Below are 144,179 nucleotides of genomic sequence, written 5' to 3' on the forward strand. Positions count from 1 at the left end.
CATATGTTCATGCTTCATAATTTTTCATCAGATGCACATTACGTGCTTCATAAATTTTCATATATATGTGCTTCATAAATTTTCATTATAAGCCCATTATCTTTATCATATTCATATACCCACCTTAACATCACTTTATAATTGTATCTTTTTCTTTGATGGAGGATTTATGAATTTTCATCAAGTTAGATCGCACGACTGCGTGCCCAATGACCTTTCATATCATATTGATGACAAAAATTACATCTTTAGAAGGACCCTTTTGAGAACCCATAATGTTCTTCGTTTTATATTACCAAAATGATGATTAACATTATTTTGTCCTTTTCCACGCCCACATTCATTCATTTAGCCACCTGTTCTCATTTAGAATTATTATGCACTGCTACCATGTTCTCCTCACGGAATGGAGCATATCAAGTGGGACGGGGTTCAAGATTTTTTGTCAAAGAATTATTATTTTGCCTTGATCATTATTATATCATCACTATAGTGGATTAGTGCTTAAACCCAACGTCTTATCCATATAAAGGCATGTTAGGCCATAAATCGATGAGACTTAAACCCAACATCTTATCATCATAGTGCATCAGGACTCAAACCCGATGTCTTACTCTCTTGATACGGTGGGACTTGAATCCACCGTGTTACCCTCAACCAATAACATAATGGGTCAAAGTGTCCTGAAACTCAGTCTCGAGCCTTTAAAATATTTTACACTATTGCACAAAATCGGTAATAGTGTTATGAGTGAGTCTGAAAATTTTAACAAGTAAAGTAAAAACATATTAACCAAACTTGTCTGATTGCATGTTATCCAAAAATAAACATATATAACCAAAACCAATAAAGTAATTAATTTATATGTTAGGAGATACACATATTTTGTCCTATTAAAACTTGATGAAATAAAAACAATTGAAATTCAGTGGTTTAGTGGCAGTGACTTCAATTCTTTATTAGACATATAATACAATACATACAAATTAAGTTGGTCGAATTATAAGCTTAGCTTAATACCTCTATATCTTCTTCTGTTGTAGCATTTTAGAAACTAGAACCCAAGAAAAGACAAAACTTGAAATAGATAGAAGATGTTCTTTTAATCATTAAAAGATGTGGATAACAATGATAAAACAATAAGGTTAATACGAACCAAAACAAAGGAGAATTTTCCATTTGATTTTGACTTGGTGATCATGAAATGTTAAAACAGTAAAAGATTACCTAACTCCTAATCAAACCCACAAAGTTTCAATAAATATTAAAGAAAACTAAATCTTGTTAGATCAAATACTACTAAGGATTATGAAAGTGCATGTTAGTGACCATAAAAATATTTACAGATGGAAAATAGGCATGTGGACTTAAAGCTTTGACGACAAAGCTTTCTGTTAGCATATTCATGTCATGAAGGAAAACGGTAGTAAACATACCTCACGGGTTGAAGAGATTAAGATACAATTCTCGTAGACTGTCAAGCCCTCAAAGACAGTAATACTAATTAATCAAGATTAAACTCAAACAAAAAAAATATTAGAGAAACGTGCTGATAACGTGTTGCAAAATCAAGCTCAAGCTAACAATATAAAATATTAGAATAAGAGAAACAATATATAGAATAAAACAATGTAAAAATGACTTTCTTCTTTTCTTTTAATTGTGTACAATATGAATTCATATGCCTCTATTTATAGTGGTGCATAGAGGCATATAAATGGATAGCTATAAATATGACACTCAACATATGAGAATGTGGGGAAGATCATGGGTGAAGTGGGAGACATTACATTAAACCTTTGGGATCATGGAGGAGGTGAGAATTTATTTCTAGAGTGGTGGACATCCACGCTTATTATTTCATAACATAATCTGTTTAAATTTTCTTTTTCAGTTTTTCATATTTTCGTGCTTGATTTTGAAATTCTAAATGTTAAAAGTAAACGTCTAACAATGACATACTTGTACTTCTTCCGTCTCAAACTATCTGCCGTTTTTTTTTTTACTTTACTTGCCCTTTTGAAATATCAGTTACGAGGATTATTTGACTAATTTTACTGTTCTATTCTCTCTCTATTAAATGTTTATTTATTTGTGTTTTATCTCCATTAATGACAAAATTTATTAAGAATAAAATGGGGAAAAATAATTAATTAGGTCTTGAACTTCTAAAACGACAAATTATTAGAGACAACTATTTTTACTAATCACGACAGATAATTTGAGATGGAGCAATAATTAGTATAAATTTCGACCCAAAATAAAATAAAGAAATGACAATGTTTTGATATAAATAACCAAAATAAGTCTCCGCTTAACAAGTTTCAATGTTAATAACATAAATTTAACCCAATCTAGCTCTTTCACAGGAAGACGTAAATGAAAAAAGTATTTGCGTCCATATTAAGAGGAGTCCGCAACTTAAATAATCCACTTTGTGCTTTGTGGGATTTTGAACATAAATACTCACTAAAAAAAATTATCATACTACCTTTTGCGCAAGAATTTCCAGTGCAATAGGAGTTAATATAAACCCTAACACTTAACTATTTTCAAGTCACTCTTCACCTCCTCTATTTTCACTCTTTCAACATACTTTAGCCCCTCGAAAATCATGTCTCAAATATCCGAAATGTCAAACTTTGCTGTAAAACTCAATATTTGTGAATGCGTTTATTATTGTAAGCTAAGATCATCAAGGACCCAAGATAATTCGGGTTGTCATTTTTGGCGCTATAAAGTGCCCGAAATAAGTGTTTTTGCAAGTTTTTAGGGTTTAAATTTTTTTCGCGTTATCTACATATTTTACTTTCAAAAACAGATTTTAATAATTTCTGAATATATCTAAATAAGAAAGATTAAACAATATGTATAGCAACCCTCAAATAGAGAGAGAGAGAGAGAGAAGAAAGTGCCATGAATGGAAGAAATATGAGTTAGTAGAGACCTTTTGCGATTTAATAATCTGAATACCGAGCCAAAATTTTTTTTTAAAAAAATGGTTTTATGAGTAAACATCCAAACCCAAAAACTCTCTTTGAAGAGATTTTTGGGAGGACGGCGAATGTACTCCCTTCGGATTAAAAAAAGTGTTCATTTAGTTTTGTTTTTGGTAAAAAAAAATATCTACTTATCAAATTAAGAAAGAACTAACTTTATTTTTTCAAATTTACCCGTTATATGATCAAATTCTAATTTTTTTTATTAGGGATAGTTTAGTTAAATTATCTATTTTTATTTAAAAATTAATATTTTATTAAGGGACATATAAATAGCGAAGTGAATATTTTTTTTTAATCCGGAGGGAGTATAATATTGTTATATCCTTTTGGTTTGGTTGTTAGAAGAAAGACACGGGTTTTGGCCCTTTTATGGAAATGGGGACGGATGAGACGTTGATGCTGGTCCTTGTGGTAATTGAGAAACCAGCATTCATGAATCCCTGTTAGCCTCTTACTTTTCATTTTTAATTTTGATAAGAGATAGATAGGTTGATGTGACTTCGACGAAGGAAATTGTGGAAAATAGTCAGTTTTCCTCTACCTCACGGAAGTTGACCATCACACAGTGCAAAAATTCACTTTCCCTTCTTTTTCTCTTTCTTTTTTCTCAAAAGAATATAATCCCGAAGTATATAATTTAAATACATGAAAATGAATCTACAAAGATTTTTTCATTTTAGAAAAAGTTCATGTAATAATTTTAAAAAAATAAGACTCACTCTGTTTTAGTTTAATGTGAAAATTTTCGGAGCACGAGAATTAAACTTTATAACTTTACTCGTAAATTTTTGTAGAAATTAGATAAAAGATACTATAAGTTATGATAATTTATAATTCAAAGAATTTTAAAAAATATAAGAGAAACATGATCAAAGAATCACCGAGTAGACTTTTCAATAGTAATAGGTTCACATAAATTGAAATGATAGAGTAAATTATAAAATTAATTTTCTATGAAAATGGCTATATAATAAAAATAATATTTTCAGAATATTTATTTTATCTAATAGAACCAGTTTCAATTAAGTAGAGAAAAATAAAAAAGCCATACAAATATTTCTTTTACTTCATTTATTGGACTTCCGGGGAAGAAAAACAAATCACTGTAGCGTAGTACCATTATAAAAGAGCATTTATAATGAACAGTTGTCTAAGTTTTGATAGCTGGTAGTAGCCTGGTACCCTAGTCGCCGCAAAAATCCTAGGTAAGTTGGATCTGCACGTCATCTGATCTTTGTGGTACCAAAAAAAAATCATAATCATATAAAAGTAATATTGTTATTGCAAAAAAATAAATAAAGGAATACTGTAAATCCGGATCACTGTTTATTTCATTTCAATAGATAATTACATTTGAAGAAGAGGGGACGTGATGCCAAACTCTTCCATGTTCTTTGTAACTTGATAACTCAAGTTTTCCTCACTATTGCAAGAAACAAAAAAACAAACCAAACTACACAACTAACTACACGTAATCAAGGTGGGTCAAATGAAATTTCTGCAACCTTTCTTTGTCGAATTCTGAAAGATGCCATTTCCAACCTGTCTAGTTGCATCAATCCTCTGATTTATCTTGGTAATCCTGAAAAATCCGTGAAGATTAGATTCTGTTTGTGAACATGGCTAATGGTAGCTAACTTGTCCACAACTTTATTGGCTTCTCTGTAGCAATGTTTAACAATCACCCCCTTCTCATTCACTATGTCCTTGATTGACAAATAGCTAGGAGCGAAACTATTTTCCAACCCTATGATTATTATTCGACGATTAGCTTCGAAAATAACAAAATTAAAATTTGTTTACATTCTCTTTTTCAATTTTTTCTATTTTCATACTTGATTTTGAAGTTTTAAATGTTAAAGTAAACGTTTTGACAATGACAGACTTGTAGAATAAATTTCGATCTAAATTAAAATAAAGAAATGACAATGTTTTGATATAAATAACCAAAATAAGTCTGCACTTAACAAGTAGTTTCAATGTCAATAACATGAATTCTATTCGCGTCCATATTAGGACCCAATAGCCAATTGCATGATTGGTAACTTTTACACGAAAGTCAAACAACAAATCACATTGCTACATAACCACAAAAAAAGAAAAAAAATATATTTTTTATATACTACTGAACTATGTTCTCCAGTCTCCACTAACAGAAAAACAACAAAAGGGGAAAAAAACAAAGTGAATTTGAAAACCAGCGGTCCAATTCCTTTAGCTTCATGGGAAATTGGGAACTTATTCATTCACCCTAATAATAAAGCTAAGTTAATGTGTGCCTTTTTTTTTCGTTGGGGTTAAGAATTCATATCTATTTCATCAAAGGTTCGTGAGGGGTTCAGTAGAATAAACAATTACACACTCTTAGATTCACTTTCAGAAAACAACTTTAAATCTTAAAACAACTTTAAGTCTTACTTGTTAGATAGTTTGTAATATAAGAGTATTAAATTGAATAGACACATCTATTTGAAAAGGGCGTGACTATTTTGAAAAGTCATCTCTCAAATTCTATAAATGTAAGGACATTCTTGAAGTAGCATATTAAAAAATCTGCAGGTATAAATATGGGTTTTGTTGTATTCAGGATATTACTTGTATTTTTCCCAATATGTACACGAGCAATATCTCTTTAAGGAAATTTGATTTATCCACGCCGTCAAAGCCTTCTTCTTCTTTGATTACTTTACAGAGAATGAGCTATCCTTGTTAAAGATAAGTAAAATAAAAACCAAACACAAAGGAAAGCAAATAACTTATATGTGGTTTGTATGGTTTTAGCGTCTAAATAAAAAGATAATATATATGTGTGATGACCCTCAAAGCTGTTATATACTTAGATTGATCTGGTGACAGGCAATCGAATTAAGCTAAGGTAGTAAAAATACCGTAGTTACTAGCTAAAGGAGTTAGATTAAATAATTAAATAGGGATTGTGAAATAACTTTTACCATATATTAATACGATCCGAAATCGTCTATGCACTTTGAGTGAAATTTTTATATATGGTGACGGCGTAATTTATAACAGGCTGTAAGATACTGGGGACGGTTGTATAAATATATGAGTGCTCAAATCTAGTAAACTACGATTCAAAAGAGTCGAGTTAAATTTTATTAATCTAATAAAATTATCAACTAGGATTCATATAAGCTATCACAAATTTTATTAGAGTTAAGCATGATAGGTTTCTTTTTTAATATTTGTGTGTATATTTATTGTTTCGTAGATTGAATATTTATGGTGTTGTAGTAGCGTTATCAATTTTTTCTTGCTAGCTTATTTTTGAATTTCATTAGTTCGGTTAATTATTGTATTTGATAAAGTAATTCAGTTAACTGAGAATAATGGATAAGGCGCTTGACTTCTAATCAAGCGATTGTGGGTTCGAGTCCCACTGGGCGTGAACTTCTTTGGTTAATTTATGTTTTTTAATTTTTAATTTTTAATTTTTTATGTGATAAATGACATGAATTGAGCTTTATTTAATTGAAAATATAATCTTATCCCAATTTGTTGGAAATTGAGGATGGTTATTGCACCTCATCAGTTATAAACAATGCCCCATACATTTTGATTATTATATTTTAAATTTTAATTTTTTATATGATAAATGACATGAATTGAGCTTTATTTAATTGAAAATATAATCTTATCCCAATTTGTTGGAAATTGAGGACGGTTATTGCACCTCATCAGTTACCAACAATGCCCCATACATTTTGATTAATCCAGCTAATGCAGATTTAAGTTAAGACGTACTAGTGAACAAGTATCGAGTTTGAAAGACTCAATAGAAAGGTGGTAAAAGGAACTAAGCAAGACTCTCTCATCAAATATCTAACCTTGTTTTTGCTCGAAATTCAATACATGCCCTTCTTAGTCAAGCCAATTTTCCTCCCCTATCGCATTCGATTGACAAAGAGAACCAGTGTTTTCTTTTATTTTGTACTTGGATATTTTGTGAAAGATCAATTTGACAACATTAACTCAAACCAATTCGAAGATCGTTGAATGGTTTTATAGGAGATTCTTATACTCCAACAAAGGGGAGATTCTTAAGGAATGATACTCCAATATGGGAGTTCAACTGAATCTCTCTCTTCGGAAAATTATACTGTGCAAATAGAGAACGATATGAATTTTTGTACTACTGAACCTCCTTGATACAACGAAAATTTCTATTGTAATGACAAAAGGGGTTCAGGGGTTTATCTTTGGTCACGGGTTCAAATCTTAACTATGACATTTTAGCGACTTTTTTGCATCTCCTTTTATAAACTTCTAGTGCCATCAGGTGATGAGAAAACTTATGAGATCTAAAACACATTGCCATCGTTGACTTCATGACATAGGCGAAAGCTATTTCTACAGTTCATTGAGCTCTCTGCACACTGACGCTTCTTTCAAACTTGCAAAGTAGAATAAAAGAAAATGCACCAAAAGGAGATAACAGGCTCCTTTGCTCCAAACATAACAGAATGCCAATTTTCTGAGCATTACTGTGGAAGCAAAGAAAATTAGAGGATGCACATAGATTTCACTCAATACAACAACAAAAGCATACCCAGTGTAGCCCACACAAGTGGGGTCTGGGAAGAATAGAGTATATACATACTTTATCCCTACCTTGGAGGTAGAGAGGTTGTTTCCGATAGACCCTCGGATCAAGGCAAGATTAATTTTACTCAATAATACATCCAAACTTTCACTACACATTCAAAAGTAATTACTTTGATCAACTCACTAAATGTCTTTAGCAACTGTTCACGTGATATAACTCGCACAATTTTAATTGCTACATGAAATTATTCTACATTCCTCAAGTCAGTAATCTTCATAAAGTTTCTGAAACAATTATACTAAAGAAAAAGAAAAATGAAATGAAGTCACGGTTGAGAAACCCTACAAAAAAGAGGACATCCTTTAATCTCAATTAAAGAAGTTTATATTAACTCAATTGTAATGGCTCATCCACCCTGGAAGATCCATAACTATGACAATTTCACTGTTCACCAAAACAATTTCTAACAGATTCAATTTAAAATACAATCATCTAGCTAAATCTGCAAAACTCTATTCCACAGTGGACCTTCCCAGTAGACTATATTTGTCGCCACGAGATTTCATTGATCACCAAGACGAACAACCTGCATACATTTAAACCTAATGTTAGTAAGACCAAGCTTCCATTGATATTTATTAAAGATCTCAATATGCACGCATACTAAAACTGGAGAACTAATTTTCTGAGTAATTACATCACACCTTTTTTTTCTTTTTTCAGACAACACATGCAAGCAAATGCGGAAAAACAGAAGTCAAACACATTGAAGTACGAGAATTTAAGAGACTCCTGTACTGACTGAAAGAGCCATCTAATCCACAGCTCTACTTGAATCCTAATAAACCAACCCCACCTACCTCCCCCCAAAAGAAAAGGCAGAACAAGATGGAACCGAACAACCACAACCAGAATGAGCTTTTGCAGAATTATGTCCGGTTATCACAAAAGATCTGAGCCCAAGACACTAAGTGAACGACCCAATTATTACAACCATAAACCATCTCATGTGCAACATAAGATCAACATAAAATGAAAACCATCCATATATCAGACGCTCTTAGTTTCCAGCCAGTCACCCTCTGGGAGGCAGCTAGAAATGATAAAAACGTTTCAGCAAAACCATGACAAGATTAATGCGTGACTGATGACCAGGCACAAAGAATATCTCATGAAGAAGACTGATGACGGCGGACTTCTGCACTTGACAGAATCTGGTCTGTAGTGGGCACTTACAGGCCTTATAGGGAACTTGAGGTATTTCTCCCATGGGGATAACAGTGAGTCATCGAATCAGGACTAGGATGCAACATTTCTTAGAATATAAGCTCACTAAATAACCAAAAAGGATTTAAAATATATCTAACCAATCATCAATCTGACAAATTTTCCTAAGAGCTCAAAGAAACTAGATAAATAATGCATCAGCAGAGTCGATCTACTCAGGACTAGGATGCAACATTCTTAAAATCTAAGCTCACTACATATTAATCATTGCACATTCAAAGGATTTAAAATATATCTAGCCAATCATCTATCTGACAAATTTTCTCAAGAGCTCAAGGAAATGAAATAACTAAATCATCTCCCATCTGAACACACCAATTGGTATGAAGGATGGCTAATCACTTACATATGCAATGAAGAGAACACATCTACAATCAAAGTTCAAAGCATTTAAAATTTAACCAGCCAACCATCAATCTCACAAAAATTAGCTCAAGGAAAAGAAATTACTAAAGCATCCACCATCTGAACATATATGGGATTCGTAACGAAGAGATCAGAATATTCTTTTTTTTGTTGAAACTGATAACTATGAAGAGATCAGAATCTATATCCTAAGAAAGTTCAAAGGATTTAAAGTATATCCAGCCAATCATCAATCTGACAGAAATAAATTTTCAGAGCTCAAGGAAAAGAAATAACTAAAGCATTTGTCAGCTGAACATATCAACTGGTATGAAGGATGATTAGTCACTTACAGGATTTGGAATGAACAGACCTAAATCTACAACCCAAGCAATTCCATCTGATGACATGAATTATCATTGAACTATTCATTTATTTAGATAGCCCTCTCATCCTCTCGTCATTCTAATCAAAACATTTATATGCCATAAAGAAGCGGTGCATGTGCTTCATTCTCCTTTCTGTTTTTTCTTTCCCCTCAGTAAGAAAAGGGGGAAGGAGGGCCGGGGGGTGGGGGTGGGGGGTGGGGAGATCACTTGAAATTCGTTATGATCAAAATAGTCCATTTTTGGGATGCCAGCCAAATAAACATAGTAGTCATACACTTAGGGACTCCCGTATGAAAATTGAATACAGGAAGAATGCCTTCTTTTTTTACAAAGGTGATATTCAGGTTGTGCGCACCTCCACTAATCCAATAGGTGGATACGTAACTCTACCAACAAGACTCCAGCAGATGGGAAAAGTCACCTTAACCTTTTTAGTCTCTGCTAGGGTTCGAGCATTGGTCTCTCATGGTTTCTTTCAAAAGAACAAACATTATCAACTCAGACCCAAAAACTAACTCAAGTAGCAAGGAATGTCCAAGACCATATTAGGACATTATACACTTAACCCATATGGGATGCATAGCACTCTCCATTCACGCTTAAGGGTGCACATATTGAGTTTGAAGGAACATAACATGGATGACCTAATATTGGTAGCCCAACATTAGACGGGTTTGCTTTGGTACTATGTTAAGAAAATAGATGGTCGACCTAACTCAACTCCAAAAGCTAAGCTCCAATGGCAATGATAGTTCAAGAATATATAAGGAGACTATAGCCCAATAGCCCATACACTTAATCCCTATGGGATGATTCTGACAATTCTCATTCCAATTATCAACCGCTAGACCACATTCTTGGGTGAGGGAAGGATGCCATATGGACTTCTCATACTAAGTTTTTGGCACATTTTGCAGTAACCATACTAAGAATTCATCATAACAAGCCCTTCATGTCACATTCCTACCAAAATGATCTGCACCCTTTTGTCTCTCTGATAAATAACTAGACTGGAATGTAGGCTAAGTACGTTTTCCAGCCTAATGAAATTCTTCACAAAATCATTAATCGTGGCCAGACTTCTTGGAGAAAGATACAGATTATCTGCTGCAAGAGGGTCTGATACTTTTGAAGAACAACTCTTACCTAAGCCTACTTGTCTTCTCTACTCCCATGAAATAGGTGCAATGTACATAGCAAAACCCTTTTGTTTTTAGGATCAAGATGAGTAACCCAGCTATTTTTTTTCTTTTGGAGAATGGATGAGTAATCCACCTACATGTTTCCTCTCAACAGTCTTTGTAGAAGTTATTAAAAGAAGCAGATTGAATTTGCAAAAGTCCAAGAAACATGAGCTTCCTGTTAAAACACTTAGCTCCTACTACTCAACAAACAAGTCCCTTAAAAAGGCACGTGTATGCTTGAGGACACAGAAGATATTAATCATATATTTTCTTTGCCCATCCCCCTCCAAAATGGATAAATGTCCTCAAGCCTGACAGCAGACTTCAGCAATTCAGATATTTTTCCAAACTAAGGTGCATACATGAATTGTATCTGCATCTTTAAAAGCTACAACATGAACTCCCAGATATCTAAGTTGTAAATCAGCAATTTGCTTCATAATTGCAATCAATGCCAGAGTGAAGCCCTTAGTCCATGAGAGTTGCACAGAACGAAAACTGACCCTATAGTAAAGTAAATGAATTGAGGCAAATCTACTTACCAAATAATAATTGATTCGTCTCAATTCATTACCCACCTCATTTTTTAATAAAGTGCTGTGTCACCCAACTCTTTTTTCTGATAAAGTAAATAGCTACTCACCTCTAATATACGTACAACGTACAAATATACTTTTCCCCTTCTCCCATTCTATTGGGCAACTAATGATATTCAAACTTCCTAAATGCCTTATTAATTTTCCAAAACAAAGCACCATGAAACAAATGTACTTGAAACTTTCAACTAGACTATATCCCGACACACTTTTTTCCACATAACAGAAATACAATACAAGAACAACAACATACCCAGTGTAATCCCACAGGTGGGGTCTGGGGAGGGTAGAGTGTACGCAGACCTTACCCCTACCTCATGGAGATAGAGAGGTTGTTACTAATAGACCTCCGTTCAAGTAAAGCATCTCAAAGCAGTTTGAAAAAGGGAAAACAGAAATGAAAGCAGTAACAACAACGAAATAATGCGATATGGAAAGCAGTACATGCCACACAGAAAAAAGAACAGTAACAACGACGAAATAGTGTGATAACCAAAGCAGAAACACAGGTCCAAACAACAAGAAAGGGAATTATGCATAGGTAGCCCAGCTCATGGAGAAGCGGCCAAAGGATAATGTAAAAATCAGTGAAGACAAGAATGTAAAGATAGACCATTTTCTTATTGATAGTTCTCCCTTAAAGAGTAGAGCATAATATCCTAACAGCCTTAATAGGTTCTAACTTGCGATGAATGGAACTCTCAACATAATCAATATCTGAGTGAAGTTCTAGCATGAAGAAAGAGCTGCTGGCTGATGGTACTCTGTAGTCGATCTACCACTTAACAGAATAAAAGAAGTGCATAAAGTAAAATCCTCACCTTTTATCAGTTACCTAAAGGCAGCACAAACTTAAATGGAAGTCTGTAACATTTTTCATCAATTAAATATACCGTCTACATAATGGAACCATTATTCATATAGTCAGATCAACTAATTTGGGATTGAACGTGTAGATTGATTTATCAGACTATCCAATTTTCGTACTGCCAACAATAGCGACCTGGTAGGAAATATAACTAACCAATTACAGCACCAATATTTTGATTATTTTCTACCTTCCCCCGGGGCCCAGGTATATAACAAACAGCTTAAATGGTGGCATGCCCGAGAAATAAGGTATGGATGGAAAAGTCAGCAGCAATGCTATGTCCTACTCCAGATGTTTTACAGTTATAGGATCTAATTATGCAATAAGTAATAACCCCACTCACTGAATCATCACGGCTACTAATTGGGATAAGTATTCACTTCAACTTTATAACCACATGAAAGGCTTTTGTTACTTGGCGGAGCTTGTATTTGTTTATTTGTTTTTATAAAAATGGTAGAGCTTTTATTTGGCTGAAGCCGAAAACAGATCAAGAGAAAACTTTATTATTCAGATCAACAGCTTAAAGAGGACAACTGATCAAGTTATAGATTAGCAACTAGAAATGAAAGGGAAATGGGTTAAGCACCTTAGATACAGGTTTTCAACAGCTTGGAATCCCAATAGACAACGCCGGGTCAAATATGAAACAGAGACAACAAACTGTAAATGCTTTAGGGATTCAGCAAGAATAGGAAAAGAACCTACATTGTTTTATAAAAATTAATCAACCTCATGAAACAACACACATAATTACCCACGGACCAAACTATTTTTCACTTCTCTTCTTTCTCAAGAGTCATTTGATACGTTAAATTCATTCATCAATTGAACATAACACCTAGATATAAAGAAAGTAAATGAATGAAGTCATAAATAAGAAGTTATGGTTTGTTTCAAATGTTGACAAATTGTATAAAACAGTCATGATGTGGTTGATCCTCAAAAGATACCATTTAGAATATTAGCTACAATGTTCATACCTATAGCATATTTAGACAACCATAACCGAGAAAAGGCTCAAAATGGTCCTCTATCTTTTGGCTGTGAATCAAAATCATCCCTTTAATATAACGCGGTGCACAAACGGTCCTTTAAGTTTCTATTGGTGGTGCACTTTTAGTCTTGTTTTAATTTTTCCGGGTAAAACTAACAGCCGCATAAACTGCACACCTTCCCTAACTTTAAAATCGGTTGCTTATCACCTTTTTTATCCTACTCTTTCTAGAACAGTTTTGCACCACCTCTGATGCCAGAAAAACCAGTTGAATAGGAAAATCCTACACTAACATACTACATCAGAAATGTAACACATATAGGGAGCTAAGTCATCCCAAAATTTCCCAAAATTGCCCAAATTTGCAGAGCCAAACATCACTAAAATTGGACCATTTTTTAGAGCAAAACTGCACCTATCATCGGATCAAAATAGCAGCAGAACTATACCAGAATATGCACCAAAACAACAGTATTTTGGGTACCTAAACATGCACCAAAACTTAATAGAAGTATTTCAGTCTCGACATAAATGAACAGCTGTTAAAAACAAATACTGCATTTACCTAAACTGCACATGCAACATTCTTTACATGCACCAAAACTGACCTAGAAATGCAATATACCATAAATGTCCATTTTTAGAAAATTACACTGCATTCCTAATAAACTGTACTAGTAAGATACGTTAGAGCACAATAGCAGGTGAGCAACACCTGAGAGATATAGGTGAGAACACTTTGTCTATCGAAAAATTATTCTGCAAGATTGCTCGATTGGGCGTTCTGATTTAAGGGACTGATTCATTAGGGCTAAAGTGATTTTCCAATTAGAATTTAGAGTCAATAAAAATTTGATTTCGATTTAATGGGAAACAGTTCACTTGAGTACTCTGTTATTTCTACAGAGAAATATTAATCCAGGATCAAAAGTGCACCAGTTATGGAAACTGAAAGGATAATTTGTACAGCAGGTTGTATTAGACGGACAGTTTTGATTCAAAGATCATACTTAAAGGATTAGAGTGAACGTGCTTTTCCAATTAGAATTTAGAGTGAATTTTTTTTTTTATTTCGATTTAATGGGAAACAGTTCACTTGAGTACTCTGTTATTTCTACAGAGAAATATTAATCCAGGATCAAAAGTGCACCAGTTATGGAAACTGAAAGGACAATTTGGGCAGCAGGTTGTATTAGACGGACTGTTTTGATTCAAAGTTCAAAACTTAAAGGATCACTTTGAGCTTTTTCTCGCCATAACCCACAAACAATCTGTAACAAATAATATGATTCAAACAAACCACTTTGAAAACAAACATGCCCAAATAAATTCTTAACGAATTACCCGTAATACAAAGCTGCTCCCATAAACTGCCTGCTACTTCTTTTTGCTGCTTGACACTGATGGGTTGGCAGAATATGCATTAAGCCTTGATGTAGATAGATTATGCTCAGCTTGTTTCTTTCGCTTCCTACTTCGTTTGCTTGTATCTCCATTAGATTCCTCTTGTTTCCTTTTCCTATCATCTGTCTCACTTTCAATTTTTTCCTTATTACCAAACTTTGCCTTCTTCTTGTCAGATTTTGGCACATGTGATACTCCTCCTTTAAGATCCTGTTTCAGTTCGTACGCTTTAATACGGGGTACCTTCCATTCCTTTTCTCTATATGGTGCTATCTTCTTCAAAGAGACATACTGATTGAACTCCTTATCCTCTATCATTAGCATCTCCGCTGGAGCAAGACCGAATCTATTAGCTTTGACAGGCCTATACTTAAATCTTGTCTTTAAGTCCCCAATAGTATCTTCATAGTCCAACTTATAATACTCCTCCATTAGCTCTTCTCTAACAGCCTTCATTACTGTGTTACTCCGCTTCCGTTTCTTCTTCCGCTTACCTCCTTCTTCTTCTTCATCTGCACTTCCTTTATTGTCATCTGTTGTTTGATCATGATCACCTTCATTCCCTAGTATCAATGAAATTCAATTAATATTGTTAAGTTCACGCTTAAACCAGAAAAAGAACAGTTTTTGAATCAATAGTAACATTAATGAAATTTAAGAAAAATGCATCAAAGTTTATGGATCAGAATATCTGGCTTGGCTTTTCCCTCAAAGGAGAAAATACAGTCAGTAATTTCAGCTTCAATCACCTGGGGACATAATCATCACATACATAGACAAATTCAATCAAAAATCATCCTTTTTTTTTTGGGTTAAGAATCTAATCCACAAAAGATTTAATTTTCACAATCCATAGGGTAACTCTAACAAAATTTAAGTAAAAAGGCATTTAAAGTATATGGATCAGAATATCTTCTGTACCTTCATTCTCTATAGTTTTGAGAAGTCTTTCCCTAGTTGATAAAAACCCATCACGAGGCTCGTCCACATTATCCCATCCCTTAGGGAGTCCAAGTAACTCATCTTCCTTGTCAAAATCCGGCTTCTCAACGTCTTCATCCTCATCACTTCCAAATTCAGGATCGATATCATCCGCATCATAGTAAGCATCACCGAAAGCCTTCTTCATCTTTCTATCGTACTCGTCCGGATCAAATTCCTCCTCCAAATCATCCACATCCAACAAACAATCCTCGTCATCACCTATCCCGGCGGTCTCCTTAATCTTCTCGAGCTTCTCCTTCATCTCCTTCTTTTTCAAATTCTTCAACCGTTTCAACTCCTCTTTCCTCTCTTCCTCCGCCTGCGCTATCCTCTCTTCCTTTCTATCCCTCTGCAACTTCCTAGCATTCGTCTTCTTCCTAACCGATCCCTCCACTTTCCTCGAATGTCCCCACACTCGATCACCCGCATTTTCCTCATACCTAAAGTTAAACTCTCTCTCGTAATCCTCTTGTCTCTCAATCTCCTCCTCATCCTCCGAAATCAACTCCGCGTCCTCTACATCATCCCCTTTCCTTTTCTTATCTTCCTTCCACATCTCCTTCCTAAAAAAATCCTTCAAAAACACCGTGTCCTCGTCTAACTTGTCATCTTCCCCGAAAAACTCATCCAATTTCTTAACAAACTCCGTATCGCCCTCCTCCACATTGTCATCTTTCTCAGTCTCTTTCACCTTAAACAAGTCCTCATCCTCTTCCTCATCCTCCTTAACAGCATTTAAAAACTCCTTTCTTAACTCGTCTTGCTCCTCGTTATACGTCTTCACTTTCTTCTCCCCTTTTTCCTCCTCCTCATCGTTTCCGAATTCGGGACCTTCCTCTATTAAATGCTTAGATACAACATCCTTCAAATACATTGGCTTTTTCTTTTTCTTTTTCTTTTTTTCTTTATTTTTCTCAGGATTTGTTTCAGTTTCAGTTGCATCATCAGAATCGAATAATTTAGCATCTTTATTATTCAAAACAACAGGATCACCTTTTTTAATCTTAAGTAAACCATCAAAGAACTTTAAATTACTGGAACCGTTCAAATCCTCAACTTCTTCTTCATCTTCATCTTCAGATGACGTGTTGCTTTCGTCATCAATGACGCCTTTCTTCTTCAACTCTTCGAGTTTTTGTAAGTCTTCTCTTTTCTTGTTGTGTTCGTAGCGACGAGCAAATTCCTCGTTGATTTCGATATTGTCGAGCTTCTCAATGTCGTCATCGTCACCGTCAAATAGGTTCATTCCCATTTTTTAAGGGTTTGAAAGTTGATTTGGGACGGGGTTTGTGGTTTAGGGTTTTGGGAGTGAGCAGCGACGGCTAGTTTATGGATGAAGGTGGTCACCAAAAAGTTAACTCTTTTTAATCAAAGAGAAAAAAAAAATTCTACTACCCTTCTCTTTTTTAAAAAAAAAAAATTGTTTTTATTACTTAGGGGTATGGGAATGAAAAATAGAGATGGAATTACAATGTGGGATTTGAAGGCGAAAGTTTAAATAGTCAACCAACTAAGTTACTAATTCTCAAATTATATTGTATGAATTGTTTCTCTTTTACATAGCTCTTATGAAAATATTATTAATTAAGATGAATTTTGATTTTTTGATTTTTATTTATGTTTTAAAATATAAACTCTCTTGATTTAATGTTTATTGTATGACCATAATTAGGGTGCTTGTAGGCTGCAAGAATAATTATTACTAAAGGTAAAATGAAAAAATAATAATGATTTTTTTCTTGAATTTCTAAAATAATAAAAAATTTGAGACAACTATATTTAGAAACACGACAAATAATTTGAGACGGGGAGTACTTTAATAGAATTTTTGGTCATTTTGTATATTGGCAGATGTTATATGAACAGGTGTATTTAAGGGATTGCAAAATATTTAAGGGTAAACTAGTAAAATGCCTATAAATACGTTTGTTTAAAACTCTCCCTTGAACCAACTCTCAATTTCAAAGTCGAATTATATTATTTTGGTGGGTTTCTCGATTTCGATTTATGCTTCTCTTTCTTCTTCACTTTTCAATGTTGAATCTCTCTATTTCATTGAGTTTGCACTCTTTCAAAGTGTCAGATTTCTGTTGGATGGACTGTAACAGTGGTTTATGGAGGGATTCGTTCTTTTCTTCTATTCTAGAGCCTGATTGGATGGGCTTAGAAGTCTATAAGTTGCAAACAGCTTATAAGTTAAAAAAAAAAAAATTGAGGGTAGTCTAACTTTTTTTTTTTTTTGACTTATAAGCTGTTTTCAGCTTATAAGCTGCTTTAAATAAGCTAAGTCAAATGGGCCCAATTATTTTTTTAAGCTTATTTTAAGCATAAAATGACTTTAAGCTGATCAGTCAAACACTCAAAAAAGCTGAAAACACCTTGTAAGCAACTTATAAGCCAATCCAAACGGGCTCATATTTATTGATGCTATTCTTCTATTATACAAGTTGAAAAAAGCTGTTTGTCCCATTTTCGCTTCCAATTTATATTCAGTTTTCTCTCTTGGTTCAAATCTATTTCTTTCCACTTCATTCAACGTGATTTGACTTTTGTCATACATGCTTTCACCAAACAAAAACGAGAGTATAATACAAACTAAAAAGAGATGGAAGAAGCAATTATAGAATCTAAATATTCAAACAAGAGGTAGAATCACCAATAGCTAAAAATATAAAGAAGAGTTGGGCTCTCTCCCTCTCTATAGGAGTAGATTTACAACTAAAAGAAATAGGAGACTTGATTCTAATTTGACAAGCCTCCCCCTCTGGTAATAATATTTCTCACTTCCCAGCATTATGGATTCCTCTTTAATTCAAATGCAAACTCAAATGTTCAGAAATGTATCTTAAAGCTTTACTTAGGTTTTTTTTTTTTTTTTTCGTGCTTTCTAACAATATCAACATTATCACATATTTTGATGGTTTGAAAATAAAGATAAAACTGTATATGGTGATATAAAGAATAAGTTAACTCTCAATTTCTCCTAGAATTTTTTAGTTTAAACCTAGAGTAGTCATTTTCTGTCAGAGAGGTAAACGGATAGTGTTAGAGAGGAAACTGTCAAAAAAAAAAAAGTTATTGCAACCTAAGTTCATAAACTACTAGGGGTTCACTGATTCTCTTTAATTCCTACGAATTGAACTACAGTTTCAGAATACTTAGGATAGTACCTTATCAAAAAATATATATATATAGTAGGAGTAGTAAGTTAAATAAAAAACATAAGAATTAAGATTTAGAAAATCTATGACCTTGATTAAATATTGATGATGAGGCGAAACTCACTGGTTTCCACTCCAGTTAGAGGAACAAAGGGGAAAAAGTTTAGAGCGGTCAAAGAAGCAATTTTAGAGGGTTATGAAGTCTGAAGAAAGCTTTATATTTGTTTCAACTTCAGGTATGAACCGGTTGTGTTGTCATACGTGGATGCTGAACTGAAAGTGAAAATTCTAACTATGTCAAAGTATTAATTAGACCATCTACAGTTGAGGACAATGACAACCATTCTATATATATAACGTCACTACAAGAAAGTAGAGATACGACGACATTTATTTGGTGACATTTGAAATAAATGTCGGAAAATAAAAAATTTCTTGACATTTATGAACAAATGTCATAAAAACAATGACATTTGATGCCAAATGTCGTAAAAACAACGACATTTGGTGAAAAATGTCATAAAAACAATGACATTTGGTGTAAAACGTCGCTAAAATAATGATATTTGTTGCAAAATGTCATTGTTTTTAACGACATTTAGCGAAAATGTCGTTAAAATAACGACATTTGATACAAATGTCGAATATGTCATGACATTTGGTCCAAAATGTCGTCATTTTTCACGACATTTGATGTAAATGTCGTTAAAGCAGTGACATTTCATAAAAATGTCGAATATATTGTGACAATTGTTTCAAATGTCATACTATTAGTCTCTAATTGTTTCAAATGTCATACTATTAGTCTCTAATTACCGTCATTTACATCTAATGTTGGAAACCTAGATCTTTTAAAATTAATTTGACCCTTTAAAGGGCAAAGGTCCAAAATTTGCCCTGGACTATACTATTTGAGCAAATTTAGCTTCCTTTGAGAAAGTATCTCTTTTTTACCTTCATTGTTATCAAAATGACTAAATTTGCCCTTATGGGCTAATGGCAACAACATATATAAAGGGAAAATTTTGACAGTTCATAAAGTTCAAGGACCAATTCAGATAATTCACAAAGTTCAAGGCAATTTTATTTAAACCTTGCACCCTAAACAATTTATTTAAATCCAATGAAAGGTAATTAAGAAGTCACTAACTATGAATAACTTTTTAAAAAGTAAAAATACATGCCAAAGTACATCAATTTAATTAATTAAACGTAGACTCTTTTTTCCTTTAATCCTAACTTAATTATGATTTTACGAATGATTCAGATTTGCCCTATAGACCATCTTCATATGGTGGTGCGATGTTCTACATGAATCCAAGTTCTAAGGACATCATACCAAAGTTGTACAATTAGAACCTCGATACGATTTTATTTGTTTATCGTGTCCAAGATTATGTTCTTTTTTGCTCTTTTCCGGGCTTCTTCTCTTTCCTCTTTGACATCTATGGTAGAGATTGAAGGTATTTTGGCCATCTTGAACTTACAAATGATCTACATTTGCCCTTTATGATATTGTCGTTAGCCCGAAAGGGCAAAAGTGAGTCATTTTGGTAATAACAAAAGTAAAAAGGAGACACTTTTAACGGTGGGTAAATTTATTCTAAATCGTATAGTTCGGATATATATTTGAGCGTTTGCCCTTCTTTATATTTAACTCTAGGGAAAAAAATTATTAGATGCATAAATATAACTATAATATAGAGTCGAACCTCTCTATAACGACAACGTTTGTTCAAAAATTTCATGGCTGCTATAGTGAGATGCTGTTATGTATGTATACTAACATCTGATGTTTAGATCCTATTTAGCTGTTATAAACAAAAGTACGCAAATAATTATTTTTTAGTACTTTTTACATACAAACGAAAACAATAAACTTGTTAATTTTAAAATCTCAATAGATTTTCATATCTAATTAATTAAAAATTGAAAATACTAATAAATTACTAATAGATCCATAACTAATTGTACCATACCGATAAAGAATTAAAATCTAAGGAACATATGCATTTAAAATTAATTGAGAATTTAAATATTTCAAATTTGACGTAAGAATTCTACAATTGTAGGTTGTTCGTAAATTCCAGTCTCTTATTAATAATATCACACTTGAATTGACGAAGAATTTTGTCCAAACTTTTAGCAAAAAGGAGGTAATTTTACAAAGAGTGTACTGCTATAAGGCACTGCTATCTGCTGTTATAGGTAGAATGCTGTTATAGAGAAGTTAAATATAACACGAAAAATTGGTCCCAGAAAAAATCAGGTCATAATAGTCAAATGCTGTAATAACAATGACAATTATAGAGGGGGTTGACTGTATAACAAATGAGTTTGGAACTAAAAATGTGGTTAAAATTATTTGTTTAAGTAAGTTAAAAGGTAAATTATAAAAACAGAACTATTGAATATTTGATTCTTCTAAAAGTAATTAGTATTAAAATTTGTGCGTTACACAAAAATTATTGAAAAATTACTAATAGATCCATAACTAATTGTACCATATCGATAAAGAATTAAAATCTAAGGAACATATGCATTTAAAATTAATTGAGAATTTAAATATTTCAAATTTGACGTAAGAATTCTACAATAATAGTATTAAATAATTTAGTATTTATTAGAATTTTATATTAATTTAAATTTTAAGTAAAGACAAGTTTTAAATTCAGATGTTGGAAATATAGAGTTTTAATTATTTAGTGTTCAGATCTTAATATTCAAATTTAAACATCTAAATGTAAATGCATATTTTAATATTCAAATTATATTCAGTTTCACATCTTAATCTTAATAAAAACAAATGAAGCTTTAGTTATGTTGTATAATAAACCTTTTAGCCATGAGCCTTTTTCTTTTTCTTTTCAAACATTCTAATCTTGTTACAATGTTTTTATGGGTACATAGATAAATTAAAGTATAAATATATTCGCAACAATGTATTATTAACGTTGCCAAAAGATTTTTAATTATTGGTAAAGTATTTAATTTTCTCAACACCTTATTTGGTTTGTGGATTAAAAATTAGAGAATTTAAATTTCCAATTTTTCACCAAAAGCTAAGGTGGCAAAGTGCCCTTTTCTTTTTAATTTTTTTGGGGGAATCCTCCCCTTTTTTAACTTTCAAATCTAATTCTAGGTTTTCTCTTTTTAATTACACGGAACTAAGCGGCTCTCTTCATCAATTTATCGGGTGCGTGCTTCTTCTTCTTAATAGCCTTTGCTTCTTTTTCTTAATGTCTTCTTCTGTTTCGTTTATATTTCGTTTTCCCCCTCTTTTCTGTGTGTTCATTGTAGTGAAGATTTGCATAAATTGCACCAAATGTTTTCTTGTTTGATTTTATATTAATAATACACTATTGTTCAAAGATTGATTTAGTTGTAGCGAATTTCTTAATGCATTTGCAGGTGTGGGGCTTAGGATTGGATTTCTCTGTGGATCTTCTTTATGCAATAATACACTTTTTTCTTTATCATATTATATGGCTATAATTTATTTATTTTTATGTGAACTTCTTGTGCAGCATTTTGAAGAAAGTGAGATCAATTATTGACAACGAATAGCTTGACTTGTGAAGAGGTGGTTTCACAAAGTTTTGTTGCAGAAATCATTCTGGAAGTTAAGGAAATTTATTCGAGTTAGGAGAGATCTTAACATAGTTAATATGTTAAATTTATCTTTTATGATTTAGTTAGATTTGTGTTTACTTGAGAGAACAATTCATTCTATTTGTTAATTTGTGTAAAGTACTTCTATATTTGCTACTTTGTTCTTCGGTTATGATATTAAAAAAACATTTATTTTACGTATCTTACCTTTTTGTAAAAGTTGGAATTTGTAAACGCCCAAATTGAATATAAATATGTATCATGATATAAATTAAATAGGTGATTATTATTAATATGGAATCGACATTAATTGAAATTTTAATATGACATTGGCAAAATTTGTGAAAATGTCATTAATTTTTGACATTCACATAAATGTGGATACGACATTTCATAAATGTCATAAATTTGTTTTAATAATATTGACCAAAATGTCAAATTTCAATGTAACATTTTATAAAGACCACAAGTAAATGTCATAAAATTTTTACTAACATTAATTTAAATGTCAGAAGTTTTATGTGACATTTTATATATGTCGTAAATAAATGTCACTTTGTTTCTTACCGACATTTATCTAAATGTTGGAAAAATTAAGTGACATTTTAAATATGTCATAAATAAATGTCGTTTATTTCTTACCGACATTTACCTACATGTCGTTTATTTCTTACCGACATTTACCTAAATGTCGGAAAATTTCCGACACAGCAATTTACGACATTTGATTCAAATGTAAATTAAATGTCGGTAAACGAATTTGCGACATTTAAACAACGTAATACGACATTTATAAAGTGTCGTCGTATCTCCACTTTCTTGTAGTGCGTAGCCTTAATGAAATTATTAAAAAAGCTTTTCTTAACATCATGCTTACATTACTCTCTACCTTTTCCCATTTTATGCAGTATTTCCTGTGCCATCACTTATGAGATCAAACCTGAAATTACTGGTTGTTAAGTAATTCTGCTACTTCTTCCTTTATTTTCTAGATCAACAACTTCAATCCTATTAGAATGCGGTAACTTCAGTAGAGTTTTTTCCCTTTAAAAAAGACACACATGTGGCAGTTTGTGCTTATATTTTGGTAACTCTGTGTGTTTTTCATTTGTGCTTTCTGGTGGCATTTGTAACATTGATATGACCTCTTCTTTTGGTAGATTTTACTTAATCATTTTATGCACAATGATGAGTTGGATTTTATGAAGTTTGAGAGTTGCTCATGGATTTAAGTGAGAGGTATTTGATGCAAGTTTGTGCTTTCTTTTCAAAATATGGATAACATAGATTGTGACACTTTTTACTCATTTGTAGTTCTTTTCGACGATTTCTACAGAAGGGACCTCTCTGTTTTGTTCGGTTAGAAATTATCATCATAAGAATGACTTATATAAACAAGTATAAGAATTAATTTGTTGATGTTAACTTTAACCAAGAAGGTATGTGATGTGTTTAGTTTTCTTCTTAGCAACACCTAATAATGTATGTTTTGCTTCATTCATCTAGATGCAATTCATGAGGAGACTTATATCTTTACCAGTTTCTGTTGTAGCCATTGTTGTCAACTGTTATCCCTATATTAACCATTACCTATTAATGTCTAGTGTTGGGCCCGTGCATTTCTCCAAAAACTTCACTAGTTTTGATAGAAACTGCTAGAAGCTTGATTTGGGCAGGCATAATTCCGAGTTGGGAAAATACATAAGTTGCCTCTTAAAATTATTCGAAAAAATTATTTTCACACTTTAACTTTACGAACGACCTATCACCCCTATTTTTGCTCAAATGTAACCATTACCCCCGATCAAACATTCCAATAAGTTTGACGGATCATTTACTGTACAAAAAGTTCCTCTAATCTCCATATTTACGGGAGCATCTGCTTTTAAATAATTCTCACAATACCAATACAGGGATCACTTGAATCATCAGTTCATGGACACTATTCTTGACCCTGAGCTTTCATTAGTTATCAAGAAAGGTCCAAACTGGAGAGCTATGATATCTGATGGCCATAGCCCCCCCCCCCACCCCCACCCCCCACCCGAAAAGTTCCAGAAGTATTTGGCTCCTTCACTTTCAATAAAAAACATGTTAGCTTGTCTTTGTTTGTGGTGACTTGTAGCAACAACATTCACAAACAATATGCTTTCTAAATGTATTCAGCACTTCATCAAATGACAATTTTTCTTTAATGATTCTCGAAGCCGAAAATGAAATTTTGAAAGGGATGTGCTTGTACCAGCATTGCTTCATCAAGTCATCTTTCTCCCTTGTGTTCCTGATAACATTCCATGCTGACATGTTAGAGAAATTATCATCATTAGTATCATTCCAAATGGGAATATCATTTAGATAAGAATCACCAACTCTAATAAAACTAAAATGTCGAATCAAATTAGCTGGAATAAGTTCATTACGCTTCTCAATAGTTCAACTCCCATCTTATTTGAATTCATTCACTTTTAATTTACCAGAGTTAGGGACATTATGAACGTAATTGGACAATGGACTATCGCCAGTGCAATTGTCCCATCAAAAAGTAACATCACCCTTAATAACAATCCATATAATGCTCTTCTAGCCTTCTGTTTGATGCTCATCATTTTTTGCCAATCATGGGACTGGCTTGACCTTCATTTCTTAGCAACATAATGCCTTCTAACACAGCACTTAGCCCTGAGAAAATCATACCAAAAATTCTCATTTGTCCTAAAATTCCACCACCTCTTGGTAGCAAGAGTGTTACAAACACCCTGCATATTCCTAGTACCAACTCCACCCTCCAAAATAGGATAGCAAGGTTTTTCCGAGGAGCTCCAATGATGCTTGGTTTTTCAACAGAGAATTCCCAGAAAAATCTAGCAAAATTTTTTTTCCCTTAAGTTCAGGGTGCCCTTAAGAGGGCTCATAGCAGCAAGCATATGTGTAGGAATAGCTCCTTTTTGATAAGAAGGAGCTAATTTATTAGAATAGTATTAGTTAGTAATCTCGACTTAGTGATTCTTTTCTTCCATGATGAATTGTTGACACTGGTCCACACCTAGAAATTCTTGTTGACACGTAATATTCATTGACTTGATATGGTAATTTTACATTCTTTAAGCTTTAGGTAAATAAAACGATCGTTTGATCATGAATTAGACACTTTCTACACCAAAAATATTCTCTTAAACGAAGGTATTCACGCTTGGATGCTTTCTTTGGATACCTTGGTTTCCATTACTAAAAACTCTTGAGTAGGAATTGATCCTAGATAAACTATTGATCTAGCTCTTTCGTATCAAGGAAAATCCCTATTTCCTCTATTAGGTTAGGTTCTGTAACACCTCGTGCATTCGGGATAAGATTTGACTCGTAAGATGGGGGTATAATGAACCTAATTTGAGTAGTGTATAAATGGTGTTTGAAACCAATCAAGACATGAGAAGAGTTTTTGAGCAAAGGAAAGTCAGAAGCTACCCTACGGAGCGTGTTTTCAAGTGAGTTTGCACCATGTCTCACTTAAAATGAGTATACGGGAAATTCTGTAAGGAATTTGGGAAAATTTCCTCTTGAAAGTTGTAGATCTTTGAAATATCTTTCCAACGGTATATTATAGAGGTCAAACAGACATCTGTACAAAAAGTTATGCCCGTTTTACTAAAACAGTGTTTTGCCGATTTACGGTGGAATCTACGGGCCGTAAAATTTATACGGGCCGTAGATTTGGGCCGTAAAACTGGTCCAGAAAGCCCAAATCACTGTAATTGATTTACGATGGGATCTAAGGACCGTAAATCTTTTACAGTCCGTAAAATGGGGCGTAAAACAGGTCCAACAGCAATTTTAAAACTTCATTTTAAGGCTTTTTTACTTCATTCTTCACACCCCCAAGCCCTAGAACGACATCCTATCTTCTCCCATTATCAAGAACACCAAGGTAAGCTTATTCTAATCATTCCAAGTCAATTCTAATATGTATCCTTGTAATCTAAACAAGAAATCATCATTCCTAACCTAGGATTTTCAAGAAAATTCATCTCAAGTTTCAAGATTTTGGAAATCTTCTTTAAAGTTCAAGTCTTTAATTCAAGTTTTGGAGCATTACCAGGTATGTAGAGTTTCTATCCACGTGTGGGAACATCTTTGTTCTTCCCCACGTCACGTTCTTCCATGATCATACAAGTTACACCAAAACTAGGGTTTTAGCCATGTTCATGATAACCCTAAGTACATGTGCCATGATATGCTATAATTGTATGATTACTTCGTTATTGTATTCTTAATAGTCCCTTTTGGTTATTGAGAATTTGTTCGTAATCCATGAAAATCCATACTTTGCATTCCATGGGTTCCTACGTGCAAGTTATTAAATGTAATGCGTATTTTCATAAATATCCTACCTGTCTACAAGTTTTCATGCAATTATATTATATTATTATATCCATGCTATGATACAAGATACTCATGTTTAATACAAGTCATGTTTTATGAAATTCATGGGCTTCTTAGCCAACTATATCATGTTCATGTTTTTGGGAGTTGCGCAGATTACCGAGAAGGCTCAGACAGCCTGAAACTACGTTTGCCACCATAGGATAAGGATCGCTCCGCCCAGTTAGGACGATACCTTTATATTTTTCCCCATTGAGGGATTTGGATCCATTCATGTCATGTTCATATCTTGTACCCCGGCAAGGTACAAGATGGCTTAGCTGATCGGGCAGAGATCAGACGCCACGTGTTAACGTGGTGGTCACATGTCGGTTATATTAATGCTCTCCCAACATAAAATGCTTTTACTCATGTTATATATGCATTCATATTCATGTCAGATACTCATGTTCATTACCAGGTTTCAGTTTCGGTTTCCGCCCTTATCATGTTACTTTCATGTGCCACGTTTATTTCATTCAGTTGCTTTACATACCAGTACATTCAATGTGCTGACTTCCCCTTTTATTTCCCGGGGCCTGCATTTCACGATGCAGGTACGGATTTATAGGACAATGCCTCTGCTTATTGGTGAGCTCCATCTCATGCAGGGTTTAGACATTGTCTTTCTTTATTTAGTTTTGCATCTAAAGGTATGCTGGGGGCCTTGTCCCAACAAGTATGTTACATGTTTCAAACTCATGTTAGAGGTTTCATAGACAAGACAAGTGTCATGTTAGACTTCCAGAGTCGGTTAGCCGGTTTGGCTCATTTATGATATTGTCCGCATTCATGACTTAACGAAGTACTTATGTTTAATATTATGACTTACTGTGTTTTACAAAAGCTCATCATGCATTTCACGTTATATTTTCGCTCATGTATGCCTCATGATGATTCAGCAAGCCATGTGGTTCGCTCGGTCACATGCAGTCAGGCACCGAGTGTCGTGTTACGCCCAGGCCATGGTTCGGGGCGTGACAGGTTCCCTTTGGTGGAATTTGAAACCTAACACTTTGGCTTACTAAATTTTTGGAAGGAATTATAGTTATATTACGTAGTTCAAATAAAAAATTATTTATATAAGATAAAATTTGAATTGATTTTAAAATCTTAAAGATTAAGGCAGTAGGACTTCTCACATAGTTCAAATAAGAAAGATCACGCGTAAAATTTAATTGATACAAGTAAAATTTAATTGATCTTATAAAATAGATATAAAAATAAGTACATGATAATTTTATCCATAATGTATAGCATGTGCATATCTTATTTTATTTTGCAAAATTATACACGTTTCCTCTGCAATAGACACCATCAAGCCAGAATAAAAATAAAAAGTAAAACGGTGAGTTATCACTTATCAGACCAAAAACAAAATATTCATCATGTGAATACACGTTAAATATACCAGTTGGATCTGATGTGAAATTGGTGCACTCTAATATAATGTGCCTAACACTTTTATCCCTCCTTTATTGATTGCCTCATTTAGTTTTCTCCACCCTTAGCGGCAATGGTAGTTGATTATATTTTGCTTGGTCAACTGTCTCTGCAGCTTCCAGTGATCATGTGATTCATATCTCCCCCATATCTTTTTTCCAGTGTTATCCTATTTAACTCATTAAGCTGAATTCTTTCTCTCACACACACATTGCCTTTCTCATGAGCATTGGAAATCTACTAATAAGAAATCTACAATGGTAATTTAGGAAGTGTTAGGTGAATATCGTTCAATATCTCCATATTTGATTGCTTATTTAAAAATAATTAATCTTTCCTTAAAAATTTAATAAGGAAAATGACTTCTCTCGTAAAAGTAGAGAAACAAGTTTGGTAAACTGCATTCCACATTGATCGTCTCCTCCCTACCCTCCAACACACTCTACCCCCACCTCCACCCTACTCGTCCATTTTCACCCCTGCTTAGATTATTTATAAATGTTTTAGGAATGATATTTTCGGCATACTTATCAAACACCAAAAATTAAATAAGAAAACCACTTATTTTTAAGGAAAACATTTTTGTCACGCCCCGAACCATGGCCTGGGCGTAACACGGCACTCGGGCCTTGCTTGCATGTGTTCGAGCGAACCTCATGGCTTGCTTGTCAACATGGGCATCAAAACAATATAATCTATATGATGCAATTTTAAATGAATCATGAAAATGTAATTTGCGGAATAAAGTCTTGAAGTTATCTCATAGCATAAAATATCATGAAAACATAATAGTTTGCAAACATAAAAGCATAACTGACTCTGTGAACTAACATCTGTCTATGAAACCTCTAAAACATGTCTGAATACTAACTACCAGGACATGGCCCTGGACTACCATAAACTGAATACTAATGCAGACTCCATGTTGAACCCCGAGAGAAGTGGGGCTCACCAATAAGCTGATATCTGAAGTGATCCTACTGCGCAGATGTATGTTCCTGAAAACCGGTATCTCCATCGTGAAGTGCAGGCCCCGGGCAAAAGGGACGTTAGTACATGGTGAATAGTACTAGTATGTAAAACCTGCTGAAATGAAGAACATGGCACAACATAGGTATAGGACATGAACTGAAACTGAATGTAACTTGAACATGAGCATGAAACGTGAGTAAAGTCTGAAAACAGTAAATCAATGGAAATACATGTATGTAAAACTGCTTGTAACGTGGGGGACGATATAGTATAACCGACAACATGATCTGGTACTTGCGTCCTACCAGGAGAACACTCACACCTTGCCAGGGGTATGAGATTTAAATTATAATAAGCATGTAAGGATCCAAACTGCATAATGAAGGTGTTGCCTCCTTGCTGACAACCCTTATCCTACGGTGACAACGTAGTTTCAGGCTATCTGAACCTTCTCGGTTAACTAAGCAATTCCCAAAAAACATGAACATGATATAGTTGGCTAAGAAGCCCATGATTTTCGTGAAATAACTTGTAATCATGATTTCACGAAATAACTTGTAACATGATTTCATGAAATATCTTGTAATATGGTTGTCATACCCCGTTTTAACCGAGTTAAACTAGAAGTACGACATATTGGTGATTCCTGTTTTTTGTTTGTTTTAAGGAGTCGCCACCTTATTATTTACGGTGAATTAGGACACCTAAAGTTTATTAAAGTAGTTATCTAAAGTTGATATTATTGTAAAGTCTACGAAACCAAAAGATCTGAGTAAGGGTTCAATTAGTCTAAAGGGAAGGTATTAGGCACCCTTTAAGACCTATTAACAATGGTTAACCGACCGGACTTATGATTAGTTAGGCTAAGTGTAAATAAAGTATTATAAGAAAGAAAATAACTTTGTAAATGTAACTAAAGTTATAGATAATATATAGGAATATTGTTTGAAAAAACAAGATTTGTAGAAGGTAATAAATTTATATAAAAGAGTATTTCCGATGCTATTTAAAAATATGACTTATACATGTTATTAAAGCTTTAAACGAAAGTATAATGGAATTGTTTAAAATAATACTTGTAGAGGAGATTCAACAAACGCGAATTTTAAGTAAAGATTATATTGTATGAATATTGTGATGTAGAAAATTTAGACTTGTTTTGTAAATAGGATGTAAAAGAAGCGGGTTTCCTTTCTCTTTCTTTATTAACTTTATTTGACCACTTTCGGCTAAAATACATATAATTGGGTAAATTTTGAAAATGTTCATTGAATTCATATTTTGTGTGTTAGTTACGTTTTAAAATTCCTAAGCTAGTGAGAATGTAAAATGATTCCTTTAACCCGAAGATATGTAGGCATGTATTTTGAAAGTCAATTACTCAAATAAATGTTATAGATATTATGAATAGTTTTAAAAATAGAAGTGAATGTAATTTGTGGAATTAACTACCCATTACTAAACTAAAACTCTTAATGTCATTGAGGTTTATCTAACTTAGCAAACAAATGTTAGTCATACGTTAAATACACAAAAAATAAAAATAGAGGGGTAGATATAATGTAAATGGGCTTGGCCCATTTGGACTACTGTGATCCGTTGGCAGCTATTGGGCTTCAGCCCAGTAGCAAGTTTTATATGTTGCTGCTGTTGCCTTGCCTATTGGGTTTTGGCCCAGATTTTTATTTCCTTGTTTGGCTGCGGATTGGTTGCTACTATATGGGGCTGACTCGAGAGGAGTTGTGTTGGGCTTTAGCCCAACGCCATATGCGGAAGAAGAACAAGTCTCTCAGACTCGTATGCAATGGTCATGCATAAAAACAAAAGAAAATGATTAATACATAATCAATGAATAAAACTAAACACATGAAATATACACTCAAAAACAGATCAGTAGATTGTGTATATATTGCGTATATTTAGGTATATCTTATGCATATACATTCATAAGGATGTATTGGCTAAAGTATACCCGTCGTATACATACATATACATAATCGATACAAATATACCTAGCATGTAAAGCTGAATAGATGCGGAAATATAACATATTTCATGGGGCCGCTTGAATCAATTAGCACGCAAGTTATCAACTAACCCAGCAGACAAGTTAACTATTTTATCATCAACTCTAGTGACTGATTGTACTCAAATAAAACCAAACACAATAATCTAATAAACTGCTGCCCAGTAAAGGTAAGAGAAAATATATATATACTCTACAGTCTTATTTAAACAAGTACCCGAACCAGTGCATTGCGTGTGTTGCAATAATCAAACATAGAAATCCAGCATACACTCAGTAATATTCATGAGAACATTTTCCAGATTAGCAACAAAGAAAGGTGAGATGAATATATCTCTAACTAGCAAGTAGACTTAATTGCTACCAATTAACATAACTGCTAGATCTTGTAGGTCACTCATCAAGGCATGAATCAAATGAATTATCATGTAATAGTTTTAGAATGTCAACTAAGTATGGGAATCCATATCAGATACATATGACAAGGCGATTGAACATATGATGGCAGACATTTCATTCACAAAACTCAACGGGTCACTTGCCTAAGTTTAAAGTCGCTAAACTTGAGTTTTTGAATGCTTAAACTCTTTTGAGCCCATTCTGATTTTGACAATACCAGAATCAACAGCAAATTTAAGGTGCCAACAGACAGTATTTTGATCAACAACCGTGAATAATTTTAGGCAACCATAAGACTTCTCTCCTATGTATTATGAAAATCCCAGCGTGAAAAGAAGGCAGAAGATGGACGAAAGGAATAGAAACACATACACGTCATTTAAACTTATAAAATAGTAATTGACTTTGGACCTCAATTATCATGGAGAATATTAAACAGTTTCAATGCTTAAGCGCCTCAAACCATCATATACTAGTTAAAACAGTCAGAGAACACCAACTAACCAAACACAGCAATAGAATCCAGTACTGCCTAAACTAAGCTAAACACAACAGTAACTAAAATGACTAAACCACAGCAGTTCAGGGGGTATTATGGTGTTCAGGCACACATTTTCAGTTCATATTCATCGTATTGACAATGCAGAAACACTAATATCCGTAGCAAAATATCAGCACCTCTTAATTCACATTTTTTACGATCAGTTTCTCATTTATCATGAATATATAAAGAAGGAAACAAAGTACTGAGTCACAGACATATCACAGACAGACAGGGTAGCAGTTGACAAAAAAGGGGGATCTTCGACATGTCATTTCCAGCTTAGATTATGATCACAATTTCCACAATCAAATCAAGTGATGTATCTTCTTTATTAAACTGAATCAGGCTAAATGTAGTTCAATTCTTCAACCAACGAAACGAGGAATCTACATTGGCATAGCAACTAGTCACTACTAATCAGATAAACGACCAATAGAATAAGAAACAAACACTGCATATCAACACAGGTCCAATACATTATTAGACTGACAGAATCAAGCTGCAAACTGATGCCTTAACCTCATGCTCAGGTCCCCATGCCAAACTAATACTTCGATGGGCATTTAAACATACAAACGGGATTGAATTAAATTTTCAGTGATTTAATGCTACCTTGGGACCTAATTGGTATAAACATATACAGTAGCAAACTCTAAATCATGGAAGAACAAATGATCAATACTCACTCGCACTGTTTCATATTAGCATTAACCAAACAGAAAACTTAAACTTACAGATAAAAGACAATTATGAAGATGGTCCAGTGTCGATCTGTTTTAATCATATACACGATATACCTAAGATATACACACCACGATGTGTATATCAGATGTATATCGAATGTATATCTTCTTCTTATCTTGATAACCCACTGTAACCCCCAACTTAAGCTTTTGCTTGTCCTCAAGCAACTACAACAATACTCACTACTAACACACGACATCTTAGCAAAATAAGAATGACTACGGTGGTTTTGGCATGTGTTCCTAGCACGGACTCTTCAATTCAAGAAAAATATTTAGGCTCTTATCCATCTCCTATTTGTGACACAAGATGCACATTTCGGAAAAATGTCAATTCACTATGCAACCTCAATTAATGACATAATCATAGTACGGGGGCCTCTATGCACATGAATTTCAACTTCCGGAAAGCCAGTTACTTTGAAACCTACAATCCTTATGCCCTCACATAGACCAAAGAATGTCCCAACACACATTTACGACATAAATGGGACAGAAGACTAAAGAGACAGAAGAACACTCACACTCACAAAGAAATTTGCATACCATGCGTGCACATACCATAGGCTTGCCTTTATTTTCCATGCATTCAACTTTGAACAATTTGATCGTGATCACATTAGGACTTTTTGGGCTTGTAACATTGGCTTAGGGACGGGTAGGATGAATATTTGGGTATCGGTGACTCACTCTCCTCGACACTTCTTTTTGACTTCATTCACCATTCTTCCTATCATTTCCGACCCTCCATTTTTAGCGTGGATTTATTTAGAACTTTGAACAAATTTTTTTTTTTTTTTTTTTATTTTTTATATATATATCCACGCTGAATTATGTCCCTTTATATTCGTGATTACCCCCAACAGGCCTTTGACCTCATTTTCCTCATAGCCTCATTTGTCAATCTTCCGTGTCAAGGAGGGACTTGGTGCCAAATGGGTTTATTCGAAGAAAAAGTCTATAGGCTCAAAAATGGGAGACTAGGGATCATTTTCTGTACGGGCCAGGCTCATTTAAGATACTTTGGGGTTAATACAAAGAAAGCCTAAGATCACTTCACAATCTAATTCTCCTTAGAATTCACGCACGACCAACCGGGCAAGTTCTAGATTGCAGGCATCATATGCAAATAGAAGCTAAAAACTCACAACACAATGGCATAAGGATTGTTTAAATACTCCGACTTCATTTCTGTTTGAAGATTTCACATACATAAACACCCTTTCTTTGCAATGTCATTAAAAGAACCATACATGTCAATATCAACAACTCAGTTTTGATGTACATCACAAATTATTTTTCGGAGGGATATCATTGAACTTGTAAAAACCATTTTTATCTATGCTAGAAACACGGACCACCACCACTTAAGTCAGCATTACTTTACTTCTATATTAAACATTCTAAACATGCTAGGTTCAACATACACACAACATTCTTCGGGAATAGAAACACATAGCAAAGAACAGCCGAAGAACGTCCTAACACATACTTGTTAATAAAAACAATACCAACAAAACAAAACAATAACAATTGTCTTAAACACATGCTTACTATCACAATTTTGATAAGATATTTACCAAAACAAAACAATAAAAACAATATCCAGTATACTAAAACAGCAATCCCAACAACCAATCAGCAAATACCACACCCCCAACTTAAAAACATGCATTGCCCTCAAAGCATCAATATAACGCAGTAAAAAATTTGGAGGGCCTCCCTGGAGCGCACTAGGCACCCGGATCTGTCGCAGCATCATGGGGTGGAGCAGTGGATGGGGGAGAAATACGGTGAGCCGGCTCTGTAGGCTGAGTTGAGCTAGAAGTAGCTCCTGCGGTGTCGGAACTTAACCGGGACTCCTGGCAGATTCTTTTCAAAGTACGCCGCTCCTCTTCCTCATTCTGTGGGCGTAACTCAGCATATGGATCAAGACTTTGGAGAATGGGCTCGAGATCTGGCGAGGCTCTGCTTCGCTTCCCTTTGTCCAAAGAGGGGATATCCTCCTCCAACTCCTCGTCGTGCTGTTCCTCAACCGTGTCATCGTTGTCATCATCCCCTAGTAAGCTCTGAATCGGCTGGTATAGGGTCTGTACCAACTCCGTGTGTACTTTAGGAAGCTGGTCTGTCGCCACAGCCACTTCCTGGGCCTTCAATTTCTGCACATCATCCTTGACAGACCGCAACTCACTCCGAATAGCGCCCAATTCCATAGTAGGGTGTGTCCTAGTCAGCTCAGTCATCCTGCGCTCAATACCATCTATCCGGGAGTGGATTTGTAATGATTGTAGGTGGTCCGCAGCCATCTGTTCTTTTATCTGTTCTTTTATCGGTCGCAGCGCTGCATCAATAGCCCTTTTTGTGTATAATTTTAGCTCAGTCATGATCTGCTTGACCTGCCTATTTGTGCGATCCGCTTGTAAGACCACCGCCCCAAAATTGTCCCGGTTGAACATCATTTTTCTCGCAAGCTCGGGTGGGACTCCTGGTGTTGCCTGCGGTGGTGCTGGGCTTGCTCCAGTGGAAGAGGTAGGACCACCCGAAGTTTGATACGCTCAAATTACACCTATTAATGGCGTAAAGCGGACGTTGTCAAATATAGTAACCCAACAAGGTTGGGGTCGAATCCCACAGGGAATATGGAGAGAAAAGAGTACTAATCGTATGCGATACCAATCTTTAAATGCTTTAATCCTATTCCGGATAGTTTGAATTGATTGTTGAATAATGTAATTGAATACTTTGACTTAGAATGTAATTAATATGAGAGAGAGACTAAGGTTGTGTTTCCCAATTTGATTAGATATTATGCTTCGGATTTCAATGTGATATACTTCTAATGGTTGTTCTAAGAATATGCACTTGATCTCTTAAAGACTTCTTAATGTTTCCCAACAGTTAAGCAGTATTTCCTCTTTTTGATTCTTCCGAATATAAAAGAGTTACAATCGAAGAGCGACCAATAATGCCAATTTAGACTTATTCTTATTCCTAAGTTAGTCTATTAAACGATGGTTAACGCCTCGAGTCATTGTTATTCAATCTTACCAATATTGACTCTCTTTCCCAAGAAAAGTCAATATAATGGCTTCGGCTAATGCTTGCAATCATTACCCAACGTTACAACACAAAGATAGAATAAATAACAACAACCATTATGCATATATCAATAATAGAAACCCATTCACATAATACCCATCATGGGATTCACAACCTTAGAATTGAAATTAGCTACTCATAATGTTTCTTGACAGAAAAAGCTTAAAGATTAACATAATACACTTACAATACTAATACAAGATGGAATGAAAGTGAAGTTGTTGCCTTAAATGCTCCAATCACTTCAAGATTAAAAATCTAGGGTTTATGCCTCTAAAATAAAATCTGAATAATGAATTAAAACCCTACATTATGTATTTATAGAGCCAAAAATCGCGTCAAGTTTCTGGACAAAAATGCCCTTACGCCGCATTGTTACGGACCGTAACTCAGGTTACGGTCCGTCCTTCATTTCGTCATTTGACCACTTCGACGTTACGACCACCATGCGACGGACCGTACCCTGTGTTACGGTCCGTCCTTCTGAAGCGTAAGTGGTGACAATTACTTGGCAACTCTCTGGAATTTTGGATGATGTTACGGTGAAGGGTTACGGACCGTAACACTAAACCGTAACACTGAAGATTTTATTGAAACTCTCTGGAAATTTAGCTCATGTTATAGTGACATGTTACGGACCGTAACATGAGTTACGGACCGTAACACTGATGGTTTCAATGAAACTTTCTGGAAATTCAGGCCTTGTTACGGTTCAAAGGTACGAACCGTAACATGAGTTACGGACACCGTTACGGTCCGTAACATGAGTTACGGACCGTCGCTTAGCTCAAATTTGTCCGTTTTTCCAGCATTACTTCTCATTTCCGATCCTTAGTTAATCAACCCTATAAAACACAAAAATAACATAAGAAACAATATAAAAACACTTAAAATCAAGCAATATTTCTAGTTACAAAGGCATAAAATGTGCCAAAATTCACGGCACATCAATATCCTATGTATATTTGACTTCAAATAGACTCTAAGTCCTGGAAATTCAGTCTAGGCATCCAAAACTACAATGTACATCTTTCAGATTCATTTTTTAGCAACTAGCATCCTATCCTAACAGCATCCAAACATCAAACAAAACAACATGCCGACAAGGAGACTACATAATTAAATAACTAAAGCAGCAGCTAAAGACTGAAAACAATAAACGTATCAAGGTTTACCTTTTTTGTGTGCAGTGACGGGGCGTCGAGGTCTCAAATCTACTCTCTCGTGTTGATAGATCCGAACTTCGAGCCAAATAGAGTTGATTGAAAGTATTGAGGGCTTTAAGGAACTAAAGTTCTGTATTTCACTCTCGGACGAATTGAATGAAAATGCTAGAGTAAGGATTGTTATTAGCAATGCTATTTTTTAGATGTAGCGACTGAAAGGTGTAAATGTTTTGGAGGTGTTTAGGCGGCTGAAAAAGCTCCCCTTCTAAAATGACTTGAACGATACTTATAGCACAGCATCTAGGGTTTTGCTGGGCTCAAAATTGGGCGGGATTTTTGTGAAATAGCCGTTTGAAAACCCGAATCAAATCTTTAAAATTCATCTCCTTTTTCAAAAATTTCAGAAGTATTTCTTTTGGGCCCTTTACGTTGACTACATCGTTGAAGAGGAGAGAAAGAGGGTATGAGAGAGAGGAGCGGGGGGACAGAGATGAGTGGGTGACAGAGTGATAACGTCCAAATACACTCCTCAAAGAGAAAATGTACACGGTCGTATGCAATATATTTACCCAACTATGAGTCGGGGTCGATCCCACAGGGAACAATATGCTAGGCGATTAAGAAAGTAAGGAACTTTCACCAACTAAGCTAAAGCCAAACGATAAATGGTATTTTGGTTTTTTTAGAAATTTATGACTAATGCGGAAATATAAACTAACCTAGAAAGCAAGTAAAATGATCAATGGCCACAAGCATGGATACAAGGGAAATTACTCTCTAGTAACGATCCAATGTATTTTACAATTTTACAACTAAGAGCGGGTTTATGTCAATAGATAATGATTTCTAAAATCTCATTGAAAGTCTTCCAACCAAATCAATGAATTTCACTCTAAGCTTTTCCAAGCCTTAGAGTGTGATATTAGGCACAATCAATTTAACCTCAAGTAACTATCCTCTTCCGAGCTCAAGTTATTAGATGAGTTTAATGACCCAAATTCTTGTTAATTAATCTTTCCCAAACTAGATTTCCTTTTCCAAGCTCAATCTAAGTAAATGGGTGAGTCCTAGGGTTAGCTAATCCCTTTGGAAACATTCAAGAACGAGATTAATTAAATCAACAAAGACCCACTTCAATAACAATAAGAATCATTCAATACATAAGCAAAACAAGAGTTTCAATCCAAACTTTAATCAAGAATATTTTCATAAACAAGATTCAAGTCTAGAAATGAAATACTACACACTAAAATATTCAATACAAAACAAGGAATTGAAGAAAGGTTTAAGAATTATCTCATTAAAGTGCTCCAATCTTCTCCTCCAATGGTGTAGGTGAAAACCCTAGCCTCCAAAACTTGCAAAATGACCAAAGATGGAAAATGTTTTGCCCTAGCCTCTCTTTTGTAGCTCCTCTAATTCTTCCAAGTTCAAAAGAATGTCAAAATCTGCCCCCATATTTCTGTTTTTGCAATTCTGCCCGTTTTTGCAAAACTGTCCACTTTTGACAGTTTTGCAAATCTGTCCCGTTTTTGCAAAACTGTCCAGTTTTGACAGTTTTGCAAAAATGTCCAGTTTGACCTCTTTTTGACTTTCTTTTCACTTGGTTTCTTCCGATCACTCATTTCAGCTACTTGGCTTGTTTTGCTCTATTTTGTTCCATTTTGGTCCATTTTGATCCATTTTGCTCTTTTATGCTCTCCGGGCATCTTTTCCTACAAAACAACATAAAAACACAAAAAGTAACAACAAAAGTGCTTAAGGAGTCACAAAAGCTTAAGGAATTAGCGTCGAATATCGCGTAATTTCACGACTCATCACAGAGGCGTGGGGGACAGGGGTAAGTGGAGAGGAGCGTGAGGAGAGACGAGGAGGGAGAAGCGGGAAAGAGAAAGGGGAGTTGCGGCTGTGGAAGGAGAAAGAGAGATTAGGGTAAAGGGAGAAAGAGGGAGGCCGGTTGGAGGGATTAGTTTTTTAGGGAAAAATTGGGCCAGTCGGGTCGGGTAATCATTTGGGCTGGACCGGGTAAGATTTGGTTGTGGGCTGATCTGTTGGGTAGGGAAATAATGTCGGCTGGTTGAATTAATTAGAGTATGGGCTAATAATTTAGGCCATTTATTTGGCTGAAATTCCTTCTCTATATTAATTATCTTTGGGCTTCTAATTTAATAACTAGTACAACATATACTATGTAAAGACAATTAATATGTAGAAAAATAATGATTTAACAAAGCGTTGTCTTGTAATTAATTTAACGAGTCCAAACCCGAAAACGAAACGATGACTAACCGTTTAAAATTTGTGATAAAGTAATGCTCATAATGTTGAAAATAAAAGTAGTGATATTAATAGTAGTAGCAATAAAATATTGTGAAAAATGAAGTATTTAGCTCGTCAGTAAATTTAGAAACCCGAGTAAATTAAATAAAAGAGGGACAAAATTGGGTGTCAACAATGGTTTCTTGAGATAAGTTGTCAAAGTCTTGCAAACGTGTTCTTGATTCATGAGTAATAACAATAGTTCATAATTATATATATAATTGACTTGAAAACATGCTTGTAACTTGCTAGATAAAATAATAAAGTTTCATATAAACATAATGAGAACACATGAGAAAGAATTCATGGTTCATGGATTAAGTTAGGGTTCCTAATAACCGTAATGGAAGATTAGGAATACAATAACGAATATAGATACAAAATTCATGTACATAAATACGGGCTACCAATATGTTGGGTTTAATGCCCTAGGATTTGAACTTCATGAATATCAAGAAACGGAGCATGGGGAAGAACGTAGAGATTCCCACATGTGGATGGAAGTTCTACATACCTTAATTGCTCCAAAACTTGAATTAAAGACTTGAATTTTGGAGAAGATTTCCTAAATCTTGAGTCTTGAACCTTGAGATGGGTTTTCTTGAAAACCCTATATTAGAACAATAATTTATTGCTTAGATCATTAGGATATATGTAGAATTGAGTTGGAATAATTAGAGTGGACTTACCTTGGTGTTCTTGATGATGGAGGAGGGTAGGAAGTCGTTCTAGGGCTTGAAGGAATGAAAACTAATGATTTGAACTGTAATGGACGAATATATACTGTTATGGAAAAATTAGATTTTCGGCCCAGCTAAATACTGGCCGTATTTTGAAATACGGGTCGTATTTTGAAATATGGACTGCACTGCGTCTCTTCAGTAAAATGGTCATAACTCTTTGTACAGATGTCCTTTTGACCCCCATAATATACCGTTAGAAAGGTATTTCAAAGCTCTAAAACTTTCATCAAGGAAGTTTTTCCAAATTCCAAATAAGTTTTGAAATACGGGCCGTATTTTGAAATACGATCCGTATTTAACCATATGACATCCAACTGCCAAATTCCAGAATGCTCATAAATCCTTGGTACCAGTTTACGATTTGAAATACGGGTCATATTGTGAAATACGGTACGTATTTAACCATATGACATTCAACTGCCAAATTCCAGAATGCTCAGAAATCCTTGGTACCAGTTTACGACTTGATTTACGGCCGGTAAACTGAAATACGGTCACTGTTCATGGGCGTAAACCCCCATCTTACAACTAAACAGGGAAATTCCTATTCCCACATTCTTTATCTGATTTTCTAAGTCTAGGATCATGGTCAAAGCTTTCGTTAAAGGTACGAGGTGTTACAATACCTCCCCCTTAGGATCATTCGTCCTCGAATGATGGGTCATGGTTAAGAATATGGATGAGCATGGCTTGAATACATAAATGTGAAGAAAACATGACATGTAACATGAGACATGAAAGGATGTGATTACATGAAAACATGGATACTGAAGCATGAGACATGAAACATGAGCGCTGGATACATGATATGAGCGTGAAACATGAGACATAACATGACATGGGCTATGGAAAGTTACGTTGAGAGTTCTCTGCTTTCTGTTCAAACAAAAATGGGTACTTGGATTTCATATCCTCCTCGGCTTCCCATGTAGCTTCCTCAACCTTCTGGCTCCTCCAAAAGACTTTCACTGAGGCTACTTCCTTAGTTCTCAACTTACGAACCTGACGGTCAAGAATGGCTACGGGGATCTCCTCATAAGTCAACCCATCCTTAACTGTTATAGTATCAGCAGGAACAACCAATGACGGGTCTCCTACACACTTCCTCAACATGGACACATGAAACACGGGATGTACAGCAGCCAAATCTTGTGGCAACTCAAGTTCATAAGCCACTAGACCGACCTTTCGTAGAATTCTGTAAGGTCCAATATATCTGGGACTTAGCTTCCCTTTCTTGCCAAACCTCATAACACCCTTCATGGGTGAGACTTTAAGGAACACCCAATCATCAACTGAAAATTCTAAGTCCCTTCGCCTCACATCTGTATAAGACTTCTGGCGATTTTGAGCCGTTTTCAAACGCTCCTGTATTAACTTGACTTTCTCCATAGCCTGATAAACCAAATCTGGTCCTAACAGCTCTGCTTCACCAACTTCAAACCAACCAATTGGTGATCTACACCTTCGCCCATACAGAGCTTCAAACGGTGCCATCCCAATGCTAGCATGATAACTGTTATTATAGGAAAACTCGATAAGAGGCACGTGATCATCCCAATTACCTTTGAAGTCCAAGACGCATGCTCTCAACATGTCCTCTAGAGTCTGAATAGTACGGTCTGCCTGGCCATCTGTATGCGGATGAAAAGCTGTGCTAAGGTTCACCTTGGTACCCAATTCTTTCTGAAAGGATTTCCAGAAGTTCGCTGTAAACTGAGCACCACGATATGAAATAATGGACACTGTTGTCCCATGCAATCTGACAATCTCATTAACATACAGCTTGGCATAATCTTCTGCTGAATCTGTGGTCTTGACTGACAAAAAGTGCGCCGACTTAGTAAGCCTGTCAACTATCACCCAAATAGAGTCATCTCTCCTGGCTGAGCGAGGTAGACCTGATACAAAATCCATATTGATCATTTCTCATTTCCAGACTGGAATATCAATATTCTGAGCCAAGCTACCAAGCCTCTAGTGTTCGGCTTTCACTTGCTGACAATTCGGGCACTTAGCTACAAAATCTGCCACATTCTTCTTCATATCGTTGCACCAGTAAATCTCCTTAAGATCATGATACATCTTAGTAGAACCTGGGTGAATGGAATACCTGGAATTGTGAGCTTCTGACATGATTCGCTCTCTGAGTCCATCTACATCTGGAACACACAATCTACTTCGGTACCTCAAGGTACCATCATCTCCCCCTTATTCGAAAGCCCTCGTCTTATGCTTGTGAATTCCCTCTTTCAGCTGCAGCAAGTAGGGATTATTAAACTGTTTCTCCTTGGCTTCCACGACTAAAGAGGAAAGAGACCTATTCTGAACAACCACACCACCATCCTCGTTGTCCAAAAGTCGAACTCCAAGATTGGCCAAACGGTGAACTTCCTTTGTCATAACTCTCTTATCTACGTCCACGTGGGCTAGACTTCCCATGGAACGCCGACTAAGAGCATCAGCTACAATATTTGCTTTCCCTAGATGATAAAGAATATCCACATCGTAATCTTTAATCAATTCGAGCCATCTCCTTTGCCTAAGATTCAGCTCCCTTTGCTTGAAGATATACTGCAGGATTTTATGATCTGTGAAAATATCAACATGCACTCCATACAAATAATGACGCCATATCTTAAGTGCAAAAACTACAGCTGCCAACTCTAGGTCATGAGTCGGATAATTCTTTTCGTGAACCTTGAGCTGACGAGACGCATAAGCTACAACTTTACCATGCTGCATTAAGACACATCCGAGACCAACTCCCGAAGCATCACAATAAACCACGAACCTTCGGTTCCCTCTGGTAGAGTCAACACTGGCGCAGAAGTCAGTCTCGTTTTTAATTCCTCGAAACTGCGCTCACAGGCATCTGACCACTGAAATTTAACTTCCTTCTTCATCAGCTTGGTCAATGGTGCTGAAATAGACGAAAACCCCTCTACGAACCGTCGATAATAGCCTGCTAAATCTTGAGTCTTGAACCTTGAGATGGGTTTTCTTGAAAACCCTAGATTAGAACAATAATTTCTTGCTTAGATCATTAGGATATATGTAGAATTGAGTTGGAATAATTAGAGTGGACTTACCTTGGTGTTCTTGATGATGGAGGAGGGTAGGAAGTCGTTCTAGGGCTTGAAGGAATGAAAAATAATGATTTGAACTGTAATGGACGAATATATACTGTTATGGAAAAATTAGATTTTCGGCCCAGCTAAATACTGGCCGTATTTTGAAATACGGGTATTTTGAAATATGGACTGCACTGCGTCTCTTCAGTAAAATGGTCATAACTCTTTGCACAGATGTCTGTTTGACCCCCATAATATACCGTTAGAAAGGTATTTCAAAGCTCTAAAACTTTCATCAAGGAAGTTTTTCCAAATTCCAAATAAGTTTTGAAATACGGGCCGTATTTTGAAATACGGTCCGTATTTAACCATATGACATCCAACTTCCAAATTCCAGAATGCTCAGAAATCCTTGGTACCAGTTTACGATTTGAAATACGGGTCATATTGTGAAATACGGTCCGTATTTAACCATATGACATTCAACTGCCAAATTCCAGAATGCTCAGAAATCCTTGGTACCAGTTTACGACTTGATTTATGGCCCGTAAACTGAAATACGGTCACTGTTCATGGGCGTAAACCCCCATCTTACAACTGAACAGGGAAATTCCTATTCCCACATTCTTTATCTGATTTTCTAAGTCTAGGATCATGGTCAAAGCTTTCGTTAAAGATACGAGGTGTTACTTCTTCATACCAAACGGTAAACACACCCTAGTAAGATAATAGAATTATGTGCAGAGGCGGACCTACATGGAATGCACTCCCACCCTTCAGAAAAAATTATGCATATATACCTCGAGAAATTAGTATACATTTAATTGTGCACTCTAACAAACGAAAGTGTCTTTGGGGCACATTGGTTGCAACTGTTGCTTTCCTTACACGTCACCCCGTATCGAACCCGAATGTCACTTTTTATTATTTTTTTGAGCCTATTTTTTGGAAAACAATAAGCGTTAAATGGGCTTGCTCAGATTCGAACCTGTACTGTCACCACATGTTGTACAGCCTTAGCCACTGAGCTATTTCTTTCATTTGCTTCACTATGTTAAATTTTATTTATTACAGATATTTGACCTATATACTTGTATTTTCGCTACTGCTACGCTATTAGTGAGCGATCTGACACAGTATTATCCCTCAGTCGTCATTAAAATTTTTGTTGACGTTTATGTTAAGACAATAGTATCCCCGGCGTCTTAAAATCCTAGGTCCACCTCTGATTATGTGAACACACATTAAACGTTCCACTAGATCGGATCTCAATGAAGTATAGTTTAATGTATTCATACGTGCCTAAGACTTTCGGCCCTCTTACAACAGTTGCCTCTTATATTTGTTTCTCCGCCTTACTAGCTGCAACAACTCTACTTCTCAACTTTATTTTTGCTCGGCACCTGAATTTCTGTGTTCAAAGTACCATCAGAGACCAATGAGTTCATATCCTCCACCAGGCAAGTTTCCTATATTCCTTTCATTTCTTTGTACAAATAATAAATTTCAATGTCCTTTGAGTAGAAATGTCTGTATATAGTTTCTCCCAGCTAGCATGTTCTTGGCCTTTTCACTAGTCAAAACTGAGATTTTTAAATTACTTTAAGAGGTTAGAAAAGAATTACTACTAGGATTTTCTCTACCAGCTAAATGTTGATGAAGACTTATGTTGACATTGATTGTTAGGATATGGTGCACCATCAGCACCACCACAAAGTGGTTACTATGGTCCTCCACCACCAGGAGGACCCCCACCCCCTAATTATTATCAAGGTTACTTCAATGATGATCAATACTCTCCACCACCTCCTCAACATATCTACCACCACCACCATGAACATAGCGGTTGTTCCTCATTCCTCAAAGGCTGGTATGTCATATGTCAACAACAACCTCCCTTCCCCACCCCCCACCCCACCCCTATCTATTTTTATAATGATGTGTGTTTGACTGAACACAAAATTAACTTGATAAATACTTTTTTATACATAACAAAAGTACCCTTAGAATATCTTGTAGTTTTAAACATCTTATGACATCAAATTAATTGATATAGCTAGGAATATGTTATTAAAAGTAAAATGGAAAATCTGAAGTTAAAAGGTCCTTTAATATAAAAAATTATCTTTTTTCTTTTTCTTAATTTGACTAAATAATAACGCGTCATATAAAATCCAACGGATGAGTATGATATCTATTCACGAAACGTTGATTGGTATGTATTATCTTATTCTAAGCATACTTTCATTTGGTCATGGCAATCTCTATCTCTCCACTACTTGATCTTGAATCAATTGACTTTTTGGCTATTACTTTAATTTCTAAGATTATAGTAAGTGTTCTAAGTAATCTTCTCAAGTTCAGTTGGTTCAAAACTGAAGTGCTATTATATTGCTTAAAATCGTACCATTTTTAACAAGTGAATAATAGATAAAAGAAATTCATTAAGGAAATAAACAATGACAATCACATAAAGAAATTTAAATGCCCGATCACCAATTTGATTAAGGAAAACCAATGCTTTAATACCACAAGAAAATAAACAATGACAATCACATAAATAAATTTAAATGTCCCTAAGAGATTTTCGCTTAGAACTTTTGCCACAATTGTTAGGTGTTATACGAGTAGAATTGACTGTCAAATCATTCGCTCTCTTTTTTCTTTCCACTTCCAAGAATATAATACAGTATTTCATCCGTCCCAATATTATTTGATTAGACATAAAGTTTAAAGAAAAAATGAAGACTTTTGAAATTTTCAATCAAACTTTAAATATTTTCCCTTCCCCTGCCCCAATTTAAAAAAAAAAAAAAAAAAAAGAGGGGTGAGTTTTGGGGGGAGGGGGGAGGGGGGAGGAGGGGTGCAATCTCTTTGCTATTGTTAAAAGAAATATACAAAAACTAATTACATGTGGACGAGATAAAGCCTATCCTTCCACAGGTGAATAATAAATTCAAGGGACATCAAAAAGGTAAATTCTATGCAAGTTTCTATCTACATATAACATTCAAAGAGTTAGATTTTTAAAACTTGCTTATAGTGGTAAAGGAATTCACTCAAGTTATAAAGTACTCTGTCTCGCTGAATTAGACAATTAAGTATGTCTAAAATTAATAAAGTGATAGTACATTTTTACATTTGAAAATTTTCAAATAATTCATAATTGGAATGGTGAATATGTGAATATAATTAAGTACAAGTCGAACTATATGATATAATTTTTTAAGTGATTTCTTAATAAATTCAATATTTTTCAAGTCAACCAAAAGCAACAATGACACTCTTTCTCTTGATTTCTCGGAAGGTCACTCAACTATAGTAATTGTAACACAATAATCATTTAACCTTGTTTTGTAACTGAAAAGTCACTCAACTTTTATCTTTGTAACATAAAAGTCATTCAACTCTGTTTAGTCAACTTTGTTGACGTGACATTTTTTAAAAAAGTTAAATCCTTATTTTATATAAACTCACCCATTTTTACCCTTTAGTAACCCGCTCAACTAACCTGACCCGCTATCCAACGAATTTAGTGTAGAACTTGATGAGGATGTCTAAGAACTGATCATTAGTGTAAATTTTGTAGAGCAGAGGATTAATATAGTAATTTTGAACAAAATCACTACTTTTGGCTCCTGCATTAATAAGTGAATTGAAACGTTGATTATTGTTGTTGCATTTACTTTTCCGGCAATCACTACCAACTTCTTATGGTATTCTTTGTAAAATTCAAGCTGCTTGCTCAAGGCATAGGCGAATTCAGGATTTTAAGAGGATGTGTTAACCATTTTAAATAAAATTAAAAATAAAATAAAAGGAAGTGCATTTAATTGGGTTCGATCCAGGCCTTAAGGGATTAAACCTAGCGTTTAACCAGTGCTCCACTCAGTCTAGTTTGACCATGTGTTCCTTCAGTTAATATTAGATATATTTTAAGAATTATATACATAATATACCGAGTTTAGTCGACCCTGTCTCAAGGGAATTTTATTCTGAATACATCATAAATGAAAGAAGAACAAAGGCATAATTAGACTCAGTTGATTTACGTAATAATTTGTGAATATAATTCATAAATCTCCTTGAAGAACTGTTATTACTTGCAAATAGCCTAGCAGTAGTGTCATAATAATCGGATGAACTTGAGGCAAAATTTTAAGGCTTGAGTAGGGAAGAGAATCTAGCCACGTTATTAGTAAAAAATTACTAGTAAAATTTCAGTCCTTAGTGTTTTGTTATAAAAATTCGAATAGCGGGTCGGTTTAGTGGTACGGATTACTAAATGGTAAAAATGGATGAATTTAAATTAAATAAAGATTTAACTTTTTAAAAAAATGTCACATCAGTAAAAGTTGACTAAAATGAGTTGAATGACTTTTATGTTATCATTACTATAGTTGAGTGACCTTCTGAGAAATCAACTCCACTCCTTAATTTTTTATCTCTGTTTATGAAAACTGAACTATATTTATTTACCTACTGTTGAACAACTGAACTATATTTATTTACATAGACAACGTTCCCTCTGTCCAAAAAGAATCCGAATCATATTTTTACTACTTTTTATTGTTGGTATCTTATTTATTCTATTTATTACTTATAAAAATTGATTGCATTTTGCAGTTTGGCTGCTCTCTGTTGTTGCTGTATTTTGGAAGAGTGTTGTTGCTGCTGCTTCTAGTTGGTTGGATTTTCCACCTACCCATATATCATGTACCTGTCAAACGTAACTTGCTATCTATTTATTTTATTTCTCGAACTTTAATATGATTATAATAAATAATGTTCATATTGGACGACTTTGAACTGCAAACTCTGTATGAAGGTCTTCTTGCTTTTGATTATGTATTTTTGAAGGCATGTTGATAAATGATGGGAGGACAAACGCCAGCTAGTTATATTTTAGGAATTAAATACTGTATGATTGCTTGAAATTTGATGTAGTTTTAAGATTTTGATGACGATCTTTTATATTTCTAGCTGAATATTGAGATGCTGTTTGAAATTTCGTTTACATTGTTAGGGTCTTTATTCCTAATTCTTCGATTCCCAAGTTAATATAGTTGTTTGAAATTTCTAGTTCTTTCATATAATATAAAATGTCATAATTCTTCTGCTGAGCAAAACATTTTGGAAGATGAAAATCTTATTTCTTTTTGGGGACCGTGGACACCTGCTTAATGTTTTTATTGACCATCCCAGTAGTTCCCCCTTCAATAATCAAAATCGAAATGTAATCGACTCGATCACCACGCATTGCAAGTTCATAATACGTGTCATTTCCATTTTTTTTTTTTAAGAATAGCAAAATTTGTTTTCATGAAAGCTTGCAAAGAGCTAATGACACAGGTTTTAATAATCTATTTGAAGGAAGTGATTTTTTTTTTTTAATTTTAGTGATAGAGTCTCCGCCTTCTCTCTACAACATGATGTAAAACATGTTTAATATATAGTACGACCTAATAACTATCTCAATTGAAAGTAGAAGTTTGGCTCCAAAATTGCTTAAATTTATCAAAACGCAGAAGGACATATAATATAGAATATAACCTAATAAGGGGCAAAAGTGATCCACAGATAGTAATACTCCCTCTGTCCCGAAAAAAAATTGTCTTAATTTGACTTGACATAAAATTTAAGAAATAAAAAAAGACTTTTAAAATGTGTGGTCCAAAACAAATCTTAGATATTTGTATAGCTGTAAATAATCTCATAAGGTTAAATTGTTTATAAATAGAGAAAGGTGTCAATTTTTTTTAGACAGACTAAAAAGGAAAAAAAGATAATTTTTTGAGACAGAAGAGTATCATAGACCATTACAAAGGCCCAGTGATAAAGAAAATGAGTTTGAAGGAAAAGGTGCTTCATCAGCCATGTGTGGTAACTTTAGCGCATTAACAATTTGAAACATATGTTGCCCCTGTGAGACTGCTAAACTTTATTGGGCAATTTGCATGATTGGCCTTCGTCGGGGTGGTCTTTAATTTTTGTCCTTCACTTAAATTATCCCGAAGTTCTGAGTTCGAATCCCGATTTAGTCATAAAAAAAAATCGAGACAAGACTTTGCGACGTTAAGGTATAACTAAAAGTTTGCCAGATACGGCCGACTTTGCCTTATGAGGCAAACTTTTAATTATGCCTTAAGGAAAGTCCGCCTTATAAGGCAAAGTCTGCCGTCTCTGATAGACTTTTAGTTATGCCTTAACACTTTTGCAAAAGCCTTGTCTTGCGATTTTTTTTTTACTGAGCGGGGTTCGAACCCAGAACCTCGGGATATTTTCGGCCACCTTTTTAAGCGAGGGCAAAAATTAAATACCAGCAATTTGAGGGGCAAAAATTAAAGACCACCCCAAAAGAAGGGCAATCCGCACAAAAAAAACGAATTTTGTTATCCTCCCTTATGAGAAAATGCCTCGAGCCAATGTTCGAATACCAGGCGCTACGGCGCTGAAGTAACCCATGCCATACTCCCAGGAAAAGCTCGAACGACAGGAATCACACAAGGGTAGATTAGAAACCTCTGGTAAAATGTCCGCCCATAACCCAGCAGATAAAGTACATTACATAGTCCAGAGCCCAAGTTTATAATCAAAATGAGCCTATATATTTAGGACGAAGTGTGCAAATACGCAATTTTGGCGCCGTTATTTATGTTGTACCTAAAGTTGATTCTTTTTGCAAATATACCACTTTGGAACCACGTCAGAAGATGGAACTGAAGTTGTAAAAACTTATGTTTGAAATTTGGCAAACTTTAGACATTTTTTGCTTGAAGTGTGGCCTCGTTAAAGTCAAATATCAAACATTTTTGCCCAAGCCAACATCATATACTTATTACCAAAGTTGTGGAGTTGGCAACACAAACTTCAAACATTTTTTTTACTAAAGTTGCGGCCTTGGCAAAGCCTAATACTCCAAACATATAATGGCTTGTCAAGGCCAATTTCAAACATTTTTTTACTGAAGTTGTGATCTTGGCAAGACCTAACTTCAAACATTTTTTACTGTGGCCTTTGCAAGACCAAATTTCAAACATATATTTGGATGCACCTCATACGTTTCAGCATGAGATAAGGCATATATTTGACTACACTTCAAACATTTCTACTATATTAGAAATGAGAGTTTGGAGGACGAACATGGGAAGAACAGGGGTAAAAGTGTTATTTTAATGTTTAGCTATTTTTCTTTATTTATCATTCATCATTTGTCTTTCTTTCTCCCCCCAGCTTATTTGCCCTTGACTTCTTCCTTCTTGAGGACCATGTAAGGTCTGATTCTTTTTCTTTTTATAGATATCATTGATTTAGAATCTAGATTGTTTGATTTACAATCTTCATTTTGCCATGAAATTATACTTGCACTTTATTTTTCTTTAGTTAAGACATAGCCTGTCTGGTTTTGATATTTAGTTTTCCTCTTTTGTCAGTTTGAATTCTGCCATACGTGATTATTTGTTAAGATGCCTCTATGAAATTTTATGATTCAATACCCTAGCTGCTACCGCTGGCTACAGAATATGGAAACAAAAATATTAACAAGGATGAAATTTCTCAATGAAAGGAAGATCCAGCAAGTGTGTTAACCTCTTCTTAGCAATCAATCAAGCTCTTTACATAGTATTGGACACTGATTAGATCACTAAACTTGATTTCTACTGCTGATAAAAACTATCATTTTGTTGATTGGTAAGTTTCTCCGAGATTTATCAACGTTTTCTTATGTGCTTTCATTATTTTTTGTTTTTGTATCTTCGGATTGTTCTTAACCATTTATAGTCAATCTACTTCCCTCTGTATTGTTTGATTTATCGAGACAGTTCCCATGCATACAGGGACAAAGTATGGAGTCGAGGATAAATCTAAAGCAGTAGAACAAACACTGATCCTAATCTACGTACAAAGAAAAAGAAGAGGGGGCATGGAAATCGAAGAAAGACAATCAAAATAAGACAATTGTTGCCAAGGTGATGCGGACTTGATTGCAGAACACTAATCAGGTATCGACGAACATTGAATGTCTAATTATGTACTTTGAGTTTTACATAGCTTTTGATTGAGATACATTCCTATAGGCACACACACAGAGCCCTATCGATATGGCTTGACAGAGTGTGTGCGTGTAAAATATTTTTTTCTTAAGGATATTATTTCCCCCGTTATTCATTTGGTTGAACATATAGTAAATGAAATTCAAGCATTAATAATCACAAACAGTAAATTATGGAAATGATATTCACATGTTATAGGAGTAAGCATTACAGAATATGAATGGAGTGGAAATAATTTTCAAATATTTTGCAACTACAAGCTAGAAAATAGTTCACCATGAAAATGATTCCGCTATCAGAGTGGTAGCTTTTATACTTGCAATGTGTTTTATGTTAAAAATCAGTGTGAAGTAATAGTCTGTCTCTACCTGATTTGCAAATAATATTGAATTTCTGTCATGAACTTATCTGTAATTATTTTTTGCTTTCTTTTGCTCTATTATTAATTTAGCTAATTTGATTGTTGGATTTTAGTGCTAATTCAGGGAGTCCAGAATAGAGGTGAAAATGGTATAAAAGAAGCTGTTAGGCCAAGACTTCTCAGGAATTTCATAACTATCTTAGGAAATATTAAGTTTAAATGGACTAAGTAATATATGAAGAGTTCAATTGTGGAGAATAAGTCACGTTATTATCGCGGCATCTGCACATGATAAAACTTTTAATTATCAGACTGTCGCCCCTAATGCAGTTAATCACTTAAAGTTCTACAAAGTTTTTGCGTTTTGTTGAACTCTCCCACTAAGATATTTTTCCTAGGGAAAGGCAAATGGTCCAACAAGTGAAATGTTGTGTTCAATTCAATTGATTTGGTTTATGTTGACATCATGTAAATGGAATAGGATGCTGATGGAAGGTAAATCAAATTTTAGAACATGTCACTGCATCTTACCGGTGCAACTGGCACACTATTCAAACGGAAAGAATTTTCAGTGAGAAACGAAGAGATGAAATTGAGAGGAAGGGTGTGGTTCGTCCCTCCATGTGGCGCTCATCGTACAGCGCCATCGCTACCTGCAACAGTTGATGGTCAATGGTGATGTAAAGCATTTACTTTAGAAGGTGAGCTTTTCAATTGTCATATGCTTCGCGATTCTTGAAATTAACTTAATGTGTTTTCTGCTCATCCGGTAAAAAATTTCTGCTGTAGGATAGGCTAAAATTGAGGCTCAGTTTTGCTAAAAGTTATTAGAGGTTCCACTTCTAATCAAAGGATTAACATCAGACGTAAGTGATACTAATTGTTTTGTCTTTCTTTTGGAATTTGGTTCCAAGTGTAGGCCTTGCAATCTTGTCCAGTTCAGTTGCTATCTTCTTGGTTTTTAGCATAGTGTTCTTTCGTAGTGTAAGTTATTTTCACTCAGCAGGAAAAATTGAAATAAGAGTACTCTGTATGAAGTTCAAGTTCTATGATTTGGTTTTTCTTGAAATGTAGGTTTCTGAATTGAAAATGAAAAACATATAATAAAGCACCATTTAAACATAACTCAGGTAAAGATTGAACACAATTTATTAAAGATTTCCTCTTTCCAGATTCTTGGTTATGAAAGCTGGGGACTTTATTAATTCCTTTTCAGCTCTATTGATGTCAAAATGGGCCTGATATAGGTATTTGTTTCTTTTGGCAATAGATTTTTATGTTGTATACACCGGAAGTGTAAAGAATTTTTTGCATTGTCGGGGCACTCAAACGATATGCAATCTTGAAAATAATTCTCCATCTAATTTTCTTTTTTGTTCCTGTACTCTCTCTCTCTCTCTCTCTCTCTCTCTCCAGGTCGTTTTTGATGCATTCAATAAAAATTTGGCTAAGGAACGGGGCATGGAAAATGATATAAGATGCTATTATATCAGGCCCTTTTATATAATACTGCGTGAATGGAATTGCTTCTAGCTATGCAGCTTGAAGCAAACATATTCTACTTTATTCTTTCCTGTCTTCATGCTTTCTTTCCAGTACTAATCTGAAGAGAAGAAGCATCCAAGACCACGACAAAAATAGGAATATGGAAAAGTCAAAGCTGCATTACTGCCCTCAATTGCTAGATGAGAGGTTACTGAGGCTACTGATATGTTACATATATGTATTGAATTTTACTGGGCCAGCACTTTTATGTAGTTACTCTCTCACCTTAAAGTTGCGTGAAGCTAAAATATTCCTCCTTTGCTTAATGAAGGCACATACATTCTTTTGTTGCCCCGAACTGCGCTACTACTATGTCTCTATGCTCAAATCTTGATCCTATTTTGGGGTTGTCTTTTTTAGTTCTTAGATACTTTTTTACGAGTTCAGCTGGTTTTGTAAAGATTTGTCTTCCATGTATTGGAATATTTTGCAGTTGGCGTGTTGTGACTTCTCTAAGCATTTGTATTTGTATTCTTACTCTTTCACGTATATCAAAGTCGCTTTATGTACAACGTAAAGATGTATGAATTACAGTGAGCTTAAGTTCAATGGATTTGTAAATAAATGTGCGGGAAATGAATAATGAAATTGGTGATAAGAATTTTATAGTGATGTACAATAGAATTGACAACATGCACAACTTCATTCTACTTGGTAGCATTTGAACTGCCATTACTCTAATGTCATATAAATAAGGAGGAAAAATCATATTTTCGTGAATTGATATAAACTTACCCGAGATGACAGTTAATTGGGTTCATTTGTTTGCTTATATTTGATGTAGTGTTACTTACTTCAAGCATTTCCTTTTAATGTAAATACCAAGCCACTTCAGCTATAGGCGTACAAAGAATGGGAGATGAAATTATTTAACAGGGAATTCTCCAGGCTATAATGAACTATTCAGTTGCAGGGAAATACAACAATGACTAAAGAATTATGTTGTTGAATACTGCACTAAGAGTTGAGAACCTCGAATTTTGACGATGGTTTCTAGGAAAAGACAACTGCAGACAGGTATATTCTCATTCTATAACTTAGTAATTTGATTTCTCAATCTGGTGTTCATCTGCTAACAATGAGGTGATCAGGATCCGTTCATGTTTTACATAAATGGAGAGGCGAGGGAAATCTTGCTTAGGAGTTGATGAAGGTTGCTTGAAATTATTGTAACTTTAATATGAACTCATCTATCGTATTGTAAGCAGGACTTCGCAACATATGCAGAGGCATGACATGGTGAAGCATTGGATCACACTCAATAAACCTTATACATATTTATAGTACAAGGTTATGATCTCGGCAGCCAGTCATCACAGGGGCGATGATATATCCTTCTTCATGCCTTTTATAAAGAAGAAAACAGTGGCAGGTTCGAACCTTACATTGCTGCACACAATGGCCTCTTGGTTCATACAACTGCAGTGAGCATTTTAGAAAGAAGTATCAGGCAGTTAATACATATACTTTCACTAACATTGAATTCTTTGATACTTGAGTCGGGATAAATAAGTTATCACCTTGAGATTGAAAGTGTCTCATGATGTAAATCTATATTTACTATTGTCACGCCCCGAACCATGGCCTGGGCGTAACACGGCACTCGGGCCTTGCTTGCATGTGTCTGAGCGAACGTCATGGCTTGCTTGTCAACATGAGCATCAAACCAATATAATCTATATGATGCAATTTAAATGAATCATGAAAATGTAATTTGCGGAATAAAGTCTTGAAATTATCTCGTAGCATGAAATATCATGAAAACATAACAGTCTGCAAACATGAAAGCATAACTGACTCTGTGGACTAACATCTGTCTATGAAACCTCTAAAACAAGTCTGAATACTAGCTACCAGGGCATGGTCCTAGACTACCATAAACTGAATACTAATGCAAACTCCATGTTGAATCCCGAGAGGAGTGGGGCTCACCAATAAGCTGATAATTGAAGTGATCCTACTGCGCAGGTGTATGCTCCTGAAAATCGATATCTGCACCGTGAAGTGCAGGATCCAGGCGAAAGGGACGTTAGTACATGGTGAATAGTACTAGTATGTAAAACCTGCTGCAATGAAGAACATGGCACAACATAGGTATAGGACATGAACTGAAACTGAACGTAACTTGAACATGAGTAAATTCTGAAAACAGGAAATCAATGGAAATACATGTATGTAAAACTGCTTGTAACGTGGGGAACGCTATAGTATAACCGACAATATGATCTGGTACTTGCGTCCTACCAGCAGAACACTCACACCTTGCCAGGGATATGAGATTTAAGTAATAATAAGCATGTAAGGATCCAAATTGCATAATGAAGGTGTTGTCTCCTTGTTGACAACCCTTATCCTACGGTGTCAACGTAGTTTCAGGCTATCTGAGCCTTCTCGGTTAACTAACCAATTCCCAAAAACATGAACATGATATAGTTGGATAAGAAGCCCATGATTTTCGTGAAATAACTTGTAATCGTGATTTCACGAAATAACTTGTAATATGGTTTCTTGAGATAAGTTGTCAAAGTCTTGCAAACATGTTCTTGATTCATGAGTAATAACAATAGTTCATAATTATATATATAATTGACTTGAAAACATGCTTGTAACTTGCTAGTTAAAATCATAAAGTTTCATATAAACATAATGAGAACACATGAGGAAGAATTCATGATTCATGGATTAAGTTAGGGTTCCTAATAACCGTAATGGAAGATTAGGAATACAATAACGAACATAGATACAAAATTCATGTACATAAATACATAAATACGGGCTACCAATATGTTGGGTTTAATGCCCTAGGATTTGAACTTCATGAATATCAAGAAACGGAGCATGGGGAAGAACGTAGAGATTCCCACATGTGGATGAAAGTTCTACATACCTTAATTGCTCCAAAACTTGAATTAAAGACTTGAGTTTTGGAGAAGATTTCCTAAATCTTGATTCTTGAACCTTGAGATGGGTTTTCTTGAAAACCCTAGATTAGGAACAATAATTTCTTGCTTAGATTATTAGAATATATGTTAGAATTGAGTTGGAAGGGTTTGGATTGACTTACCTTGATGTTTTGGATTGTTGCTAGGGCTTGGAATTGTGAATAATGAAATAAAAGAACTCAAGGTTTGAATTTATACAAAAGGGGGGCGGAAGTTATATGGACGTATTATACGGTCCGCATAATATGACCATATTTCATCATGGCTGAACAGAACGTCGATTTAGAGCATCACGAAGTACGGACGACTTATACGGTCCGTATAAAATTATATGGGCCATATAAGTAGTTCGTATAACATGACCAGTGAACAAACTGCTATGTACTCTTTCAGTAAAATGGCCATAACTTTTTGTACAGATGTCCCCTTGACCCCCATAATATACCGTTGGAAAGGTATTTCAAAGGGATACAACTTTCATTCAGGAAGTTTTCCCAAATTCCAAATTAATAAAGGGGTTATGGTCGTAGGAAATAAGACCTTCTACAAACTCACTTACAAACATGGCCCGTAGAGTGGCTTCCAACTTTGCTTTGCCCAAAGACATTTCTTATGACTTGGTTAGTTTTCAAAACACCTCCTATAACCCTTATATTGGTTCCATTATATTATCATCTTATGAGTCAAATCTTCACCCGAAGCTACGAGGTGTTACAACTATTAGATTATTTCATTTTGATATCCATCAGGTGTGTATGTGTGTATGACTTTATGTGCCTCAAACTCAAATCTATGCAGGACTATTGCAAGACAATAATACTCTTTTGATTTCATCAGGAGGTTTCTACGATTATGTCAATATAGAAATGCTTCACAAAGTGTGTATGTATAACTTGACTTTGCTAAACTCTCGTAGTCAAGGTACATATGTATTCGTGCATCATCATTCATGCTCATTCAAATTTTTCGTATCTGATGTTCACTATTGTTCACATAAAAGTACAATTAAGTCGAAATGTTGGGCCCGCGCTGACTATCTAGTATTGCATAAAGTTCATGTGAACAAATTTTTGCCTAGAACTAGCAACTTGTTCTTTGAATTTCTACAATCGAACACGCAATTCAACACTCGAACACGCAATTCAACACTCAAATTTACCTTAAATGAGCTCAAATTTGAAATATAAGTTCCATATATTACAAAGAATAAACCACAATCATCAATTTGCCAAAACGATAATGAATCTAACAAACTAATTCGGCAACAATGGTGATTGTTTAGCATTATCTTCAAGCTTTTTCAACAAGACCACTTGATTTAAATTTACTTTTCATATCCAAAATTCAAGACCACTTCTTCACAACTTCATATTTCAATTGTTATAAGTTCGAAAAATATTATTGAACGAAGAAGAAGAGGAGGACAAAAGCAACACAGAAGCAATTTTGTTTAAAGTTACCTATAATTTGGGTGCTAGATAAACTTTTTGAAAAAAGTGAATATAGGTTAAATGGGGATGACCACATAGGATACCCAATAAATTTTTACTATTTTCAGATCTTATCATATTTAGTTCAGTTCATTTTGTATAGGGAAAGAGCAATCGTTAATTAATTTATGATTATGATTTGCATTTTTTATGCTTAGATATTGATTGAGGGTAATATTAATGTCATCATCACAGATTTAATTATTGTTCAGTGAAATAAAATGAAAAATTAAACTCCATTGTTGTGGTTTTTTTTTTTAATTAAAAGCTTGAAATTCACAAATGAGTTTTGTGATTTGTTGATAATTTTGACAAATTGATGATTGAGGTTCACTTGGGATGTCATTTTGAAGTTGTGACTAATTAAAATTTAGAAACATTCAATGAAGATTTGAGCTATTTGCTGATATTTTTGAACCATTTTGAATAGAGTTTCATGATTAATTAAACTCAAAATTTGTATAATATTGTATAATTTTATATAGCAGTGTAAAAGTATCTATAAACACCTTTTATACACTGTTGCGAAAGAATTTAACTATTCAGTTGTGGAACTAAAAATATGGCTACGTACGTGCAATGTATTGTGTTGGTTTATAATTTTTGAAATTTTCTCTTCAGTTAATGCAGACAACGAAAAACAAAATTTTGGTGTGTACTTCCATTATATATCTCTAGAATTCTCCTTCATCATAATTCACTCCAGAGTAAGCATACTATTGGATAGCGTCGATCCTAAACTAACCTATTAAGGACGAGCCCTGTCGGTCCCGGGCTAGGTTGGGGCCCAGTCTTTTTAAAGGAAAAGGGTGTCCTGCATAACATCGTACTGTCAAAACAATGTACAAATTGCCCTTCATATGGGCTGGTCTTTAATTTTTCCTCCTCAAATCACTTGTCTTTAATTGTTGCCCCACATCTTATTTAATGAAAATTTGTGGGTCAAAGTATCCTTATTCCTTATTCTATGAAACTAGAGATTCTACATTAGAATTAAAGCAGAGTTAAAAAAAAAAAAAATCAACACAAGATATATTCATAGAAACTATGGCTGCCTTAAGGCATAGTTCTGTAGCGGACAATGCATAGTTTCTTTGTAGTTACATATAAACTTACATAGAAACTATGTCTTTTGTAGTTTAGCTTAATTTCTACAGAATTATGCTGGACAAGGCATAGTTCAAAAAACATATATGTACATGGTAAGAGGGTATATTTACAAAACATGACGATATTTTTCAGTTTATAAAATATATCAATAAACTTGTTACAAAATCTATACGAATTAGGCAAATTAAAAAGAAGCAAATAAAACACATTAAATAAGTTAAGGAAATCGTTTTTACTTATTTTATCCACTTTTCTCTCTCCATTCAAATTTTAGAGATATAGTTCCCTGATTTTCTCCAACTTTTGCTTCCTTATTTCATCCACTTTTCTCTCCCCATTCAAAATTAAGAGATATTGTTAGCTAATTTTCTCCAACTTTTTACTCAAAAAGTCCATTATAATCGGTAATTTTTATGTACAAAATTCATACACCAAAAAACATATATGTATAACTTTCGTATGCAATATGTATAACTATATAGATTCTTATAATTTTTATATATGAAATATGTATAAAAATTGTATGTGTAAATCTAATCAAAGTATGTATAAATTTTGAGAAAAATATGTATAATAAACTTGTAATTGATACAACCAAATTCCATACAAAGTTCATATACCAGAAAATAAATATATATTAATTTTTGTATGCAATATGTATAAATGTATAAATTCGTTTTAATTTCTATGTATGAAATATGTATAAAAGTTTTATGTATATTGTGATTATGATAAAGTATATATAAATTGTATAAAATCTGATCAAAATATGTATAGATTATGAGAAAGTATATATGCATAATAAGTTTTCTGATTGAGTCAAACCAAATTCCATCCACTTTTCATTCACATATCAGTTTTCAACATTTTTACGACTAATTGATATAAAAATTTGTTCGCATTTCATACACATTGTGCCGCATATATCTAAAAAGTGACATAGAGCAGACTCCATACACATCTCATATATATATATATATATATATATATATATATATATATATATATATATATATATATTAGTTTTCAATATTTTTTAAAACTACAGTTTATATAATTTATACAGATTTTCAAAACACACAATGATCATATATATCTCAAAATGATACAAATCAAAATTTATATACAATTAATACACAAGTTAGTAATCAAAAATACTTTGTAATATTGGTTTGAAAATTTATATTAGGAGAGAAGCTAGATTTTAGGTATGAAAATAGTGTCTATCATAGGTGGGGGGGGGGGGGGGGGGGGGGGAGAGAAATATTTTTAAAAAGAAAAAGAAGTTGAATGGTAACTATCCTAGAATTAAGTCCACACTGAAAATCAGATTTTCGTCCTTAAAAAAAGCCTAAAATCGTGGGTATCCCATTAAACCCAAATCTGGTATACTTTGTAATTTTGTTGGTATGTTTTGTAAATAAGAAAAATATTCTTATGTTTTGTAATATAGAGTTTTAAATAGGTATTATTAGGTCATTTTCCCTAGTTTCTATGTAACTTAATTTCTATAGAACTATGTCGGAAAAAGCATACTACCGAACTATGCCTTAAGACATAACTTTGCACGAATAGACATAGTTTCTATTAAAAAACTTGCCTTGTGATTTTTTTTTTTTACTCGGGGTTCAAATCCAAAATGTCAAGGATATTTAGGCCACCTTTTTATTACTTAAAGTGTCGAAGAGCAAAATTAAAGACCAGCAATTTGAGGGGCAAATATTAAAGACCACCCTTGAAATAGGGAATTTGTGCTAATGGCCCGTTAATGAATTTAGGTGGTTTGTTGGGCTGACTTTCTTTTTAAGCAATTTGCTTCATTACTAAAGTGACATTCACAGAATCTTTGTGCAATCCTTTGCTATTTGAACATTATTATTTTGCATAAATAAATTGAAAGAAAGATTAAAATTTTGTATTAATTTGCGAATTTTTTAAAATTGTATAAGGAAATGATATTTTTTGTTAAAATGATTTTAAATTTGTTTTTCTCGAAATTATAAATTGTTTAAGGAAATTCTTGTTTGATCTAAAAAAAATACATGAAATTAAAAAAATATATATAGTCGGATAAATGATTGCAAGTTTTTTTGCCATGTAAAGTACAACTAGCTTTATTCCCATTGTGGCTGTTTTTTTTTTTTTTGACTTATGATTTGAATTGTTGAATTTGATTATGCTACTAATAATTGTTTTTTAAAAGAAAATTGACCACCAATTGGGCCGGTGCCTCGTGGGCGGAGACCCAAACTGGCACTTGGGCCGGTCTATTCGGTACAGTGCCTTACTCGGTCTAATCCCTTGCCTTCCTTGTTGGACCGTTTTGTTATGGGTTTTTACCGTGGTGTATTAGGCTAGACGTGAAATTCTCTTTGGTGTTTAGTAAGTAAATAGAAAATACTATGGGGTGGTAGAAGGTTAGGTGAAATGTTGAAGGATGGGAGAAGACAATCATTATGAAATGTCATTTATAAAATTTGTTTTACCTCTTTGTACCAATGAAGTCACTTTTCCTAAATTTTGAGGGTACTTGTTCTTCTAGAAAAAATAATTTGACCAAAAAAATATAAAAATATGTTCTTACATACCAAACACTAGGATACCTAAAAGACTTAAATAGAGGAACCCAACATGTTGTACCAAGTACCACTAGGGTACCAGTGATAGTATATATATTACTATAGAAGCATGGATTTGTCTGCCTTCGTCATCAAAAAAGCCAAAAGTAAAACAAATAAAGTGGGAAATGTCAAATTGAGACATCAACGTAGGACCCATATGGTCATGATGCAGAACTTTGGATATCGCAAAGCCAATGCGTGACATTCAAATACAAGTGGACCCAGTGTATAGCAAATTAATACCCAGTGAACAAGTGATAAGGCATCAAGTACAACATTTTAAGGCATACAAATCTTGAAACAACAACTAAAATTAAAAAAAAATTATGGGCCCCATATATATTAAACAACAACTAATATTAAAAAAAATTGTGGGCCCCATATTAAATACCAACCAATATTAAAAAAAAAGGAAGAAAAAAAGTGGAACCCACCACATCCAAACTCACAGGAAAAAAAAATGAATCTCATATTAACAAAATCAAGCAATATTAAAAAAAAAGTGAATCCCATATTAAAAAAACAAACAATGTTAAAAAAAATTGTGGCCCCATATTAAAACCAACCAGGATTAAAAAAAAAAAAAAAAGTGGAACCCACCACATCCAAACTCACGGGAAAAAAAATGGACCCCATATTAACAAAATCAAGCAATATTAAAAAAAAAGTGAATTCCATATTAAAAAAATAAACAATGTTAAAAAAAATTGTGGGCCCCATATTAAACACCAACCAGTACTAAAAAAAAGAGAAGAAAAAAAAAGTGGAACTCACCACATCCAAACTCACGGGAAAAAAAATGGACCCCATATTAACAAAATCAAGCAATATTAAAAAAAAAAGTGAATCCCATATTAAAAAAACAAACAATGTTAAAAAATGTGCTTAGAAAATCAAACAATTAAATCAATAATGATGGACTCATTGCCACATGCGTATCAACCCATTAATGAGAGTAAATGAAATTATTGTACAGCAACATACTTAAAATACTTATATATTAAAATAAGATAGAATTTAATTACTTTTTCATTTTTTCCTTACTCTAATAAATGTGAAAATATATTAATGTCATAAAAGAAAAAATAATATTAAATGCAGATCAAATAATTAATAAGGTAAATTAGTAAAATTATAATTCTAATTGACGTTTCCTTAAAAAAATCTTGTAAAAAATAACATGACAAGTAAAATGAGTTAAGCAAAAAATATTTACTAAAAATTAAAAAATAGAAGTTCTTCATTTAAATAGAAAATTAAATTTCTACTTTGTTTCATTTTAAACATGTAAAATTAATATAATAATTTGAATTAGAATTATCCAAATCAAAATTTGATAAAAAAATTATATGTATTACTTTACTATTACTACTATATAGAAGAGCCGGTTTAGGCAAGATCTTCGTTCGTGTTCGGTCCTACTTTTTTATTTAAGGGTAAAAAAATCCTTTGTGGTCCCACCCACTTTTTTATTTAAGGGCAACGTGCACCTCATATATTAAAAAATCAAACAATATTCATGTAATTCCCAAAGTATCCCCATCAAGTCAATAATAGTGGATTCATTGTCACATGCATATTAACCCATTAGTGAGAGCAAATGAAATTATTGCACAGCAAAAAACGTGGACCCCATATTATTACTTTTCTTCAAAATATTTAATTGCTGTATTTGCTATTCCGCCATGTCATTTATTTGTTATGTTTACTAAAATAAATATACTTAAAATATATATATATATTTAAAAAATAAGATACAATTTAATATCAAATGAAGATCAAATAATGAATAAGGTAAATTAATCAAATTATAATTCTAATTCACGTTTCCTTAAAAAATCATGCAAAAGACAACATGACAAGTAAAATGAGTTAAACCGAGAATATTTACCAAAAATTTAAAAATAGCATTTCTTCGTTTAAATAGAAAATTAACTTCTACTTTGTTTCTTTTTAAACATGTAAATTAGTTTAATAATTTGAATTAGAATTATCCAAATCAAAATTTGATAAAAAAATAATAAGTATTTTACACTTTTAAATTAATTAAATTAAAATTGAAAGTATCAACTGATGCTTAAATATTGCTATTATTTTATCTCAAAGAGAAGAAAATAGTTTTCTTTTAAACAAGTCTTCTCTTTTAAAAAGTATTAATAAATTTTCATAGCAAACACGAATAAAATAAAGTTTTAGATACGGAGCACAAACTATAATGTTATATTAATCGTATTTTAAACATAACATATATATATATATATATATATATATATATATATATATATATATATTATAATCCGAAGTGTTTGGCCCGTGCGCAGCACGACGGTAGCCCGTCTAGTTTATAGCTAAAAGGATTCGCATAAGTAGTGTGCCAGACAAAGCAATCACATCAATACTGGAGAATATACCAAAGCATAACAGACTAATTTAATTATAGGTTAACAATAACTATTTTGTCCAAGGTATTAAACGATAACTTCAACTTAGAGAAATTTTTCATAAAATAATAGTAATCCGAAGTATGCAACTTTTGATTTGACTTCCCCAAGGCCTTTCTCTTAATTGTTCATTGGAGAAAATCTTAGTAGGCGTTTGGACATGCGATTTCATCTAATGAGAAATTAACGTTTGGACTTGCGATTTCATCTCATGAGATGAAATCAGCGTTTGGACTTGCGATTTCATCTTTAATTTTATCTCATAAAAAAAAATCCAAATCATCCAAAAAGGCATGATTTGGGATTTGAAATCATGATTTCAAAAAATATAAATGTAAAATTTGACCCATACGTTTATATTTTGTAAAAAAAGACCCATAAGTTGGTAGATATATTTACCAATCATGTTTATCAACCATAAATTGGTAGATATATTGTTCGTACCATGTGGGAGGATTATATTAAAGAGTAGTTACATCACTATTCATGTTAAATTTTCTTTTTATTGAACTAAAGTTTGATCAATTGATGTTGTATCTTTTAGAAAGACCTTCTAGTAGCGTATTAATTTTATTATGAACTATGATTTACTCATTTGGTAAGATTGTATAAGAATTGAAATTTTTTTGATAGTTTTCACAACTGGTGGGGTTTTAATGTTTATAAAAAAAACTGCAACTTAAGAAATCTAAATTTCATGTCCAAATATGATTTCATCTCATGAGATGAAACCATGTCCAAACGGCTCCTTATAATTCCATTTTTTTTTTATTAAAATTGTTTTAGTACTTCCAGACTTACCCATGACGCAAGACTTTTATAGTATTAAATTTTGAGATGTACATAATTGACTATTTTATTATTCCTCTACTCCTTGATAATTATTTTACTTAACATAATGATCTTAATTTGGCTTATTAGAGATGCAAACTTGACATTGAAGTGTTTTTTCTTTTCACATTGTAAACAAAGGCAACGGCTAATCCTTTGGAGTGAGTGGCGCTGTGGCGGATCTAACTGTGTCAGGGAATTCACTTGAATCCCCTTGATCAAAAAATTACGTTGTACAAATAGGTTCATTTTTTTTAATATATGTAAATTGTTGAATCATTTTAATAGTTAAGTATATTCACTCACTGTGAAATTACATTTTTAGATCTATTTATTTAAATTTTCTGGCTTTGCTACTTTCCGGAGCTGAAGATTTACTTATCTTTTGTCCTTTTTAGACACATGAATAAACGCCTTTTACAAAAGGCAATAAAATCCTCTATTTTGATTTTAATTTCTTAGATTCTTTATGGAATTTGTATCTTCAATCTTTTCCATGTCGCCAACATGACGACATTCGTTTCGGTCAAAAGAATGTAACGTAAACAAACTTAATTATTATGAAGAACAACCTGAACTTTATGATTATGCGATATACTACTATAGACGTCATTTCATTTTGGTTAGTCGAATTATTAATCGGACAACAAGTTACAATAAAGACATTTTGAAATCATGTCAACTATTAATAAAAAAGTAGGAGCGCCTCCAGCTAATTGATTAGAATTTTATAAAACCCTTTCATGTTTTTTTATGCGACCTCTATTGATTTATTTATCTTTATTTTTTTAATTTTTTTTTCTTTATTACATAGGAGTAGGGGAAGGGGATTACAACGTGGGGATTCGAACCCTCACCAATAAGGTAAAAGTTCAGGTAGCCGATCAACTGAGTTATTAGATCCCTATTTATTTATTTATTTATTTATTTATTTATTTATTGTTTTCCTATTCGTGGGCTCATTATAGTTTCTAACATGAGATAAGAATTAGGGCTCGGCATAAATACCGAAAACCGAAAAACCGAACCGAACCGAAACTTCAACAAACCAAACCGAACCGAACTAGTTTGGTTCGGTGTTTGGTGTCCACCGTAAAAAAACCGAAACCGAAATAGCCAAACCGAAGTTTGATAAAACCAAACCGAAAAATCGAACGCGTACCGAAATTTAATACATTGCCCAAAAAAAAATTAAAATAGTCCAGGCCCATTAAGTTTAAAGCCAAAAAAACCCAATTGTAATAAGTCCTCTTTTGCATTTGTATCCCTAATTTTCCACTTCAATTGAGAAAATCAAATATCCTTAACAAAGAAAGGTAACTAGGATGTGCCTTTAGGATTAATGTATGTCCTTTATGTGTTTTCTTAATTATTCTTACAGTATGTATATAACACCTAGTATCATGATTATAGTTTTTTGTTCTTGTGTATCCTGTTTGTTTGATTTTGATTTCAATTTATCAGTTTTATGTTTTATTGCTTTTGAGAATATGAATTAGTGTCAATGGAATCGCTTCTAATATTATATCAAAAAAATCGAATTGAAAAAACCGAAACAGAACCGAACCGAACTTTAAAAAACCGAAACCGAAAGTACCGAACCGAACTAGTTTGGTTCGGTGTCCACCTTCAAAAAACCGAACTCGAAATAGCCAAACCGAAGTTTGATAAAACCGAACCGAAAAATGGAACGCCCACCCCTAATAAGAATTAGTCAACTTTTCCTTTTCACCCCCTAACTTTGCTTTAAAAATTAAACTCCCCCCTCAACTTTGAACAATAGTCATTCTCTCCCCTTTATTTTAAAATTCCTATTTTACCCTTTCATTATCAACTTGTCTTTTTTACTTTTACTTCTTTATAATCAAGATGTTTTTTTTAATCTCTTTAATTTATGTAAAAAAAATCCTATAAAAAAAATATTACTTTCGAGACGGAAAAAGAAAAGTGAGAAATACTAGTTGAGTATCTAACTTAATACTGTTCTATAATGAAATAAATGAGAAGAAAAATAATTTAATTTATTTTTATTAATAATAATCAAAACTCTGATATCTATTTATACAAGTAAAAAAAAAGGTAAAAATAACTTTATAAATATCTTTCAATGTTGGTAATACAAAATAATTAATAAAAATAGAGGTATATTCTATAACAAATTTCTATTAGATTATCCATTTATATTATAAATGAATTTTAAATTATAATTTAAAATATTCCATTAGTGACAACCAAAACTCGTTTATATATTGACAATAGAGAATAAGAGAGAAGTGAAACTTAAATATACATATGCATATATATGTAAAAATAACAGGTGATATGCGAGTGTGTGTGTGTGTATTAAAATATCAATCATAAAAAGTAGCATTAGATTTTTGCGATAAATTCATAAAAGGATTATTCTACTCATAATATAAATTTAAATAAGAATCTATAAATACTTAGGTTTAAAAAAAAATTATATAAAAAGGTATTACATAGATGAAGGATTGGAAACGTCAAGGGTAAAACAGACATTGCATAGGATAAAGAGGGAAAATGTCTATTGTTCATATAGTTGAGGGGGGAGTTTAATTTTTAAAGCAAAGTTGGGGGGTGAAATTGATTTTCACCCTTTTTTTCTTGTCTATGAATTTGTTTTTGAAATAGTTTCAAGATTTAGTTATATGCTGGAATATTTCTAGCTCAATTCTGTTAAGAATGTCTCATAAAGAGGTCATTTTAATTAGAGCTACTACTATTTGACGATGTCAAATCAATATTTATTCAAATAGGAAATACCGAATATAGATCTGAATACTTTGTAAATGTTTCTTGATGCATTTATTGCTATAGAAAGATAAAAATAATTGCTTCCTTCGTTCTCATGGAATTAGCCATATCATCAATAAAATTAATAGTCAAAAGTAAATCTCAATTAAATCAAGTGAAAGACTTTAGTTGGAGTAGAAATCACATTATGTAATGGTTATCGGATCTATCAAGTATCGATCAATTTGGCCTCTCAAAATAGATACGTGATCGGGTTATTGAAATTTTCATTTTTGTTAAAGACTTAAAGTTCTTGAGGTTTGAAGGTAATGCCTGGACACTTGGTATGTACTAGACACGGTACTTTATAAAGCGTAATGCCTCATTTTTATATTAGTTTATATGTAGATCACTTGACCAAATCATATTAAATATTATGTTTCTTTTAGTATATTTTATGTGTTGTCTGATTTATCGTCGTTTGAGTTTTGCAATTATTTGTTTCCGCATCACATCCTGATTATTTGGATTCCAACAAGTGGTATCACAGCCAATGATTTAACAAGTGATGACAGAGTTAATGGTTCAGCCGTTGATTCAATGAGGTTGAAGATAGGTTCAAGGCAAATTCAAATCAAGTTGCAACGCCAATTTCACGATAATGAAGATTTGTCCGGAGTACTACATGTGGAGATGAATTCTCAACCATATTTTTTACATCCCTGCTGCATCTTTACAAATAAAGCAAAATATTTTTAAACCAATTTTTAACTCATAATATTTAAAACCTTATTTTTAACCATGGCAAGCAGCATTGATGAAGATTATGTGAAGAAGAATAATCAAGATTATTTTGCCAGAAAATTCAGGCCAAGGAGAGATTTGTTAGGTTTAGCCTTGAATTTCCTACTTTGTTTGAAATTTACCATAACTGTGTTTTACTTCAAAAAAAAATTCTAGGTAGAAAATGTTTCCTTTTTGGAAAAGGACATCTACCATATTTATCTTTTTTCTTGGAAGTGAAGTATTGGACTCTATAAATAGGAGATCCTTTCTTTTCATAAACGAGACAATAACATCCACAATGTAATCATTTAAAGAGTTTTGTTTAGGGAGAGATTATTCTTTCAATAGTTTTTATTTTTTAAATTAGTTTTTCCAATATTTAGTTCACTTGACCAAATCATATTAAATATTATGTTTATTTTAGTGTAGTTTATAGGTCATCTAATCTATCGTCGTTCGAGTTTTGCAATTGTTTGCTTCCGCATGATGCCCTGATTATTTCGATCCCAACAGGAGTGGCAAACGAGCGGGTCGAGTAGGATATGGGCGGATCAAAAACGGGTTAAACAAAAATGGATAAGATACCGGACCAGTCCATATTTAACACAGATAAAAATAGGTTAACTCAGGGGCATATGTAGCATTCAAGGTGGGGATTCACTTGAACCCCTATCTTTCAACATGGAGCATAAATTTTTGTGTAAAAATTTATTATTCCAATAAATAGTACTCCTAGACATAAACCCATAACTTTTAAAATATAATGGGTTTATCTAAGAATCCTGAAAGCTTGAACCCATAAAGTTTAAATCCGGGATCCACCTTTGGGTTAACCCACGAATAATATGGATAACCATATTATACATGGCTTTAAGAATAGTTAAGTGAGAATACAAGCCAAAAACAAAATAAGCTTAGATTCTAAGAAAAAACTAATAAAAATAACAAAAAATATTCAAAAAACTAAAAAAAAAAAATTAAAAGTAAAATAAGAAATAAAAAGATCAAATATTTTAAAATTTTAAATGGAAATAAAAAAATAAAAATTAAGTAAAAATAAATATTAAAAAAAATCTAGACACCTATAAACTTTATATGTGATTAATATGCCATTAGCTTGAGGAGAGTGTAGTCGGTGGATAACCCATGTGTTACTCATATTTTAAGTGGATAATATGAGTTGTCTAATATTGGACCCATTTTAAATGGGTGGGGTGTCCAAACCATTTTAAATGAGCTGGTTGGGGCGGACGATCATAAATTTTACCCATTTTGCCACCTCTAATTGTGTGTCGCAAGCCTGTGAAAAATCTCAGGTTAGCCTGACTATATGTTTGTGCGTCGCAAAACACCTGAAAGAAATTCGAGGTTTGCTTACTGCAGGTCTGTGCAACTCATAGGTGTTCCTACGCCTAGATTATCGTTGAATATAAAAGGAATTTTAGGGAGAGAGAAACCCACATAATTCTTCAGTATTTTAAGACCTTTTGTAAGGGGAAAACGACCTGGGGCCTCACCAATTAATCCACCCAAGGTATGCACCCAATTATAATTACACTAATTTTAGTTAATTAACACCAGAATCATCATGCATCTTTAACATGAGAATTTACATCATCAAATTTTCAAGAACTCAAGAAGGGAAGAGCCTAGGGTTTCATCAAGAAGGTAATCCTCAATCCTTTCTTTTCATATGAATAATGATTGAATATAAAGAGCATATTATACGAATTAATTGGTTATTTAGACTACGAATTAAACAAGCCCCAGACTTTATGGTTGCAACAAGGTGAAACCTTCTGTTGGAAACAAAATCTTATGATCTAAAATCTTACAACCACGACAGTTGAAAGAATGAGATGAGTAGACTTTGTTCTCATGAACCATTACGAAACACACAAGTTAGAGGGATTAAGAAAATGTTCCCAAGTTAGTGAGAATAAAATTGAAGTCTTTGAACATATATTGATATATATTGAGCCTGATTATAGGAGAAGTGTAATCGAGATTTACATTAACTTGAAGGACGCGGGAAGTTGAAGCAAGCTTTATAGACCAATATAAGTTAAGGATTACATACTGAAAATGTAGTTTTAATAAAAACTTATGTACTCTATGTTGGACGAAATGCTTAAAAGAGAATTTATGTGATCAAGTATTTAGTCTTCCCAATCTCACTCAATACAATCTTAGATAAGGAAGTAACAATATTGAATGTGGTGTTTATTTCTTAATATGACTTGTCTATTGTTTTGCTCGGTCCTCAGAAAATTATATGCTTACATGTATATCCACAGTTCATGTTCAGTAACTGCTATGATCACATCCAGACAGGTGAGTGCCACGAGGTTCAAGGTTAGCTAATTTTGCGCTCGTATGGGCTATTATTTGTTGGGGAGATAGATCGACAGTACTCCCCCCATGTGTATTGCTAGATCTCACATACGCACAACCACTATTAAGATTACTTGGTTTTCTATCTCAGCTTCAGTTATCAACTTACATTGTTAGTTCTCAGCTTATATCAGCTTTACACTTTAATGAATTGCATGTTTTACTTGTGAAATGTGATTTATTGCTTATTATATTTTACCTCATAAAATCTTGCTCCGCCTTTCTAGGAGGTAGTCTGTAGACTTACAAGGTATATCTTGTAGGTGACACTCAGTTTGTGAGAGTTTGCTACCATTTTTTAGATGCGGATACCGTTGATCACGTTTCCGGCACCACCAATTAGCCAACTTGCAGTCTAACTTACTTCCGCCCCCTTTTCGTGGTAGATCCTCCTTTGTTTTCGGTCATGCATTAGCATTTCGGGGAATGACTGAGGACATGAATTTTGTATTCAATACATTTATAGGCTCATGCTTAGCCTAGTGGTCTTTAATTTTTGCCCTTCAAATTGGTGGTCTTTAAGTATTGCCCTTCGCCTAACAACCTGAGGTTGTGGGTTCGAACCCCAGCTCAGTTAAAAAAAAAAAATTCGCAAGCCAAAATTTTGCTTGCAAATTCTGCAAATCTGCCCATGTAAATTCTGCTTTAAGACAGAATTTCTGCCTGAAGGGCAAATTTTAAAGACCACCATTTTGAGGGGTAAAAATTAAAGACCACCTCCGGCTAAGAGCAATCCTGCAAATTGCCCAATACTTTTGTTGTTATTGTTAATCTTTTTTGTGCTTTCCATGGTTCAAACGAACTTTTGGTGTAAAATATTTTAAGTTAATTTTTTTTTCCATTTGTTAAAGATTCGGTAAGCAAGCTACATATTTCCCCCTTCAACATAACAGGTGGTATGAGATTATGAGATATTGGCATATTAACACACCTTCCAAAATTCCAAACAAAACCTTCTTGCTGACGGAATAGTTGGAAATTAATTTATGGTGTACAATCTTAGGTGTACTGAAGAGAATATACCATATCGGTGATGTGGTATACTCTCGTCATGTACACATCTTTTTATGCACTGATTTATTTGATCATATACCACTTGTTAGTTGTTAGTGCGTAATGGTCAATTTTTTTTTTTTTTTTTAAATGTGCGTCATTTTGAGAAAGCATGCCGTCCATAGGATTTTAAATTGGACGATTATAGACGGTCTAATCAATTCAAACCCTTTGAAAGTGCCATATCTGATCTCATGTAGGGATCATCCCTTTATTTTTTTCTTATTTTCTCTGATTTTAATTCACTAAAACATTAAGTTATTATCCGTCTAACATTTTGAAAGTCACTCCATTTGTTAGGAATTTTCTTGCGGAGTGAGCCAAAACTACATTTTTCCAACTTGCGTTCCTGTTTGATTTGGTTTACTTGATCTATTTTCAAAGTGGAATCAAACCATAGTTAGTAACTCGGTTTGGAAAGAAACTAAGACAATCAAAACTATGTAACATGTACAAGAATGTAAGTTGAATTTTAAGAGGGATGATCACAACATGAGAAGGATAATGAAAATAACGTAACATAAGCAAGAATATCAAGTTAGAAACGTGTTTTAGAAATGTTTCTACTAATAATTATAATTGGGAAATATTTATTTTAACAATTATCCTATTTTTTCATGTTCTACTCAAGTTAGAAACGTATGATTTTACTTTGTATCGTTCTTTGGAGAGAGTTGGAGATTGCCCATTACGAAAGAAACGCGTGAAGAGGATAAAATTTCTAAAATATTTTTTTTACACTAAAGCAGTTCTACAAAAAAGCTACCATTCAGTTCGGTAGACAGTACGTACGTAATTTATACTTATCATAGTGTTAGTGATCCAATTTTCTTACGTCATATCTTGGTCAAACTAAATTTAACATAGCGAAACATTTGGTCTTCAAGTTTGATGATTATATTCTTTAATTTTGATATTGAAATATTATTGTGCTGGTAAGTAATATTAATCGACTAGGTTCTAAATTAAGAGTTTGTAGATATTCGATGGATTTTTTAAAGACAAATATAAAATTTGGACTAAAGTTACTGAGTTTAATCGAACCCGTAACATGTACACTGATTCCGTCCTGATTCCGTCCCTGAATGAGTTCAGAATGCTTTCCTTTACTTAAAAGAGTTACTTCAATTTGGTGAATATAACATTATGTTATTTTCTAAACATTTTCTTTTAGTTCAATTTAAGATTAGGATGATGTCAAAACCTTGCTCATAAAAGAAGTCCATTGACCTTCTTACAAAGAGCTATATGTAGTCCACTATGTTCCAAATAGAAAATATGAATAGAATTTTGATTCCAAGCACACAAATTTTACTGTCTGTATTTAAGAAATTTAATCCCCTCATATAGTATTCGAGGTAAACGAATTTACATTATTGAAATAGTGGCACTTTAAATTCCAACAATCTTCGGACGCCAAGAATGAAAAAAGTCACTAGACTCTTTCTTTTGAAAACAATTTCGAGAAGAGGTGAGAAATATATTTTGAAATTCAATTTTCAAATATGAGGCAACGCCTCAGTATTTATAGGCAACGACAGACTGGGGAATAGTTTCAAGTAAATGCGTAGTATGGGATTTCCGGTACTCGTATTGGAGCCTGGCTATATCTGGATTAGCGCCGCATAAAGCTCTATTCGGGGGAAACACTCCCTACCAAGGATTTTTCCATACCCAGGGCTCGAACCTGAGATTCTGGTTAAGGAAGGAATAGCCCTACCGCTGCACCGCATCCTTTGGTGGTAAAACGTATCATTCTTTTGATTCTCCCAAAAATAACATTAGTAGCATATAAGAAAATAGAGCAAAATCAGTTATCATATTGTTTACCCTTAAAATGGACAGCAATTAAATTTGTACGCGGTGCTAAGGATATATGGTTTGATTTAACACGACTTTGGATTATATGACAAACGATGAAGTGAAATGGAATATATAAATCTGACTGCGATGAATGCCGATCGTCCTCGGGTACTAAGAACCGAGATCAAACAACCATGACCGGATATTGAATAGTGAACAATGGTGAAAAACTTATAAAGATGAATGAATGCTGATAATTATATTGCCTACTCAATACATAGGTGCACCTGTGTAAGAGAAAAAACTGCCAAAATAAAGAGAGGCCTCCTCTTTATATAGTAGAGGAGTCCTAACCTTATTACAAGTCTAAATAAGGCACAAAATCCCTCAGTAACTGATGGCGAGATCGGTACCGAAATATCTGGCTGGTGGCGGATATTTCGGTCTCTCCCTTATGGTGGTTAACTGTCTTCTTATCGTGCCCCGACATCTCGTTCCAATCCGAGCTCGAGAACCCAGGACCTAGTGCGACAGTTCTGACTCCAACCGAACCTAGCTTCTATTTCGGGAAACTGAGGATATCCATGCCCTCGGTTTTACCCGTATACAGATAGTCCCTCTATTTCCCGAGGGGAAATACTGACTGCGGGAAATGGACTCAGATAGAGCTGAGCGGGCCGTACCTATCTGCCTAGGACAAGACGTTCTTGTCAACTCTTTGCACTCTGCCCGATGTCAGCTTCACTATTACTTCAGCCGCCAAATCGTTCTTGGGAACCCGCCCCTTGTCGGAATTCTTGAACCCGTAAAAAGCCATTTGAGGTCCCCTCTATATAAAGTCCATATGTATTTCTTTTTCCATGCATCTTTGATCTTTAACCCTAAACCCTACATTTTCAAAAACCCACTGCGTGCTCACACAAAGTTTCATACCCTTTCTCGAGTTGTGAATCCTTTCTTTTTAGACGTGATTTTCCTTTGTTTGGCTTTATAGGTCAATTGCAATCATGGCTTCTCTTCCATTATTAACCCAAGGTGAGGAAAATTCTACGTCCCCTCCCCATTCACCCCTCTATTGCTGACTGGGGCCACCAAACCTGATGAGAAATTAGAATTTCTTGCGGCGGATATTCTTCCGTCGGGTTTCAAATATGCGAATGACTGCAAGATATCTTATCATCTCGATTCTGTGGTGAAGTTCAAGTCTTGTATCGATGATGCTACCATTCCCATAGTCAGGAAGGATTGTAACTTTGGTGTGGATGTTGATGTTCGCTCTGTTGGAAGTGGAACGAAGATGAATCATCACGTTGGTGGTTACCCGATGATCTACACTTATCCTTTTGCCATCGGGTTTTCTCTCCCCATACCTCGAGTGATCGAGGACTTCTACCGCCGATATCGTGTGTGTATCGACCAGATCGCTCCACAGGTTGTGAGGCTCGTATATTGCATCGAAATGCTGGCTAACATAGCCGGGATTCCCATCACCCTCGATCACTTGCTGCATATATACTACCTCGGGTGATTCGATGTGGAATAGTTCACTTGATCCCCCGGGGAACTCGTGGCCTTATAGACCCTGAAGATCATTACTACTGGGGATGACTTCACCGGTTCGTGATGATACGTACGACCCGACTTTGCCCCCCTTTATCCGCCGATTTCCTGAAAATATGGAACTCTACTCTGAGTACGATCGAACCTGAGATCATCATTACTATCTTTGAATGGGTAGTTGCACTTTTAGGAGCTTCTCGTAACTTAGGCTGTTCTTGGAGGAAAATGGCACCCGAAGGGTGGAAAGGCAAAATCCACGGTAGTTCCCAATCTGTTCGTGGGATTTTCATTTTTTCGTATCGTATTTTAACCCTGATTCTTTAATTTATAGGACTTCCGACAATAAGATTTTCGAAAGGAAAAACCATTGTCGAAGAGGGCGACGAGGATGCCGTTCGGGGAAGAAAGACATCGGCGTCGGTGAGGACACCCAGTTTTCGAATTACTACAAGCACCTCAGTTGTTCATTCGGGGATTAGCTCTCGGGTCAGAACGCGCCATATAATGGAGACTTGATGGGAAATACCTCATAGTGGACCCCCACAGACTGTAGTTCTCTATAAGGAAGATCAGCCGGAACCAAGTATCACTGGTTCGTCTACTCCCGAGGACAATCCCGAGATCATCTAGTTGATGACTCATACTGTTCCAGCTCCCTAAGGTGTAGGTCAAAATTCTCAACCTTTGGCTCGCTATACCGACTTGGGGGGGGGGGGGGGGGGGAGGGGAAGGTTATCTTTTGTTCTTAATCTAGGGTCGTAAAGTTGGGCTAATTTTTTTTCTTTTTGCTGGACTGATGTATCCGATAAAATCGAGAACTTGTCATATGGAGCGAATTAATAGAATTTTGTTGACCGGTCTCTTACCGTGCTTTACTGAATGTATTCAACTCATATCTTCTGTTTGAATTTGTGCCTTTGTTTACATTTTTAAAACGTCCGATCTATTGTTATCTTGATTTGTCGATCTCGGAGCAATGCGCAAAAAGTCAAAACGTCTCATTAGCGACCCCCATGTTCGTCTACTTTTCCCTCCGCATTCAACCTTGGTCTGTTTGACCCTTATTTGTCATGGTCGAGGTGGGGCCGATTCGACTATACTCGACCTTGGTCGTATCAACACTGATGTTCGTTCTTTTCCATGTTAAAATCTCGGTTATGGGGCTTTTGATTCATAAGAAAAAAGTTCTAAATAGCTTAACCGGGAATCGAGGGCGGCTATGGCTCCGACCTCCTTGGTTCAGGTGTGCATTGGTAGCTCGAAGAGGCTGGTCCGGGTCCTTCTTCAACACGCTTCTCATGAATGGATAAGGTCAAAGTCCCATCTGTCGCGTCGTTCTAACACTAGCCACACGTCATGATCCGATTAGGTGAGGGGTCGGTTACGGAATGTCAACCGTCTCAGCCCTCCCCCTCCCCATAAAAGCTAACTTTTCCCTTTCACTTTTTCTCTTTCTGAATTTTTACCATCGAGCATTTGAATACGCATATCTTCATATATTCATACGTTCTTACATTCATATCTTCAACGTCACATCTTCATCAGATCTTCAAACCTTCATACCTTGTTATTGTCAGAACAATGACCAAGTCTTCCAAAACTAAAGCCGGTGAGACTTCCTCGGCTCCAAAATCGGAACCGACATTGTCGGATTTTGTCCCGTCCGATTACGTAACAACCAGGGATTTCAAGGTAGAGAAACCTTCCTAGCAAGGGGATCGGGGTGCTGACATATCAAATTATATATGTACGATTCCCTCGAATAAAATCGAGCGGGTTAAAGAAGACTAAGGTTGGAAAGATGTGGAGGTCATTATTCTCTACCAATCTAAAGCCATAACGACCTATGTGGAGGGGTATCTGAGTGTTTATATCTACCCCTTCACATTTAGTCCGCTCGACCCGGTGATTGTGGATTTTTGCAAGAAGTACTAGATATGCCTCGGTCAGATCCATCCCTCATTTTAGAGGATCGTGGTCCTCCTCCGTTATTTTACAACGAATGCGCATAAACTTTTCACGGTCAGTCACCTCCTCCGGTTATATAGTCCCCGAGTATTTCGGGGAGGCATGATTAAACTCACGAAACGAGCAAGAAAAGCTCCCTTCTCTAGCCTTGACGAAGATAGGGACCGAGGTTGGCAGGGAAGGTTTGTACGGGTCAGGACCGAGGATCTGATTCCTGCCGACAATATGCCATTCCTCGAGAAATGGAACTCGACTCGTAAGCGACTTTCATTTTCAAATATCCCGGTTGTATCTCTGATGTTTAATTTACACTAACTCTCAATTTTCTTTATGTGTACGTAGCAATTGCTCTAACCCTCAATGTGGTTGCTAATATGGAGGGATGGATTGGGAGCATTTGTTCTCAGCTTCCCTACGTCGAACGCAACTGCCGTGCGCTATCCCGGTCTAGATGGCAGGCCGGGAATCATGGTGAGGCCTTCATCAAGGTGTTGTCCTGTCCTTTTGCGTATTACGCTATGATTGGTATGCTTATTCTGCCCCTCTTCCTTTTGTAGGTCTTTCAAAGGCCACCAAAATTCGGGGGCAGGATGATGAAGAGGCCTCGGCCGATGAAGCGGACATCGAGGCTCCCGGCCAGGGACATCTTTCTAAGTCCCCTGCTTAGCTTCAAACCGGAGGAGAGGCATTTGTGGGAGATAAGGTCGAGAATTGGAAAAGGCGGCCCTCCGAATCTTCTCGTGCTCCTTCCGAGATCAGAAAAAGATCTAGGCTTACTATCAAAGAGCCCTCTATAGAAGATGCCCGGGCACGGGTTCTGGATGTCGATGCCATTGACCTACTCAAGAATCATTTTGATGATGAAGTCCAGGCGTTGGTCAGGCGTCGGCCTTCGAATGAAAACATCAACCAAGAGCTGAAAAGCTCTATAGGAAGCACTCCACCTTTGGTGGAAAGTTCAAACCAGGAGCTAGCGGGCTCGAACAAAGACATCCCGAGAGTGGCGGGCGTGGAAACCGTTGGGTCGAAAGTCGGGGTTCTCAAAGATGCTGCTACCGAGCCTCTACCCACACGAGATTCGGAGTGATATGTCGCCGCAGTCGCTGGATCTAGGGCAGCACCTTTCGTATCGGGCTCGAAGGTACCTTACATTCCGCCTTTATATGGTATAGTTTATGTCCTTCCAATATAGGCTGTGGCTTCGGATGAGACCATTATTTTCATACAAGACTCACCGCCTCGAACAATGGATATTCCATCCGACGGCGCTAGGGCCAAAGGCAAAATGGCCGAAGGATTTATGGGACCAGAAGACGTATTTGGTCATTCGACTGAGAAAGATGATGTCCCGGCCATGGGCTGTTCAGGATTCGAACACTTATCCATCCCCGTGGGCAGTCATTTCGGGGTTAATTCTGCCCCCAGATTGGAGAAAACTTTCCCGACCCCCAGTGTAGACCCGAATCGAAAAATGTTGGTCTCGTTTATGGTGCTGGCCGACATGAACATGTTGTCTGGGCCGATCAGGGTGGCCAGCTACCTGTACCCTCTGGTGACCGAAGAGTATCGGAAGAAAATGAAGGACAGCGAATCCTGCCTCTTTAACGAGGCTCAACAGGCTTTGAACAGGGTATGTCTTGTTCCCTTTATTTTTACGCTTAACTTTATTTTCTTGTCTCATCCTAACAATTGCTACTTCTTCTCTTTTAGGCATCTATGCTTCATCACGTAAGCTTCCACTGACTTAGGTTGGAGGTGGACCATTTCAAGGAAAAGCTCGAGAAGAAGACTTAGGATGCGGATGCGCTCAGGGATCTTTATGGGCGGAAGCTAGAGTATATCTCGAGTCTTCTTGACCCCTCCATCCTTCAGTCAGATCTGGCAGCGGCCCGGAACGAAGTTGCTGAGGCCAGACGGGAGCATGCCCGGTTAGGGGAGAAGGTAAGGGCTTTCGAAGTTCATAATAAGCCGTTAATAGCTGATGCTAACGCTACTCTTTCTCAGGCCTGGGCTTATGTGACCCAAATTGACCAACTTCAGGCAGAACTTGATGAGATCAAACCCGAGCTTGAGGTCTTTAAATAAAGGATGATTGATGCTGTCGCCAAGTGGGATGCTCTAAAGGAGCAGCTCCGGGTGATGGCGGAGCAAGCTGACGAACTTCAATCAAAACTTGCTTCGGCCAAGTCGGAGCGCGATGGCCTTGGCCGGGACATTGCCAATCTGCAGGCTAAATATAATAGAGCCCTGGGTAAAATCTTGAGCTATGACGGTATGTTAGCTCAGTATAAAGCCGATGTGACCGCTACCGAGAGGGTTAGCAGTGCTCGGGCCGAGTATATGCGGAGTCTATCCCGAAGGGAGATTATCGAAGAGATTCAGGCCACCGGGGTGGATTTATCAGATCTAATCGAGGAGGCTAAGAGGCTCGAGGTAGAAGCGAAGGCCGTGTATAATCCTGAGGAGTCGGATAGCGACCTCGAGTCAGCCGAGGATGTTGCCGACAGCTCGGGTGAAGATTAGGCTTAAGAGCTTTATATTTCTTTTTGTCTTTTGCACTGAAGGCCGTTTGTCTGAGCTTTTGTAAACCCTTGCCTTATATATATGTAAAAGAAGTTTTTGTCCGCCTCATTCATTGCTTTTCATTGCCTTGTCTCTTGTGTTCAAGAATTAGAATATTCATTGGCTTAGTTTAATATTTGTCCGATTTGTGCCATTGCCTTAGCACGTATCACTGCATTAGCAAAAATAAAAATTAAAGTGGTAGCGACTCGTTCTCGAGTGCATGTGGCATGCAAAAGGCCTTGTTTGCGAACTTAGATGTCTCTGAGCCGCACAACATGGTCGGGTTCTAATCCATAATGACTTCGATCATTGCTTTAATTCATAAGTGGCAAGATAAGCCGAGTTGTCATTTTTGGGGTTTTTTAGACCTTAGTATTTAACGGTTTAGATCGTAGTATTTTAGGTTAACGCAAGGTTTTATAAACCGTAGTCTTTTAGGTTAACGCAAGGTTTTTTAGACCATAGTCTTTTACGTTAACACATTTCGTATATTTGGGGGTCCGGTCCGGTGAAATGCAATACTGGACTATCTCAGCAGGGACAAGATGATTTTTATTGATGGAACTGGAGATATAATTACAATCATTGCCTTGGAAAGAACAAACTAATCGAACGCGATTCAACCGATCGTTTGGTCCTTACATCAAATCTTATCGTTCAATCCTTGGCTTTACATAGGCATTGGTTAGCCCAGGGTATGATAGTCCCCTAGTACTTGAGTCCGAAGTGTGAGGGATCGAGTACTATTGATCTGCTATGAGCAATCTCTAGTCCCCAATTCTTTACCGGTCTTCTATATTTTTGTAGCACGCTGTACGGCGTTGCCTCATTAATAACCTTGCCAGAAAACCCACTTCGGACAAAATCGATCGAAGGGAAAAAGAGTGCAGCACGTGCTTTCAGTCCTAAGTCTATGACTTTTAGGCTTCCATTGTGCTGCTTCTGATGTCCACTACGATGTGTGCTTGCATGGTTATAGCAAAAGGGAAAGAAAAAATAAAAGGTTACTCGTACCTTTAATAATAGTATCATTTTAGGTGTGCCACGTTCCAGTTGTTTGGAAGCTGTTTTCCATTTTCATTCTTTAGCTGATAGGAATCATTCCCTGTTATGCCAGTGATTCTATATGGCCCTTCCCAGTTCGAGCCCAACTTTCTTTCGTCGGGGTTCTTGGTGTGAAGTGTGACCTTCCTCAAGACTAAGTCCCCAATCTGAAAGTTCCTAAGGTTGGCCCTTCGGTTATAATATCTTTGCATCTTTTGCTTTTGGGCTGCTAACCGGACTTAGGTAGCCAACCTCTTTTCGTGCACGAGATTTAGACTAGCAAACATTGCTTCGTTGTTCGAGTCTTCAGTAGCATGCTGAAATCTTAAACTTAGTTCACCGACCTCAACAGATAATAGAGCCTCGGTTCCATATACCAGGGAGAATGGAATTTCCCCGGTACTCAATCTTGCCGTTGTGCGGAAGGCCCATAAGACCTCAGGTAGAATCTCCTTCCATCGGTGTTTAGAGCCGGTCAACTTTTTTTAAAGTTCTGCAATATAATCTTGTTTGTCGATTCAGCTTAGCCATTTGCGCTCGGGTGATACGGGGTGGACAAGATCTTTTTGATCTTGTATTCTTCAAAGAACTTGCTGACTTTGCTGCCTATGAACTGCTTCTCGTTATCACATGTGATTTTTGCGGGTACCCCGAACCGACAGATTATATAGTCATAAACGAAGTCAATGACTTCCTTTTCCCTGACCTTTTCGAGTGACTGTGCTTCAACACATTTAGAGAAATAATCAGTCATAAGTAAAATAAAATGCGCCTTACCTGGTGCCCAGGGCAAAGGCCCCACTATGTCCATTCCCAATTTCATGAATGGCCATGGAGAAAGGATCGGATGAAGCTCCTCCCACGGTTGGTGTATCGACGGCGCGTGCCTTTGGCATTAGTTGCATTTTCGAACGAAGGATTTGGCGTCCTTCTCCATCTCGTTCCAATAGTAACCGGCTCTGATCAGCTTGCGGACCGGTGAGTCAGCTCCTGAGTGGTTTCCACAAATCTCCTCGTGAATTTCCCTCATAACATAGTCAATTTCCCCCGGCCCTAAATATCTTGCGAAGGGATGGTAGAACTACCTTCGGTACAACTGGCCGTCGACCAAACAGAATCTGGCTGCTTTGGTTCGAAGGGCCCTCAATTCTTTGGCATCGGATGGTAGCTTCCCTGTTTGAAGATAGTCTATGTATTTGTTTCTCCAATCCCAAGTGAGGCCGGTTGAATTTATATCAGCGTGGCCAGTCTCGATGATCGAACTCATTAGCTACACCACAACGCCAGAATTGAACCCTTCTGATTCTACCGATGATCCCAAGTTTTCCAGAGCATCAACCTCATTATTTTGGTCCCGAGGCACGTGCTCCAGTGTCCATTCCTTGAATCTATGAAGGACCACCTGTAGTTTTTCTAAATATCTCCGCATTCGGTCGTCGTTAACCTCGAATGTACCTTTCACTTGATTGACCACCATGAGGGAATAACACTTGGCCTCAATGATTTCAGCTCCTAAGCTCCTTGCTAGTTCTAAACCTGGAATCATAGCCTCATACTCGGCTTCATTGTTAGTCAAATGGACAGATCTAATAGATTGTCTTATTATGTCACCAGTTAGTGGTTTGAGAACGATTCCCAACTCGGACCCTTTCATATTGGAAGCACCGTCCGTGTATAAGGTCCAAACACCTGAAGTAGTCCTCGAAGTGAGGAGTAATTCTTTATCGACTTCGGGAATCATGGCCGGTGTGATGTCGGCCATGAAGTCTACTAGTATTTGGGATTTAATAGCAGTCCGGGGTCTATATTCAATATCGTAACTGCTAATCTCGACAACCCATTTTGCTAACCGGCCTTAGAGTTCAGGTTTATACATGACGTTCCTTAATGGGTATGATGTTATGACACATATAGGATGACATTAAAAGTAAGGGTTTAACTTTTCTAGATGCACTCAATAAAGCCAATGCAGGTTTTTCTAAGTGTGGGTATCGGGTTTCAGCATCACCTAAGGTTCTGCTTACATAATAAATTGGGTATTGCATACCTTTTTCCTCTCAAACCAGGATACCACTTACCGCTATCTCAGACACTGCCAAGTATAGATACAACTGCTCATTCGCCTTCGGTGTATGTAGCAAAGGTGGGCTCGATAAGTATTTCTTGAGCTCTGCTAAGGCCTTCTGACACTCGAGGGTCCAGGTGAAGTCGGTCTTTTTCTTTAGCAATGAGAAAAACCAATGACTTTTGTCCGAGCATCTGGAAATGAATCGGCACAGGGCAACTATCCGCCCGGTCAACCTTTGCACCCCTTTGATGTCGTTTATCACAGTGATATATTCAATTGCCTTTATCTTGTCCGGGTTGATCTCAATCCCTCGATTCGATACTATGAATCTGAGAAACTTACTTGAACCGACACCGAAGGCACACTTTTTCCTGTTCAGCTACATGTTGTACTTCCTTAATATGTCGAAAGTTTCCTGTAAATACTTTAAATGGTCCTCTGCTCGCAGGGACTTAACAACCATGCCATATATATAAACTTTCATTGATTTTCCTATTTGGTGTTCGAACATGCGGCTGACTAGCCACTGATAGGTCGCATCGGTATTTTTCAAATCGAAGGGCATTACGTTATAGGAATATGTGCCAAACCTAGTCACAAAAGAGGGTTTTTATCGGTCCTCTGGGTCCATCTGTATTAGATTGTACCCGGAGTAGGCATCGAGGAAACTCAGTGTGTCATGGCCCGCTGTAGCGTTGATCATACGATCGATGCTGGGCAAAGGAAATGAATCCTTCAGGCAAGCCTTATTTAAATCTTTATAGTCTATGCACATTCTAAATTTATTTCCCCTTTGAGGCACTACTACAACATTAGTTAACCAGTTCGGGTATTTAACCTCCCGAATGGATCCTATTTTAAGGTGTTTAGATACCTCATCTTTGATGAACGCATGCTTGACCTCGGGTTGCGGCCTTCGCTTTTGTTTGATTGGAGGGAAACTTGGGTCCAGACTCAACTTGTGCGTTGTCACCTCAGTGGGATACCTATCATGTCTAAATGGGACCAGGCAAAGCAATCAGAGTTATTTTTAAGAAATTCAATAAAAACTTTCCTGAGCTCGGGGGTTAACCCCGTGCCCAGGTATACCTTCCTGTCCGGTAGATGAACGAACAATATGACTTGCTCAAGTTCTTCGATCGTGGATTTAGTAGCATCTAAATCATTGGGTACCAGGAAGGACCTCGGGACTCCAAAGTCGATCTCTTTATCTGGCGTGTTCCTATCTCGGTCTTTCGAGGACCCCAGGATTGGGATCTGTGATTGCTATTTAGCGTTTTCCCCTTTTTTCAGCTTTTCGTCCTTCAATACTGGAACCTTGGCAGTCGCAACCACTTCTTCGATCGCGAACATTTCCTTTGTGGCTTGTTGCTCTCCGTGAACGATTTTGATCCCTTGTGGGGTCGGGAACTTCAACGCTTGGTGCAGAGTTGAGAGAACTGCTCTCATGTTGTGAATCCATGTTCTTCCCAACAATCCATTGTATCCCATGTCTCCTTCTATCACATAAAATTTAGTCTGCTGCGTGGTTCCGGCTGTGTTAATCGATAAGGTGATCTCACCCTTTGTTGTTTCGCAGGTCATATTGAATCCGTTGAGGACTCGGACTGCTGGTACTATCTGGTCTGGTAGTCCCAGCTGATCGATGACTCTCCATCGGATGATATTAGCCTAGCTACCTGGATCAATTAGTACACGTTTAATTCTAAATTTATTAACAAGGATAGCTATTACCAGAGCATCGTTGTAAGGCTGAACAATGCCTTCCATGTCCTTGTCATTGAACGAGATGGGACTATCGGGGTCGTAACTCCAAATACGCTTCTCTCTTGTTATGGAAACCTTGGCACGCTTCATTACTGGCCCTTGGGGAATGTCCGCTCCCTTCATGATCATGTGGATCACCTGCTGAGGCTCTTCTGGTCTATCTTGCTTGTTAGCACCCACGTTCTTGCAGTGAGTTTTGGCTCGTTCACTTAGGAATTCTCGAAGGTGACCTAAATTAAATAGACGAGCAACCTCCTCTCTTAACTGTCGATAATATTTGGTTCGATGACCGTGGGTGTGATGGTATTTGCAAATCATGCTTTTATCCCATTTTTCAGGATCGGATTGAATTGTCCTTGGGTGCCTTGTTTCTCTATTGCGGATGACGGCCGCTGCTATGGTCGCCACATTGAGGTAAAAATTATACTTGGACAATCTCGGGGCTTCTTTATTTCCCGGGGATCTATCGACAACATTCTTGTTCATCAGTCCTCGATTACTCGGGCCTCGATCACTCCTCCTATCATTTTTGCCTGGTTCGCCGCTGCGTACGTTACCCCTTCGATTCGGTGGATAAGGCTGATACCTATCATATGACGGTCTCGGTTCTCGATTTGTCTTTCTTCTCGATCGATCATTCCCTTTATTGGGACGCCATGATCCCGACACGGCTCTCAAAATCTTATCATCCTCGACCCTAATCTTCAATTGATACCTGTTGTGCACATCGGCCCAAGCGATTGCCGGGTATTCCATCAGATTTTGCTTCAACTCCATAGATGTGATCGAGCTTCTTGAGTTGAGCCCGAACGGCCCAATCATCTGTAACCGAAGGCAGGTCTATACGCTCCATTTGAAACCGAGCCACAAACTCACGGAGGGTTTCATCATCTCGCTGTGTAACGTTAAACAAGTCCAATTTTCGGGTTTCAACCTTAATGGCTTCGGCATGAGCTTTGACAAAAGCATCCACAAGTATAGCGAACGAGTCAATCGAATGCTCAGGTAAGTTGTGATACAGTATCATTGCTCTATTGGACGGGTTTCCCCGAACTTCTTAAGCAGCACCGACTCCCTCTCATCCTCGGCGAGATCATTGACTTTAATAGCACATATGTTTGCAGTCACATGCTCGTTTGGGTCGGTGGTCCCGTTATACTTTGGGATATCGGGCATACGAAACCTTTTCAGGATCGGCTTTGGCGCTGCACTTGGCGGGAAGGGAATTTGAACGAACTTTTTCGAGTCCGGTCCTTTCAATAACGGAGGTGCCCCAGGAATTTGGTCGACCCACGCGTTATAGTTCTCCACCTTCTTCTCGTTCGTCTCTATCTTCTTTTCCCCGGATTCTACCCATTTCGTCAGTTCCTCGAGCATTCTTATCAGCTTGACATTTTGTCCGAGATTGGTCCTGGCATTCCTAGCAACATGCCTTTCTTCAGTTTCCTCAGTTTGTTCAGATTGAGCAACATTGGGTGCTCGATTTTGATGTTGCAATTGTGCTATAACTGCCTGCTGGGCTTGTAATTGGGCCATAGCCATGTCCAACTGGTTCCGGAGCTGTTGCAGGGTGGCTCCATTATCCCCACCAATTGGCACGTCGCCTACTAATGACCTGATCTAGTCAGGATCGACTGGGGGCATGTTATTGTTAGGTACCCCATTGTCGTTTTTCTTGTGGTGGCTTGATTCAACGTGAAAATTGACAGAATGAGAGTCTGACATGTCGGGTAAACCTTAAATTAAACTTCAAAGAACAAGTGTAAAAATATCGAGTGTTATCAGAATTCGTGTTAAACCACACTATTATCCAAGGCCCTACTGTTACACCCCCGCACTTTCAGAGCATGAGCATGCCACGTACTTCACCGTAGTAATGGAGTATCAGAGACGTCCCATGAAATTTCGGAAGGTACAAGCCATGGGAAGTACGTAACAATGAAGTAAAGGATGAATTACGATTTCGTAAGTCGTAACCGAGAAGGACAATCTTGAAACACAAGGACATGACCATTATCAAGTATGATTAGTGATAAATATCATGTGGAGAGTTTCAGAAGATTTCGAGATCAAGCAAATCGAAGAAAATAAGTTTGATGAAAATTTGGAAAAAAAGTTGGCAGGATTTTGGGCAGATTTTTAGTCAAATTTGGAGGGATATACCTCCTAGTATATTAGGGTTTTTAAGGTGTTTCAAAATCCAAAAATGAAGTTCGTCGAGTCTAGTTTCTAATGCAGCAAACCGCTCGTCGATAGGACCTCGGAGTAGAGAATTATGGACGTTACAAACTGAGCTAACAAAGCAGAAACAAAGCTGCTACAGTACTGCTACAGTACTGCCGACCCAACCCGCTATAAAAGGGGTAAAAACCCCATTTTTCTTCATCATAACCCTCCAAAATTTTCCAGAAATTTCAGCCAACAAGAGGGCTCCTGTATCACATAGAAGTGAGGATTTTGAGCAAATTTCAAGCTACAGAATATTAATCGAGGTCCGGACAACGTGTAGTCTCGATTATAATTTCATTCTGTGTTGGAGTTGGCTTGGAAACAAAGAAAATATTGAAGATCTTGCTACTTTAGTAAATATAAGGTATGAATCATTGAATCTCTTTCTTTATCAACATTGATTAAAGCATATTTGCAAGAATAAAGGTTATAGTTTGTTGTGTTGATGTTGTTGACTTATGGATTGAGGTTTGAAGAGAATTTTGGATATAAATATATATATTTATCTTGTAGAATATTGAGGATGTTGTTGGTATTGTTTGGGAATTGTTTTGGTATTTGGAGGAAGTCGATGATATAGGGGAGATGCTGCCCAAATTTCGTGACCCAAATTATACTTCCATAAATTAGTGCTTATAAGTTGATGGAAATATGATGAAAGTGTGATTAAAGATGTGTTTCTCGATATATAGGTTCGGGTGAAGGGCAAGCATCGGGGTAAGGAACTCTTTAAGTGGTGGCTTGACGGATAAGGTATGTAAGGTGTTCGTTTCCCCTTTTTCTTTGGCACGAATCCAATCAGAACATAGACATGAGTGTTCCATAACAAATCCACTCTATTCCCATGCTTTGTATTTCAAATCTTAATATCTTGTTATTTTAATGATTCTTAAAGTATTATTTTACTTATCATTATCGATTATTTCTTTTGGACTCGATACGAATTCCATAAGCTATTCGGAGGCTACCGACCTTATGTCACTCCGAAAGGCCAAGATCAGATCATTGAATTCTCATCCAAAATCAGCTCCAGGATCAGGCTTTCCTTCCGCATCGCGGAAGAAAAGCAGAAGGCCTCTGAACTTTGCGCTTTCCGTCCGCATCGCGGAAGGAAAGCGGAGTCCTGCACAGTTTCTTTTTCTCCCGGTCCAGATTAATAATGGTATATACATATGAATAAATGCATTGTATATATATAAATGTATTGCACTATTTTACTACACCGTGCCGCGCTATAGTCGGCCGGGCATGGCGCGTAGATGCGCACACCACTGCAGTGGGAATGTTATGATATTGCCCCGGACGCGGGCTAATAATGGTATAAACCGAGCCTTAATGGCCGGGCATGATTTTACACATATAACACCGAGCCTTACGACCGAGCATGGATACTATCTATTACGTATATATATATATATATATGTAAGCATACCAATGATTTTATCATGCATAGTATCTTGTGCTACTTCCAGATGTTCGGTTTTGTTTTGCATTTATTAATGTTACATTACATCTTAATTATGTTGTTACCCTCATGCCTTACATACTCAATACTTTTATCCGAACTGACGTCCCATTGCACGAGACGCTGCATTTCGTGTTGCAGGCTCTGACAAAGTTATCGGGGAGCAACCGCAGTAGGATTTTCCAGCTTCATCGGTGTTAGCAAGTACCACTACTCCGGGCTTGCTACCTTTTGGGTACTTTTCTATTAGTATAATATATGTTCATATGTATACTCTTAGAGGCTAGGACATTGTGGGATATGTAAATATTATGTATGGCCTTGTCGGCCTTGTCTTGACTTCTTGGTATTTTTCTGATAGCCTTGTCGGCCTTATGATATACTTTATGTTGTAGTGACCTTGCTGGTCCGCACATGTACATATGTGTTGAATTATCGAATATTTCTATGTTGGCCTTTTTTCCGCGAGCAGATGTTATTTGAGTCATGGTATGTGATGTCCAAGTAACGGTTAAGTCAGGTGACTTCCGGCCTACGGGTCGGAGCCTGTCATACTCCTCGTCGGGGGTGTGACACTTACGGTGGGCGCCAAACTGTTTACCCTTAATATGGATAACAATTAAATTTGTACGCGATGCTAAGGATGTATGATTTGATTTAACACGACGTTGGATTATATGACAAACTATGAAGTGAAATGGAATATATAGATCTGACCGCGATGAGTGCCGATCAGCCTCGGGTACTAAGAACCGAGATCAAACCACCGTGACCGGATATTGAACAGTGAACAATGGTGAAAAACTTAGAAAGATGAATGAATGCTGATAATTATATTGCATGCTCAATACATAGGTGTGCGTGTGTAAGAGAAAAAACTGCCAAAATAAAAGGGGGCCTCCTCTTTATATAGTAGAGGAGTCCTAACCCTAATACAAGTCTAAATAAGGCACAAAATCCCTCAGTAACTGGTGGCAAGATCAGTGCCGAAATATCCGGCTAGTGGCGGATATTTCGGTCTCCCCCCTGTGGTGGTTAACTGTCTTCTTATCATGCCCCGACATCTAGTTCCAATCCGAGCTCGAGAACCCGGGACTTGGTGCGACGGTTCCAACCGAACCTAGCTTCTATGTCGGGAAACTGAGGATATCCATGCCCTCGGTTTTTCCCATCTACACATGTACTAGTATTTAGAGACAAATTGGTAATGCAAATTTGTGAAATGATAAGGATGAAACAGTAGATATCAATATACACTACCAAAAAAGCGCCTGTTAGCCACGGTTTCAAAAACCGTGGCAAAACAGACTAACAATTATAAAGTTATCTACAATTAGGAAACCGTGGCTAACCATTCGTGGGCAAATGAGGCTGGTATAAATTTCATTCCCTCCCTTTTGTTTTCATTTTCCCACCATTTATTTTCTTTGTTTGCTTTTTAGATTTTCTCTTTTAACAATTAACAATACTCCCTCCCAAATTGGACTGTTCCCAAATTCAATTGCTCCCAAAATTTGCCACTCTAAAGGGCTGCTTTGTTTGTAAATCGTTGAATTCTCCTTTTTTCTTCTTGAACGTGCTCTTTTTCTTGTTTGGGTCTTTGGATGGAGTTGGTTCTGCCTTGCTTGAAAATTGAAGGTTAAAGGTTGATATTGAAGTAAATATTTAACAGTTGGCTGTAGCTCTAAGGTTGAGGATTGTGAAGAAGAAAGGTTTAGGTAACACTTTCTTTATGTGATTTAGGTATTTTCTTTTCAGTGATATGATTCTTCCCATGAATGCTTGTTGATATGTCATGCTCCAGGTAACAATTCTCTGCTACTTCGGGTTTTCAAGTCAATTTTTTGTTCAATCTTTAATGGGTTCCTTTTAGGGTTTTTGTTTATGAAAACTAGCATTGCTCTGCATCCTACAACTATGTTTAATTGGTGTTTGAATTTGAATCGCGATATGTGTCTAGCTCACCGAGTTTAATTGGCGTTTAAATTTGTTCTGTACTTCCTTCCTAGAAGTAAATACAAAGGCTTGGGACTTCTTGCTAGTTTTGAGAGTTGAGGTATTACTATGTTTCCTCTATAAGGATGACTTATGCCTAAATAAAACTGCAAGCTTGAATGAAGTTGCGATAGAGCGGGAGTAGGACCATAGAATATGCTGTAAATATTTTTGGAGGCAGCCCGAGTCGAAGGGCTGAGTAGAATTAGTTGTACCGTTTTCATGTTCTTGTTGACATCTTCAAAATTTTCCCTTTTAACTGCATTACTCATTGTTAGATAAATAACTTGTAGAATGTAATTAGACAAAAAGAAAAAAGAGTTGTATGTAAATATTGAACTGTAAATATTGAACATGTTCTTATGATTTCTTGCTCTGGTATATCTCAGCGCGTAATTATGTCTCTATTTCAAACAAGTCGAGATTCGACTTACGAACTTTCATGTTCATGTCGTTCCATTTTAAGTCCTTCTCAATATAATGGTAACCATTATTAATGTTGAACAATGATTTCTGCCTTATTGTTTCAACGTACCCTTATCTGATTACCTGTTTGGTGGTTTGTGTATTTTGTCTGTTCTTTCAGTTGTGTCTTTGGAAATTGTCATATCATTCCAGGTTGTATATTTGTATTATCTGTTTAGTGCTAAAATTGTTTCATGAAATCATAATGCAAGTTAGAAGTTCTTGCTAGTTGACTGCTTGTTGTGGCTCTTTAAATTATTTCTCTTGCACTGTACTTGCTTTTAAACCTGTGGAGGGTATGAAGTAAAATATTAGAGTTCAAACTTCATATAATGTTTATGGGGATGCTTTCTAATTTTTACTACATCCTAGTAATTAATAATCATCCATATGTTACTACATGCTTGTATATGCTTTGAAATCTCTGAAATTTCTGTCACTTTTGTTGTTTTATTGTTTAGAATTTCTAGGCATTTTGCGATATTCTGACTGATTGTTAATTTTAAGCTTTTATGATTAGATATGCTCGGTTTGATTGTATAGTCGGTTCACAAGTGTTTGTTGGTTCATTGGAAGAACTACAACTACATATCATAGGTTCGAATGTTTTAACAATGTGTACATTTTTTCTTGTGGTTTGAGGTGCTTTTCTGCAAATTAGCTGAGACTTAGACATTTTTCTAATGTTGCCGTTGCATTTAGTAGTTGAGTTCGTTCATAATTCAAACAAGGATATAAAAAATCACATTTGAGCAAATAATTTTACATAGTGTGGTAACCTTAGTAGAGTAAATGGATAGGACAAATGGAGCAAATGGATACAAGAGCAGTAGTTATGGTTGTTATTGGTTTAAGAAATACTGACTTTTGTTGTATTGTATAAATAATATCCTTATGGTTGTTATTGGTTTCAAGAAATACTAATTTTATTCATATCAACTGCAGCAGCAGCTAAGGTGTGCAGTGTCAAATTGTGTGTAATCTCAGGAGATGCATTTCTATCACTGCTCATTATATATCGTTTTGTGTTCTTATGTTACATGGGTTCGATATTTACCTTGAACCCGTGCCAAACAGTGTGACATGAGTGTTGGTAATTGCTGCACATTCTTGAAGATATACTAAAATTATTAAACGCCTACCCTGTTTTGGATGCATAGCTGTAAATAAATCCATGTATCACAATTTTTCAAATAAATGTCTCATAGGTCTGTACCTATCAAAACTTAGCAAATAAAGTCACGGCATTCAGAGAACTTTTATACTATATTTGTTTTTATTTATTTTTGTAACTTTAGTTTGTTATACTATATTTGTTTTTATTTAGTTGTAGTTATAGTGCTTCATTCTCCCTTTTTCCAGTGTCCTTAAGTAATTTATAAGTATTATATTCTCTTAAAGCAATTCCTACAGGAGAACTATCGTATTTTAGGAGAATATGAAGCGAAAACGCAAGAATTCAGCACAAGCAATGTTAGAAAGCCTACGAGGACATCAAACTGACAACTATGGTACAACTTCCCAAGATTTGCAGCAACAACTTAGTGGGGATCAACTGGATGACCAACTTGAGAATGAGAACATAACAACTCCTACATTCGGTAATGACAACTTAAATTCTTCCTCGAGCTCTAATGAAGCTAACTCACAACAAAAAGAGGAGCCCTTACTTGTTGAGATTAAAGGTTTGAAGTAATTTCATATTAGAGTTGACTATTGCTTTTTATTCTTTATCATGTTTTGTTATTTTTGCTTCCGATTAATGGTGATTGCTTGTTAAAATGATAGATACTTTGACTGGAGAAGTTACAACTCAAAAGATGCAAGCAGATCGAGTTTGGAACTTGGAAAAAAATAAAAAAATTGTGGTGGAACTCAACGGGGATGGACAAGGAAGTAATAATGGTTCAAACTTGCTTGTGAGATTTCTTGGCAAACTTTCTCAAAAGTCAATAATTTGTCCCATATCAATTGAGAGATGGGATAGGATGCCCGAGGCGAAAAATCGCCTACAATGGCAGTTAGTTGAGGTAACTATCTAAATTCTTTCAGGTTCAATTAGTTTATCTTTTGTCATTAGATATTGAATTATGAATATAAATACATTTGAAGGAGAATTTCGAGTTTGACTATGCTATTGGAATCAAATGGGTGATGCGTACTTTACGCGATAGATGGAGGTCCTATAAATATGCGTTAAGAAATCAAACCTTCTACCCTAGCAAAAGTAAGGAACAAATACTTGCTAATCCTCCTCCAAACGTGGATTCTATTGATTGGACTGCTTTTGTGCATCACTATAAAGAAGACAAGATGAAGGTAATTGTTCCTTTACAAAGAAAAATCATCACTTAATTCATGTCCAGTGTGTGTGTGTCTATATATACATATATAAAATTAAATTGATGTTTGAGAATTGCAGACACAAAGTGAACAAAATGCAAGAAATCGAAGTAAACTTAAAGTCCCCCATGCCGGTGGTAGCAAAAGCAATGCAAGGAGAGGTCGTCAAATGGTAATTTTCTTAACCTTGGATTTCATTTTGGAAATCACTTTGTACCAAATAAAATGTCTTGCATGTTATTTATTTTTTAATCTATACTCGATTAATGACAGGAGAAAAAATATGGAAGGCCTGTGTGCCGAAGTGAGGTTGTTTTGTCAACTTTACTGAAGAAGAATGGAAATTATGTGAATGAGGAAGGGAAGATTATAGCTGTAAGTTCCAAACACTTGTCTACTTTCATATTTCAGTTACGATGTCGGTTTCCTAGTGTAATTTTCTCAGTATTGTGAGTGAATGTTTTGATGTAACTGATTCACTTGTCTACTTTCATAATCTACTTTTCGTAGTTTGTTAAATTGAGAAAATGATTAAAATGGTCTTTGATGTATGGATTTCGGTTCTATTGGTAGAAATGATTCTTAATGTATTTTAAAAAAGATGATCAATTTGGTCCTAAGATAAGTAAAGAAATGATAATTCTTGTGTTCTTGGTATGTGCATTGTACATGAGCTATGAAATTACAATACAACATTACCTTCTTGTATCTTTTAATAGTATTTCAGAATCCACATCAAAATTTCTAATCCTAGTTTGGAATGGTCATGGAGAAATTGCCGATGCAAGGATAGGGCTTAAAAGAAATTGCAATTTTATGGCGAATATATCCAATGGAATACAGATTGCTATATGACATGTAAAATCAACAATATAATGGAGCAAGAGTAAAAGTAGAAAGCAACGCTTCATGTTAATGGAAAGTGCAATCTCAAAAAATGAGTAGATGACAATCATTTTACAGAAAAGAACAAGTTTGAGCTAATTATATAAAAACATGCAATGCCTGTTGTTTGCTGTATTTCATACATAATAAATACCAGAAAGTGAATAATATCTCCAAGATTAGGAACAACAAAATATTTTGTAATGTTGTACCTGCAGTATGGTTGCAGATATATATTTGAAGCTTTTAATAATGGTATGGAATGGTAAGGAAGCTTATAAGTGAAGAATCTACAAGTCATATTGACATTACTGCTTTTCATAATCATAAGCAGTATGGCTGTGTTTATTATTATGAAAAGCAGTTATTTCTATGCTTAAGCTTCTCCCAACAAGTACAGTAATGGTCACCTGGATTGCACAATGAGACTGCTGCTTGTGTCTCTGTATCATTTTATACTTTTGAATGTAATTATAATTTAGTGATAATGCTTTCTTTTCGCCTGGGATGTTAGCAGCGTTGGTATGAGAATGTCTCATTTCTTTATGTTACTTGTAGGATAAAATATCAGAGCATCTATCTCAAGATCAAGAACATGCTGCCACTTTAGGTGTTCCATTGAAGATATTGGCTCATCCTAATGACGCTATTGGAAAAGTATATGGAGTTGAACATTCTGGTCGTGTGCGTGGTTTAGGTGGTAATGTTTGCCCCTCGACTACTTTTGGAATGCCTAAACATTCAGTTAGTTATGCGAATCTTGGTGGTTCTAGTAATACGTCTCATCAACGTGTTGAAGACCTAGAGAAGCATGTCGAAACCTTGGAAGAGAAGCTGACTGGATATGAAGAGACCAAGGAACAATTTGTGGAGACCAAGGAACGGCTTGCGCAAAATGAGAATCACTTGGCAACTCTTCATAGGTTTTTACAAGCTAAATTTGGTAGTGAGTTGCCTAGTTTCTCCTTAGATTCTTCTTAGCCTTGCGTGGTTATTTTTGAACCACCAACTATTTTTTGTATTTCCCTTACACTAGCAATTGTGGTATCTTTTTTGTATAATCAAGGCTTGAAACTTATGTTTTGTTATATATGACAAGTAGAACATTGAAGCTCTAATCTTTATAGCAATGCTTTGTGTATTATGTCCAGTGTATTTGTGAATGCCTATCATTATGTATTGATACCAGGAAAATGCAGGGAAATAATTATAATTTTATTAAAAAAAAATTATGCACATTTGCCACGGTTGAACCGTGGCTAAAATGATTTTGTAAGTTAATTGCCATATGGTTTAAATTAGCCACGGTTCTTGTGTGGGTGATTAAAAATTCAAATATAATTCTTATTTTATGTAGCCAAATTTACCCATGGTTCGACCGTGGTTAGATGTAAATCAAACCGTGGCTAAATAAAGGTTACCACGAACGCTAAAATCGTGGCTAATTCAGGAGCGACGCCCCGTATGGACACGCTTGTAACCGTGGCTAACTTACCATGGCTAAGTAGGTTTAGCCACGGTTTGGGTGCTCTTTAGCCACGGTTTTGCGCGTGGCTAAATCCCGCGTTTTTTGTAGTGATATATTATGAATGGATCATTGATTAAACTTTTTTTTTTCTCTATCTTTTTTTCCCCAACAAATGACAACTCCTCATTTTTTTATATTGAGTTATTTGTTGTAAGATATTAACTTAATATTACTATGACTTTATACTGTCACTTACTTATTATTTTTAGGAGCCATAGGGCCAATCTCTTCGTTCCAAATATTTAATAGACAAATTCAATATTTTAATTTGTGTTATTACAATTCTTGAAGAATCACGATAAAGGTATTTTGTGCATTATATTAAAATATTATTATTTTAAAATATAAATTTGATCATTATCTCTAGATCAACACTGAATTTAGCAAAACAATATGCATGCCAAAGGAAGAAAGTGTACAAATCCCGTGTACCATAATAGAGATAACGGGTCATAATTGAACCCATCGAAAGAAATAAAGGTTGATTAATCTGGCTAACATTACACTTGATAAAATAAAATGATTGAATAATTGAAAAATGAAATTATTCATAAACATGTCTAATAAGCACAACAGGACCTATAACCAGTCTTATTTTAACCACAACATGACTCATAATCACAACAGGACTGAAACTTGTCCCATAACTAGGACCAGTTTTGTTGTGCATTGCCAAGCATGTTAACTCAATTTTCTGTTCTTGTTTTTTTTAATGCATAGAAGCCAAATGCAGTGACGTGTGAAATTGAAACCAATCACATTCATTGCCTTCCAATCTCTCCAAATTAAATCGTTCATAAAGATTCTAATTGGGTCCACTAAAGAGTGACATTCTCCAAGTTGTAACTATGAATATAGTTAAAGCCAGACGTTGGAATTTATTATTAATAATAGTCAGCTTGTCAATGTTACTGTTACTGTTAATTTTCTATTAAGTTTTAATGAGTCTGCATCTCAGTTCTCACAAGGTGATGATTGATGGTGAAAACATTGAGCCGGACAAGCCGGCAAGGCTAAGTGACATCCATGACATAGTCGCCCATACAAGACCTTTCAACAGAGTATTTTTTAAATTATTTTATTAAAGTTTTTAAATCTCTAAACAAGAAATGATGTTGAAGTCACTTGAAATAATTCACAAGGATATAATGCATTATGTTCCAATGAGTTTTATATCGGTTTCCAAATATTTTCTTTGCATAATTTTTAGATCTCTTCCTCTTAGTCTGAGACAATGTATTACTCAGACTATTTGCTAGTGCATTTTACAAGGAGAGAAAAGCGCTTCAGAAGCTGTTCTATTAACACTTCATAGACTGATTACTATCAATTCAGTAAAACACTTGTATTGGTCAATTTATTCAGTAAAACACTTGTATTCGATATATCGATCTTCTGCTCAAAGTGCATTTAGAAAGTTACCAAAGACTTTAATACCTGATTGTTGTGCATTCTCTTGACAAGAAACTTAATAGGATTTATTTCCCATTTAGTTCGAACTAACCTATGAACAAAAGCTTGGTATTTAAATAAAAGCTGTAGAGGGACCATGCCAATTATTCACCGAATTTTACGTCTATCCAAGATTTCTCGATTATAAGAAATTGTAGTTCCTCATTTAATAAATTTTTTCAATTGTGGAATGTGTTGGGCGAAGTCAATCCAAATATATATGTACTCTCTTAACATGATGTAATATTGTCCGTTTTCGATCAAGCCCGGACGATTTTCGCTAAAAAGCCTCATACTAATAAGAGTGTCAGTACACATTATATGCAACATCTCGATCTTTTCAACTATCAATGTACTTTGTCCGAACACCAACATTCTCCCCGCCCCTCGAACTAAGTTACACGTGGTCCCACACCACGATCATGGGTTAATTTCCGAGATTCATTGTGTGTCACCCACATGACCGAGCATTAATTTATGGCCACCGAAGCCTAGAGCTAGCTTCTCCAAGCTACCTTTGAAACGTAAGAAGTCTTGTCCATGCCATCACGCATACTCATCCAGGGGCGGATCTAAAGAGGGCCGAGGGTATTCACCCGAACACCCTCGGTAAAAAATTACAGTGTATATATAGGATAAATTTTCTGTGTTTATGTGCATATATTAACTTATGAACACCCTGAATAAATTATATTTAGCTTCTTCTTATTTTCCGAACCCCCTAAATGAAAATTCTGAATCCGCCACTGTACTCATCTCATCGAACCATTGGGTTAGCTGATACCAGTGGTTGGTTAAGCCAACCCAAAGATATACTTAACATGTCATGATATTGTCCTCTTTCAGCCACTCCTGCACAATTTTTAATTTTTCAAAAGGTCTCACATCTTTAAAAATATCTCCACAACTTATATGTAGCTTCCCGATCTTTTCAACTATATTAATAATATGAAACGTTGTTCGCACACCCAACAAAATTATTTCTAAAGCTACCGAATCATCACAAGTGTGGAGTGTATGTGGACTCAAATTATTATTCTAGGGTTTGCAAACAATTTTTATGCCATTTAATTAGCTTTTGAAATAACTTGTAACTGAGCTTTCAAATTGATGATTTCCAAGAAAATTGGATCAAGTAGTTACTTTATTAATTTGTTATTTTGTGGTATGTTTTATATCTCAAATTTGTCTTCATTTGCCTATGAATGTACACTGAGCTTAACATTTCTTGTAACATTTTAGTACTTGGAAGAACTGAACTCATGTTAACGTACAAATTACAAATAAGAAAAAGCTAGAGACAAGGATTTGTAATACTAGTTGCTTCTGCAAGCTATGAGGAGCCTTGGAATATGGAAGCAATCAAACTTGTTGGGAATAAATATAATGCTAAAAAAATAAATACATTGATTAATTTACTGAAGAATCACATCTTTTTCTTTCCTTGTTAATATATGTGTCATTATAAAAAGGGACTGTAAGCTCAGAACTGCATAATCGGCTGTTTGTGTTAGGTTGATGGTCTGAGTTTATTTATTTATTTTTACCAGATCTCAAATGTATTTGGTTAGTTTATCTTTTCACACTTCAGAATAATTAAAGCAACAATGCATTTGGGATCTTACCACGGTCCACCATCCACCTGATGACTGGCAAGAGCAGTAAAAGCAATATTATAATTTTGGTATAATACAGATTGGTCATGCATGACACCAACACTTTTGATACGTGTACCTTGAAGTTTAGTAAAATTAATTTAAAAATGATGGGCTTTTTAAAAATAGTGATTAAAAAGGTGTGGTAACACATGTATCATTGTTAGACCCTCCATTAGAAAATTTTGCATTCTTTCGGACAATTAGCATATTTAACGTCTGTAGCCTTTCTTAAAATCTGCTAAGTAGGATGAATCAAACATATAGTACCTACATCTGGTGTACAACCAATGTCACTTAATTCAACATTAAAAGGTTGGTGAAAAGGAAGAAAGAATTTAAAAAAAAAAAAAAACACTTACATGGGAGCATTAGCCACTAGCTGATGTGAGTTATTTTTGTTTTCAGTTTTCTTTCCCTAATTAGTTGGATTTTTTTTATACCATATTCGTTGTTAAATGAGACGCTCTCTAATACTGTAATTAAGTAGACCTGGACTAATCAAATAATTTAATTGATAATTGATCTAACAAACAGTTTATGATGATATAACTTCTTTTTTTAAGTTATATAATGATTTGTGACTTTTGAAGGACTAAAATTACAAATTGTAACTCTAAATTTTGATAAAAATAGATCTTGCTCCTAACTCAACTCCAAAAGCTAGTTAATTTACTTTACGAAGATTGTCCAGAACATATATATAAAATGACCAAATAATCATCACTAACCAATATGAGAACTCAACACCGTCAAAAGTACAATAAATTCTACCAAAATCCTCTCCTATACTTCTTTTCCATTCTCCCTAAAAAATATTACTGTAACCAAAATGCTTTATATGTAAAATAATTATTTTGTCAAAAATAAAATAAAAAATACGAACATCCCAATCCCACACTTAAATAATGCTAAATCATATTTTTTTTCATATTCATAAGTCGTAGCGAGCAGAGTTATTCGATATTTATGTTACTATGAAATACTCGTGGCAGATATCAGAGGAAATAATTTAGATACGTAAAAACTAGCTCAAACACTAATTGTATGTTTGGTATAGCTGGTTTGGAGGTGATTTATGCAGGTATTAAATCCTGCATAAGTAATAAGTATCATGTTTGGTAGCTAGTTAGGAGTTAAGTTATTCATATATAAAATTAATACAGTGTATGATTTGCAATTTAGAAACCCGCATAACTAAATACATGTATAAATTATGACAGAATCTATGTATTATTTTATGCAGGATAGAAGGTGGAATAATTAATATATGAATAACAAAACATTGCGTAACTAATCCCTGCATGAGATGATACATAAATTCTCTTATTATTAATCCATATATTACTAATATCTGCATAACTCTAACCAGCAACCAAACGACCCCTAACGTTATAAGAAAATATATACGCATAGCCCCGCACTCGGACCACATAACAGTTTTGAAGTGACTTATCTCTTTGCATATATTGGTCCGTAGAGACTTACTTTAACAGATCTATTTCTACGTGTAGTACAACATGACATGGATGGCACATACTTCTTCAATAAACTAAGACGCAAAATAATGCCCTTTGTTTGTCGGAAACCTCAAATATTTCCTCACTTTTGTAAGGTTCGTACAGTCTTAAGGAGTGTGATCATATACCTCAAAATTTCCGACCTTCTAGTTGGTAGAGGACCACATTGATAAACAAAAACCATTGGAGCAAAAATCTGAAATTAATAAAATATCTGGGACAAAAGAGTAAATTAACCAATGCATGATTAATCAACTTTGATGACACCCTTTTAAGGGATAATAATTTAAACCAGACCAAACTATAGAACATGGAACCCTACCATTACCGCTCTATTTATTAGGGGTTGTTTGATTTGCTGGCTAACTTATTCCGGAATTATAGTTTTGTGATTATAATTTTTGAAGTAATTTATAAAATAATTTCAAATTTAATGAGATAAAGTGTGATATTCAGGATTAAGTCTTAAACGACAGTATAAATTTATACCTTACATATCTTGCGCACCAAATGATGACCATTAGAATAATAATTAATTCATGTTTTAATAATATGCTTTAATTAATCTCAATCAGCTTCCTACCTCCACTGTCTCTTGTTTCAGCTCCTTCTCCCTTTCCTGTTTATAAATCCACGCACATCTTGAGTAACGCATAAGAACAAACACTTTTCGTTTGCTATTGTTAGCTATGGCGATGAGGGTTGATGAAACAACCATCGCAGATTTCGACTATTATGGTAGTTTAACCGCCTCCACTACCACTACAACTACAACAACTACCTCCTCTTCAGAAGATGATCATGGTTGCACTTGGAATGACTTGTCACCGGTTGTCGATTGGGATGCTTTTTCAGGTGGGGATAATTTCCAAGATCTTATTGAAGCCATGATCCAGGGGAACAATTCCTTAGGATCGGGTAATTACTTGTACAACTCGATATCCTCGGAGGATGATTCTGCTGGTATGATGGAAGAAGAATCAGAGGATTCTAATAACAACCAATCGGAAGATAACAACGGGCTGAAGCTTGTCCACCTTCTCATGGCGGCGGCGGAGGCGTTAAGTGGTGTTAACAAATGCCGTGAGTTGGTTAGAGTGATATTGGTTCGGCTCAAGGAATTAGCGTCCCCTAACGGCGCTACCAACATGGAGAGATTGGCCGCGCATTTCACTGACGCCTTGCAGGTAGGGGTGGCAAAATAACCCGCCCAACCCGTTTAGATCTGGGCGGGTTAATGACTTGCTTATTTTATTAACTCAGCTCATTATTCGCGCAATCGTTTTAACATTTGGTTGATATGCAACAGCCCACATTGACCCAATAAACTGTCTAAATATTTTTATTTGATATGTTATATAGAGTCATGATAAAAGAAAAAAAAAGTTTTATTAGCTACTCAAATAAATTACGTATAACAAAACAAATAAATAATTTAAAACTTAATAAAAGTTAGGCGGTTTGAGTTATAATCTGATTTTGACCATTTAAGCACTATCCGAGCACTATCTGTTTTAGCCCAAGTAATTTTTGAGTAGGTCAATAACCCGCTTATTTACCAACTCTAGGTCAATAACCTACTTATTTACCAAGTCCACACTTTGTCATTCCCAATTTCGATCTGACCCGTCTATTTGACACTCTTGCCTGCAGGCTCTACTAGACGGCGCCGCCTCTTCCCACGCTAAGCACATGCTTTCCCCTAACTACAAGGACGAGCAGCATCAGGGAGATGTGCTAGCAGCTTTTCAGCTATTACAGGATATGTCTCCTTTTGTCAAATTTGGGCACTTCACAGCAAACCAAGCTATCTTGGAATCCGTGGTTCATGATAGGAGAGTCCATATTGTGGACTACGATATAATGGAAGGAATCCAATGGGCTTCCTTAATGCAAGCCTTGGTGTCTAGAAAAGATGGGCCCCCAACTCCCCATCTTCGGATCACAGCATTGTCAAGGAGTGGCAGCGGACGTCGTTCTTTCGGGACGGTCCAGGAGACCGGTCGTCGTCTAACGGCGTTTGCTGCATCCATTGGTCAACCATTTTCATTTCATCATTGCAGATTGGACTCGGACGAAACATTTAAGCCAACAAATCTCAAGTTAGTTAGAGGAGAAGCTCTAATTATAAATTGCATGCTACACTTGCCTCATTTTAGCTATCGAGCCTCGGATTCAGTGGCTTCGTTTTTATCCGGATCCAAGACACTGAATCCGAGACTCGTGACCCTAGTAGAAGAGGAAGTGAGGCCCATAGGAGAAGAAGAAGGGTTCGTGGGCCGGTTCATGGACACTTTGCATCACTACTCAGCACTCTATGATTCGCTCGAGGCCGGGTTCCCTTTGCAAAGCCGAGCTCGGGCTTTAGTGGAGCGGGTATTCCTCGGGCCACGAATAACCGGGTCATTGGCCCGGATCTACCGGACCCGAGGAAACGAAGAAATATGCTCATGGGTGGAGTGGTTGGGTGATGTGGGGTTTTGTGAGAGTAATATAAGCTTTGCAAATCATTGTCAAGCAAAATTATTATTGGGCCTATTCAATGATGGGTATAGGGTGGAGGAAATTGGGACAAATAAACTTGTTTTAGGGTGGAAGTCCCGGCGCCTACTTTCTGCTTCTATTTGGACCACAATGGATACTGATTTGTAATAACAAAATGTATATAATTCATGTACGTGTGCCTACCCCGTCCCCTCCCCCAGGTCTCTATCTACCGTGTGTGTGTATTGTTTTAGTCCTTTTCTTTTGGTTTTATTGTGGATTAAGGCTAATTATTTGTGAGGCTTTTCTTCGATTCCTATGCTAAATTTCTATTATGTGTATTGTTTAGCCCCTTTCTTGTGTTATTTCGGTTTGAAACTAATCTTTTGTGAGGCTTTTCTTCATCCTATGCTAAGTATTTTCAAATGGAGTGGCCGAGGGATAATCGTAAAAATACTTATGAGCACCTAACGTGTTACACTAAACTGTATTACTCCTCAAGTAATCCAATAAGAGGAGAATATAAAATAATTTAACCATAGTTAAGTGACAAAAGTTTAGATACAAATATATTTCATGCATTTATTTGTTTGACATGAAATCGGTTACAAATAAGTAATTATGGTGATAACGAAGCAAAATACTTTCTCCACAAAACATTACATATTACACATAAGAGGAGCTATTGATACCAACTATTGAAAAAGACTACACGAAATGAAAAAAATACAGAAAGTGTTTAAAAGAGCTCCCCTTAAAATTCACAATCAATGAAATTAAAACGCGAAATAAAATTCGCCTAGTCCGTTTCTTTTTCTTCTAACGATGCACGTACATCAGCATGCAAAAATGTACTGTGCTACATGAATTCTTTTTTTAAGGACCCATTGAAGGCTTGCAATTTAATAGTAAGATTAAGGAGTTAATGTTGTCATGTTAGTTGTCAGCAAAACGGTCCTAATAATTTAATGTCCAGTGGAGAGACTCCAAGCTGGCCAAGTGGATTGGTAGATGCCCTATCCCTCTCCTTGCATCTGTAAGCATGCCCTTATATTTGTAAACAAACACTTCGACATGCGAAGATTCCTAGAATGTACTTTTCACCAAAGGCATTTGATATTAATCTATTTCCTAAAACTGTAGTCAGCGATGTGAACAAATCAAAAAAACAAGAACGAGTAATCTATATATAATATAAAGCTAGGCGTAGACAAGGTGATGTGGCATCTCTCTATGACCTAGAAGCATAATTATCTTTTTTCTCCTTTTTCTGGGGTTTTCTCTATATTTTTCACATTTATGTGCTATGATAAAAAAAAATCTCAAAAATCACTCATTTAACTCTCTTAATTATATATATTTGTAAATATGCTATCTCAAAAATCTAAAGAAGCAATTCTTTAAATTTCTTAATTACGGTGAAAAACTCAAATTAAAGCCCCGCATCTAATTCTCCTTCCTATGATTAATGCCTATTATTATTTTGTGTAAATGTGCACGTACTATTACTCCTATTACGGTAGTGGCAAGTCCAATAGCCACTTTCTTAATTATTCCCTTAATTACTCTTACGCGATACACTCTTTTCCCACTCCACTTCTTATGATTTAATTATATTGAATGTGGTATTCATTCAAGGTGAAATGCTTAATCTTAGTATATATAAACCAACCAAGACAACAACAGTTAGACATTCGCATTTCTGTTGCTCCTTAGCTTTCTCAATTCCAACATTTTAATAGTTTATCTTTGACATATTTTTTTTATTTTTATAAACCCCCTAATCTTTCTCAACTTCTGTCACCTTACTATTTGAATTCTCATGTCATTTTAGCAATAATATTGTAAATTTTCTTATCTAGGTGAGTTTGGAGAAAATATTATTTTGGATGATAAGAGTAAAGACTGACGTGGTTTTAAGTTCTAAAAGATAAGCTACATAAAATAAATATTTTTAGGTTGTTTTCATCTCAGGTGCAATATATATAGCTATTCGAATATTTAATTTTAAGAGAAGAGAAGGATATACACTTTCATCTCGGCAGGCTATAAAAATTGAGAAGATTAGAAAAAGTTGATTACTCATGACACAACAACAACATTAAAAATGGCTATGATGGTACATAAGGTAAAAGGAAATTTTAACTTTTCTTTGTTTCTCAATTTTTATTCCTGTAGTTCTTTTTTCTGCAAAGATTATTCTTTTGACACAGGGAGGTTCCAATTAATGCGAAATGAGAAGACGTTGTTTAATTTGATGGATTATTTATTTGATTCATTAGGTTTAGATATGTTGGCGTCAATTTTTTGTTCTTTGATATTTGATAGGAGTATTTGATTTTGAGTGTGGTCGTTTTCTGTAAATGTAAATAGATGCTTAAAACTTTACAATAACAGGATTCTCTGTCTCCTGTATTCTCAGTTTTCTTTAAAATGTTTTTGACATTTTTCAGAGGCCATGTATGTTTTAGCTCCTCCTTTTATATATTTGTTATATTTCATAGATGGATAAAAATTGCTTTACTTTTAGTTTGTATGTTTAAATTTTGAAAAGAAGTATCAGTTCGTAATTACTTCATATTATAAGTAGTTGCATACCCAAGGAGGCAACGGTAGGTCAGATAAGTAAATCGGAAAGGTTCTCTTGCTAAAAGTTTAATAATTCTATGTTGATCGTTTAATATTTCTATGTTGATCACTTAGTAATTAAGCAGTAATAAATTCATGAAATATAGTATGAAATTGTTCTACTACTTTTTTGATCTAAAAATACCGTTACAAGTGTGTCTTCATAAATTATTGAGATTTCATATTCTTTTTGAAAATAAAGTTGTGCTAAACAATCAAACCAAACATATAATGATCTGTACAAGAATGAGTTGTTGGAACTGAAAGACGTAAAAGAATATGATTGAGATATACAAAAGAAGGGGATAAAATAAAAAAGGGGGAAAAAGTAATAGAAGTAGGAATTTGATCTAACGTGCAACAAGAATGGATACATTTAGTTATCCTTATTAAGAAAAAGGTTTTAGATGAATAATGAAAAGATGAGTCGATTTACATCTCCAGATTTTCGCATTACCTTTGTTTTCTTTTTTATTATTTTCTTATTTTTTGTATTTCTTAATCAAGTTCAAGTATACTGATCTCAATGGGTCATTTCATACTGAACCTGCATATTCCTAAAAATTCTTTGTCAAATAATTTTAATGAAGGAAATGTTAGAAAAACACTATAAAGATAGAATCTCGAAAAAGTGTTATAAAAACCCAAAAAAAAAAAGTTTTTTAAACAAAAACTATGACATTACTTTTAATCTTACTTTGTTTGTTCTCATGACTGCGCGAAAGCGCGGTTGTGTACACTAGTTTATAAAAAGGAAAGATGGGTGCTTTCTTATCAAGGATGATGAGCTCTATACATCTGTATGTACATTAGCATTTCATTTATCAGACACTGCTTAATTAGTTTTTTTTTTTTGGCAAAAGTCATAGATAGCGTTTGCCACATTTTTCTCTGGGCTACCTAAATCGAGGGTTGATCCTATTGGGTACTTAAACCAGTCTAAATTTGATCATATTGGGTACCTTTTGCCTATGTGGCGCCTACGTGATAACGTCCAAATCCACTCCTCAAAGAGAAAGTGTACACGGTCGTATGCAATATAATTTACCCAACTATGAGTCGGGGTCGATCCCACAGGGAACAATATGTTAGGCGATTAAGAAAGTAAGGAACTTTCACCAACTAAGCTAAAGCCAAACGATAGATAATATTTTGGTGTTTTGAGAAAATTATAACTAATGCGGAAATGTAAACTAACCTAGAAAGCAAGTAAAATGATCAATGACCACAAGCATGGATAATAGGAGATTACACTCAAGTAACGATCCAATATATTTTATGATATTACAACTAAGAGCGGATTATGTTAATAGATAATGGTTTCTAAAATCCCATTGAAAGTCTTCCAACCAAATGAATGAATTTCACTCTAAGCTTTTCCAAGCCTTAGAGTGTGATATCAAACACAATCAATTGAATCTCAAGTAACTATCCTCTTCCGAGCTCAAGTTATTAGATGGGTTTAATGACCCAAATTCTTGTTAATTAATCTTTCCCAACCTAGATTTCCTCTTCCGAGCTCAATCAAAGTAAATGAATGAGTCCTAGGGTTAGCTAATCCCTTTGGAAACATTCAAGAACGAGATTAATTAAAGAAACAATAACCCACTTCATTAGGATTAAAAATCATTCAATACATAAGCATAACAAGAGTTTCATCCAACACTTTAATCCTAGAATATTTCCATAAACAAGATTCAAGTGAAGAAAATAAACACTACACACTTAGATATACAATACAAAGCAAGAGATTGAAGAAATGAATTAAAGGTTTAAGAAATGCTCAACCAAATCTTCAAATCTTCAACCCCAAAGTGTGGTGTAGATGAAACCCTAGCCTCCAAGCTTGCAAAATGGCCAAAGATGAAAATGTTTTGCCCCAAGCCTCTCTTTTGTAGCTTCTCAATTTTTCCAAGTCCAAAAAATGACAAAATATGCCCCAGATTTTCGTTTTTGCAGTTCTGCCCGTTTTTTGCAAATCTGTCCCGTTTTTGCAAAACTGTCCACTTTTGACAGTTTTGCAAAACTGTGCAGTTTTTGTCCAATTTGGCCTCTTTTTGACTTTATTTTCACCTGGTTTCTTCCGATCACTTCTAAATCACATAAACCTATAAAATGGAAGTAAACGACATTAAAAGAACTATTTTCTCAATCAAAACGTAGCAAAAATCTAAGATTAAAGAAGAAATAAGTTGGTAAAATACCAACTTATCACTACGTGACGCAGGAATTGAGTCCACTTTTTGTTGGGCGCGTGGACAGCCCTTTCATCCTTAATTTTTTTTTTTTGGTTAAAATTTTTCCTCTTTTAAATAAAATTTAATAGATAAATAAATAAAAAACTAACCTAGCTCCCCCCCCCCCCCCAGCCGCCGGCTTGTCCCCTGACCCCACCCCAACGTACGTTCCTTTTTTTTTCTCTTCTTCTTCACCGTAGTTCTCTTCTTTTCTCCTTCTTCTTCCTTTTTTTTATCCACTGTACATTCTCTTCCTTTCTTCTTCTTCTTCCTTTTTTTTTTCTCTTCTTCTTCTTCTTCTTCTTCTTCATTATAACACTTCATTTCTTTTAATTATTTATATAAAATTAATTTTTGAATTGGATGTTATTTTTTACCACCATTTTTTTTTTGTCCTTTTTAGATCTGAAAAGTAACATTACCATCTTGTTCACCGGAAAAAATGGGGATTTACCATTATTATGACTCGTTCACCGGAAAAAATGGGGATTCACCATTACTATGACTCTTTTTTTATCTCACCTTTCATTAAAGGTTGGTGAGTCTTGTAAAGACATTGATAGACCTAAATAAGAGAAGAAAAGAGGAATAAATTATTGGTGGGGTGGGGGGACGGCAGTTGGGGGTAGTGGTGCGGCGGCCAGTGGTGGGGGAGCGGCGGCCGGTTTCTTTTGCAGTTGGAGGGGGGGCGGCGAAGGAGATGAAAATTTTGGGGGGTGTATAATTTATTTTTTAATTATTATGATGGACCCCCCCCCCCCCCACTGCCACGTGTCACGTTTTCATTGGACAAAATTGCCACGTCATGGAGAGTGTAATACACTCTCTTAATTTTGCTGATTATTGTGAAAAAGGTACCCAATAGGATCAAATTTAGACTGATTTAGGTACCCAATAGGTACAACCCTCGGTTTAGGTAGCCCAGAGAAAAATGTGGCAAAGTTTAGGGGGCTATCTATGACTTTTGCCTTATTTTTTTCGAGTCCGGAGCCAAAATGCCCCCAAAAAAAACATTTTGAACCAAAATACCTCAACAAAAAAAATGTTATAAAAGTACCTTTAGCGCAGTAATTTACTGCGCTAAAGCACTTCACGGAGACGGAGTCGTTAAGTGCTATAGCGCAGTATTTTACTGCGCTATAGAAATCTTTCTCTCACCTATAGCGCAGTAAAATACTGCGCTATAAGACTCCGCCATTTTCCAAAACATTACATTTTCACTCCTTTTTACGTAGTTTAGCCGTATATTAATCATGCTTTGAGATTGCAGAACTTCAATATTTTATATAGAACTCTAGTTATATTTGTACAATTAATAAAATAGGCTCAACACATCAAAAATACGCATTTAAGTTATTTATCTTTTAGGGTTTCGTCCTATTTTTAAATTAATGCTTAACTTTAATTCGAATGTGTCACGTTTGTTTTTATTATCAATTTAGGATGTGAAACTATAAACAAAAATAAAAACTAAGATAATATTTATAAATATGCAAAAAATATATAATATTTACGATAAATTGTACAACACTAATGTATATACACTATCGAGGATGGGTCCCACATGTAGTATGCCAGAGACTATCCCTAGGCCTAAGGCTTATACCATCCCCACCGCTCTCGCCATCGTCTCCATCGCGCTTTTTCCTTTTAATAACCGGGTGCTCTAAGTCATGATCATCTTCTCTTCCCCTAGCCCTTGCGCCCTTAACTAGAACGTGTTTCTTCTTGGGATCTAGTCCCGCTGGCACGCTCAGAACCTCAGGCTGAGCTAGGTCTGGAAACTCGACCTCTTCCTCGTCAGGAGTTGCCACCGCGAGTGCCGAAGGATGAACATAAAAAATATACAATAATTAGTACCGTTTCTTATTTATATTGAATACATTAACGTTATTTATTTAATCAAACCTGTGTGTCAACGGGCACCTGAGCAGGCTCCTGAGATGGGTTTGTAGGCTCCTGAGATGGGTGTGGTGGTGAATATGAGGTAGTTTCCTGGATGAGATGTTGTTCGAAGTCCAAGTAAAGGTTATAAAAATTAAATAAATATTTACCTTATATTGAACAAAATTAGTTTTAAGTTAAAAACTTACATGCGCCTCGGTAGTCTCATGAGAAGACACCTCTGCCTCGGCAGACTGATGAGAATGCTCGTGAATGGGTAGCTCATGTGGACCCACTGGCGTCGAATCCTAAAATATGAAAAAAATGAAATAATAAGTAACATACATATTTAAAATAAGTACTTTAAATAATCAAATATGTATATTAAATATTGACCTTATATTGAATAAAACAAATTTTAATAAAAAGCTTACTTGTGGCTCGGTAGTCATATGGGAAGACACCGCTGGCTCGGCAGACCCATAAGAAAACGCCTACGTTTACGCCGACGCTCTTACTTGCTGAGATACCCGAGTCTTCATCACATCCGAGCCAGAATGCATACATGGAGGAGCGTGATAACGTTGATTGGGCGGCGTTACGCACTTCATTAACTAATGAGCGGCCTGTGAGGAATTTAGAGGGAGCCAAGATTCTTGACTTCGATGAGTTTTTGATCCCGATTAGTATTTAAAATACTTATTTGTTCCTTTGAAATTATTTATTTTAAATATATATATATATATATATATGTTACTCATTATTTAGTAATATTTTATATTTTAGGATTCGGCGCCAGCGGGTCCACCAGAGCCACCCACTCAAGCGTTTTCTCATGGGTCTGCCGAGCCAGCGGTGTCTTCCCATATGACTACCGAGCCACAGGTCAGCTTTTTATTAAAATTTGTTTTATTCAATATAAGGTCAATATTTAATATACATATTTGATTATTTAAAGTACTTATTTTAAATATGTATGTTACTTATTATTTTGTTTTTTTTCATATTTTAGGATTCGACGCCAGTAGGTCCACAGAAGCTACCCATTCAGGAGCATTCTCATCAGCCTGCCGAGGCAGAGGTATCTTCTCATGAGACTACCGAGGCGCATATAAGTTTTTTATTTAAAACTAATTTTATTCAATATAAGGTAAATATTTATTTAATTTTTATAACCTTTACTTGGACTTCGAACAGCATCTCGTCCAGGAAACTACCTCATATTCACCACCACACCCATCTTAGGAACCTACAGACCCATCTCAGGAGCCTACTCAGGCGTCCGTTGACACACAGGTTTGATTAAATAAATAACGTTAATGTATTCAATATAAATAAGTAACGGTACTAATTATTATATATTTTTGAGGTTCATCCTTCGGCGCCCGCGGTGGCAACTCCTGATGAGGAAGAGGTCGAGTTTCCAGACCTAGTTCTGCCTGAGGTTCTGAGCGTGCCAGCGGGACTAGATCCCAAGAAGAAACACGTTTTAGTTAAGGGTGCAAGGGCTAGGGGAAGAGGAGATGATCATGACTTAGAGCGCCCGGTTATTAGGAGGAAAAAGGGCGATGGAGATGATGGCGAGGGCGGTGGGGATGGTATGAGCCTTAGGCCTAGGGATAGTCTCCGGCATACTACATGTGGGACCCATCCTCGATAGTGTATATACATTAGTGTTGTACAATTTATCGTAAATATTATATATTTTTTGCATATTTATAAACATTATCTTAGTCTTTATTATTGTTTATAGTTTCACATCCTAAATTGATAATAAAAAAAAATGTGACACATTCGAAATAAAGTTAAGCATTAATTTAAAAATAAGACGAAACCCTAAAAGATAAATAACTTAAAGCTAATGACTACAAGTCTTCAAACAAAAAAGGACTTCGAGCACTTTTCAACCACTAAAACGACAATCCAAAGTATTGCGTATTCTTGATGTGTTGAGCCTATTTTATTAATTGTACAAATATAACTAGAGTTCTATATAAAATATTGAAGTTCCGGAATCTCAAAGCATGATTAATATACGGCTAAAGTACGTAAAAAGGAGTGAAAATGTAATGTTTATGAAAATGGCGGAGTCCTATAGCGCAGTATTTTACTGCGCTATAGGTGAGAGAAAGATTTCTATAGTGCAGTAAAATACTGCGCTATAGCATTTAACGGCTCCGTCTCAGTGAAGTGCTTTAGCGCAGTAAATTACTGCGCTAAAGATACTTTTGTAACATTTTTTTTGTTGAGATATTTTGGTTCAAAATAATTTTTTTGGGGCATTTTGATTCCGGACTCATTGTTTCCCTTATTGGGCTTTAACAGATAAGACCTCTGAATACGAAAGCATGAGATATGGCACTGGTACGGTGGTACCCGCATGTCAATCATCAAGTATAATGACTAATATGAGCATGAGATATTCTACAAAAGTACAAAAGCCTTGTGCACACTCGACATACACTTTGTTCACGTAAATACGTCAAAGAAGCTTAGCTATATCATTATAGGAGTAATAGATATCCCGAGAGATGTTTACACACATAATCAGATAATCACGATAACTATCTTCCATTTCAACTAAAACATATTTTATACATAACACATTAATTTCACCAATCAGTCACATATAAAGTTAATTATCCAAAATATGTACCGGTACCCGCATAAGTGCTCGTCGTGTCACGAGTACGGGACCTCCATTAGCCTTACCCTTATTAATAAATTGATTGTCAACAAAACACTTCAAATACAGTCTAGAAAGTCTTAACTTGCCTTATATTCGAAGTCCAAAAGCTCACGAAACGGCCTACGAACGGTCCCAATCTGTTCAAATATGTAATCTACATAAGCATACGAGTCCGCGGACACCTATATTGATATATAATTAATCCGATCGAAAAAATAACCCCGAACCCCCGAGGTCGAAACTGGTATTTTATTGTAAAATTTAATTATCGATACCCTATAGGTCCTAAATCTCGAATATCATTCAATTCCATCCAAAAATTGATCCTCAAATCCCCAATTTATCTTTCTAAACTTTGGAACAAAAATCCTAATTTTTAACCCAAATCATGAATTAAATTACTAAAAACCATAAGGAATCATTATTAAGTGATAAAGAGATGTAGATTCTTCATGTGGATGATATGATTATCACTAGTGATGATATTCCTGGCATTTCATGGGTTAAAAAGTTTTTTTAAGTACTAATTTTGAGACGAAGGATTTGGATTCTCTCAATTATTTCTTGAGCCTCAAAGTTCTTACCTATAATGATGGAATTTCTCTATCTTAAGTATGATTCTGATTTGTTATGAAAAGCGGGTATTGGCAATAATAAAATAGAGAGCACGCCTCTTAAGCCTAATGTGCAGTTTTCTCCTACCGATGGTACTTTATTGTCTAATGTCACTCTTTATCGGATACTTGTTGGTAGTCTTATCTATCTGACTGTTACTCGTCCAGATATTGCACATGTTGTTCACATAGTTAGTCATTCATAGTCGCACCTCATTCTACTCTTTATGTTGTTGTTCTTCACATTCTTTGTTATGTCAAAGGCACTTTTTTCTATGGACTTCATTTTTCAGCTAATTCTTCTCTTGAATTGCAAGCATATGTTGATGCTAATTGGAGACGTGATCCCATTGATAGACGTTCTACTACTGATTATTGTATTTTTCTAGGAGATTCTCTTATATGGTGGAGAAGCAAGAAACAAACTCTAGCATCCCGATCAAGCACTGAATCAGAATATCGAACACTTACTGACACTAGTACTGAGATATTATGGCTTTGTTGGTTATTAGTCGACATGAATGTTCCTCAATCTTCTGCCACTATTCTTTATTGTGATAATTGCAGTCCCATTCAGATTGCTTATAATGATGTATTCCATAAGCGTACAAAGCATATAGAGGTTGATTGTCATTTTACTCGTCAATACATTGATCTGGGTGCATTCGATTAGCTTCTATTGGGTCTTCAGATCAACCAGCTGACATTTTCACCAAGCCTTATCTTCATAGACATTTCTAAGTTCCGGTGGACAAATCCAATCTGGAATCTTCTAAACCATCTTGAGTTTGAGGTGGGATGTTAAAATATAGTAAATATTGCCAAGATATTTTAAATATAGTAGAATATATTTAGACCTTAATTGTAGAATATTCTAGAGGATCTACATTATTTGTAGGTATTTTATTTCCTTCTGCTTCTTAATTTCTTGTATAATATGGATGTAGTCTCTTGTATTTATGTAATGAATAAAAACATTCATTCTCCATACTCTCTCTGGTGTCTCGTTCCCTATTTTTAACATTGTATCAGAGCCAGACTCATCCTGATTCATTGTTTTCGATATCCCCCCCCCCCCCCCCGGGTTTTATTTTGTCCACGCTCCAGATGTTCAGTTCTAGCCATGCGGAAGGGGAGAGGGGGGGGGGGGGGGGGTTGTTGGTGTCCAAAATCGTCTAAGGGATAGAAACCTAGACTTCTTTATATGGTTTGGGCAATCTTCCTTCCTTTGAGCTAGCTTTTGAGGTTGAGTTAGGCCCAAAACTCATTCTTAATAGGGAAACTTACATAAACCACCATATTTTGAGATTTTCTTACATATTATAGCTACTTTTTCATATTTACCATATGTAGCTAAATATTTCGGTTGTATTTCCTCATAGTTAAATACATGTATTTTTTTTCCTATTTTTTGGGGCTAAATATTTCGTCTGTATTTCCTTATAGTTTAATACGAGTATTTTTAAATACAAGTGAATACAAGAAAATACACTCTATACAAAAAAATACAAGCGAAAATATAAAAAATACCACTGTATTTCCACCAAAAAAGATGAATACATTCAAATCTTTTTAAAAAATACACTGTAGTCGTGAGGAGAAAATACAAGACGTGAGAGAAATCATGTTAATTATGGTGAAGAATAATGGGAGTAAAAATCGGATAGAGAGAATTTAAGATGTGAGAGAAAAATATTTGAAAAGAAAAGAGATTGTGAGTAAGTGGGAGAGAAGTGCCTTATTTTTAGGAAAATACACTTGCATTTATAAAAACAAGTTATAGATGGTAATTTGATAAATAATTAATCTATTAATAATAAATAAATAAAAAGATAGTTAATATCTATATATATATATAAAAGGAGAGGTACAAGCAATGTGGTTAAGCCAAGTGGCAAGCTAATAACAAGCCACTTGACAATTTTAAGATAAAGTTAATTAGATTATGTAATAACATTAAATTTGAATTAAAGGATAAAGTTTTTTAATTTAAATTAAAAGGTAATTGAAAGATGAAGTACAATCTGTATCAATTACATAACTGAACATGAGATCTTTTAGGTTTGTAATCATCCGTCCTAGACTCCTAGCTTCATTGACATATTTACTAATATAATTAATAATTAATTTTATCATGGATAGTAAGTTAAAATAATTACTATAATTAATTTATGATATAAAACATTGTATTATCTCATATCAACTAATTCAAAAGATAAAGATAAAAGTTCAACTAAAGTAGTTTAAATACGTGATAAATTTATACTAACTAACATAAAATTGAGATAGAGTGATACTAACTAACATAAAAAATGAGAGTTAAAGGACGATTTTTAACTCAATATTTGATACTTACTTTAATTGTCTGCATATAGATATTTGATTGTCTGATTTAAGAGGATTTTAAATATCTAAAACATTAAATAACATATCAAATTGCCTTTTAAAACAAAGAGAAAAATAATTCAGAATTTAAACATAAAACTATAAATATATAATCTAAATTACGGTCAAGAGCATTGGTTTAGCTCACTTTTGGAGATAAAATAATCAAGTTTAACAAAATTTTGATATAACCATGTCAAATTTTTAGAGTAAGTAGATAAGTACAAGTTCAATTTGAGATAAAAAGTTATATTTGAATTCTACATGCTAAAGATTAAATACAAGTTTACGTAATTTTTTGTATTTTTATTTTTGTAGAGAATAAATTTAAATTAATTTCTGTGATAAGATACTATGATATCTCAACAAATCGGATGTTTATCTCTTTTTCTTTTAGTAGTAGCAGTTTCAAAATGAATAATATATTTACCGTACATGTAGGCTGAAAAGTAAAAGCATTTTAGGAGTTCAAATTAAGATTTGATAAAATTTACAAGTGAAGAGTCCTACCACTTTTACAACTATTCCTAACAAACTATATATATACCCTTTAGTGATAAATCAAACGTTAGGCTTTTGCTCCTCTTTTTGTTATTATCTAACAAAATTCACTTTGTTGCTATCTAACAAAATTCGCTTTCTTTAATTTCATGATGGAAGAGCTTAATATTATTTGCACATCGCGTACTCTCTATAAATTTTTATGATAACAAGCTCTTCATTGTTTTTATTTTTAATCAAAAGCTTATTGTTTGCTTGCTTTATTCTCTTTTTTTTTTTGTTAACATGTTAACTTTGAGCGTTCAGAGTAGATTATTTGTGGCTCTTTGGTGAATTTTAGTGCAAAAAAAGTTACTGATAATCTATTGTTGCAGGTTTGAACCTGATATGGTTGCACTCTCGGGAAGTTATTATGGTGGAGAAGGATAAGGAGAGCAAGGAATAGGGAAAGACACAGCAGATCGAAGACTGAGAACTTTATATGTGATACCCCAAGAGTATTAATTTTTGATCCTTTTCTGAATTTTTTTCGTTCAAACAATACTTAAAATGAATTAGCATGATAATGTACTTTAAAGATTTGATTTTTGTTCTACTGATACATATAAGTTGTTGTATTCACATCTCTTACCTTTGTCCATATTTCTAATCTTGTGTGAATGCAATTTCCCCTTCTCCCAAACCATACAATAGAATATTTTAGAGACTAGATCGTGTATAAACTCTTTTTAATACGTGTACAAAATAACAATCAGATAAGCTAAGGAGACAATGAAGAAGTTTGCTTGGTGCTTAGAGCACTTGGATATGGCAAAAATGTTCATGTGGCATTTGGTAAAGTTCACAAAGACTAAACAATTTAAAGCCAACATATGTTAAACTAGAGTTTTCAATTTATTGTATTAAGAACAAAATCGCACCTTTGATAAATGTGAACAATAAAAGAAATTTGTAAATTTTTCTTACTTCTTTCTTTTATTGTCCTAGAGCCTGTTTGGATGGGCTTAAAAAAACAACTTATAAGCTGGAAACAGCTTATAAGCCAAAAAAAAAAAAATTGGTGTAGTCCAACTTATTTTTTTTGACTTATAAGCTGTTTTCAACTTATAAACTGCTTTAGATAAGTTAAGCCAAACAAATCCAATTAATTTTTTGAGCTTATTTTAAGCACAAAATGACTTTAAGCTGGCCAGCTAAACACTCAAAAAAGCTGAAAACAGCTTATGGGCAACTTATAAGCCAATCCAAACGGGCTCCTAATTAAGTGAATTTCCTTTCTTTTTGTCTTATTGTATGTTGCACTTTGCAAAAGAGTAAAAATTAGGGAATAGTTCAGAGGTGAAATGGAGAAACAAGATCATTTGACGTCCTACTGTTAGATGCAATTCTGCAATTAAATTAGTTTTGATTGAAGTAAAATCTAGCATTCTACTTTCAAGGAAGGTACAAGGATATTCTTTTCATTGTTTGGTATTAAAGCACTATCCCAAATTAATATTTTAGTGTTCTTCATAATAATAATAATAATAATAATAATAATAATTATTATTATTATTATATATATATATATATATATATATATATATATATATATATAGAGAGAGAGAGAGAGAGAGACTTAACTTTTGTAAAATTTATATCTTTTTGTAACAAAATAAAGCAATAAAAAAAAGATATAAGAGAGACAAAATAACGTATGAGGAAAGGTTTAAAAAAGAGAGAGGATAACGACAAATAATAAAGGGTCTCATCTATTTCAAATACTTTTTTCAATTCAAATGTATAGGTTAGAAAGATAAGAATATCTTAAAATTCTATCTTTTCAAATATATATTGTGTTTAAAAAAATCATTTCTAACAAATAGATATGATATTTAAATTTAAATTTAAATAAATTTTAAGTTGCCATGAAGTTCCAACTTATATATATATATATATATATATATATATATATATATACCCATTTAGCACATAAATCAATGTTAGACTTTCTCCTCTTTCGATTTCTATCTAACCAAATTTATTTTTTTAATCTTATGATGAAAGCTTTTACTATTATTCACACATCGCGTCCTCTCTAAAAAATTATGATAACAAACTCTTTTGGCATGGGAGTTCTAACAAAGGAGATGAAACAAGCAAAAAAAAAAAAATGATATCTTTTGATAGAGTTATTTTATTCAAATTAATATTTCAATAAAGAGGTCAATACTATTGTTGCTGAATGTTAAAAGCTTTTTTGTGTTTAATCGTTATTTTATATTAGTTATAAATATTTCAGATTGGATATGATAAATTAGTTTTACTAAATCAGATATAGTTATATTAATATTTTGTAAATTAAATACTTTTATATATGTTCACGGGATATGATGGAAGTGTTAGTTTTATTATATCCAAACGTCTAATGTTATTGCATCCGTGATATTAAATATTGTATTCTTGAATTAGAAAATAAAGTTTTAAAATTTAAAATGAAAGTTTAATTTTTTTTCTGAAACAAATGCTAAATGGTTTTCATCAATTCGAAGAAACCTAGGGTATGAGTTTATTAGAAGATGGCATTTTCCCAAACCTATTTAATTCACATTTTGTTTTTTGGATTTTATTAAATTTAGTTTATATATATATATACATAACTTTCTTACTTACTTTTAATGGAAAAATATTGTGAATATATAAACAAAAGGATATGAGACAAGAAAAAAAAATGGTATCTTTTGATAGAGTTATTTTATTCAAAGTAATATTTCAAAAAAGGTCAAATTGTTGTTGAATGTTAAAGTTCATTTAGTTACTCCATAATTACTTCTCGAGTAATAAAAGTAAATACCACGGGCAATGAAAGAATTTCAAGCAACAAATTTGAACATATATCTATATATTTGTATTTACATGTATCTGTATTATCATTAAAATTATAGTAGTATTTATTGAAGAATATGAAACTTTTAATAGAAGAAACAGATGTATGGATTTAAGTGACTCCATCTTCTACTTATGGTTGATTCAGTTACCTGATAAAGATATAAACTTCTTTTGATAGAGTTATTTTATCCGTTTATTGCAGTAAGTACTTGGCATCTATACAAGACTAAAACCATAAAGTTTTGAGTGACTGAAGCTTATTTACTGTCAGTGTCTAATCCAAGCCGAAATGACTGTCTTCAACATTGTCTAATCCAAAATGTTATGGCAGGTGGAATAATTTAGTGTTATTATATATAGGAAAAATGGTGTGGACTAGCCATTTTTAGGCATGTAAATGAAAAATAGTAGGAGTTTGTAAGTAATTGAGAAGTAATCATTTTCACAATTAAGTGACAAGATAATAACAATCATATGACAATGCCACTATAACAATTACATGGATTAATTCGTTTTTTATAAAGAAGGTACAAATAAAAAATAAAAGTAGGCTAAGATTTCTGTATAAAAGTACCGAAGGATAAGACTTAAGTATTAAAATTTATATTAGATTATTTTTAACACGATATATTAGATTCTCTTTATCTCTAACATGCTTGAATTAGATACATGTGAGCATCAATTGGGCAAAAATTAAATTCTTATGTAAGTTTTATATGCATATAAATATATTAGATAGAGATGTTCAGAAGTATTGAAGTGAGGATTTTAGATTAAAGATGATGGGTAAATTTTAGAGGGTACGCCGTAAAGATAAAATAGGTTGTCAACAAATTTTTAGAGAATTTTTTTACTTTCAAAGCACTTAAGGTGTATAATATCTTGATTTGAAATTATGAATAAAATTTGAAGAGCGTGTATTTTTTGGAGGAATATTCAGCTCTATTAAAGTTAGTAATTCTATATGAATCCTACATATATATTCATTTAATTTTGCTTTATTCAGTAATCGAATCATAACATGCTTAAGTAATACGAATAAAAATTGTAATGGCAAAATATTAAATTCAAAGCATGTCAATACTTTTCTTTGGATGAATAAATAATAAAAGTAAGTCACCATGCAACGTTTGAATTTTCTTTTACATTCAAATTTAAATAACACGTTAGGTTGATAATTCAAGATAAGTCCTAATTTATATACGGTATTTCCGCATAAATTATTAAAACTAGAAGTTTATATTTTTTTTTTTTTAAAAAAAGATATAAGTTGTGAGATATGGTGATTGAAGGTAGTGTACCCATTAAGTTAGTTTTTATTTATTTAAAAAAAAAAAAACTCGCACTCGATGTTTACACTAAATCATACTAATTTACTATGGTTAAGTTATAACTTAAAGAGAGATTGTGCTCAGTTTTACGTAAGCATTAGTGCAATTAAATTTTTACCATTTTTAATTCATCACCCTTTTGTTCTGGGATATATTGCGCATAGGAATCAATACAATTATAATTTTATTAAAACAATAAAATTTGGTGTGCTCAACTGAGCAAGATAATAATTTGTATAATTAATTTCTTTTAGTCTCGACTGCGCATCGCACAAGTACGAATACTAGTTAATAATAGGTCTTAGACATAGCTATAACAAGTAAATTTTCCTTCTTAATACAGTACTAGAGCCTTGTCGAATTGTTTGAATCCACATTTACTCTTCTTTTCTTCTCGTGTTATATGTTGATAGCACTTACTGCTTCATCATGGATCTCTTCAGTTTCTCTCGAGACTCTCTTTGATTTCTCGTTCTTTGTTTTTAACAATAGCAATGCCTTATTCGAGAATTTCGATCAAATCTAGAAAAAGAAACACCTATACCTTGTGTCAGAAAATGTTTTCCACACAATAAGTTTTTCTTTTGGTATTTAGTTGCTAGAAATTATTTTTTCCTTAAAATGTTGCTGATCTCCAATCGAACACATATGAAAATTGAAAATACTTTTATAAAATAAAATCATTTTCTGAAAAATAACTTTGGCAGTTGGGCTTGTCGGTAAAGTTGCACATATAAGAATAACAAACAGAATGGAGAGAAAAAGTGGTACAGCCGTATTAGTTGATGCTCACTCTACTTTAACTGCCAATGCGATACATATTCCTCCAAAGTCCAAAATCTTGTAAAGGGACTTAAAAGTTGGAGAAGACACAAACGAATCTAGGAGTTCTCGAATATGGGTGTACCAGTAAGAAAAAGAAGGAAAAAATGTATTAAGTGAGAATTGATCCCTAGTCCTCTAGGTAAATATCTCAACATTCAATCAAGTGCATCATTTAGCCTTCTTGTAGTATGAGTGTCAGCATATAATATTGTACCAATTTAAAAAAATATATACATAACATATCTGCATGCTAAAACTAGATAATCTATGGGTTCACGTGCCCCACATTTAGCATGTAGATTCACCCCTGATTAGACATAACTAATGTGATCCAGTGAAAGGGAACCACTTGGACTGAAATGATGAGTGGTAAGAAAGCAGAACTATAAGCACCACCACCAAGATTGCTAAACCCCATGGAAATTCTGCGTTGTTTCTTTTATAAAAGGAGCTGTTTTGCCAGAAGTTGAATCTCCCATTTAGCAAGTTTGAGCGCATGAAGAAGATAAAAAAGATTGGTACTAGATAGAAAAATAGCCGCAAATTGATCCTAGTTTGCTCCAACTGTTTTTTGTAGTTTGTGTGTTGAGACAAAGACAGCAAGAAAATTAAGAACAATGGCAAATATGGCAAGCAATGGGATAGGTGGAGCTGAACTTGAGGTTAGAGTTCTCTGGTTTCTCCATCCTTGATCCCTTCTTTTGAGATACAACCAATCCATCTCTATGTTTTCTCTCTCAAGTCCTTTTTTTTTTTTTTTTTTTTTTTATAATTTGCGCCCTCTTCAGCTGGCACTTGCTTTTATTAATCAAAGAAGAAATACACAAAAGAGTAGAAGTGGGAGAAAGCCAAAACACCTTCTACCAAAAACTGGAGTCGTACAACAAGCAGATACAAGGAAATACACAGCCCTATGGACATATTATATACAACAAAAAATCAGCTCTCAAAAAAATTCCTGCTGTGCTTCTGTCGAATTGAAGCCATCTGAGCTTTATCAAGAATGTAGGGGCCTTTTTCTTTTTAGTGGTACTGCATGGATTTATTTTTATGTTAAGAAGTGAGTATGTCGCTATACGATGTAATAATACATGGCTTTGGAATATATACTTTGATTATGATTTCTAGCTATTAACCTACCTTTCCTTTTTCACTAAGATATTCAATCAGTTGTTTGTTGAGAAAGGAAAGATGTTTTCGTATAAGAGGTGTTTAGGATATTTTTGAGGTTTAAAGTAGAATGGCATGTAAGCGCAGATCAGACTAGAGCCTGTATACTACATTTTGTTTTGGCTTGCACGAGTAAAAAGATTAGGAGGGAAGGATCTAAGATTGTGCAGAAAAGAATTGTACTACTTTTTTATCTGCTTTGATTTATTAGGTGTAATGGAATCACTAATTAGATGACTTTAATCAAAGATCTCGAATTTAAATTTCAGAAATTTAAAAACTTTTCAATAAAACTAATGCGACACGATGCCAGTCGATAATTGAACTAAAAACAATAACTACTAGTTATTACTTTAAATAATTTTATATTGGTATGTTCAATTTTCGTTATTTTTATTTTTGGAGAATGAAAAGGGGAACATATCAAAACTTTTAATACTTTATATTTGCATTTACATAACATTGATATGTGAAGGAAAAATACAACCCACCAAGAACAGACAGTTCTCCCAAAATTCTCCAATATTTATTTCACTAGTCGATAACATAATTGCATGTCATAAACACGAACTACGCTATAAGATTCACAGTGTATGATCGTACATGTTACAGAAGTTGCTCCATATTTCAGAGAAGATCTCGTTCTTCTCATGGATCTCTAACAATAAATTAGAAGAGAGTTTTTTCTTTGTGTTCTTATTTTGGAACTTGAAAGAAAAGACTGCTCTTTTTGGACAAAGAGAAGAATTACTTTAAGCAAGACTTATTCTTGAATTAGAATCAAGTAGCACAAAAGGAAAGAAAGGATGGAGTTTTCCTGATGTCTCTCGAACATAAGTACAAACGTCTCCGTACCGATCCACAAGACTCAAACATAAGTACAGACGTCTCCATACCGATCCACAAGACTTTAGTACTAGACATGTTCTTGTACTGATGAGATCGGTGAACCTAGGGCTCTGATGCCAACTTGTCACGACGCAACTAACATAGTCGTGATGGCACTCACTTTATCCCCCCGGGTGGGCGTACCATCCTCTCATTTAATTACTTATCCAATTTACAAAATAAATGAACAACAAGATCAATCATAGAGAGTCTAAGTCATAACATAAATAATAAGTGCGAAAATACTAAGTAAAAAACAACCCAAGGACGTGAAGTCACTAGTACAAGAACAACTAATCAAAACAAAGTCTAGGAATAGTACATCGGTATGAAACATAAAGAAGCACTGTCTAGTGGATACAATAGGAGATAAGAATCCAGGGCTGCAGGCTGGAAGGTGGCTCACCCTCGGAATCTCGGCAAGATAGCCTCAAGGCTAGAAACGGGGTCTCTATGAAGGTCCTGCCTCAAACTCTGCACCCAGAAAAAGTGCAGCAAGAATAGTATCAGTACACAAAAGTACCGGTAAGCATCATAGGCCGACTAAGATTAGTTTACGCATATAAGACACAGAATTAACAAGTTAAACAGATAGGCACATAATATCCACTCAAAGTTGCAGAGTATCACACAACCGAATCATTGTCTAAGGTGAAACACCTAAAACACAAGTCTGCAAAATCCCCAATATTTGCTCAAAGTAACCACAACATAAATATAACCAACAATCCCATCAATCGATGTATAATGGGATAATGATATATGCAATGCAATGAAATGGACGTCATGCAATGCAATGGCCAATACTCACTCTGTACACCTATGCTCCGGACAGAATCTCGACGTCTCGGCAGTCATGACCCGCAAGGGACCCATGGCATCCATGTTCCGTTGCAGCGTGCAACTCGATCCCATATATAGCACGCAACCGGATCAGGTTGCGTGCTATATATATATATAGCGCGCAACCTGATCCCATCTTTCATCACACTGATTTCACCTTTCTTTTATCAAATCATTTCCACATTTCTTTCATCAAATCACTTCCACAACATTTTCATCATGAATGAGTGTATGAATGCAAGAATGCTAAATTAAACGCAATCTATGCCAATGAACATGCTATGAAGGTCACAAACACCATAAGCCACATCAAGACATGCATAAGTCACAACAATCATGGAAATGGAATCAACATCAAGTTTCAATCACCATAGTGAATCTATCACATCATACCACTCTGATTACGTAAACAAATACACCATATGTCAACAATGCATAAGATAACGGCGACAAGCCCACATAACCAGAAGTCATACCAACCTAATTGCATATCCATCCCAACATCATGTCCGAAGACCTAACATGCTTTCGCCCGTCAATTCTACGCATACATACAATTCACTAATCAAAGTCTAACTAAAATAAGTCGTAACCTACCTCAATTGTCGAACTGGTGCCACAAACTATTCCACCTAGGCCTTCCCTTTTTGAAGCGCCTCAGAACGATCGAAGTCTTACAATTACCAAATTCTAAGTAGGTAAATGACCACAGAATATTCAATTATTTGGAAAAAGAATCGAGTGCGAAAGTTATCCAAAATACCCTTAACAGACCTCAAGGGCAAAATTACATTACCCAAAGTCTATATAGTCACATTTCGTAATTTCATAGAACTCTAACCACAATTGGTCCTTAAATTTCATCAATTACACCCAAATTCCCAATTTAGAAAGAAACCCTAATTTCATGATTTGATTTCTTGAAACAAATGAAGATTTTAGCCTAAAATCTAATTACCTCATGATTAGATAGTAGAAACAGTAATTAAATCAACAATTAATACCCAATTAGATCAGAAGGGTCTTAAATCAATAGCCTAAGTTTCATAACCTATCTTCCTTATTAGTTTATTAACCACCATGGATACAAATTAAGCATGAATAATTATTAGAATAAGGTATAAGGACTTACCCCAAGATGATTTCACCAACACTTCTTCAGAAATTGCCCACAATACTCCTTTGGATTAGGTTTTTGGTGAATGAGATAAATGATTCGAAGTTAGGAATGAAATAAGGTTTCTGATTCAGTGATCTCCACTGGAGCGGAGGAAGTCTCGCTTTCGCGATCCCATCTCGGCGGATACTCGTCCGCTGAGGTGGATCTCATTAATTGACTCAACTTTCCTCATATGCGGGCCAAGTCCCGCGTGGGTGGACCTGCACAAGTGAACCTACTCCCGCCGGGACGAGACATCAGAAAACCAAAAATTCTGGTTTCACCAAGTTCAACCCAAAATCCCAACATTCATCCGAGACCTCCCGGATACAAACCAAACATGCAGACACAAGTAAAAACATGCTACGAACCCATCCGTGACCTCGAAATTCCCAACGGAGGTCACCTTGACTAGGTCAACCCCCAAACGACTAAAGTCAAGTTTCCAACCAAGTACCCAAAAAGCCTCCGGAAGCCTTGAGAATCGAACCAGCCACCCCCACCAAGTCATGAACGACCCTCCGAACCTCACGGAATCGACGAAATTCTGAAAAAGGTTCGTTTACCCAAAAGTCAACTATTGGTCAAACATTTTCACTTAAGGGTTCTAGTTCTTTCAATTTTCACTAGAATCGCCCGAATACCTCGGGAACTGGGTCGACAGTGGTAATATGGTCAAAACATGTATAACGACCGAACAGGTCGTTACATTATAAATGTAAAATGTTGTGGCACACAACCCATAAACAAATGGTTAAAAGAAAATATGCAATCACATAGACTGCAAATCTGAAGAAAATAAATTAAACGTGGGTTCTTATACGCCACTGCTTTAGCCATCATGTCATGGCTTTGCCTGATTTCTCATCTAGAAAAAGTACTTTTTTTTTTCTTTTATGGCTAACTTGGAGCAAAAACTTAGTTACTCTATATTCTTAGTCATAGTAATAAAAACTTCTGTCTTTGCCTCAATACATGACACGCATATGCTACTCAACCGATACCACTGAAGATTGTATTGTGTCATATACATAGAACCAATTGTGAGAAAATAAAAAATAAAAAGATCAATTTATTGTCTTTTAATCCTTATGGCAGATAACTAAAAAAAACTACTGTGGAGATTGTCATCTCCACTTCGAAGCATAAAACACATTTGAAAATAGGAAATTGTGTATGAATTGCAATATAGAGTTGCAGAGACAAATAATCTTATACAAATTAATCTTATATACCCATAATGATGAAACAACTGGTTGTTTAAGATCCCTCAACAACAATTCGTTATTTTCTTTTCACGCACAGGGACAAAAAATTGAAAAACTCATTGTTCTTTTCCAGACGGTTTTTTTATATTAAAACAAGTAACCTTTTTCCTCCAATCTTTCGTTACATACAGAAAACATGAGGGCTTTCAATAAAGTTACTACAATTAAAATATATTGTCCATGTTTTAACAACTATGGGAAAACGAACAGAACAAAAAAAAGTCATCATTGCAAATACAAACTTTCTAAATGGATTCTTTGCACTTAATCTTTTCTCCTACAAACAACCAACGACCAGAAAAATTTGAAGGATTCTGTTTATTGATTTCCACCATTAATTAAAGACAAATAAAAGTCTAAAATTGCAACGAAGTTTCGATGGAAATTTCAAAAGCAAACTATTCACTTTTCTTTAGGGAGAATAAGAAATGAGCAAATGCATTACAGTGGCTTTCACGCAGGAACTCCAAATTAAAGAAATTATTAACAATAAGCACAGACCCACAGTAATATTTTTCAAGGAACATTCAGACTGGGAAACAAATAATTAACCTTGTTCTGATGCCAATGAAGGAAAAGACAATCCACCAAGAACACACAGTTCTCCCAAGATTTTCCAATATTTATTTGACTAGTCGATAACGTAATCACATGTTATAAACACGAACTATGCTATAAGATTCACAGTCTATGATCGTACTTGTCATAGAAGTTGCTCCATATTTCAAAGAAGATCTTGTTCTTCTCATGGATCTCTAACAATAAATTAGAAGAGAGGTTTTTCTTTGTGTTCTAATTATGTTGGAACTTGGAAGAAGAGACTGCTCGTTTTGAACAGAGAGAAGAAGAATTACTTTAAACAAGACTTATTCTTGTTTATGTATTAAGTGACACACCCATTGACAAGGGTTGAGTCTTTTCTTCCTTTTGGTTTATTTATTTAATTTCTTTTTTGTTGACCCAGACAGGTGACCAAATCCAATTTTCAACGATATGAAATGAGCACTTTAAATGAATTAACATGATTAGTAAAGATTCATATGACCAATCCAAACTTATTTGATACCAAAACATAATGTGAGTGGGGCAGGGTGGGGGGGGGAGGGGTTGGGTGTTCAACCAACTTACTGCAACATAAGTATGAGCAGTGGAAATCACAAAGTTGGTGTTTTCCTATTTAAAAAAAGGGCAAAAAATTACTCCTATCATCCCAAGTTAATTCACAGAGTTTAAGAAAAATGAAAGGTTTAAAACATGTGGTCTCAAATGGTTATAAATATTTGTGTCGCTATAAATCAGTTAATTAAGAGTAAAATGAAGAGTTCAAAATTAAATTGTTGAATATAAAAACATTTTATCAAACAATTTTTTTAAAAAAGTATGTCACATGAATTAAGACCCAAAAAGTAAATAACAACCAAAGCTACAAGGTCCTTGGCAGGAAGAGTTGGATAGTTATGAAAATTCAATGAGAGTTGTGCATTTCCATATATAAGTGGTTCTTAAGTTTTAAATTGTTCTTTTAGATTATAAAATTTAGATTTCCAGTCCGAAGAAGCTCATCTTTACGTCTATTGGCAGATATTATAAGGAGTGTTATTACCTGTTGCTGGATTCTTCAGCTATTGGTAAACGCAACAGAGATGTAAACAAGTCATCCACAGAGATTTATGAGTCTTAGCTGTTCCTAGGGGTGTACAAAGTAAATCGATAATCATACCAAAATGATAAACTGAGTCAAATCGAAAAAAAAAATCCGAGTAGTAGTTTGGTTTGACTTGACTTGGTTTGGTGTTGAAAAAAAACCCGACCATAATTGGTTTAGTTTGGTTTTAGCTAAAAAAAGTCAAATCAAACCAAACCAATCCGACATTACATGTATTCAATTTTTAAAATATATTATACATAAAAATATTTATTTGTAATGTAATTTATAAATATTTCTTAAATTTTTTCGTAGTTCATATCATTCAAGCTTGAATTTAGAATTTTGAATGTTAATAAGTTTTATAACCTATGGATGTCAGTAACTCATATAAAGCCCAAACCTAAACCAACTCAACCCTAATACTAACAAAAGAAATTTAATTTGTCACTAGGAATGACAATAATGTTAGATATCTATTCTTTAGTTTTGTATAATTGGTTTAGAGAATGAAAATACATAACTTAAGTTTTTTTTTCTTGTCATGTAATTGATACTTATTAGCCATACTTATTTTAGCATGACTTAGTATTTTTAGATTATGATCATTTTCTTTATGGATTATTAATTAGCGATATTTATTTTAACCTATTTTATTATCTTTTGTTGAATATTTTAATACAATGTCATCACTCTTCTCACATTTTGTGTTATTTTCTTATGAAACACCTTAATTATATAGTTGTATCTTACTAGGACTAAAGAAATATTTGAAGTAAAAGTTATATGTTTTGTATCGAGACTATTCCCAAAAAAATCCGAAGAACCCGAGAAAACCGAATAACTCGAGGTTGAAAAACCCGAATATTATTGGTTTGGTTTGGTGTATAAATTTAAAAACCCGACACAATTGGTTTGGTTTGGTGTTTAAAAAATTTGAACCAACCCGGTCCATATACACCCCTAGCTATTGCTATGCCATTGCTAAAAATTACTATTTTTTCACTGAATTTCTCCCTAAACCATGTCTGTGGAAAAAACCTGAATAGTAGTGTTTTTTCACACGAAAAAATTAAGAAATTTTTCAGTGTTTCAATGAGAACATATTTTCTACCATACGTTTTCCTGTGAGCTAGTTTGACGAAAATAAGATGAAAAATCATATTTTATAATATAAAGTTTTTACTAAATATCGGTGGAGAAAAAACCTTTATTTCTAGCCGTGCGCTCAGCTAGCTCTCCGGAAACAAGTTCCTTGGTGAAAAGGCATCGATGTTAGCAAATATCACACTAACCGAAAGTTATTGTCTTCCTCTCTACAGTCGGTGCAAAAGCAACAAATGATAGTTTCGTATTTCCTTTGATAGGTGCGCATCAACAATTTTAGTTTCCAGTTTCAATAATGAAAATTTACACTTCTCAACCTTCTTAAGGATAATAAACTGTCTAAGCAGAATGTAACTTTGGACTTGAGAAGAAGTGATTAGGTATTAGCTTTATAATTTTAACAGTCAAACATTTTAAAAATTAAATACTATTTTTTTTGCGTGGATTGCCCTTCATTTTGGGTGGTCTTTGATTTTTGCCTTCAAATTGATGGTCTTTAATTTTTGTTCTTCGCCTAATACCCCGAGATTCTGGGTTCGAACCCCAGCTCAGTAAAAAAAAAAAGAAATTTTTGCAAGGCAGATGTTTGGATTCACAAGGCAGAGTTTTGCCTTCAAAACTCTGCCCATGCTAGGCATAGTTCTGAAGGCAAATGTCTGCCTTGCGAATCCTCTGCCTTGCGAATTTTTTTAAAATTTTTGACTGAGCGGGGGGTTCGAACCCGAAACCAAGAGATCTTTAGCGAAGGGTAAAAATTAAAGATCACCCCCAGCGAAAGACAATCTTGCAAATTGCCCAATTAAATAAAAACATATTTTTCAGTAGAAAACTCCAATTTAAAAGTCCAATATGACAGTCTCATACCAGACCGAACCAAACCAAAAATTGATCGTAACCAAATTAGCATAAACCGAAAAACTGAACTAATTTCGGTTCTGTTAGTGGTGCACTAGGAGCCGTTTGGACATGATTTGAAATCATGATTCGGAACTATGAGATGAAATCATGTTTGGACATGCGTCTATGTTTTTTAAGTTGTATTTTTTCTTATAGACATAGAAACTCTACAAGTTGTGAAAACTATCAAAACTTTTCCAATTCATATACAATCTTACCAAATGAGCAAGTCATAGTTCATAACAAAATTAATACTCTACTAGAAGACCTTTCTACAAAATATAACATCAATTGATCAAACTTTAGTTAAATAAAAAAGAAAATTCAACATGAATAGTAATGTAACTTACTCTTTAATATAAACCTCCCACATGGTACGAACATATATAATGGTTGAAATGAGTTAATGAGGTTGGTAAATGGTTGGTGAGGGTAATCGTTAAAAATATCTACCAACTTATGAGTCTTTTTTTTTACAAAATATAAACTTATGGGTCAAGTTTTACATTAAAAATTTTGAAATCATGATTTGAAATCCCAAATCATGCCTTTTTAGATGATTTAGGATTCATCTCATGAGATGAAATTGCATGTCCAAATGCTGAATTCATCTCATTATTTGAAATCATGATATGAAATAGCATGTCCAAAAACCTAATAAATAAAAAATCAAAAATCGAACAAACTGAGCCCATCCCTAATGCACAGCCCTGTAGTTGCACCAAGAAAAAGAAAAGGGATAAAACTCCTACACTACTGAAATGTAGATTTTTGGTTTCAAAACCCACTGGCGTCCCTCACCCCTCAAACAAGTTCCGATGAGTCTCTTGACTTTGTACAAAGTCTTAAATTCCAAAACAAGGTGTTAAAACCGAAATTTAAGGGTTGAGTTGTTAAAATGACATAGTTGAGTTGCAGGCAAGTTTGCTATTAGAGTTGTAAATTAAGAGCCCGTTTGGATTGGCTTATAAGTTGCTTATAAGTTGCTTATAAGCAGTTTTCAGTTTTTTTGAGTGTTTGGCTGGCCGGCTTAAAGTCATTTTGTGCTTAAAATAAGCTCAAAAAAATAATTGGGTCCATTTGACTTAGCTTATCTAAAGCAGCTTATAAGCTGTAGCTTATAAGCCAAAAAAAAAAAATTAGACTACCCAACTTATTTTTGTTAGCTTATAAGCTGCAAACAGCTTATAGGCATAAGCCCATCCAAACAGACTCTAAGTTATATATCGGATAACTTCTACGAATTGTGAATTAATGCGTCTGTCACTTCTGCAGTTTTCATACTTGCTAGTCTAAAATGCCTATTCGTGCCAACTCAACAATTTCATGAATGCCTAATATCTTCCACCAATACAGATATCAACTAATTCTATTCTCCAAAAACTAAATAGATGGAAAGAATCGTTTTCTTAAAAAAATCTCTAATGGAGATTTGAGTCTGGATTTTCTATTAATTTTTATTCCACTTTATTAGGAGTAATAATTAAGTCACCCACACATGCTTTGACTTTCTATGGATAAGAAAGCTCTAGATCAAAAAAAGGTACATCTATCTGATAAAAAAAAAAAAATACAATATATAAGAAATAAGTGGGTTGGCGTTTTTCGATGAAGTCCATCTGATCAGCAAAGGAATAAGTTTTAAAAGGGAATACGTCAGATTTAGATGTAACAAATAGGGGGGTAACTGGGCAAGCTTGCTAACAGTGAGGCATTTTTATCCTAATTCTAATAATTTCGGGGCATTGTTGGACCAAAAACCAAATGGAGAGCATCTTTGTTCAGGAGTGGACATTCGATTCTTCGGTTCGATTTTTTCAAATTTCGGTTCGATTCTTCAATTTTGATTTTTTGAAAATGGATACCGAACACCGAACCGAATTAAATTCGGTTCGATTTCGTTTCGATTTTTCTAATTCGATTTTATTAGTATGGGCCAGAAATGGACTATTTTTTTGCTTGTAAACTAGATTACCTTTTTAATTAAAAATATGATATTTAAGTCACTAGGTATGATAAAGCCAACTTTTTTGTTAGTTGATTGTACATACTTGGCCAGAAGGAGTATTGTAAGTTTTTGCTGTGTGTCTCCTTCTATAGTTCGAGGTGATTGAATCACCTTTGTGTTGTAATTGAGGTATGGTCTAGCCCTCCTCATCTGTTTTGCTCGAGCTAATACAACACACCCCAGATTCTACTAGGTAATGAAAAAAAAAAGTCACTAGATGATGAAAAATTAAGTAAAAAGTAAAAAAAAAAAGTTTACACCAATGCCACCGTAGAAATACATCTTAACTTAGTGCGAATATTAGATAAAATAATGAATCCTTCTTCACTTTGTTAGTGCATGAACCTAACAAGCGTTTAATTTGCTTCTCATTTTTTCTAATATCTAGTTGTTGTAGTTGCGATTTTCGGTATTTTTTTTTAATTCGTTAGTAGAATTGCACCATTTGAGCACATTTAATTTAAAAATTGGGGAGCATCAAGTCCATGTTCGATGTCTATGTGTTGTAGCCATGTAGGATTACTAATAGCCCATGTTGAAAAGCTACTTGATTTTAATTAATGTTGTCGCACCTACATGGAAAACTTTGTACTCAAATGAACCTGGCCAGAGAATTTGGGATCGAGTTTTAATTGATATGCTTTATGAGAATGGTTGAGTTCTTCTATTGATGGATTTTAGGACACTATTGTACCATCATTGAGTATTTTTTAGAGGCTTAACAAGAATAACAGAGAACTTGGCAAAAATATTGACAGCTATTTAAACATACTTTGCATTGTAAGTGTTAAAAAGGTACTAGCTATAAGTATCCTTTTAGATAGTTTATCAAATACTTTCAGTGATAGCCTGATAAACAAACGTTAACTGATATTCTTCCAATGATAAAGTTAAGAAATACAATTTTCTAACAACTTTTACGAGCAACAGCAATTAGGGTCTAGGATGGGCTTGGGACTTTGGGTTGGATGACAATTTTTTGGGCCTAAGAGTCTGTGGTCCTAAGCATTATAATTTTTTTTGTACTCCCATAATAAATGTTCGGTTAAACCGGAGAACCGAAACCCCATAACGGAACACTGAACCGAACACTGAAATTTTAGGGGAAAAAAATTGTAACCGAATCGAAAAACCGAAAAATCGAAACTGAAAAACCACATTAATTCGGTTCGGTTTGATTTTCAGTTTTCGGTATTTATGCCCAGCCCTAATTTATCTTATTTCCAATAGTTCAACGACAGTTTCTTACCCTTTTCCATAGACTAGACGGTGTATGCCCGTGCTGGGCACGGGCCCAACACTTTAGATTATAGTGTATCTATGTGTATGTAGTTGTGTTTGGATAGTGATTATATATACAAGACTTCTAAAGTATGTTTTCCACCTTTTCAGCTCCATCATCTTTGCTTAGTTTCTCCTTTTGCTTCATGGGAGTATTCATCTCCTTGCAATTTTTCATGTTGAATTTCTTGAGATTTTCCTTTGCGTATTTTTTCTTAGAAAAAACAAATATAAGGTGAGGCCTACTCTTCCATAACAGTTGAGATAAAAAAAAATTAAGGCGCGATCCACGTGAAGAATTAGGAAATAATTGCAAAAAAATAAAATAAGATGGGATCCACGTGAAGAAGAAAAAAAATAGGACATTTAAATAACGATAATAAGTTCAGAAAATGGTAAAATATTATTTTTCTTTTATGATATTAATCTCTTTTCATATTTATTAGAGTAAGAATAAAAATAAAAAAAGTAATTAAATTCTATCTTATTTTAAAATATAAATATTTTAAGTTATTTATTTTAGTAAACATAACAAATAAATGACATGGCGGAATAACAAATACAACAATTAAATATCTAGATTAGATCTCATACTAATATAAAAAAGAAAGAAAATTGTATGGTTTGGTTACTTAACCTTTTGAAGAAAAACAATAATATGGGGACCACGTTTTTTGTTGTACAATAATTTCATTTGCTTTCACTAATAGGTTGATATGCATCTGATAATGAATCCATCATTATTGACTTAATGGGGATACTTTGGGAATTACATGAATATTGTTTGATTTTTTAATATGGGATGCACATTTTTTTTATATTGTTTTTTTTAATATGGGGTTCACTTTTTTTTTAATATTACTTGATTTTTTTTAATATGGGATCCACTTTTTTTTTTAACATGAGTTTGGAGACGGTGGGATTTACTTTTTTTTTTTTTTAATATTACTTGATATTTTTAGTATGGGGCCCATCTAATTTTTTCTTTTTTAATAATGATGACTGACGACGAACCATGGGTTTAACTCATGCTTCTATATAGTAGTAAAAGTAAGTAATTTTTTTTTCCAGTGACTAATGATTGAGGCATACTTGGATATCCTTGTGTTTCTATATAGTAGTAATTTAAATTAGGGAAAATTTCAGAAATGACTAACATTTGGGGTTTAAAGATTCACTGTAGCAACACTTTCATTATTTACGTATCGTAGCAAATCCAACCCATTTATCTGCGTGTATCCAACATTGGTTTCACGCTGTATTCCGGATACAGTAAGTTAAAAGTTGCTGAAATCTTGGAACCAAATCTTTTTAAACATGGCAAACAAAAATAAAATCTTCCTAAAATCATGCTTAACAGATAGCTTCCAAAAATTAACACGGCTCTTTATTCCTTCATACATTCGAATTTGAATTCAAATTTGCATCATCAATAGCTGAAAACAGAGCAATTTCAGTCAAAATTTAGAATTCAATTATACTAATTCCATGCATAAAACTATCTCAGAATTTAATTGTGAATCTCTTGCGTCTGTGTATGTCAAATTCGGTGTTGTATGTATCAGTTTCTACATAAATCCTTTTTGTTGACGTATACAGACATTGTTGGATTCATCTCGTCGCCATTATATACAGCAAAAGGTAATTAATAGTTCAATTTATGTTTATGACCAATTTATACAGATACAGATGATACAACAGTCTTACGGATGATTTTGTTGCTAATTTTTTGCAGTCTTGAATTTTCCCTTCTAAATTCAAGTAATGTCTAATATAACAGCTGTAATTCGACATTCTGGTTTTTGGAACGATGACAATTGTTTCGTTAATTACTCTATAGATGCAGTAGTTTTCAAAGAGTATGCCTCATATGATGAGTTAGTTGATGCAATAGCGAAGCAGGTGCGAAAAGATACAATTATCAAAAAAATCACTATCAAATATATGATCGACGGTAATTCCATGCCTATGGAAATACACAACGACATGAGTGTCCGGGTGTATGTTGAGCTGAAGAAAGAGACTAGGCAGTTCGGGATGTATCCGTTGTGTATCACAACAACTGATAGGACGAGTTAATACAGTCTATCGGGCGAAATTGTTATTCAAGGTAGCCTAGCAATAGCGGATACAAATGGTATACACGAAATGGATGCTAATGATTCGATAGCACTGGCGGCATCAGCTTCTAGTAAGGAAATAGTTATATTCGGAGGAGAGAACGATTTCATAATTTCAAACCGTAATAAAAAAGAAGTCATGGTAAATCAGGTATACAATGATAAGAAAAATTTGAAAGATGTGATGACGAAGTATGCTATTGACAATAGATTTCAATTCCGAACAGAGAGGTCAAATTCTGTAAGGTTAGTTAGTTACTGATTTTTTTGATGTATTTGTATACCTCTATAAATTCAATACAATTATGCTAGGGTAGTGTATTAAACTGCTTACATGTATGTCTACTAAATTTGAATACATGATTATATGTGTGTTTTGATTATTTATCTATTTTCTAAATTATCTTTTTAGAATAATCATATGATGTGTATTTTTCGACTGTATATGTATATATACATATTCGGTATTACAGCTACACCCTTGCATGTCTTTCTAGACAATGTGAGTGGAAATTGAAAGCTTCAAGTATCAACAGATCAGCTATGTTCAAAATCAGAGAGTTCGTAGAGAAACATACATGTCCATTGAAGGATAAGGTGTATACGCAACATCAAGCTAGTAGTGGTTTTATAGCTGGCATTATTAAGCCAAAATTTAGAAATTATAAGAGGAAGTATGTGCCTAGTGATATAGTAGATGATGTTAAAAATGATTTTGGGGTGGATGTGCCATACATGAAAGCATAGCGTGCTAAAGAAAAGGCTATGATGGAGTTAAGGGGTGAGCCGACCGAGTCATACAAGAAATTACCGGGATACGTATACATTTTGGATAAAACATACCCAGGTTCTCATATAAGATTGAAGAAAACATCTGAAAATGAGTTCTTGTATCTTTTTGTAGCATTGTATGCATTTATAAAGGGGTTTGAATGTTGTCGACCCATCGTGGTTGTAGATGGCAGCCACATCAAAACAACATACAATGGGACATTTGTTTCAACGAGCACGATGGATGGTGCATGTATTTCAAAATCGATCATTTTAGTTATATAAAAAGCTTATAGAACTCAAAAACAAAAATGTATTCAACTGATTTTGCAGGGAACATACTACCTTTGGCGTATGGCGTGATTGATTCAGAAAATGATAAGTCTTGGACATGGTTCTTCGAACAGTTCAAGGAAGCTTATGGGCTACGGGAGAGCATGTGTGTTGTATCTGATAGGCATGAAAGCATCATCAAGGCTGTATTCAAAGTATATCCTATTGTTCCCCATTTTGCATGTATATGGCATCTTTGGAAGAATGTATACAATAAATATAGAAAGAGTCACAAGGTGCTGAGTGGGGTGTACTATGCAATGGCAAAAGCGTATACACATGATGAGTTTGACATGCTAATGGAAAAGGTTGAGACGGTGGATATTCGTGTAAAGGATTACTTGGAGTTAGCCGGAAGAGAAAAGTGGTCTAGACTTTATGCTCCAGTCAACCGAGCATGGACAATGACGTCTAATATTGCTGAGTCTATCAATTCAGCTCTCGTACAAGCAAGAGAATTGCCAATATTTGATTTTCTGGAAGAAGTTAGGATTATGTTTGGGCGCTGGAATTTCACTAACCGACAAAATGGTTCATATACATTCACAACACTTGGGAAGAAATTCAATGAAATGCTTTCCATCAGTGAGCGTAAATCTGCACGCATGACGGTTAGTTTCTGTGTATCTGTTTGTGTATTTAATTTCTTCGGTATATTTCATGGTCTGTATGATTCTTAAATTTATATATTATTTGAAATACACCTGTAACATGCTAATATATTTTTGTATGGTTTCTTAGGTAATACCATCAACCGAATACGTGCACACGGTAATTGATGAGGGGCGGCGTTTCATAGTTTGTATTGAAAAGAAGACATGCAGTTGCAAAGAGTTTCAGATGGAGGAGATTCCCTGCCCACATGCCTGGGTTGTTCTTAAGAAAAAAAATCTCACAGCCGACAACTATTTCTCAAAAATATACAAACCTGAAATGTGATGAAGACTTATGATATCCCAGTTTATCCTCTACCCGATGAGGGTGAATGGAAAATACCTGGATACATTTTGGAAGAGGTAGTTTTTCCACCGAGATACAAGAGACCGCCTGGAAGGCCAAAGAAGAAGCGCGATAATTCTTTATCTGAATGGTTTTCAACTAAACGTACAAATTCGTGTAGTAGGTGTGGACATGTTGGACACAATAGGCGTTCTTGTACAAATGAGCCTTTGAGAAAGTAGTTGGTGGTTCAATATTGTTGTCTTGCTGTCTAATGTTTTTCAATATTGGACAAAATCTTGTTGTCTAATGTTTTTCAATATTGGACAAAATCAACTGCAAAGAACGATTGTCGTTTATGTTCCCTGATTTTTGGTCCTGTATGTTTGTTTAGAACACTGAATAAATGAAACGATTTTATATGAAAGCATTGAAGTGTCTGTGGTTTATTTTGTTCATGATTTAAAACTGTACCAATACTAAAGTTTAGCACTTATACTATTCTAAAGATTTGAAAGCAGAAACAGTTTCTTTGAAGGAATGATATCTATCAACTATGTTCTACAGCTATTTGAATGAATTGTATCCAACATATCCCGGAATCAGAATACAATTTTCAGTGAATACAGTTTTGTGTGGATACATTACTGATTGTAGATATACAAAATCTTGTTTCACTGTTTTCTGTATATGCTGATTGCATATACAGCTATGTGTGAATACAATTCTGCATACAAAAAATAGCTAGTTGTACTAACTTGTATCCAGTATATTCTGCATCCAAAATACAACTTTCGGGTGAATATAGCTTTGTGTGGATACATTACTGAGTGCAGATGGAAATTCTGTCTGTGGATGTATTCAACATTGCTGATACTAGATACAGCAATGTGTGAATACAATAGAGAATGCGTATACAACATCTGCTGATACTAGATACAGCAATGTGTGAATACAACTCTGAATGCGTATACAACTTTTGTGTGGATACATCTTTGAGTGAATACATTACTGAGTGCAGATGAAAATTCTGTCTGTGGATGTATTCAACATCTGCTGATGCTCGATACAGCAATGTGTGAATACAACTCTGAATGCGTATACAACTTTTTTCACTAGCTTGTATCCAAGATATTCTGAATCCCAAATATAATTTTGTGTGAATACAGTCTTTAAGTGAATACATTACTGATTACGGATACAACTATGTATGAATATTACTATGAATGCAAAATAATTGCTGCTTCATTCGATGAAATGCACATCCAAAAGTTTCTTAACTACAAGGTATGTGTCCTCATTTTATTCAAATAACCATCAAAATTGTGTATTGTGTATTCATACTATAAGATACAACACTGTATCCAACATATGTTGTATCACACGCAATTGATTCAACTCTGAATACAACTATGAGATATAACAAAACATGAATACATTGTACAAAAATAGAAATGTATTCATTAAAAGAGTAGCTAAACATTGAGTATTCATACTAACAATTGCCTTCTAGGCATCAAAAAGTCAACAACATAAAGGATGAAAACACCATCATAATCTGTTTTACAGTCAAGAAACTAAAGTCTAATTAACTATGTTTAATTCAACTTGATCAAAATCTATCGCTGCTCTAAATGGATTTGGAGGAGCCTCATTGTGGCTTACGGCATCGACTTCATTCTTCTTCTGAGCGTAAACCCACAAAAGTGCACCATATCTCGTGCGAAGTAACTCAGCATCAAGATCTTTGGGTGGAATAGCTTCTTCGTGACTCAAATACTCCGCAAATGCAACAGCATATATCCCGCAGTCCCTACAAATATGAAAAAGATATGTATTTTAAAACAATAAATTATCTGCGTATATGTTATTATAGAGAATAAAGAAACAGACGTACATGCTACCGGGACTTTGCTGTGGCAGATTGTCAACAAACACAACTTCAAACTTATCAATCGGTGCTTTGTCTTTGTATGCCGGGTGATGAATAAAATCAATTCCTTTTTTTTCAACATAGAAGTCAGTAAGATGTAAGTACAAAGGCAACAGTGAGGCCAGTTTGTCTATTTCTGCCTTAACAGCTGCATCATGACCCGCTGATCGGTAGGAGTCATAAACATATAAACGTCTGTCCATGAATGATAGGACTGCCAACATCCAATGATTTTTATGTTTCACGTTGACTGGGATAAATACATAGTCAACAAAATGCCACGGGACAGTGCATTGCAACCGGTGGCCTTTCACGTATTCACATAAAATATCTTCCTATTTCCACCGCTTGTTGCACCATCCGGGTCAACATACACTTTGTTTATTGCATCAATCTTTGTCATGAAAACGCAGTCGACAGTTGTAAACTTGAATTTGCTACTTGTGTCATACTTTGCTTTCTTTCGGAAGTAGTAAAAGATGACATCAATGTGCTGCACAAAAAAAGTATACAAACAGTAAGCGTGGAAGACATGCTAATATATACTATATTTGAAAGATAAAGATACATCGCACCTGATCATTCCACATCTGTCCATCCATTGACAAAAGGTAAAACCAATTTTTGTCATTGATTTTCTGAATACCAAAGTCCATAAATTTTGGCAGTGTTGCCTTCCCTTTTTTGTAATGGTCCTTTTTGTTCTTTCTGTAAAGTAAATACGAAATACATGTAACAAAATTATTTTAAAAAATCTATTAAAACAGCTAACTGTGGTAGATAAAATGACTTACTTGGTATCATGTCTAACAAGCAACCCTTCCCTCAACCATTTTGAGAAGTCAGCAAAGAGCTTTTCATCATGTCGCCCCGTGATGAAATTATTCTCAAATGGGTGTTTTTTGTCAAATATCTCAGTCAGCTTAACTGAACTACCTGCTTGAATTAAGTTAAATCAAAGTGAAATACAAGAAAAAATGGAATACAAGCATACAAAAGTGAAATATGCAATAATACAAACCCGAAGTTGAGCCAAAATTTGTCATATAGGGGGATATTTGCAATGGCCTGGGACGTCTTTCTTTACGCAATGTCATCACAATTCTTGATATGGTATTTTGAGATGGAAGCAATTCTCCGCCAACTCAAACTGAGCCACATGTTGTAGTCCCTGAATAATCTGTTTGTCATCACTCATGGTCTGCTTTTTCTCTTGTTTTGGATCAGCTGCACCACCACAAACTGTACTAGACAATACACCAACTAACATGGGACTTCCTTCATTGCTATGCATGCCATCAAGAGCAATGTGGACAACATCAACTGTTCTTTGAGCTGTTTCAATTGGAATCTGAGATCCGAAGCCCTACGATAACATTAGATGACACTTTTTAACGGAATTAAGCAAACTATAAAACAGTTACCAAAACTTCGAACAAAAGAATTATAGAACAAGATTAAATACAGTTTAATACCTCTGATTCAATGTGTTGTCCAAAAATGACAGCTCCTTCGTGATTCTCTTGTGTATCAGCCCTTACATTATCTCCACTAAAATTACCCTTGGTGACACAAGCATCCCCAACTAAGCCCTGTGTGTAAGGAAATACAGTATTAACATTGTATCGATGTTCAAAAACTATGTATATGTTGTTAGTAGTGAATACATTAAGTTATATTTTTTTGCAGATTTAATCATATACAGCCACAAATACACAGTATACTTATATTCATAGATACAGTAATGTATAGACATAAAGTCAGTTGTATCAAAAATCGGTAGTTTGCCGAAGTTGATTTTTTTTTTTTGATATTTCTGGTAGCTGTTGGATCAACAGTAATGCTTTCATATACAGCCACAGATACAACAGTAATGGGATTCGGTCATGTTGGCACTTTTGTTCCTAATTCTTAAGACAAACACTGCTCGTGGACTGATAAACGGAATGATTTTCATCGGCGAAGCAACAGTGAAGCAGCACTTTCAGCATCCTTTTTTTCCAGTTTTTACACACCTAAAGAGGAATTTATTGTTCATTCTTTTTGGTTCTAGCATAATGTGTTTGAGTTGATGGCTCGAATCTGTTTTGTTCACTTTGTGTATATTTCAAAAAAGAAAATTTTATTGTGAAAATGTGTATAAAGAAGACATGCAAGAAAATGAAGGATAATATCTTGTGCTAATATTAGGCATCAAGTATTAGCTGAATTTTGCAGCTTATTTTTCGTTTGCCTTTTTGTATTCTCAGTTGTCTTTTATATCATTACTAATACAGAGTGAAGTTACTCAAGAAACATACTTGCGGAGAAACCACAGATACAACAGTAATGCTTTCATATACAACCACCGATACAACAGTAATGCTTTCATATACACCGTATACTTATATTCATATATATGGTCAGGTATACACATACAATCAGTTGTATCAAAAATCAGTACTCATATATGTCACACCCCATTTTAACCGGGTTGATTTAGGGAGTATGACGTATTGGTGATTCCTGTTTATTTGTTTTAAGGAGTCGCCACCTAATTAATTTAACGGTGAATTAGGACACCTAAAGGGTTAACTAAGGCAAAGTTAAAGCTAAACCTCAATTAATAGTCTGCTTAACCAGTGTAATTCTAGGTAAGGGCTCTATATTATCCTAAAGGGAAGGGGTTAGGCATCCTTTAGAATCCGTTAACTTACGGTTATCCGACCAACTTAGGTTGATTAATTAAATTAAATGTAGGGTTAAAATTTTTAGAAATGACCTTAAAATATTGCTAAAGTTTTAAGAAGAAAATCATGTTAATTAAAGTAATATTTACAGGAAAGAGATAATAATTTGTATAAAGAAACTTTAAATGCCATTTTAGAATAAGACTTATAAAGGTTATTAAGACTTTACATAAGAGACTATTGAAAGCAAGACTAATATTTGTATAAAGGGGAATCTTAGGATGCTATTTTAAATAAAATTTATAATCGTTAATAACAGTTTCAAAGGAAGTGATATGAAGATGAAATTTGCAAAATGGGATGATTCACATAAAAATAGAAGAAGATGTTTACTTACACGATAAATATTTGAACGAACTAAACAATGAGATATTAATTATAACTTAAATTTTAGAAATACGAATAAAACATGAAAGAGTTAATAGATTCTTTTATCCGTTTTTATTATCTTTATCTACTATGCTTAATTAAAAAAAATGCCTGATTGACTCAAAATTCGAAGAGTTGTTTAAAATATGTTTGAATTTACAATTGCGTCTTAGTGGTGTTTTTGAAATTAAGATAACGAGGGATAAAATATGATTCCTTTAACTAAAAAAAATATTAATCTATACTATCAATTATTTTTTAGAAGTAAATATTATAAATTCTATAAATAACTGTAATGTAAAAGAAGAAAATAAAACTTATGGGATTAATTATTAGTCTTCTTTGAACTAACTACCCATTACTAAATCTATTAACTCATTAAGGTTTATATGAACTAAATAAAAAATAAACAAAATAGTTAGTATACAAATTAAATGCATAAAATAAATAAAGGAGAGATAATTAAAAATGGGCTCAGCCCATATTTCAAAAACGGGCTGCTGTTAAATGGATCTGGCCCATTTGGGCCACTGCTGCGAACACTGTTCCTGCTATGTGGGCTTCGGCCCAAATATTGTATCTGCTGTGAACGCAACTGGACAGAGATGACGGATGTCGTTGGGCTTTTGGCCCAACACCGAGTATGGAAGAAGAACGAGTCTCTCAGACTCGTATGCGATGTTCATGCATAAAATGAAAGGGAAGGAAGAATTAGTATATTGTCAATGAATAGGGTTAAACATATGAAGTGTAAATCTAAAAAAAACAGACCAATAGATTGTATATATTGTGTATATCCTATGTATATCACATAACAGTAGCATAATAGCAAAGAGGGAGAGGGAGAGTAGAAGGGTTCCACATCAATTCAATGTCAATATACCGGATATATACACATATATTGTCTTATAAGGGCAAGAGACTCCTCTACAATTCAAAAGTAACACTCAGTAAAATAGCTAGTCCCACACATATAAATCGCTGGTCATTTTTCAAAAACAGGATGGTCTTAAATTAACTATGAATGCAGCTCAATGAGAGTATCATGTTTAAACATTCTAGTGGTTTGTATTTAAATAAATCTATACACACAGAACAATGATCAAAGAGAGACGGAATGGGGTCACGTTTCATGATGTACAGGGGGCTATTTGACACTCGAACCAATTTGTGCAAAATCCAAGCAAGTTAAGATTCAATAAATACTTTACTCTGGGTCTAAATGGGAGACAGAAGGAAACCCCATCACATATGTATTTAGGGAAGCAGTACTCAGGGAGATCTCATTCTGAGAACCCAGATCTATTTAGACGATGTACATCCAACCACATAGAGGAGCAAACAGGACAACATTTAACCCATTTTGGTCTAGACATTCAAAGTGTAACCATCTTCCTCTTTACAAAATCAAAACACATCATAAAAGGTACAGGATCAAAAGAGAATCAAAAGATGATTCCAACCGTGAATCACATGGTTACCATTACTCATGCTTTAACTCATTGAAAGATGGACCAGTTTCGGACCGAACTATGATTGCAGTGCCTATTCCAGAAGAGGTACATAGGTCATTTGCCTTCCCTTCTAAATTTTATTTAATTATCCAACTTATCCTGTTAGCTAATCTCAGTCATTAGTATCATATTCATGCTAAATCAGCACTCACATTAGTTACTATGTCAGGAGTGATTTTAAATGTCTTAAAGGGCATCAAATCAGGCAAAGCCAACATATAATGTTCACTAAATTGTTGTTACTCGCACCAGTGACCCCAATATTACAACATTTTGAGAGAATATCAAGTGTTCCCTATATTTCATACTGGCTCTCTCCTTTTTAGAACAACAATGAGCATTTGACTTGGTTAAGATTTTCTTAACGTTAGGGATCTCATCCACAAATTGTTTTACGAGCAAGATTACTGATGTTCAAAATTACGGGCAGATTATGGTCTTAATCATATTACACTAATCATAGCTAGTGGGATACACTGGGTATAGCTAACCATTCACATACAGAGAAATGTATTATACTCGAATGAATCAGGAGCCATCCTAGCAGATGCGAGATAGTCTGAGCAAAATACACATGAACAACTTAAATTTCACGGACCAACACTGATCAGTTAATAGTCAAACGAACCACTTTATGGACATGATAATGACTAGATAAACTCCCTCAACCCACGTTTAACAGTTGCTAACTAGATTTAAGACCATACTAACACATAGAACAAGTT

The 144,179-nt window shown here is 34.7% G+C and overlaps 6 protein-coding genes, 2 long non-coding RNA genes and 1 other non-coding gene across 14 annotated transcripts; 6 read left to right on the top strand and 3 right to left on the bottom strand.

Moving 5' to 3' along the window:
* Positions 1–7,757: 7,757 nt before the first annotated feature.
* LOC132627037 (uncharacterized) lies at positions 7,758–16,978 on the bottom strand. Of its 4 annotated transcripts, none has more exons than XR_009577752.1 (4): positions 15,561–16,978; positions 14,580–15,202; positions 12,828–12,849; positions 7,758–8,152 (listed from the first exon to the last, which is right to left on the bottom strand). XR_009577752.1 is itself a non-coding variant. In XM_060342095.1 (3 exons), the coding sequence occupies exons 1-2, from the start codon at positions 16,873–16,875 to the stop codon at positions 14,613–14,615; spliced, it is 1,905 nt and encodes a 634-aa protein (XP_060198078.1). In that variant the 5' UTR covers positions 16,876–16,977; the 3' UTR covers positions 7,758–8,152; positions 14,580–14,612. The 4 variants fall into 4 exon arrangements, 1 of the variants encoding a protein (XP_060198078.1); XR_009577750.1 differs by having other exon boundaries at positions 12,828–12,901; XR_009577751.1 differs by having other exon boundaries at positions 12,828–12,942.
* LOC132629636 (small nucleolar RNA Z103) lies at positions 15,317–15,413 on the bottom strand. The gene has a single exon (XR_009578397.1). It is a non-coding gene; the product is annotated as a small nucleolar RNA Z103 (small nucleolar RNA).
* A 4,887-nt stretch (positions 16,979–21,865) lies between the features above and the next one.
* LOC132621807 (uncharacterized) lies at positions 21,866–22,595 on the top strand. Its single transcript, XR_009575695.1, has 2 exons — positions 21,866–21,980; positions 22,312–22,595. It is a non-coding gene; the product is annotated as an uncharacterized LOC132621807 (long non-coding RNA).
* A 22,047-nt stretch (positions 22,596–44,642) lies between these two features.
* On the top strand, positions 44,643–48,279 carry LOC132621812 (protein CYSTEINE-RICH TRANSMEMBRANE MODULE 11-like). The gene is made up of 3 exons (XM_060336260.1): positions 44,643–44,800; positions 45,027–45,210; positions 47,967–48,279. The coding sequence occupies exons 1-3, from the start codon at positions 44,779–44,781 to the stop codon at positions 48,022–48,024; spliced, it is 264 nt and encodes an 87-aa protein (XP_060192243.1). The 5' UTR covers positions 44,643–44,778; the 3' UTR covers positions 48,025–48,279.
* Positions 48,280–50,567: 2,288 nt separating this feature from the next.
* Positions 50,568–54,814, top strand: LOC132621822 (uncharacterized). Of its 3 annotated transcripts, none has more exons than XR_009575698.1 (4): positions 50,568–50,615; positions 51,179–51,343; positions 52,237–52,456; positions 52,550–54,814. It is a non-coding gene; the product is annotated as an uncharacterized LOC132621822 (long non-coding RNA). The 3 variants fall into 3 exon arrangements; XR_009575699.1 differs by lacking the exon at positions 50,568–50,615 and adding an exon at positions 50,641–51,032 and having other exon boundaries at positions 52,545–54,814; XR_009575697.1 differs by lacking the exon at positions 50,568–50,615 and adding an exon at positions 50,642–51,032.
* A 29,182-nt stretch (positions 54,815–83,996) lies between these two features.
* On the bottom strand, positions 83,997–84,983 carry LOC132628845 (uncharacterized). Its single transcript, XM_060344607.1, has 2 exons — positions 84,465–84,983; positions 83,997–84,368 (listed from the first exon to the last, which is right to left on the bottom strand). Exons 1-2 carry the CDS (start codon positions 84,981–84,983, stop codon positions 83,997–83,999), a joined length of 891 nt encoding a protein of 296 aa, XP_060200590.1.
* Positions 84,984–92,089: 7,106 nt separating this feature from the next.
* Positions 92,090–94,860, top strand: LOC132628847 (uncharacterized). Its single transcript, XM_060344608.1, has 6 exons — positions 92,090–92,336; positions 92,440–92,681; positions 92,764–92,970; positions 93,074–93,166; positions 93,268–93,426; positions 94,438–94,860. Exons 1-6 carry the CDS (start codon positions 92,090–92,092, stop codon positions 94,858–94,860), a joined length of 1,371 nt encoding a protein of 456 aa, XP_060200591.1.
* Positions 94,861–100,543: 5,683 nt separating this feature from the next.
* Positions 100,544–102,893, top strand: LOC132621832 (protein NODULATION SIGNALING PATHWAY 2). The gene is made up of 2 exons (XM_060336287.1): positions 100,544–101,221; positions 101,688–102,893. The coding sequence occupies exons 1-2, from the start codon at positions 100,724–100,726 to the stop codon at positions 102,684–102,686; spliced, it is 1,497 nt and encodes a 498-aa protein (XP_060192270.1). The 5' UTR covers positions 100,544–100,723; the 3' UTR covers positions 102,687–102,893.
* Positions 102,894–133,301: 30,408 nt separating this feature from the next.
* Positions 133,302–137,330, top strand: LOC132621838 (uncharacterized). The gene is made up of 2 exons (XM_060336293.1): positions 133,302–136,581; positions 136,712–137,330. The coding sequence occupies exons 1-2, from the start codon at positions 135,949–135,951 to the stop codon at positions 136,907–136,909; spliced, it is 831 nt and encodes a 276-aa protein (XP_060192276.1). The 5' UTR covers positions 133,302–135,948; the 3' UTR covers positions 136,910–137,330.
* The last annotated feature ends 6,849 nt before the right edge of the window (positions 137,331–144,179 follow it).

Source organism: Lycium barbarum, chromosome 2 (assembly GCF_019175385.1).
Source record: "Lycium barbarum isolate Lr01 chromosome 2, ASM1917538v2, whole genome shotgun sequence".
Taxonomy (NCBI): domain Eukaryota; kingdom Viridiplantae; phylum Streptophyta; class Magnoliopsida; order Solanales; family Solanaceae; genus Lycium; species Lycium barbarum.

Coding starts and splice junctions, on each gene's coding strand:
- LOC132627037 (XM_060342095.1), bottom strand. CDS start 16,875: ATGGGAATGAACCTATTTGACGGTGACGATGACGACATTGAGAAGCTC. Junction 15,203..15,560: donor CAAAACTATAGAGAATGAAG/GTACAGAAGATA, acceptor CATTGATACTAG/GGAATGAAGGTGATCATGAT.
- LOC132621812 (XM_060336260.1), top strand. CDS start 44,779: ATGAGTTCATATCCTCCACCAG. Junction 44,801..45,026: donor GAGTTCATATCCTCCACCAG/GCAAGTTTCCTA, acceptor ATTGATTGTTAG/GATATGGTGCACCATCAGCA. Junction 45,211..47,966: donor TCCTCATTCCTCAAAGGCTG/GTATGTCATATG, acceptor TGCATTTTGCAG/TTTGGCTGCTCTCTGTTGTT.
- LOC132628845 (XM_060344607.1), bottom strand. CDS start 84,983: ATGAACAAGAATGTTGTCGATAGATCCCCGGGAAATAAAGAAGCCCCG. Junction 84,369..84,464: donor AGCCTTACAACGATGCTCTG/GTAATAGCTATC, acceptor GTCATCGATCAG/CTGGGACTACCAGACCAGAT.
- LOC132628847 (XM_060344608.1), top strand. CDS start 92,090: ATGAAGCGAAAACGCAAGAATTCAGCACAAGCAATGTTAGAAAGCCTA. Junction 93,167..93,267: donor CAAGGAGAGGTCGTCAAATG/GTAATTTTCTTA, acceptor GATTAATGACAG/GAGAAAAAATATGGAAGGCC. Junction 93,427..94,437: donor TACGATGTCGGTTTCCTAGT/GTAATTTTCTCA, acceptor TGTTACTTGTAG/GATAAAATATCAGAGCATCT.
- LOC132621832 (XM_060336287.1), top strand. CDS start 100,724: ATGGCGATGAGGGTTGATGAAACAACCATCGCAGATTTCGACTATTAT. Junction 101,222..101,687: donor ATTTCACTGACGCCTTGCAG/GTAGGGGTGGCA, acceptor TCTTGCCTGCAG/GCTCTACTAGACGGCGCCGC.
- LOC132621838 (XM_060336293.1), top strand. CDS start 135,949: ATGTATTCAACTGATTTTGCAGGGAACATACTACCTTTGGCGTATGGC. Junction 136,582..136,711: donor GTAAATCTGCACGCATGACG/GTTAGTTTCTGT, acceptor ATGGTTTCTTAG/GTAATACCATCAACCGAATA.